Consider the following 144,179-nt stretch of genomic DNA (forward strand, 5'->3'; position numbering starts at 1 on the left):
ATATCCAGCTTTAGGCATCTAAAACTTAGTAGCACAGCGTAGCAAACTTTCCAGTCTTTAGATGCAGGAGAAAAAATTACCCCATCATAGGCAAATCTGTTTTAGAGTGGCATCAATCACCTTCTAGCTGAAGCCAGAAGATATGAATCCCAGCCTTCTTGTGCAAATTTAGGGAAGTCTTTGGTATTTTCTTACATTAGATTTAGAGTTACACAGGCAGGAAAATAAACATTTTTTTTCTTAAAAGATGAGGGGAAAATATTTTAAAATGTATGAAGTACTAGTATAAATATACTTTCAGGTGGGAATGAAAACTTCTAATACAATCCTGGATAAGTCATTCAGTCTGTGGCAGCAGATCCAAATACAGGAAAAAAGTTAATACCAGAGAATGTAATGGTACCAGCTGTGCTTTCAACACTTTTGTATTTACACACAAGCAAATTGAGAGAACTCTACTAAGGTGAAAAATAAACCCATAAAAGGCCACCAAGAGCTTAGACTGCCTAAGGAAATATGAAGTTGATGGATGATGTAGATTTTTGATGGCAGATAAATTGTCTACATTTCTATTCCAGATTATGTTTCCTAGGTAAATGAGTATTGTCCTTGACTTGTTCCATCAATCCTGTCAGTGTGATGGAACAGGCCACATCAGGGACTCACTTGGTAAAATTTCAAAGTCACAAACAAACAGGTTACACTCTGAGATAAATTACTCCTATTGAGTTATGTGCTAGTTGCTTTTGTAGAAAGAACTTTTCTAAGGAGGAGGTTTTATATTAATTGTATATGAAGATATAAGTTAATTTACCCATGTCTTCTGTCTACTTTTTCAGTACGTGATATAATCAGTAATGTAACTGAGCAATGTTATCAATGTAACTAAGAAGAATATTAGAAATTCTGAGTCTGAGAAAGTGTGGATATGGTGCATACTAGTGCTTTTTTTGCACCTTCTTATGACCTCAGTGTTCTTTTAAATTCAATTTTAGTAATCAGAATACACGTGCTAGAAATCTGAAGAGAGGCACTTTCTAGAGTCACCTTTTCAATGGTATATTTCTAGGTGCATCATATAGTCACTCTTACAGAAGATGGTATATTTCTTGGTGCATCAATGGTATATTTCTAGGTGCATCATATAGTCACTCTTACAGAAGATGCAAAACAAAAAAAAATCCAAATAATCAAAGCTAAATTATACAGAAAAATCCCCCAATGTCTGCATTTGACCAGCTGAAGCCCTACAATGGCATTGCTTAACCACACATTTTGGAGACATCTGCAAATATTGTTAGTATGACTGGGTTCAAAAGGCAAGACAACACACAGTAGAATTCAAAAAGCTTGCGAGTTAGCTTTCCTAGCCACCTGCATTGCACAAAGAGATTCAAAAACTGATTCCAAAAGTTGGTTCAAAGTCTTTTCCATGTATAAAACATATTTCTAATCAATCCATCCTGACATGTTATTTCAATTTTTAACTAGCTTTCTCTCTTGGAAGATAAATTTTGGTTTGCAGTGGAATATTTCTAGGCTCTTTTAGAAGTCCCTGAGATTACATTTTTAATCCTTTTTCAGTAGTCCTGGAAATCAACAAAAGGATTATATCGGCCCCAAAGCAAACACAAAATTTACGTTTCCTTTTACAGAATCTCAGATCAACCTCTTGCTCTCCTATATCTTCTTCCCTTTTTATTTTTTTGATGGAAGTCCTTTCCCATCATTGCCTATGCAACATCGGCAGGTAAATCAGCTCTTAGCAGGTGTACAAAACATCAGACAAGTTGGAAAAAGGAGAAGAAACTGTAGACCAAGTAGATAAATTCTCTTGGAGCTCAAGTACATTACCATTGTTGATCCTCAAATGAGTTGCCTGCTAGACATCCATATTTCCTGCATCAAACATTTCCTCCATTTTAAGTACTTGCCATGATCACTTCTATTAACTTCCTTTCATTTGGTGACATGAATAGAACAAATCCCTTAATTTTGCATGATGGAGTGTATCTTATGTTTCATAATTCATTTTGTAGTCCCTGAACTCAGCTTTGTATTCCTATACATTTACATATTTCTCTATTGGGCTTACGTGGCAAGGTTTGGGTAGTGGAGGGTCTGCAGGTTTGGCTTCAGTAAGAAGACACCAGAAGTTGCCCCCATGTCCAACAGAGACAGTTCCAATTGTCTTCAATATGGGCCCACTGTTGGCCAAAGCTGAGCCCACCAGTGATGCTGGTAGCAACCTCTATGACAACTTATTTAAGAAAAGGTAAATTTGCTGCACAACAGCAATTGGGAGAGAGGTGTGAGAAAATGTGAGAAACAGCTCTAAAGGCACCAAGGTCAGCAAAGTAGGAGGAAAAGAAGGTGCTCTAGGCTCCAAAGCAATGATTTTTCTGCAGACTCTTGAAAAATTGCTACACAGGTTATCCCTGCAGGCCCCAGAGAAGGAGAAATTCACCTGCAGCCTGTGAAGGGCCCCACACTGGAGCAGTTAGATAAAGCCTTGAAGGAACGGTGGCCTGAGAAAAGCCTGCACTGTACCAAGATTCTGACAGGACCCCATGGAGAAGAGCCCACACAGAAACATGTTTTCTGTAAGGAAATGTGGTCCTGCAGGAGTGCAAAGCTGGAGCAGTCTGTTCCTGAGGGACTGCCCCACCTGGAAAGAAACCACAATAGAGAAAGTTTTTTAAGAACCCAAACTAGAAAAGTTTGTGAAGGGATATTCTATGGGAGGCACTCCATACTAGAGCAAGGGAAGAGTGTGAAAGGGAAGAAGAGACAATATGTGAGGAGCAGATTGCAACCCCCATTCCCTGTTCTGGGCAGACTGAGGAAAGGAGGGGAAGAAGTGAGGAGTGAAGTTGAGTCTTGGAAGAAGGGAGGGGTGTGTGAAAGATATTTTTAGGGTTTTTTTTTTCCTATTTCTCATTATAGTGCTCCTTTTAATTTGCAATAAATTAAGTTAATTTCACCATGTCAAGTCTATTTTGCCTGTGATGGTGATTAATAAGTGAGCTCCCGATCCTTATCATAATCCACAAGCTTTTTCGTTATGTCTTCTCCCCCAGTTCTTGTGGAGAAGAGGAGTGATACAGCTGCTTTATGGGCACCTGGAGTCCAAAGAGGTCATCCTATCAAAATATACTAAGAGTTAAAAGTGCTTTATGGCCACTGATGTTCCTGAGTGGAAAAGAAAAGGTGATTTTATGTGAATTAACCTGTATCACACAATCAGAGAACCAAAGAACGGTTGAAATTGAGAGGGATCTCTGGACACCCTGTGGTCCAACCCTTCTGCTTCAGCAGGGTCACCTGCAGCCAGATGCTCAAGACCATGTCCAGACGGCTCTCATGTATCTCTAAGGGTGGAGATTCCATCCACAACTTTGCTGGGCCAATTATGCCAGTTCTCAGTGACCCTCACAGAGAAAATGTTTTTCCTGGTGTTCATAAGAAACATGTTGTTTCAGATTGTGTCCATTAGTTCTTGTCCTTCACCAGGCATCACTGTAAAGACCCTGGCTCCATCTTCATTATACCTGCCTTTCAGGTATTTGTACATATTTATGAGATGCCCCTAAACCTTCTCTTTTCTATGCCAAACATCTCCAGTTCTCACAACTTTCCCTCATGTAATTGATGCCCCAATCCTTTAATCACTGTAATGGGCCTTCATTGGAGTCTCTTGTGTGGTTCAATAATCTCTCTTGTATAGTTTTTAAAGCCACCATTAAATCTTACAGCAGTTCCCATCTTTTGCTTACATCCAAGTTCCCAGGCTCTGACAGGAGGGAAAAAAAGTGCTCTAAAGAAACCACTGCCATCATGACCTGATGGTTTGAATCAATAAAAGGCAAGAAGGAATCTTCTTTAGCCTCTTAGGGAACACTATCCCATGTATCCACATTAGAAAGTGTATGTTGCAGTTAAGCAATACATGTCATATAAATTTTAGGTTATTACTCTTTTCTGTGCAGTTTATGTTTACAGTCTGACTTTAAATATGAGATGCATTTTCATTTCTGCTTTTATTTTTGTTTTCTTTTCTTCTCTTATTTTTTGTACCATTTCTTATCAGTACTAGGCTTATTCAATTACCTGTCTGTTTAAAATATTCCCTTTCTCATTTTACACATTCATCTCAGAATATCTCTCATCTCCAACATCACTTTTTATCTTCATTTGCTGTTAGTGGTTTCCCGGAATTACATTTTTCAAATGAATACACTTTTTTTCCTCTCCTGAAACTCAGACAATCTTTATGTTTCTTCAAGATTTACTCTTTGTGATTCTTAACAGCCAGGTTGCTGAATAAGGACAAATCAATAAGGGGAATCATTGTGTCATAGAATCCTCATCAAGAACACTGATGTAGATGGTAATTTTTGTCTGATCATTAACTAGTTGACCCATGATACATCTGAATCTTCAAAAGAAGACCTAAATAAAGAACATTTTAGGTGTCTTCCATTAAATCAAAGCTAAATTAAAACTCCAGGACTTGGAGTCATTATATGACTACTCGATACTCTTTTGAGGAGCCAGAGTTTATAAACTAATGAATGAGACCTAAATACCATATACTAGTTTAATCTGTGGCAATTAATCTTCCGCCAGTATTTTTCATGCTCTTTAATAGGAAACTGTATCATATTATTAAGTCCAAATCCTTAAAGTTCAGAAGCATTTCACAGCATGTTTAAACTGTGAAATGTATTTGAAACTAATTGCTTCTGACAACTGCCATTAGACACATATTTGCAAATACATTTTCTAATTCCTTAACAGCAAGAAGTTCTCATTATCTTTTGAACTTTTGGGCTGCCTTGTGAGCAACATGCTAAAAAAGCCACTTTTGCTTTAACTGTTTAAGCACCATGTAAGAGAACAAGTCACAGTTATAAGCTACTGGAGTCAAAGGAAGCAGTACAGGTCAAGCAGAATGTGCTGGTTGACACTATATATTGATGCTGACTAGACTACAAGATGTAGGAAGAAATGACATCTACATTTTTAAGAGGTTCACTAAAGACTGGCTCAATAAACAAGTCTAGTAATTCCTTTGTTAATACTGAAAATATAAGATAAACTGTTTTGCTACTACTTAAAAAACTGGTAATCCAGAATACATTATATTCTGATTATTATAAACTTTTGATCACATCACCAGCAGACCATGGAATGCTTTATGGTAAATGTGCACTGCAATTAAATTACCAGATGCTATTTCTCAAATTAATCAATCCTACCATATAATTTTTGAAAAGTAATTTTTATATTTTTCTAATCTATTAAATTGATGTTGTAGAAAACTGGGGGTGCAGTTACTTTACGAAATTCTCATATTTACCATTTCATTTTTGATATGCAATATAAAGTATTTACAAGATGCCAACTGTTATCTCTCCACAAAGCTTAAAATTCTTAACTAGCAAAAGATGATGACGCAAAAAAATGGGGGGAATTATGATTCCTATTTAACTTCTTTGAACTAAAGTTGAGAAGAAAAAATGGCAAGTTTTGATACAGAAATAATGAATCCTCAGGTGCTCTTCTCTCCATTAACTCCAGATAACCTTGATTAGATGCCTTACTTTTCAATGGTAATCATTAACTGGGATGTATATCACTGGGTGGTTCCCCTAAATCACAAAGTTTTTTTAGCAAGATTTGGTTCAATATCTGATGCAGTCATAATTCCTTATTTACAAGATTCTTAGTCTTACTTTCTTGCTAGACAGTGATAAGAAATGAAGCGTACTTTATCACAAGTCATGCTAAACCTAAACTACAGAGGGCATAAATTTTATTATATAAAGAGTAATAGTGCCTAAAGAAAGCAAAGTGAACCTCTTTGTGTCATTTAGGTAGCCCGTGTGAAAGTTAATTTTGTTCAGAACATGCAAAGATAACACCCAAGAGGAAGAAATAGTTTTATCTAGACTATTCAAATTTCAACAGGAAAGATTTATCTCCCTTCCTTTGCACAAAAAATTATTTAAATATCAAATTCATTAATGAACTTAATGAAGACATATTTCTTATCCCCATTATACCCTAATTTTCTATGGCTTTCCATTCTTTATATAGAGGAACATAATGTTAACTTAAGGCTAACTCTAAAACCAGAATATACTTTAAACAACTTTTCAGTTTTAGACTTTTATCAAGTAAGTCACCAGCATTTTTGGTTAAAATGTTAATGTCGTCACCATTAAAATGTTTTTGTACTATGTAAATCTGAATATATTGTGTTTATGTGTGAATTTTCCAAATTACTTACCACTGATCATTGATTCTAGAATATATTTTGCTGACTAGAGAGTTTTCTATGGGTACTGGAACAAGTAAAGCCCAAATTATTTATTTAGCTTTTGTCTTTTCCCATTGTATTAAACTACAATATCCACATGCTCCTTTCCTAAGACTTTTTCTAAACCACTGTACTATTCTCACATGGTATTTCCATGCTATGTTTCTTCAGCCTAGACTGTATTCCTGACTACTTTAGCTTATCTCACTTCCATGTCTGACAGTAATCTAAAATTGCCCTTTCTCCTCCCATCACAGCCTTTCTTATGTCCCAATTCCTTTTATCCTAGCAGTTTTTCTGTGTTATGTTGTTTGTGTGACAGACAGGCATATATGCCAGCTGTCAAAGACATTCTTCTTATATGTTTCTGAAGGTAGCAAAAGTCCTTCAAACAAATATGGCACTTGAGTCAAAACACCTCAGAAGTCCACTACCATATGTGTGTTAAGATACACTTATGATTCTTAAGGGGTTTACTCTCAGGTTTTCAATATTTCTTAGAAGCTGACTTGTGTTGCTCTATTTCTTATTTGCCCTGCATTGCTCTCCTTCACACTGACATTTAATAGCCTTTTCCTATTACAAAAATAAGAGTGTCTACTTTCTTTCCTCTCTTATTGACTAATAAACCACAACTGCCTTATAAATTAATAAATCTAAGAAAATTAGTATATTTTTATTGTTCCACACAGTATGTCTCCACATTATTTCCAGACTTGATCACTAGAAAAGAACTAATAGTAAACCAAGTACAATTCAGAACAGATGACTGCTACCAAAATAAATTTTTTGTAGTTCAGAAGCTCCTGACTGGAAAAGCATGGTGGCAGTTTGTGACAGTGAGGAACTCTCTTTGAAAGATGTTCTATTAGAAGTACAGTGCTTTCAAAATAGATACTTGTTCAAGAGGGGATGAATGGTTAGAGAGCTGGAGTGAAGGGGAATGATTCAGAGGAATGGAACACTGCTCCTTTTAACTAAGGCTGAGATAGCTGGAGCTGCTCAGCCTGGGCAAGAAGGCATTCCAGGAAGATCTTATTATGGCCTTTCAGTACTTTAAGAAGGTTAATATTGAAAACATAGGACTTTTTACCAAGGCCCATAATGACAGGACAAGGGGAAATGGTTTTAAAAGAAACGAAAATAGGTTTAGATTGGACATAACGAAGGTTTTTTTTTTTATGATGAGGGTGACAAGACACTGGAACAGGTTGTGCAGAGAAGTGATGGATACCTTGTTACTGGAAGAGTTCAGGGTTGGGTAGGGCTTTGAGCAATCTGATGTTCTGACCTAGAGAACTCGCTGCCCATGGCCTTTGAAAGTCCATTCAAACCTAAACCATTCTATGAATCTGTGACAACCTTTTATTGATTTTATTTTATTTTATTTTATTTTATTTTATTTTTCATATGTAGAGCCCATTTGTAGAGCTAGTATAAGCTCAAAGCACACTTATGTGTATAAAGTACCCATGTAAATGTCTTCAAACCTTTGTGTGTTCTTGTGACTTCTTAAAACAGATTTTTTTCCTCCTAATTCTTGCCTATTTTAGCTTTATCTACTTAATATTCTTGACACAGAAAACTACGACTGCAGTTTGTTTTATGGCATTTTTAAGTGTAGAACTGAATTATTCTTTGTTTATTACTTATAACTCCTTAGAAACTTTTTCATTACATTTAGCAAGTATTATTAATATATTTTCATGATTCTTTACTGGTCAAAAGAAACAATTACACTTCAGAATTATTTCCTACATTTAGGCAGCCAACACAATAAAAGAGTCAGTTTAAACTACAAGGAACATGCCTGCTATTATTGGGCAAAATCTTTCTCAAACCTTTTGGTGTTTTCTAAAAGCAAAAGTATGAAAAGAAAGCATTTAGATGGGGGAGTGTATTTTTATAAATGGTTCTTTAAATTGATCACTAATACAGTCCTACACTTGAATTACTTAATTAAATTATATTTGTATTGAAGATAAGAAGAACAATAGCAACTTTTATAGGACTAAAGTTGAATAGCTGTGGTTTATAATTTTAGCTTTCATTCTCTTTATTTTGGGGTCAGCATTTGTAGTAAGAATAAGTTAGATTGCTGATGCGTCATTTCTGAAGACTTCTGAAATTTCATTTAATACTCTTTTATTGCTATTCTACACAGTAAAACTACAAATGGAGGAATAGGGAAAAATCATTGAATTAGGAGAAAATAAAAGAGAAAGGAAAGAGCATGAAAAGATTTCCAAAGTATCTGCTGCAAAGTCCTTTAAAATCTCTGATTAATTTGCCTTCTCAGCCCATCCTATGGCAATGGGAATTTGTATTTGATCTATAATCTGTAGTCTTGTGCATGTTTCTCTACTTACCTGACATGGAAATTCTGAAGCAGGTATTTGATGTTTTGCTAGAACTCAGAATTTGAGGAATTAATACCACATTAAAACAAAAAAAAGCAGCAAAACAAAACCAAAACCTAAACAAAAAAAACAAACAAAAGCCTACAAAACAACAAACAACCAAAAAAACCCTGAAAAATGAAACCAAAACCAGAAAAAACACAAACAAAAACCCAGCAGAAAATGGTGAACTTAAAAAAAAAAAAAGGACTGCACTAGTACCCAATGTTAATTTTTCAGTGCTATATAGTAATTTTTTAGATAGCATTTTATATATCCAAGTATCCTAAGATGTTTAAAAATGCAATCAATAAAACCATCCACAGAAATACAACTTAGCTTTGTAACTCAGGCCAAATTAATAGCTCTGTGTGAAAGTGATTTTGAAGATTTCTGAAGTAGATAGAAATTCAGCTTTGAGAAATGAAAGAAGACCTTAACAAAGGCCTTTTGAGAGGCACTAATGCCAAGACATGTCAATATGTAGCATATGTAGATGGAAATGTTGGTCTTACAGGGATAATGCATAACAAGCCATAAAGGCACTACACAAAATTGTAAAATCAACCTGAAAAACAGCTTGAGACAAAAATGTAATATAGTACCATCCTGATTAGTCGACCATTGTTTACTGCCAGCCTCTGCTCTCCAAAAACAAGGTATTATGTCTCAGCCTGCACTGAGTGTGTTTGGTTCTTTTCTTATATCTCAGGCCTGTCTCTTACAGATATTAACAGTTAAAATTTTTCTGACTTAAAATATAAATTTTCATAGCTTGAAACAATAAGTATTAATTCTGTCCAAACTGGAAAGCAGTCTTTGTCTTCTGCTTCTGGTCATATTGTATTACTCTGAAGGTAAAAGAAATTAAAATTTTGGAACAATGTTCTCCATTGTTATTAATGTAGTTAGTTCTATGTGACTGTATTTGGACTGTGTTATTTTATATCTGTTGTAACAGAAGGAAAATAGAATCACAGGATGACCTTATAAAAGTATTTCTCAAGTTTATAAAATTGATTAATCCACCACATTCTCTTTAAAATGACTCTGTAAAATAATTTATTAGACATTGTGAAAATGGTCACATATGATAAACTCTGCTGTCACAGATGCTTCCATTACCTAGTCTGACAACTGGCTTTTGTTAGAACGTGACCTTTCTCCAGAAAACCAAAACATGCTAATTAGACCTATGAAACGGAAAGAAATCCTGAATTTAAAAGCTGATATTTTTTCTCCACAAACTTAACACAATCTATCTTGTGTATTCTCATCAACTGTTTCATACACCTCATGACTTTTATACAAAATGTTCTTTAACCATCTGTAAAAATATGTAGGTTAATTTTTCAGTTGTTTTGTTTAAAACTGTGTTGCACATGTTACTTCACTCATGATGCAGTATATGACTTTTTGAAATTAATTTATTTCTCCTTTTACACTGAAATGTCTGAAACAGCTAATATTAATGATTTTGTAATACACTAGCTTGAAATGACAACTTAATAGCTTGTAATTGGTGTCTATAAATGCCTTTTTCAGGAGCAGCAATTTCTACAAGACTGAGGTATTGATCATTAACAAAATGATCCATGTCACAAGCAAATTAGTTTATCATAAACTCATTTCCTTAATGACATATGTAAGAATTTTAATTCAGGAAATATTTCAATAAATCAGCACAATACTGTATCTGAATGCTATCAGAAAGAACATTACTTTTTTATATGAAAAGGTAAAATATTTTCAGCAAACACTATGAGAACAGGAGAAAACTGTGTCACAGCCTTGGCAATATGGTAACTATGTAAATGTCTGAGTTACCTACCCAAAACAAGGACTTCAGGAAATTTTCCTGATAGTGGAACCCAAAGTCTGTGGCCTTTTTATTCCAATTTATTTTTTTATTCTTCAGAAAACTTAGAGCTGTATAAATTTGTGTATTTAATTCACAACAGAACTGTGCATAAATAAATATTTTTCTTCAAAAATTTGCTGGTCAGACAGTCCCTTTGTATATTGGCTCTAAGTATTCTGTGGAAATAAAGGAGCATTGCAGATAAGCTGTCACTAAGCATCAAGAGCAGTGAAAAATAAGAGCTGCAGAAGGGGAAATCTCTCTGCTCTGAGTCACTGCACACTATAACTATAATATGAGGTAAAAAGTTGTGTATTATGGTCAGATGTTGAGAAAAGGAACAGCAGTCAGTCTGACAATACAGATGTGTACCCAGAGGTGTATGACAGATCTAAGTGAAGGTTTTTCACTACTGAGGCTCTGAAATATCCATCATCCAACAGATTCAAAACATGAGTCCTCCCCATAGGGAATACTCAGGCTGAACAGAGACAAGATAGATAAGAGATGGCATGAGAGAGTGAAAACCACTGCAAGCATGATAGGCACGACTGGGGCAAATATTACCCAAAGAGCAGGTCAGAGAGAATTCTTTTCCTGTCAGAAAGTGATGATTCTCCCAAAACACTTAACACAAGTGTAGAGATTTTGAGATTGTATCTTTCAAAAAGTAAAACTTATCAAAAGTACAATCAAAAGAATGAAGAAAGCCACCAACCTTTTTTCAGCCCTTTGGAATAATGTTGCCATCAGTTTATACTTTTTTTTTCTGTGTTACCATTTTTTTCACTGATACAACAATAAAGTTTAATTTTAATTTTTTTCTTTCTATCATACTATATGCTACATAGAAAATAAAATTGTTGGATCTCACGCAATTTCCCTGTTCCTCTCCACCAGCTCTATTTTTTTCCTTTTTAAAAATTTGATTTTATTTTGAAATTGTAAATTATTTACAAAAGAACAAAACGAAAAAAAGTATACCACTTTTTGCAGGCAGTCCTAAATCATCTGGACACTGCTGCTGTTTGTATCACCAAAGTACTCCAGAATTTTTTAGAGAATAATTAAATATTTTGTATATTTCTCTTGCTTGAAAAAGTATTAAACCTTGGCTTCAGAATTAAAATCAGAGTATATATATTAGATCTGCCTGCCATTAATGTCAAACACCAATTTCCAAGCTGCAGGTGAAATCTCGAAGTGTTGTTGATCAGCCAAGACCAAAATTTTACTTGAGGGTTTTCTGGAGATAATCTTCTTGGCTTGGATATCCTAGCAGGAGACCCAAATACAGCTAAAAAACTTTCATAGAATCCAGGTTATGAACCAGTTAAACATAACATGCTTAATGGCATTAAGCATGGCAAGTAGTGCAGAGCTGAAAGTCTATTTCTTGTAATGTTCCCCATGAAAAGGTCACCAAGTTTGTCATATGGACTCTATCATCAACAAGAAAAACCTTTGTGAAGCACATTGTAGGAAGGAGATATGGTTTGTAGTCTTGCACAGATGAGAGCTCAGATTTTCAATTTTCTGAATTATTCTAACTTCTCTTCTTCAAGTACAATTTGCATTTAGACTGGCCAGATGCATGTGCACAGACTGATGCTTAGAAAATGGAATTTTAATAAAAGAGTTCAGACGTGCTTTCCTTGCTATTGATCACTGTGCACTTTGACCTAGAGAGGACCTACCCATTGCCATCCAGAGTGATTCAGTAATTTTGGTGCTTTGCTATAAGTTTTGGTAAAAATTAAAAACATAAACTTATGTGCATAATAGCTTGACAGAAACTACTTAACCTGAAGAGACAATAATTTGTTTCTCAAAATATATGAAAAAATATATTAAGTACATATTTTAAATTCCTGGGGAAATACTTGGAAAATCATTAAAATAGCCCTTCTATTTTAAAATGAAAATATACATGAGTGACCTTTATTTTCAAATAAGCATATTTTAAAGAGATATCTTTTTTCTCTGTGTAGCTGATTTTTAGCCAACTTGACAAAAGATCAATTCAATAAATTAAATTTAAAAAAAATTATCAACCATTACCTTGTCTTAGAATCATTAGTGCAGGGGTTAAAAAAGGAAAAACTAAGGGAGAGGAAGAGCAAATGTGAAGAGTTTACAATGGTGATATATGGAATAATAATGGCCAGCCTAATAAAAAAGTTAGAAATATTTATTATTAGGTAACATAAAAAAGTGATCCTTCACCCCTACTCCATCTTCCCCTGTAATTAGTTACTGACAGTTATTGCTGGAGACGTATGTACAATCTGGATTTGCAGTTGATAATACATCTGAGTCAAGGTAGCAGACTTTGTTCTAGGATAATAATTTGAAAATCGGTGGGACTTTAAGACGGGTTTATCTTTCTAATCCACCTGGTTTGAAACCTGTTTTTACATTATACATCCCAGAAATTGTAGGTAAGTGCTCTTTAAATAAAGGGATTATTGTGGATTATTTCAGGTGGAAAATGTTGAGTATCTATAGGATTAAAGTCTATTGCTTTTACTGTTGAATTGTGATTCCAGATTTTCTTCTTTGAAGTGAACATTTCTAATAGCTTCTTGGATAGTTTGTTAATTGTTTTGATTATGGAAATTTTATTTAGCAAAATTATGGAAAAATAGTTAATATCTGAGGATTCTGCTTGTCAAGGCATAAATGTTGTTGCAAGATAACAGGGTGCTTTTAAATCTTTACATTTTAGTGAGTTGAAGCAAATTGACTGTGTTAAAGTTCAGGTATTTTGCAATTAAAGCCAGAAGACTTCTATTCACGACTTGATTTATTTGAGTTTCTTGGACTTCTATCTGCTTATCTTCTATTTACTGGAAATGAAACCTCTGTTTATTCAATAAAACAGTAGTGAGGAAAAAAGAACTTAAGGCATTTCTGTACTAAAACAGTTCAGGTGTGATATAATACCCAACTGGAATGACCAGAATCAGCCATCTGGTGTTTTTCTGGTCATCTACAAGCAACAGACTCTAAGTGTTATTTGGCATTACAGAACTGTTTAAAAGATCTTCACAGCTAACTCTAATGAGTGAGAATGAAGTCAAAAAGATGAGTTAATGTTAGAGTAGAAAGTTAAAATAAGTTAGAGTAGAAAAAACCCAAAGAAACTATCTAGGAATCCTTTTCTTGGTCAATGAGCCACATACTGAAGAAGTGATGTGGCACTGTGAGTGTCACATTTCTCTTTCTCTGGCCCAGTTTTAACTTCATTTCTTTTGGCAAAACCTGTGTTAGAAAGTCTCAAAGGCAATAGTTCCATAATTAACAAGAAAGTTCTCACTCAGAAGCAGCCTGTTCTCTTCATTTTTGGCAGAAGTAGACTGAATTGCACTGACTGTTTTCCAAGTGTCATTAAAGAAATGGGCACATAAAGTAATTGAGATCAAGAAGTGTAGGAGCTCACAACATATTAGCCAGTCTATAGGAACCATGTGCACTTACCTCACAGAAAAATAGAAAATGGGAAAACGAGTTTTCTGCTTCATTTTTGTTCCAAGACACCATTACATTCTGTTAATGTAGGCTACCTATAAAACAAATTTTGTAATTGCATCAAAACAATTTTTAATCTGCATATTGTGATAAATTCTCTGGTTTTTAAAACATAAGATATTATGTCTTAAATGGTTTAATCTTGCACAGATTGAATGTGTGAATGTAAATACAGTAAATTCATGCAAAACCTAGGTAAGTTTACAACCTGAAAATGAAATGTAAATGGGTTGGGCTAGGTATGGAAATATGTCTGGAGCTAAGAAAACACCTTCAGGAAAGGAGAAAGGCATGCTTGTTGTCAGAAGGCAAACTTATAGTAACTGTTTATTCCTGAGTCTTCCCTTATGCCGTTTGCCCATAGCCAGCTCCTGTGAAACAACGTCTCTGGCACCTTTGTGAATGTGCTGATTCTATATCAGTTCTTATTGCTTGGTGCCTCATTTCCTAACCAAACAGAAATCACTTAGCAAGTATCTAATTTTTGTTCTGAACAGAAATGAAAGTATATTTTATTACTCTTTGAACTGCACAGTTATTTATCTCTCAAGAGCGCATAAATATTTTAAAGAATATTACTGCCAATCTCAGTTAAAATAATCAAGGTATTTCAAATAGATAGCTATTAAACTCTTAAGTACAATATATTGAAATAAGAGCCTCAGGAGATGGGCATGATTTAATGAAAACAAATAAACAAACTAACCCATTTTTAATTTTTTTAAATTTATGTATTTTTATTGCTCTTTGAAATAACTATATCATCTCTCAAAAGTATAGGGGGGACATTTCTACTGTATTTACAGAAATTAAAATTATTTAGATTTTGTAAACACATGGTATTTTCAAGAAGGTTTCCTAAATGATAGAAAGGTTGAAGATCATATTTGTGAAGCAGAAAACAAAACCCAACAACTCCTAGTATCTGTTGTGAAACTAATTTTAAGCAGAATTTCATTGCATTGCTAAAGTACTCCTTATACTGTCTAATCCTCAATTAACAGAGTTCCATTGGCAGTGTAGTAGTTCTTGGCAGTTCAGTCACATAGTCACTAGATCCTGCTCCTGTGCACACTCAAGAGAATTAATATATGCAGGCATTCCCCAAGCATGTCTTAGATAATGTGTTCTGCACAGAATTCAGTAGGATATTTAATTTTTTTTCACAGTATAAGTGAAAGAATCTCTGATTTTCTTTCTAAAGAGTTCAAATCTTGATGTGTTAGTGAGAGCACTGGGAATGCAGAGTGAAATCCATTCTCTATGCTAAGGTCCTTGAAACCGTGTGTTTTTATCTACAGAAGTGTCCAAGCTAAACTCTTGTGGTGAGAGACTCATTATAACCACATGCAGTCTCAAAACCATTTGTCTGGCAGAGAGGAATATAAAACACTTAACAGTCCTGAGAGCTGGAGATCTAATGACTATTAAATAACTATTATCTGTTGTCCCAACTGACCCAGTGCAGTAACACAGTGCACAGAAACCTTGGGGAGCCTGAGGAGGAAAGGGGTGGGTGGGCCAGGTGGGTGCTGGTGGCTACATGCAAACCTGTCTGTGTGCAGGTGTATCTATGTGGGTAAGCCAGCCATTTGGGATTTGTTATCAAAGGATGTTTAAAAATTTGCAAGTCTGTACCAACGCTGCAAGTGTACAATATTTCAGTTATATTTTGCATTTTTCTCATAAGTGCATCGTTTTTTGATTACCTGTTAATTATGGAACATTAATAAATCAATACAGCACTTCAGTCTGGAAGGATTACAGGATAGAAACTGAACACAGTTTCTCTCTGCAAGAACTAACTTCTGCAGTGTCACTGGTGAGGGCAACAAACTACGGAATTCCCTGGTTGCCTATCTGTGGAGCAGCAGTCTAAATATACATATATTCAGAAAAAAATAAATAAAACAGTGATCTTTGGTTCACTTATGAAATCACTTTAAGATTAATACTATAAAATATGAGTCCCATATGATTTTGAGCAACCAATTGTGTCTGAACATGAGAGGATTACTTTTTGCCAATCAAGTTTGAGCTTCCCATTCATAAGCTGGACATTTTGGGCATCACTTACAAAGCATTCTTTTTTTTCAGAAAAATCTTGACACCGATCATTGACCTGTTTCATATTGTGAAGAGAAGCATTTCAATAGCTAAATCACATCCTATTTTTAATCCTAGTTGTAGCATGTATGCCCAAAGGGCATAGTAGAGTAACAGAACATTTTTGTATTTCTCAAAATTTAAAACAATCTTAAAATCAGGATATTTTCCCTCTTTATTTCATTGTAGAAATTTGGATATTTCTATTTTTTTCTCTGTACATTTTATTTGTATTCAGTTTACAAGAGACCTTATATAAATTTTCATTAAATATTTGCGCTAACAAGAATTATGTTAGCAAAATCTGCCTCAAGAAATGAAAATTTAGCTTTTTTTAGAAACAATTTATCCAAGCTATTTTAAAAAATATAGATTAAATTATGGGCAAGTTGAAAAACAATGTTACCAAATATAATTAACTGATTTTGACAAGTTTAGTAGGAAAAGGCATTCCAAATTTACACTTTATAAAAACATTACATGCCTGTTTATTTGAGAATTCCTGCTTGAAATGCATTTGCTCATATTTTTCTTGCATAAACAACTGAACATAGTTCAATAATAAACCACATCAACTACCTTTAATTCTGATGGGTTTGGGCCACATGGTCCTATTATAATCTGTCTTCCTTCTACTCTCTTGTAATCTTTTTTATCAAGAACTCACTCCCCCATATAAAACAATATTTATTAAGAGATTGTATTTTTCCTTCTTTAGTGAAATTTGAGAGATTATATTTTTCCTTCTTTAGTGAAATTCTTTGGAGACAAGTGGCTTTTGTAATTTTTCTTCCCAAATCTCTTATATTATATGTCTGAACTCCCACCACAAAGTGTGGTTCGTGCTTGTTTGTTATTTGATATCTGCCCTTGCATATGTTTCCTTACTTAGACCCATGACCTGTAATATACTCTATAACAGTAAACACTATTTAAAATTTACATATTTCAGCAAATTTTAAAAACTTTTCAGAATTATTAGATGCTTTTAATAAAGCAAGAGGCTTCTTTTTTTGTGACCAATAATAAGATAAATTTATTTTTGTGTACCTAAAGATGATCCTATATGCTTTCATAATATACACATACAGCTAAAAATATTTTTCTTTTCTTCAGACTACTTCTTCTGAGTACCAGTGGCGGGTCTTTTTTTTTTTTTCTTTTTTTTTTTTTTTAATGTAATTAGAAACTGGAAACACCAACTGGAGAAAATGAAGAAAACCTAAAAGACATTCTTCGCAGAATGAGTATAATTTTTTTATGGTGTACATATATGTTTTTATGTACTATAGAGTTCCAGACTAATTTGTCCACATAAATCCCATTTTTGTTTACAAACATCAGGTCACTAAAATCTTTCCAAAAACTATGTAGCAGATTTTAAAAATATATTTTATTTTTATGTGTAAGAATCTGCCTAATATGGCTAAATTTCTCTTTTGTCTTTTAGAATATGGATTGTCATTACTATACAGTCAGAAAATATCTAGAAAATTTTGTATGTATTTTCTGGTATGTAGAACTGTTTCATGATTTTGTTAAAGGACTATTTTGTTTATTTCTTTGTATGTGCAAAGAGAATACAATCTATACAACTCCAAAAGCTTAAAATTTTCCTTAATAGCCAAGATGCAGAGCTTATGTCAATCAGTGCAGTAAAGATTGTTTTAACCATTTCGTTCTGATGAAAAGATCTCTTTCCAATGACATGAAGATCTTCATTGCATATCACTGTGCTTTGAATTCCCACTAATAGCAATAAAGATATTGCAGGCATGCTATACTTCTGGTTTCATCTTTTGAAACACTGGTTTCATCAGTTTGAAACTTTGTTTGCAGGCCAGAGAAGATTTTTTATTTTCTCTGTAAGAAGGGAAAAATAAAATGCCATAGTCCTAATTTTGTTTTTTGGGTTTTTTTTTATCCTGTCAACTGAAGTCCTGTTATACTATTTCAGTAATACCCTACATCCCACTGCACAATAAAAGCATCAAGAGGTAGGGGATTGTTGGAATGTTTTCTTTTGAATTAATGACACATATCTGCTTAGTTGTGATAATAAAAGTGTTTACATTAGCAGCAAAATCAGTTTCTGGCTGACAGCCTAGTATCAGCTATTTTATTTTTTGTTTTTTTAACAAATGGATCCATTTCTTCCAGAGCTGCAGCAATCCCATTCCTGTAAGGATAGTTAAGCAAACCTGCCTTTGTGCTATTAGCATTATGCAAATGAGGCTAAAATTCTTAATACAATGACACTTTGGATATAAAATGTGCTGTGGAGGGAAAAAAGTTGATAATGAAACAAGCATGTTCTCAGGAAAGATAGAGAAGCAGCTAAGTTCCTATTAATTTTTGCATACTTTATAAAGTATGCATTCTTGCTACATAAGCTTACAAACAGGTCTTTGAAGTTATGCATTAGCATAATTACACTATAATATGTTTTCAGATTGGTTTTGTTCTCTTTAATTTCTTATTGTCTTGCACAAAGTTGAGCTACACTGGAAGTATGTATTCTGCTTAGGACTACTCCTCCTCCTTACTCACCAAACTTGCATCAAAAAATTTTAGTTCAAAGGATGGGCCTTAAGAGTAGTTTGGACAGAAAGATCCTTCCTTCTGTTATAAATGTTATTCTATTTGTCCAATTTACCAAACAACAAAAATAAATTTAGCAGTATTTTTTTTAATAGTAGCACTTGCATATAAATGAATACAATCAAATATATTAAATGTACATATTTAAAAATATACAAAATTTGGCAGTGAGTAATTTAATATAATTTAGCTTCATATGAAGCACAAGCAAAACTGACCAGGGATACAGGGAGGGCCTTTGCCCTTCCTCACGTATCAAACAATCAAACCAAAACTCCCACTTATATACTATATGTTAATACATATTAATACAGAGCTTTCTGGAAAACTCCTCCTAGTTTATATTTCTAAAATCTATGTCACTATATTGTTCTGTGCCTGCTTTACTAATAGTTAGGTATCTCTCATCATTTTGGGGTCTTATTTCTGATGAAGGCTCTTTGTCTTCATCAGTGTCTGCTATGTAACCTTGCAGGTAGCACAGGTGCACTGAGCTTGGTGTTATGTACTTTCAAGTTCCATGTTTTGGAGCCATGCCAATTTGGCCCAGTCCAAGGTCAAAATTTTATTTCTAGATGTGGCTTATCAAACCTACATCCTTCTACTATTCCAGCCTAACATCTGAGGGAGTCCATCTGCTCTTTCCTCACTATTTCCTTTCTTTGCTTTGTAACAATTATTTCCTATTAATACAAGTACAATTTTACAAATATAGTTACAATTTAGTTAACAAAAATCACATTTATTACAATTCCTTCCTTCCTTCCTTCCTTTCCTTCCTTTCCTTCCTTTCCTTCCTTTCCTTCCTTCCTTCCTTCCTTCCTTCCTTCCTTCCTTCCTTCCTTCCTTCCTTCCTTCCTTCCTTCCTTCCTTCCTTCCTTCCTTCCTTCCTTCCTTCCTTCCTCCCAATCCTGCTGCAGACCCCATGCTGGAAGAGAGTTCTGACACACTTCCATGAGGTAGTAGTGTTAGGGAGTCTGGGCAGTGGTGCCACAGGAATCAATCAAGTACCAGTTGCCTGCTAGAAATAAAGCACAAAGAATTTCTCACTGCTTTTCTATAATTAATCCCATTAGTGCTATTTCCCAGACAAAGTTAGCTTTCACAGTAATATAATTTTTATGGAACAATTTTGCCCTTATCAGTCTGGGGCTTTACACTCTCACAAAAACAGTGAGTATAAGATAATAAGAGTTAGTCAAGCACAACATGTGATATTATCCTTCATGCTGACTGATCAGCCATGTTGTGCAGATTATACTTTGGCCCTTTATGAGACTTTTTAAGATAAGACATTTACATTTTGCTCTACCTTCAAGCTGTTTCCTGTTTAAAAATGTATTACTTGCAATGGACTGACCAAAACTCATTATCAGTCCCTCTGTGTGGTGTGTCAACTCCTATAAATAGATCTTAGGAGACTACTGGCTCTTCTTCGTGCTAGAGCACTTCTTGCTCATCCGCTGCTTGTTGTCTGCCAGAGCTGTTCCCCAGTCTTCAGTCCTCTGTTTGTGCCACCTCAAGAAGTTCTACCTGCCCAGGTCTAGCATTGTTAATTTGTCCTTGTACTTTGTGAGATTCCTTGTGGCCCATTCTTCCAGCCTGTGCAGGTCCCTTTGCCCTACCCTCAAGCATATGGGCTAGTTACCCCCTTTTGGTGTCATTTGTAAGCTTGATGAGACTGCAGTCTGTCACCTCATCAGTTATGAAGTTGTTGCACAAGAGTGGTTCCACAGGGAAGACTTCTGCATTACCCCACTTGCTAATGGTCTCTGGGTAGAGGACAATTCATTAACCACTACCCTCTGAGTCCAAACATCCAAACAGATGGGTTGTGTAGCCATGTGGTCCATCAATCAAATCTTGATTGGACCTTCCTGACCTGGATACAAAAAATATAATAGGAGCCAGTGTTGAAAGAGTAACCAACTTGGGGTAAATGATATCCCTTGTTTTCCCTTCAGTCACATAAGATAAACGATATCCACTTCTCTCTCTTCAATCACATTTCAAATCTGTTTATCATAGAAGACAATCAGGTTGATCAGAGGCAATTTACTGCTGGATTGAATAAAACAGACTCATCTCTGATTTCCAAGACTGGTGGATGTGCCCCTTTTATCAAGGTGGATGAAGCATTTGCCTTCCTTCAGTCAGCAGAGATTTGTTCTTTCAAAAATTATGGAGAGCTTTTGCAAGGACCTTGTTTAATTCTCTCAGTTTGCTTAGTAGCAGCCCACCAAATCCCCTACACCTGTAAGTCTCCATGTGAATCTGTACACCAAAAGAGTTTACTATTATATTAAAGTGTAAATATTCTTCTGAATGTTTTCTCAGATTTGTAAATCATATCACTTTGCTCAGCAACAGTAGACACAAATTTTAGCCTGTGAAGCTTTGCCTTTTGGTTTGATATTTTTTTGCATTAATGCTTGAAATGACCCCCAGAATGAAGCAATGGCTCACTCACTTTCAGTTATTTTATAGTTTTCGGTTACAGATATCAAAGTATAGATAGCTCTTTGTATCTCAAGACAACCCACGGTGTAAAAGACTTGTTTCACTGAACCATGAACTGCTATTCTGGAAATGATGGTTCTCAGTAAGTGTAGTCTTATGTGGCAGAGAGCCTGGCAGAAAAAGAACTTTCAAAACCTCAAACTTTGTTTCTATTCCACATTGGAATGACCACAAATGTCTTTTTGACACTGGAATTCTGTCAAAAATGGATTTTTTTTTCAAAATAATACCTGAGCTTTTTAATTCATCTCTTTTCCTCACTCTTTCTCGTTAGAGGTGACCAGGAAGTTCTTGACTGCAGAAAACTTTCCTTTCAAAAATTCATTGAAACCAATGTTTCTCACAGGAAACATTTTGGCTTTTATAAAATTACTTTTAGTCACAGCTGCTCCAGCCAGGTTTGATACTGTAGGAATAATCATAATATAGAAGACCTGCCTAGACCTTTTAGCATAATGATGGAACTCATTTATAATTTGAGTGTCTCAGATAAATGAAAGGAATAAAAGAAGTTAGCATGGTAAGAATAGTAGCTGGACTAAAACTGATAAATCTTTATTTATTTATTTGTTTGTTTTCTAACATTAGAGAAAGAAAACAAAACAATTATTTAATTGTTATTTGGTGGATTTTTGGGGAGGCTAAATTGATGGGTCAGGTCAAAATAACATCTCCCAGGTTACATTCACAGGGACACTACTAGCAGAGTTAAAGTTGTCTTTCCACTCAGACCTTGTCAAGCCTCATCTGGAGTATTGTGTTTGGTTCTAGTCTCCACAATTCAAGAAAAATGCAGACAGACTAGACAATGTCCAAAGGATAGTCACAAAGATGATCAAAGAGCTGGAGAACCTGACCTGTGAGGAAACACTGAAGGACCTAAATCTCATCTCAATGGAGAAGGTTCATGAGGGATGTCAGCACAGTGTTCCAGGACTCAAAGGGCAGCTACAAAGAGAAGGGTCTCTCTTCACAAGGAGCCATGAAGAGAAGACCAAGGCAATGAGTACAAGTTGCTCTAGGAGAGGCTTTTTATAGGAAAAACAATCATTCCCTGGAAAGACCTCCTCACAAAGTGCTACAAAAACTCTAGTCTCCCTTTCCCACTAAAGGTTGGAGCAGACAATATTTTTAGAGGCCTTCCAACCTGGGCTACTCTGTGATTCTATTAATCTAAGTTGATTTTTTACTGGTGTGTTCCAAATATGAAGTTTTCTCAGCTCTAAAAATTTTGCTTTGTTTTATAAATGAAATATAAAAAAGGAAAAAATTGAGAAACAAGGTGTCTACAAGCCCCTTCATATAACTGATAACAGCATTTTAACTGTTAGTCAACCTGTTCCATTTTGAGACACAAAAATACCTGCAGTCTTCATGATCATTTGTGCAAATAAGTTATTTGAACATTCTTACCAAGGCATAGCATGTTATCCCAGTATGCCAATTGCATCTGTTTTACATGTGGGTTCAATTATAAACATTTGAGAATAAGTAAAATTTATTTTCCTTTTCCTATCTATAGTCACAAAAGAAAAAGTCAAATGCAACCCATTTCCAGGTTAATGTTGTTTTGAGAAGCATAATTTTTGGGGGAGTTGTGGGGTTTTTCAGATTAGAATCCCAAATTTTAAAACTATTGGAAACAACTTTTAAAAAAATGTATTCTGCCTGTATTATAAGCATATATAGTCTCATCTCTGACAGTAAAAACCAGTGGTGGGCTAAGAAGCTATTTCTTTTGTAGACCTTAGCACTTGCATGTTAAAGATTTTGGCAAAATTACTTTTTTGTTAGGAGATTCCTTATATAAGAAATGAGATGTAAGTTTTTCAGTGATATGTTTGATCAAATCCACTTCCAACTATGTCTTAGTCAGTAAACTTAGAGGGTGAGATATGTGTTAACATAGCTTGGAAATAACATCCGTGTTTGTATAATTTATAACAAGTCCAAATCACTACTGTGGTTTGAATTGACAGCAACACTGTTGAAACCACTCACTCTAGTATGACATGTTATGCTGACAAAAGTAAAAATACATTTAGTGCAATTTCTCCATATTTTCAGGTCTGATTCTCTCAAATCTATGCATCATGAGACATGACTTTTTTAGAAAAGAGGATGTCTTCCCTGTTACTCTCTGGCAGACCCTGCACTAAGAAGACAGTAAAATGATGAAATATTTATCTTGCAGTATTCCTAAATAGATCACATTTCCTTTACTAAACAGAGAACTCTCCACCACCACCCACCACCCCCCCCCCCCCCCCCTTATTTCTATCAGTTTCTAAATGGTAGAAATCACAGAATCATTTAGGATGGAAAAGACCTCCATGGTCACTGAATCCAACCTTTGACCATCAACCTCGGTATCAAACAGACATGGAGTATGATCCTTTGCTGCTTGCTGTCCCCCAGGACCCCATCTGTAGAGCTGCTTTGACACATACCTAGCTCAGAGAGTGAAGGAACTGAGCTGTTTCTGGGCCAGACAACACCACAGGGACAGCTTGCTTCAGACTTGGCCACTGGGGCTGGCCAGGCTAGTGCCAGTGCTGGGCAACTGCCCATGTCTTGGGAAGGCTTGTGGGTGCAAACCAAGAATTGCACATTGCATCTTCTTGTGGCTTACATTTTAATTTCTGTGTCAGCGCTGGCATGTTTCCATCCCTTGAAAATGCCTCAGAGATAAGTTTGGATAGTTTGTGGATTGATCCTTTCTTAAGCCTTCTTGTTCAGAGCACTTCTGTATCTGTGTGACTTCCCATGGTGGAGAAAGTAGCCAAAGCTACTTCATGTGGGTTTAGCCCTGACTTCTTGCTGGAAATAGACCATCCAGGCTTCCCTTCAATACAGACTCTCTGATACCACTTTTGAACTCCTGCTCCCAGAGAGATTTAGCCAGAAGAACATAACAAGTCCCCTCCTGCCACCCAGCCACAGCCATGGGAACTTGGGTGGGAGAAGTTTCAGCTGCTGCTGCCAGAGATGGACTGAGAGTAGGGCCTAAGGAATGGCCAGCAACATTTGGGTGCAGAAGCTCCAGCAGGAGCAGCTGCTGGGCAAAGGCCTTGGACACCTCTGCTTGGAAGTGGAAAGCAGGGAAAGCAGAAAAGAAACATCTTCTGATACAGCAGTTAGAAATGACTGAAATCATGAGACACGTGCCAAAATGGAAAGTGCGGGGCTGTTTATTTCAGGTGAAAGAGGTCAGGTTGTTGCAGGAGCTGCAGCAGCCCCGCTGCTGTACCTGCTGTCTGCTGTAGCAGCAGGGCTGGCCAGGTGCTCCCTTCTGCTCGGTGCTGTCCCCTCATGAGCAGGGCTGGCTGCAGCAGCCTGATGAGAATCACCATGAGGGCCCCACAGCTACGGGATCCTTCTGCACTCGGTCTGTTCCCACAGTCCCCCTTCTCCCTGTGGAGGGCTGGGTGTCAGCACTCCTGTGGCTCCGGGTGCAGCGCGGCTGTGGGGATCTGCTCCGGATCCTGGCTGCCTTCCTTTGGCAGCAGGCACACCAGCAAGGCACACAGAGCTTGTGGTTTGCTGTCTGCTGTCACAGTACACAGCAGTCGCTTGAAGGGCTGCTTGCACAGCGGGCAGGTCTCTGTCAGTTTGGCCCATTCGCAGATACAGACGAAGCAAAAGCGATGCCAGCAGACCTCCACATAGGTGGCATTTTCAAGGTCACCCAAGCAGATGGGGCATAGGCCGTCTGCTGCTGCCATTTCCGATGGCCCTGCTGGCAGCATCCGGCTCACGGTGCTCCTTGTAGCAGAGTCTCTCCTCCAGGGCTTCCTCAGTGCCCTCCACACAGTCCTGGAGAGGGAGACATGCAAAACACCTGGCTTCAAAGCAGCAGCAGGTGCCCTTTTGGTGTGCTAGCCCAGGGACAGCCCCACACCCTGCCTGCTGCCCTTACTGCCCGTAAAGCAAGCTGCTGTCACTGAATGTTGAGGTGTTGGGTAAAACTCCTCTGTGTCCATCAGGGAAAGGCAGGCATCAAGAGCCCCTGTGGCCCTAGGTTGGAAAGGCTGGGACCTGGAAGGAGGTTGGACAGACACTTTGAAAGTCTGATCCATGGCTGGAGGTAGAAAGGGAGGGAGAGCAGGAAGGGAAGGTCTGATCTCCACATCTCCCCAGAGCTCAAGCTAGATGGCTGAGAGCCCTGGGGGGGAGGCTCTGGTGAGCTGTCAGGAGGCCCTGGGGAAACACCTGCTGTGTCCAACCCCCCAAAGACCTCAAAGTCTCCCCAAAAATATTGTGTTTAGTACAGGGTACCTGAAGTAGGGAAAGGCAGAAAGCCTGCAGAGAGCCTCAGAAAGCCCCAGCACCTTCCTGACACTCACAGCACTGGATCATCTCCTGTGCAGGTCCCACAGGGCTTCACAACTGGGCAGATGGGAGAGGAGACTGGGAGAGGCTGCCTTTGCCCAGAGCAAGACCCTGATCCTTCTGGAGCCTGCTCACCTTGTGTGTATGCCTGCAGGAGTCCTGGACAGAGTCCCTGGGGACAGAGACTGTAGATTCTAAAAAGCAGCAAAGTTGGGGTGATGTCACAGTAACACTCCGTGATGTCCCCATGTTCCAAGGAGCTGTTCACTGTTTACCCCCTTGCCAGGAAAGTGGGTGCCCCAAAGAGGGAAAACCTGCTGTGCAAGAGGTTTTGGTATCCTCCCGTGGCCTTGCAGGTGAGTGTTCACCTCTGCCTTATCACTGAAGCCAAGGCCACAAGACCTGCCCTATTCAGCAATGGGCTCAGGTTTTCCTTTTCTCCTTTCCTTTCCTTTTTTTCCTTTTCTGCCACTTAGACATTTATAGAAGCCCTTGTTGCCTGTGGCATCCTTCAGCAGATTCAGTTCCAAGAAATCTTTCAAGCCTTACTTCCGAGACCCTTCCTTATGCAGCCCAGTACACCCTTGAACTGCTTTGCTAAAGGGTGGCTTGTGTTCAGCTCACTGTCTACCCTTCCCCTGCCGGACTAGATAGAACCAGACAGAGAGGGGCTGCTCCAGACAACCCCTGTGCAGGACCCATAGGTTCTTGCAACTGGACAGGTGGGAGCAAGCTGTTGGAGACAGGAGGTAAAGGTTTTCTGAAAGGAAACCTTCTGGGCCGCTGTCTTGGTTTGAAAGACAGGTATCTGCTAAGGAGGGCAGAGCCTCCATTTGGAATGGAGAATTCAAATCTCCTCCCTCCAAATTATTATAATTTAGAAAATTAAAAGGGCTTTCAGGCAGAGGTCTGGGAATAGGAATAACAGTTCTTTACTAATAAGCATAGCAAGACAAACAAACAAACAACCATATTAAAAGTAAACAACAGCATTAAAAGTAAACAGAACTAGGGACCTTGAGGGGCTTTATTTTAGAAAACCTGGGGCAGTCTGATTCCAGTGCTGAGCTCCGAGAGCACCAAGCTGGAACAGTGGAAAATCCTGGGCTGGTGGTAGCAGTCCAGATGAAACAGTCTAGTTAAAGCAGTGATCTCATAGAGAAAATCTGATGACCTTTGTCCTCTGTAAAAGTTCTAGTGGGTAAGGGCCCAAATCCCACATTATATCCAGGTGAGACTTCTAGGCTCCTCCCTCTGGGCGGAGCATATCCCAATGGGATGCAGTAGGTCCTTGATTGCCCATTAACAGAGATAGCTCCTGGAGAGATTTATCTATGAGTCATGGCAAGACATTGATGGGCCCATTAACAGTTCATGAAGGTGGTGATAGAATAGGTTTTGGGCACATCCTGGGTTGTAACCTAGGAGAGTTGCACCCCACTGTTGTTCACCCAGCACATTTCACCCAGATACATTTGGTCTTGAGGCCTTGCAGGTGGGTTTTCACCCCTAATTTTTCAGTTCCTGTGATGAAAAATCGGTGCCCTGTGCACAAGGGCCTGGACATAAGCAACCCAACAATGAGGATATGGGAGTGGGTCCATGAACAGTTCATGAACAGCTGCCAAGTGAGATAGAAGAATGGAAAATGAAGAAGGCAGACACACTGCTGAATTCACCCATGTCTTTACATTAAAACTTCATGTATGGCAGAAGGGTTGAGGTTAGAAGACTCATATGAAGATGGTCCTTTCCTTTAACAGGGTCACCTGGAGACTGCTGCCTTGTCCCTTTCAACAATAAGCTCCAGCCCATGTCTTGCCGTCAAAAAATATTTCTCATCTTCCAAAACTGAATGTTATGTGCAAAGCATTCTTATAGATATTAGTGACTACATAGTTGTTTTATAAGGAGTAACAACTAACACCTTAGAACTTGCTGTCAAAATTCAATAATTATCCCTTAGTTCATGGTATTTAGATACAGTGAACTATCTTTATAATTTTTTAAACTTTTATAATGACATTATGAAAAGATATGGCATCATTGGTTTGAATTTCTCCCCTTTTCCTACAGAGAAAAAAGCCCTAAACACTCAAAACCTTTGTTGTCTTACTTTGCATACCTGAAAATGAAGCAGGGAGCAGAGTAACTTCTGTGTCACTGAGTTTAAAGTGTGATCAGGAAATAACATGATAGAACTTATTTGAATAATAAGTTTTCACGGTGTAAGAAAATCTTCCAATAAGCATCCTACCTTGATACTTCCCATGATAGATTCTGTTGTAAGAATCATTCTGACTAATAATAAAAAAACCAGCAGACATAGACATGGTGAGATTTTTCCATATGTCTGTTTTACTGATTTAGATGCATATTTGACAAAAGCTTTTGAATAGTATATGAAATTTTAAATGATTTATTAATGAGATATTTGTAATTTGTCAATATGTGACTTGTGCACAAAGTCTTTGGTGCAATTCAGATTTCATGGGGATATTGAAAGTGGTGGTTCTATTTCCACAAAAATAATATAATCCTTTTCAATTATTAATTAATATTTGAATTTATTGGTGTAACTGATACACATTTTACCCATCAAGAAACTCTTTAAGGCATTTTGGTAGCAATTAAAGCAGCTCGCTGGCTCTGAGTGTTAAAAGAGGTGCTTTCTTTTTCTTTTATTTCTTTTCTTCTGTCAGTATATAATACACTATAATGCCATGCACATTCTGTGCTTTTCTTGCAAATAAGTTTGAAATTTTAATGCTCTCCAAAAGCCATAAGATGTATTTTTAATTATTATTATTATAAAGAAATATTTGAATAATATATTATTTTTTTATTTTGAGTAAGTTTCAAGGGAAAATTTAGTCTCAAATTCCTTCCATAATAAACAGTTTTACTATTTCTGTACTTCAGACAGAACAAAATATTATGTGTGAATGTATCAAAACTCAAGATCAAATTTATAAATTAAAATAAAATAATCTAAACTTGAAAACAAATCCTTTATTGCCTTCAAGTCTCTCTCACATCTAAAAAATCCAGAAAGGTCATTCAAGGTCTTGTATTTTAAAAGCAGTGTCTTTATGGCTGAAGTCCTTACTGTGACAAATCATATTTAGTGCAGGCAGTTGAAAAGAGAAGGTGTTAACAGTTGTTTTCTCGAGTACTTAAGATGTCTTCTCCGAAAATATCTAAAACACATTAATTTCAAGTTCTTGCTAAGCTTTCATTGTGACTTTCTTTAAATATGTTTATTTAATTATTTTCCACAGACAGAATTAAAAGTCGGTCCCATTTCTCTGGAGTATTTTTTAACTTTGCAGAAATAAACAATCCATAAATTTAAGTAATTCTCCTATTTAATAACCCTAATTATTAAAATTTGGATTTTTAAAAATAAACACAAGTGAATATTACTGTTCCTGGCATCCTTGTTTGCTGAAAGATGACCTTCTGCAGTCAGCAGTCTCTCTAGGAGAGCTAATAAGGCACGCCACCCTGCAAGGCCTGTCTTCTGGACACACACTAAAATGTGTCAGTGGTGTCTGGTCATGCTCAACCTGTAGAGAATCTCAGCAGATTATCTTCATTTATACCCCAGCAGCTAGTTTAAGGGACAGCAATGCTCATCTGTTGTAAGGAATGGGTTATACCAGCGATAAACATAACTCAATACATAATTGATTTGCTAGATGATACATGATGTGTTAATGGAAAATGTTGAATGAAAATCAATTGTTAAATACTTCATTAGATACAGTTTTGTGGAACAACAGTACATTCTGACTGTGATGGTATGTAGGTGAACGAGGTATTTAGTGAAAAAATTTGAAAAATATTGTTTCTATGTAACTATATTATGTGGAACATTTCTTCCAAGAATATTCAGAGTGAAGAAAACTGGTGCTAGATACACTTGTCACTGAATTGACAGATAAGCATCTGAATGGCTTGGGTTTTGCAGTTCAAATGTCAGTGTTTGCTGGAAGAAATCAACAAATAACTCATAACCTTTACTCAGGTTTAGCATTAGCTTGTTATGAAACCACTACTGTATTGTGTAGTTGCCCATAGTGGTATGTGCAGAGAACTTAAAAATAGGAAATCCTAGATAAAAAATCAATCATGATTGGTTTAAACAAGCTTGTTAAACTGTGGATTATAATGTAAACAGATGTTATCTTTGGGAAAGGTAGCAGAAAATTTCACAGCATTAATATGCTATAGGAAAGATAAATGTAAGTAGAAACTTCTAGTATTATTTTTTTTTGTGAATCACCTGATTATTAATCCTTAATATTAGCTAGCAACAAAATAAGAAACTGCACAGCCAAAACAATGGTCAAGTCATGGAGATGTTCTATGTATATTAGAATATGCAGGGTTTATCTACCCTTCCATGAGACTACCTCCTTGACCACAATACTGTCTATATTGTCAACCTTAGTATAAAATGTGGTTTTGTATTTGTATCTGACTTAATATTTAAAATTTGCTTTCTAATCTCACAAAGGTCTTAATTTATCCTAATTATGGGGGAGGGTGGGGGATATTGAGTCACCTCGCAGCTTTACAGAGACACTTTGAAGACACATGCAGCAGTTCTTGTTTCTGTGAAGAGGAAAAAAATCCAAAAGGTGTTCTGAAACAATGCTTTGACAAGCCTGCTTCTGACATCTACAAATGTTCAACATCTGCAAAAAAATCCATCTCTCTAAAGGAAATGGACATCTTCCTTCTTGGGATAATCATTGTCATAGTTTGCTCTTAACTACATCTAGGGAGATAACTGTTAGACAGATTCTGAATTGCTGAACTGATTAATGCACAGGAAATGCTTCACACAGAAGTCAGTGTGATTTCATTCTAAGCGCAGTACAGTAAAATTGATGTGATTCTTCTTCATATCTGCATATTCAAGAAAAATGCTGTGAGTATAATCAAGACTTAGGTACTGTAGGTTTTGATCTAATTAAAGCTTCAGTAAGTCAAAATATTTCAAGGGTATGCTCCTTAAATTGGACTATAATAACCATGACAACTACTTCTCTTTATGCAAAAATGAAGGTTCATGTTCTCAATCACAGAAATGTTTTGAAAAATTTTCTGCTGTAACAAATTAAGTTAAAGAGGATATGCGCTGACCCCCTTCATTTTTCCTTAAGTACTCATTAGTATATTTAAAGATATGGATTCTGCCTTCTATACTGAAATACAAAGTTGGCAGATCTGAAACTTGCAAAAGGTAGAAAACTATTTAAAGCACAAAGAAAACAGACACTCTGTGTTGACCCTGAGGACTTTGGTTAGATTTACAAATTGGATGCTGTTGCTGTCTTCTGTTCACACTTGAACACTCAGCTCCATCCTTCTTTTGCTGAATGCAGATAATTTTTGAATCTGACATTTTTCTTTAACTTAATTTATTTCGAATTAACATAATAAGCAGGGCTTATGATACTATGGAAGGTTTGTGAACAAGATTGTTATTTACCACAATCTTATTGGCATCACTTAACTCTATATCTACAAGATTGGGACCATGTATTTTCAATATAAGAAATACAAAAAACATCACAGTCTGTGTACTCTGCTTTTTTCAGGAACTAGGTAGTGGCAAGACACAATATTCAACATTTGCCACCTTCCATATACCTTAGATGAAAAACAAAATTTCCTTTTTCCATCTGTGTTAATGTTTGCTTTTTTTCTTTATAATTTGAGTAAAAGTAAGCTCCTGTTAACATGAAATAATGCAGACATTGTGTGCTACAACTGCACTCCCTGTCAATAGCAAACATTTATGAAATGCAGGTAGATAATGTCAGAGGGAGTTAACCTGATCTGAATGGCAGCAAAAAGCAATGACTGAAGACTCCAATATAAAGAAATAGAGCCATGTCATCAAAATCACTGCATGTATCATAGAACCATAGAATGGTTTGGATTGAAAGGGATCTTCAGCATGATCTAGTTCCACCCATTCTGCCACAGGCAGGGACATCTTTCTCTAGACCAGGTTGCTTAAAGCCCAATACAGCCTGGCCTTGAACACTTCCAGGGAATCCAGAACTCCTCTGGGCAACCTATTACAGTGCCTCACCACCCTCACAGAAAAAAATTATTTAAAAATAACAATGAAAGAGAATATAAATGGAAATAGATATGTTGCTTATTGTGCAAAAGCATGTACGGGGCATGAATTGCATTGCAGGCTTAGATTCTTCATTATACTTTCTTCAACAGATTTATTTTACTATTCATTTCATTTTTAGTTACAAATTACATTGCTATTGTGTTTTCTACTGTAGGAGGCTTTACTTTAAATTAGGCTTTACTTTATTATGTTTTTATGCTTTACCTTATGTTTTTACACACAATTTTATCCACTTTTTGTTTGCTTTCACATGTAGCTTTTTGAAATGTTTGTTATACAGATGAAGACTATTCATCTTTTATCTCTTTCAAAAGAAAATACATTTATGTCTTAGTGGCTGTTTAATGCAAGAAATATTTCACCAGCACATTTTTGTACAAGAAATGCTTATTCATGAGAAAAAAACTCTTTTATTTTCTGTAAAAATCCATCTGTTTTGAATATATTGATTACTTAGAAATGAAGTTTTAAGTAAATCAGAGTTAATGCTGAAAGATTGAAGGGGCCAACATATCTTCAAGACCTTTGTGTATTTGACTGATACATTGGTGTGGAATGATGAATATTTACTTCATTTTGAATACCAGAAGAGACAAACTAATATTGTGATTTTAAAAGAAGAAGATAATTCAGATAATCTTAGGATGGTTAAAAACCACAAAACTTCTATGGCATCAAAATAATCATCTAAGAACTCACAAATGAAAGTACTCTGAGTATCATGGGTTTCCACACAAGAAAAAGATAAGTAAAGCAAAGAATTTGTTGCCCACTAATTTACTGTCAATGTGCTAACATGAGCTAGAAAATAATCTTCCTTTTCTCAGAACATATAAACTCATAACATACATCAGTAAGTGCAGCAAAAGGGACTTAAAAAGGTCAGGAGGTTTTCAGTAGACTTTTTTTCTCTGTAAATGTCAAATTTTCAAACCCCAAATCATTTGTAAGGAAATATTTATTTTTGTGAATTTTACATTTCAGTTTTTTTCCTGAATTAATTTTGAAATGCTGAAGGTTCACATCTTCTCTGTTTGTTATAGAAACAGTTTTGAGTTTGGATCATATAACTATTTAAAATTAAATCTTAATTTTAGTGAAGGCAAAAAAATGAAAACAAATTAATTTGCTTCTAAATTAATGAAGTAAATGTTTTCACCTATCTGATGGGGTGAAGGAAGCTGTTCTACAAAAAGGTGGAACTAAATAATGACTTGAATCATAATGGACACAATTTGATATGATGGGAACAACTTTTCATTTAGTCCATGGTGAGCAAAAAAAATCACCACTTGATGTGATTGCTGCCTGAGTTTTGACTTAGACCTAGAGAGTGGAGAACTAACACAAATTCAATTAGTTGATTTATTTATTATCGATACCCTGATGTATTTTAAAAGGCATAAATGACTGAAGCTAAGGGGCCAGTTCACTACATACAAGCAATCTATAAGCCTTGTATATAATGAATGAGATCTACCCATGCAGTTTTTCTTTGTGCAGCTGTTCACCATGTTCTAGTAATTACTTTCCAACACCTTTTCCACACAGATCTGTACAGGTATACAAGTTTCCATGACTTAAGCTTGCTAGCATCTGGATAAATTGTTGCAAATGACAAGAGTAGGAGAAAAAAGACAATGCACTTCCTGACTTGGAGGTTTAACAATTGGTTATCTGCATCTGAGCTAGCCATCATCATGGTCGGGGAGGGAAACGCTTGAGTTTCAGGAGTAATGTCTCTCTTCTGAAAACAGACATGGAAGAGCCATTTGAAAAGTTTCGGGTTTTTTTTAAGAAAAAAAGAGGTGTGTGGGGGTTTGTTAACTTTTGAAGGAAACCAAATAGCTAATTAATTTTAAATGTCTTACATTTCTAATATTTCTAATATTAATTTAAAATACCTGAAGTTAAATTTATTTATGAAAATCTTCATTGTAGAGAATAAATTTGTTAACTATATTTAAAAGTTTTACTTGGCTGCCTCTTTTGTATTTGTTCGTGTTACCTAGCTATTCATTCAGTTATAATTACCTCCTCCATAATTTTTGAATATATTCAGGCTGACCTGCCTGAACTCAATTCCAGTGTGCTAATGAAAATGATACTGACAAAAAATATGTTCCCTTTGACTACATGTCATATTTTAATTTTCCGTTGAAGGAAAATAGTTGATATCACATTTATCAATTTCAAATGTATGATGCTTTGACCCACGCAAAAATTTTCCTCAGAAATGTTCATGAAATGTAAAATTAGTTATAACACTTTTGTAGTTTAATCAGAGACATTTATGGGCATACACAGCTCTTTGGGGGAGGAGCGTTGAAAGTGAAACAATGCTGTTGAGAGCACAGAATTTTATAGTAAAATATCTTTGTGAATTACAACTACTTTTTAGTAAAAGTAAAGTAAATTTTAACTTAAAATTACAAATAAGATAATGGCTTTTTTTCTTTGTATATGTATTTACTTATGTATTTTTCTCTAATGTTCCAATACTACTTCATGATATCTCTCGATATGTTGCTAACTGCATTGTATCTTTTTTTTAATAGGCTAAATAAATAATAAATGGCAACTCCTGCAGGGTATTGATTGGATATATTAGGTTCCCTAAATCAGACAGCTTTTACTGTTTGATATAATGAAACAGTTTAACTGTTTATAAAACAATAAATTTTATTTTGTTTTTTTCTGATTACAGTATTTTTAGTACAACAGCCTAAAAATTATTTGAGAACAGAAAAGTATTTAAGTTGCTATTCAAAAATGGTTGTCCTTCCATTATTTTAAAAGGATCAGATCCATATTATGTGACTAGAGAATTATCATTTAACTAAGATACACTGATTTTATCCCTAATCAGAAGGCCAAAGAAGACTGTTTTTCCTTTAAGTGGAAAAGAAACACATTCATGTATAAACTCACAGATAAATTTGTCCATTTTTTTTCCCAGCTGATTTAACAAGCAAATAAAATCAAGAAGTCTACACACATTCCCTAATGATTTGCAAAAGGAAAATATTTTAGCAGAAGAACATTTGAACACTCACCAAACTAACCAAAAGCTTTTTGCTTTAATAATCTTTTAAAATAGGATAAGCAATGTATTTCAAGGTTTTATAACCAGGGTCTGGACCAAATGCATTTGTAACAGGAATAAAACCAAACATTCAGACACACAGCACAGAGCATAAGCCAGGGATTTCTAGATTTTTCAAATACTCATAAATAAAAATGTTTTACATTAGTATCCAATTAACTTTAAAAAAAATGGGGTGATGTAAAATTTTAATCTGGTCATTAATTAACTCTGAATCTAATCAGTTAACATGAAAGATATTTCTGTGGTTATCATGCTCTATTTACATGTTCCAACAGTCATGCAAAGTAAAACATTAATTTAACTGCAGTAGCATCTATGCCTGTAAATAATATCACAAATTACAGATGCCTGCATTTAGAAACTCTAATGTGATGCATCATATTGCACTAGTTAGGAACAAGGAGACAGCTTAATTTTTATGGTTACCATGAAGGAAAGCTGTATTCTCAAGAAGTCATATTTGGTACAGAATTTCTGGAAACTTGTGAATTTTGTTAGTCATTGAACTTGTTGGGAGCTGAAAATTCTTAATTTTATGCAAGGAGCTACTCCATCATTATGCCAAGACTGACACACTCTTCTTAGCAGTTTTGGTAAAAATTTATTGTCTTCCTATTATATGATATACTTCCCTGATGATAATATTATTAGCATTAAAGTTAGCATTCAAGCACAACCAGAGATATTTTCCAAAGCAAGGAAAATCTACCTAAAGGAAGTTCTATGCCTAATCATAACATATATCATCAAATAATTATGAAAAGTTTATATTCCTGCAAATACACACATATAACCCAGAAAATCTTTGCAAACATTTGTGAATACCACTTCTTTCATTCCTGAAATTTTATAAGGAGATTTGAGAAGGAAAAAAATTGGGAGGTGACAATACAATTAAAAATAAAAATCTCAAAAGGTTGATTCTACACTTTTAAAAGGAGGGTGTTTCTCCTTTATAATTTCATCTCCCCAGTTACACATAAATGACATGACCATAGTAAACAACAATGAAGTCCATTTTATAGGCTATGTTGCCAATGTATTGTTTTGTAATTTCTTCAGTGAGATCGTCAAAATACAGTTTGTATACTTCAACGTACTCAAATGAGAGATTAAAACAGACCATTCATTCAAATAAGTTTGCAGTGCCACAAAACTATGCATTAAGAATATTCTCTTCATATAATATATAAAGGAACACTAATTTATCCACATCAGGGAGAAGAAAACTTTCATTTTACAACATAAAATATTTTATTTTAAAGATTGAAAAAAACTAGACTTTTTTTAAACTTTGTATTTATTGGAGTACTTCTCGGTTGCAGTATGGGGGTATTTCCTACAAAATATTCTGGCAAAGTTTTTAAAGTAGAGGAAGAATTAGTAACTGTTTTATAGTTACTCTGTAATATCCGGTGCACTTGGGTATTAGTTTTGAAGCAAACAGTATTATAACTGCCTATAGCCCTGCAGTGAAAACACTGGTCAAACTCATCCATGAGAAGGATGGAGGTAAAGACAAATAGTCAAGAGGAAAAGGACAGGCAGTACTGTGGTTTTCAAAAGGATTAGTTGGCCTCCCATGGACTTCTCCTTCAGGTGCTTTCTTTTACCTCTGTACAAATTACCTGTACTTGCCACCGAGGAGTTACCCCTAAAGGGTGGAGCTACTGGGTAACATGGGATTAGTGAGCAGGGTCAGAACTGAGCAGTTGGCTCTGATTCCCAGCTCAGCTCTCGCAGTTCATCAAATCCTCATTTCAGGCATGAGCTCAGATTGCAGATATTACTGCTTCTTCCTAGACAGAAAGTACAAATGAATGGTGGTAGATTTTTTTTTTAGGGTTTTTTTTCTATTTTTCTTCTTCTAAGAATAGCTAGGATGCTCGTTGTAAGTTACATGAAACCTTTAAAAATCCCATTGGTGGAAAAGAAAGAATTCATAATTATATTTCAGTATATTTTTTGTATTCAAGGTATATATAAATTTTAAACACATTCTTAATTTCAAATTCTCTGCACAAGTAGAACATCATTTGTTCTTATTCTGTATTTCCTAGGTAAATAGTAAAACAACTGAATGAAATTCAGCATTTACGTTTATTTCAGATGTAGGAGAGATACTGTGACTTGCTGTTCATAAACTTGGCTGTTCTCCATTTACTCTGCTAATTAACCAAGCTATCTAAGCCAGAAACCTTGAATGTTTGTGCATAGAAGAGGAAGCAAAAGCAAGAGACAGACATGTATTTGTTCAGGGTGGGGGACCATAGTTTCTTTCTTGAGCTCCATTCATCTGGGAAACACAATATCATGACACTTATATAGTAACAGATGACCTAAGTGTGTTTCCTCTTCTGTCCCCTGCCCCTTAATCCTGTTGAGAATGAACTGTGTCTATGAGGGAACAGATTCAGATTTGAATCAGGATTTTTGTTTGTTTGCATATATTTTTCAGTGAAATGCTTTGTTTTTTATTATTAAAAAGCTCATGTATGTTGTACAACACTAATTTACTTTTTCATAAATGCTTCTACAGGGTGGTTTAGGAATCCATCCAGGTAGGTGGGGAATGTTGCACTAAGTGCTACACAAAGAAGAGAAGACCTCAATACTCCAATGTCGCCAGGATGAAAACATCTCTTACTGTGGCAAAGGCTTTCTAGATATATCCAGTGAAGTAGGAACCATTCAGAATGATGCACTGTCATCTGAAATGCCAGTTTTTGAATCTCAGCCACTCTGCTATGAGTTCCTTTGAAGGATGAAGGAAAAATGTGTTTCTAAACCTATTTTCCCTACAGAAAGAAAACAAAATCTGTAGCATCGTAATCAGCAAAGCTCTGTGTGATGGTGAGACCTGCAGTTTATCAGCTCTGCTCACATGAATAAGTATCACTTCAGTCAATGGGAATTCTTATAAAGGCAATCTGCAGGTTTGGAGATAAGTCAGGCATCTAAAGAAGCATTAAAAATGTGCAAGGATTGGCAAAAAGATACAAGCAGTTTAGAATATATTGAGCTAGCATATGAAAGAACAGAGCTTGAAGCTGACATGGTTTTAATATAATGAATACTACAAGCTCCCCTCTTATATCATCACCTCAGTGAGATGGACAGGGAGATTTAAAAAATGGTGTTGAAAATGAAAAGCTTTAGATTGTTTTTATTTGGTTTTGAGTCTGCTCTTGTCATTTATGAGATGGCAGGTAAAGCACAGAGAGCTATTGAAAATATAAGCAAGTCTTGTCCTTTTGAAATAGAGTTGGATTTTGACAGCAGTGTCACTGTTGGAAGTGAATAAGAACTGTGATTTTGTTACAGGTATAAGCAACAAAAATAAAATATCCAAAATAAAACCAGTGGTTCCCTGTATATTCCAGTGAGACTATTTAAAAATATATTTAATTATAATGTAGCACAAGTATTATTTTTTTCACACACAACTTAGTGTATTTAAAACTATAATTTCTTGCTTGTTTAGGTAAAAAAAATGAAGTCAAAGGGAATTATTGCTCCTGTATTCCAAGCATGTTCTTACATTTTTAACTAAAAAGGATATATGAATCTTGAAGATGACGGGAACTTTATTTTCCATAGTAAATGTCATCTGGTTGGGAACTGTGAGCAGACCCAAAGTGAGGGATCTGAGTAGACTGCAGAGAGTTGTAGGGGTGAGTGTCTTTCCAAACCTTGAAAGTGTAAATGTCACAACTGACTAAAGGCATTAGAGAATGCTAGTATGAAAAGCAGCTAACAAAAGTTCTTGTTTAGTGTGCAAGACAGCATTGTTAAATGTCATGGAGAAATAAAATAGGCTAGTGAGCCATATAAATTCCTAGTGCAGATGTACAACCTTTTGACAGTTGAACCAGGACTATATTCTCCCTGTTGCCATCTAGGAAAAAAAAATAGTTTTATTTTACTTGTAGTAAACACAAAGGAGATGTATATTAAGACAGATTACTAGAGGGAAACTTCCAAAAATTTAGCTGTGAACCACACTGCTAGGCCATGCCTAAAAAAACCACAGAACTCATATCCAAAGAGAAATGTAGAAAAAACCCCAAAGTAGTTTAGACGGATGTACAACTCACTGCATGAGCAGTGTATGATGTTTAATTTGCTTTTACTTAGCTTTTCAACACTGCATTTCATGACATCCTCATGAACAAACTGGTGTAAAGATTAGGTAAGTGAAAAGTGCAATTGACTGAAAGCTAGTTAAACAGCCAGGCTCAGAGAGCTGAGGTTGGTGGCACAAAGTCCAGTTAGAGGTCAGTTGCTATTTGCATAACCAGGGGTCTGTACTGGGAGCACTGTTGAATAAAAAATTCATTAATTACTTGGATGATGGTACAGGGTTGCTGGACCTAGACAATCTTTAAGGTTGCATTCAACCCAAACTGTTATATTATCTGCATGATTTTATGATTCTGTAATTTAATGATTCTATGATTGCTTCTATGATGCTATGAATTGTGTTGTCAAGGCAAAGAGGGCCAGAAGTTTTCTCAGGGGCACTGGACAGTGTTGTCAGCAGGTCAAAGGAGGTAATCCTTCTAATCTATCTCAGAGTGTGCCCAGAGAATCTTGGAGGTCAAAACCTTTGGAACAATTCAAAACACATCTGGATATGATCTTGAGCAACCTGATCTACCTGACCTTGCATTTGACAGAGGATTGAAACAAGAAATCTCCAGAGGCCCCTGATGACCTCAACATTTCTGTGATTCTATGTCCATTGTAAGACAAACTCTTTATTCTAGCACATTCTTCCTGTGACCTTCCAGCATGCCTTTAATATGCTGACAATGTGTTAAGGCCTCAGGAGTTTCAGAGTGGATTTTTCAGTATGCATAGGGTTTTTGTTTCAATCACAACAGCTCAGTCTTCACCAAGACTTTCCAAGAACAATAAATACAATGAAATCAATCTTTTAGAAAGTATGGATGAGTATTTGCTATGGTATTAGTGATAAATATTTTCTAGTTGTTGTAAACATCACTCTTCCATGTGGTACAGCAAGGTTTAACAGATGTATCTTCAGTCCTAGAAGCCCAGGAGCCGTTCTTCCCCCTGACACTGGGCAGAGTCACACTGAATAGGATGACAAAAATGTAATATTCCTCACTATTGCTGTCACACTTCAGAAAGAGTAGTTTCTGTCTGCCGTGTCCTCTAAGCTATCAATTCCAATAAGGTTTGTTGAGGACAAATTCTAGACATAAATTAGTGAGCACTGGTAAGTGAAGAACCAGTAAGAGGATGAAGAGGTGCTGAGAGGTACTTTATAAATATGCTTTAAGACAAATGGACTTGAGAAGATGTGAAGTTTTCTGTTTCATCATTTTATAATTTATTTGATTTCATCATTAAATTAAATCAGACCTGAAGAATCTATATTACCTTTGATTCTTGTGCTTTGGAAAGAAAATAAATTCCCTCATAAATGTTAATTCATTAAAAAATTAACACATTTACTGTTTAGATAATTTAGTTTCTCTATACATGGACAAAAATTGAATATATGAGCTTACAATAAAGCCAGTCACAAAGGAAACAAAAGTATAAAATATTCTATAATATTATAATATGGATATTTTTTGTATTTGTCAATGCAGTACATCTTGGTTACATATGCATTATTTCAGATTTTCTATGCCAAATAGATAGAAAGATAAATGTCTGTTAATAAAACAAAAGGTCTTGAATTAATTGTTGTTGCAGTCAGAGATTAATAAAATCCACTAGAATACCACAGTACTTTTGCTTTCAAAATATTTATTTTTTCATGTCTTTATAAAACAAAATTATCACATAAAAGTCCTGCAGAATAAAGATCAGTCTCCAGTGAGGTGGAATTCCACTCAACAACCCACAGTAATTTACTGACTTTTGGTTGCCCCTAACTGAATTTATATTAATTCACTTTTGACCTTTTCCCATATTCCACTGTTTTTAGAGTTCTTTTTTTAAAAGTTCCTTATTTTAGCACAAGATAAATTATTATCGTGGTATATTAAAAGTACTGTAAAAAACTATTTTTGAATGTTTAAACTAATCATTTCAGTATAGGGGAAGAAGTTTTCCTTGATACTAAAAAATATTTAATTATTGCATGCAGCTTCAAAAATTGGATTTCATCATACTCCATTGTTGATTCTGGGGCCTTATTTTACATAAAGTGAGACTACATAGCGATTTAGATCTTTATCTAGAATGATTTGAAATAAAACTTCAGTCAATAACATTTATAAGCTCAGTGCCTACTTAGGAAGTTTATGAAAAATTGGGATGACCATTAGGATGTAAGTTATGTTAATAATACAAATGAATGGTCTTTAGCTACCTTCTTGAGGGACTGAAGGAGAAAAGAAAGGTAGATTTGCTGGTGCTATTCCAAGCACATCACAGAATTTGGATTCAGTGGGATTACTAGACATGTAGCTGATGAAAGATGAAACACATATGACAACAAAGCGTGTACATAGGAGCCTAGACTTCTATTTGGGTGGTGTTTTCTTCTCCCCTCTGAAAAGAATTAAGACACATACTGGGGATATTCTGTTGTTTAAATGAGCTGCTTGTCTTGTGTCATGCAAGATGAGAAAAAACCAAACATTTATTTCCACCTCTCTCATTTCAAATTTCTTCAGTGAAAGTCAGAAAAACATGTTCGTGCCATCAAGAACATTGGAAATATTTAGTCCAAAAGGGCAGTTTCCGAAATGCAGCTGTTTTTCATTATATTTCATCTTCTATCTTATTTCTTCCCAGTCACAAATTTCCTTATTTTCTTTCTTCTGAGCACAGTTTTACCCAAGAAATGAGGCCTCTACCTACTCCCTCATTTGTGTTAGAATTCAGCAACAACATGTATGAGATATGTGACATTGTATTATTAAAAGTGGTAAGACTAAATGCTGCCTATGTACATATATACTCTTTGATTTCCACTCATCTTCTCCTTCCCTTTATATACTTGCTAGACACTGTTGGTCACCATTTGTAATTCCTTCCCTAGAAGAGGTATTAGTGATAGAATTATTATTTTGATCTTTCATAATATCAAGAGGGAGGATCATATCCACAATTGTTGCAAAACTAATAAGCTTTTGGTCAGGAAAGCTCCAGATGTCTGAGCAGTAGGTCCCAGGAACCTTTCCTGTTCCCCAGCTGGGTTGGTCTCCTTGGGAAATTGAGAACTCCCTGGGAGACTTTATTTCATGTTGGACACATTATCACAAGCTGTTGCCAAGGTTATCTCTTCCTGCACTGTCATTTTTGGATGCTGCAGTCTTTAAACTGTATGAAATCCCCTGTTTACTTTCCTGTCTCTTGGAACAAAGTTCAATATGGACACTATTGCATAAAGGAGTGGTAGGAACTGACAGATGTGCCCTAAATTTTCACATTGTCACCGATACTCAGAAATGCCTATACTCCTCTGAGTAATGTGAAATCTGAGGAATGTCCTCCCTTTTCTTCCTCTCCACAGCTGCTTCTGTCCTCCAGGGAATGTCATGTCAGCTTCATGCAGGCTCCTTTCCAGCAGCCACTCAGCTGCTGCTTCCCCCGCTCCCTAATGAATGTCTTTCTCAGTTTCTACAGCAGCCAATTCCAAACTTATCCCTGAGCAGCTGAGTGAAAATCACAGCAGGGCAAAGCTGAAGCCAGCTGTTGCTGGCAACAAGGCCATCCAGACAATGGGACATGGAGAAAGATGGAAAATACTGTCTATGTTTAGGGCAGCTGCTCCTTGCTGGCATGCAGTGCAGAAGGACCAGGGCATGTTGTACACTCTGTGATGACTATGGGAAACACAGTCATGGTATCTGAGCTGTGCTTACACAGAGTCAAGGCCTTTTCTGCTGCTCACCCAACCCCACCAGCAGGGAGGCTGGGGGTGCACAGGGAGCTGGGAGGGGACGCAGCCAATTGACCCAAGGGATATTCCAGACCATATGGCATATAAAGGTGGGAGAAGAAGGATGGAAGAATGTTCAGAGTGATGGTGTTTGTCTTCCCAAGCAGTCATTGCACATGATGGAGCCCTGCTTTCCTGGAGATGGCTGAACAGCTGTCTGCCTGTGGGGAGGAATGAATGAATTCCTTGTTTTGTATGTGTGGCTTTTATTTTATTCCCACAGAGATGTAAAGAAGTGTATGTACATAAGATAAGAAACGACTCATAGACTTCCTGAGTTTAATAAATTTCACAGAAAATTTTTGGATTAGAATATCCAGCCATAATATAAAACTGAGAGCTATATAGGCCAACCCTGCTCAAGGTGGAGGTTTTAAGACTGTTAGCACAATATTTGGAATACACAAAACAAAGCTTTAGAATATGGGGATGGGGTGTTGTCGGGCCAGGAGTTAATTGAAAAATTATTATTCCATTGTAAAGAGCCAAGGGTTTCCTTCCAGATGACAGAGAAACATAATCATGGATGGTGGAATAAACTCAACATCCTTTAACTTTATTCACAGGCTGAAAAATGAAACCATTTCAACACTGCTAACAGCTGTAAAAAGGCTAGTCTGGCAGATATAGGCTGCATTGTCTGTCTGTGCCTTCAGGAGCTGGAGAAAAGGTGAAATAAAAACAAACATATTCAGGGAAATTTGACTGATTATGAGATGAAATTATAATATCAAAAAATATAATTAAAAAATTAGAAAAAAGTAAGTGTTCTACTGCAGCACATTAGGTAGATTTCTCCATCTAAAAAAAACCTCCAAAAAACAAAACTTCCAATATTTTAGCATTCAATAAATTCTTTTATAACAAACATTAAATTGTGCGCAAGCTACAATATTACATTGACTCGTTATGACATCTTTTTTTTTTTCCCATAAAGGCTGCAGTCCTGTTGACTTTAAATCTTAAAAAGGCTGTAGGAAAGTAGTCAACTGTAGTCCATGTGTTGGGAGGCTAGTGTCTATTGGAGAATCTCTGGGGATCAGTCCCAAGACTTGTTTGACATCTCATAAGTGTCTTATGAGAGGGAAAAATGTAATATTAATGCATTAACAGACAACATTGAATAAGAAGCAGTTTTGAATTTCAGTGAAAGGGGAAAAAGTACACAGAAAAATATAGGGCTGCTGGTACTGTGCTCTGGTTTCTGCTGTCTCTGAGGCAAAACATGTCTCACTAAGTCTTGATATTTGCTGTAAAGTGCTGCTGAGAGAAGGGATAAGAGAGGACAAAAAACTATAAGAACTACAGAAAGGGATATACATAGAAAAAAGGATGATAGAGATGGGACTGAAATTATTTATGGAAGCAATCACATAAGGTAAGAAATGCTCTGAACAACTCATGTGTGAGGCCTGGATTGGATGCATCAGAAGGGTGAAAGGAGAAATAGCCTCTGTATTAATACATTTGAGGCCTTTCTCTCTCCCACTCTGCTGTCCACCAGGTGGAACAGAGAGCAGTGATCATTAAAGTCTCTGCAAGGAAATACAAATAGATAAGAAGTAGGTTTTTTATAATGTTGATAAGTGAATAGAACAGTGAGTGATAAAGAGATGGGCACACAACTGTTGTATAAGAGATTTTAAATGGCTACATCATGTAGGAGCGGGAGCTGCATTAGCAGGAACCTAAATAAATTGTGAAATACAAAAGCATATTGACAATGAATTAGCAATGTATTCACTGCAATTTAAGAGAGCATTGACTTCTTTTCTCCCTGTTGCAGCCGAATGCAACAGGGCAAACTGCCATCTTTGTTAGGGCTTAATTAATACCTGTGAAGTCAAATGGAGTCAGCAACTTTGAAGTCATTTAATGAAGTCACAAGCACACACAACTGAGGCTCCAGACAAAAAACTCGTCATCTATTGAATGCTATGCAACCTCCCCTTGAAGTCAGCTGATTTGCCTCACATTTGTGCTACAGACTTGGCAGTTTGCACATCTACCAGCCAGCACCCTACGCCCTTCTACGGCAATATCGTAATGGCAGCTCATTTAGCAGTCTGTTAGATTATAAAGTTATCTACTTCCAAAATTATACTCCTAAGAAAAGGGTCTATTTTAATTCCTGTATAATTTCCTATCTGGTAATTGTGGTCATAATCATATTAATCATTTCTCATTCTTTTCATATACTACATTTTTGTAATCATTGCAGTGATTCTATAACCAAATATAATACTTCTATGAAAAAAATCCTAGAATTACATTAATTTCTCAATGCCCAATGCAGTTATTTCTATTTATCTTTCCTAGTTTAGCTTTTCAAATCTGTTTTGTTAAAGATAAAAGTAACTCCTGCAAACTGAATAACATTTAGAACTAAAATAGAAGCTATATAGATCATTTGATGTTTCCAATTTTAAGAATTTTTCTGAATAAAAATTCACTAAAAAGACAACAAATTCTCAGAGGATCTCAAGGGATCTTGTCTGAACAAAGTAGGATAAGTGTGAAAAGTAGCCTTTTTGAAGATGACTTGTCTGATGTTAATAAAAGCAATTCATGTTTCATCTCCCAAAGCAGTAGAAACAAATTTCTCCTGAACATCCTCAAAACAGTCTCATGGCACACTCAGCTATTCTTGCAGCTGTTTTTCACTACCTCCCTTATTGTTAGGCTTTCAGACTCTTTGCCTCCAATCAATCACCTGACTATAGAACAGAGAATTCAGGTCACCAATATGTGGTTACATGGTTTGTGGTTGAACACTTGAGTGACTAATTCATGGTCTGATAGTTTGTCAGGGAATAAGTGGAAAATAAATTTCATGGGGTTCGCCACCTGATATGATTTTACATGAAGGAATTTTAATGACACCCAGAAGACAAAATAAAAAGACTGGAGGAATTATAAATGGTGCAGGGAAGAGCTGAAATGGAATGTCTCAGATTTTTCACTGGGCGTGCAAAAAAGATCCTTTTTGAAAATGCCAGTTTTTGTGGGGGGGGGAAAGACATTAACTTTTCAAGACAGGAAAGAAAACACAAAAATTGATTTTGTGCAGGGGAAAATCCATGTGAGTACACTGAACCTACTTTCCTCTAAGGTTGTTGGCTAAGAAAATCCTCCATTCCCAACAGTTGTTCTGCAAATCTAGCAACTGAGGAATTATTCTGCCACTGCCTTTTGCCACCAGCAAAAGGAGCTAACATTTGTAGGATATAGAACAGACAAGACTATTCTCAGCAAAGTAATTATTCTTAAAGACAAATGTATTATTATATTCCTAATGAAAACACTTCCAAGGAAAAACACCTAACTGGCTATTTTATTTTCCAGAATAATGATGAAAACAAATTTTAAGTGAAGTTGGGTTTGTTTCTTTCAGTTTAAAGAAAAAACAAAAAATTAAAAGAAAGAGCGAAATATAAAATTAGTACTTCATATTTCTTTTATTTTGACTTGGCTAAAAGATTTTCAACTGAGCTTCCATGATCTGATGAATTTTTAGGTGAATTTTGCAGAACACATTTTAATATTTTATTTACTAGAACATCGGTTTCAGATAAAAGATATTGTTTAGTGTAAGAATAACAGGAAAGTTTCGTGTAAGAATACAGGAACCAAATCATATTTAACTAGATCGAACTTAAACTGGTCTTTGATTAAATAGTTACCCAAAAATTTATCATTGCTGAAGTCTAAGTTTATCCATATAACTATAAATATCCTTCTTCTCTTAGACTGTAGCAAGGGGATCAAGGAAAAAGCTAGTGTTATCAAATTCTCTTTATTAAAAACCCAACACACAATGCAATTGCACGCCAGCTGTCTATATTTCAAAATGCTAACACATCATACCTAAACATTCTCAACTGAGAGGCTTACACCACAAATGTAGGTGATGGCTTGTTTAATTTTACAAACGTGTTTGAACCAGTGATATCAGCAAGAGTTCAAGCTGTAATTTAAAAAAAAAAAAAGGCACAAGTTAAGCACCCTAGGACATGAAACATACAAATGGAACTTTTTCTCCCCACACCCTCATCTCCCTGAGAAAAATAAGAAGATAATTTTCTTTGGCTGCCAGCCAAAAAGCTAAACAAAAATTCATTATATTTAAGATGTAAAGCAATAAAGCTTTATTAGTATTGAAATAGAAGTGTCTATAATATATATCAGGCCAATCTCATTTGCTGACAAAAACTGTACACTCATTCAGAGTTGCAGAACCTTCCTTCCTGTCTTCCATGGAGGTAGATGTGTAAATGAAGGAATGGGGACACAAAGGAAAGTGAGCAATAAGGACTAGTGCTGCTGCTTCTCTATTTGTAGGGTATGCATACTTATGTACTCATGCACACAACTGGAGTAACCAGCCTAGGAAGTTTTTATTGCTCCACATACCTTGCTGCCAACAGCTTTTCTGCCAACATATTTACTATAACCCTAATGCTCCCACATTAACTCTGTATTTCATTGCTGAGATTTCGTCCAAGGGAAGAGATGAATATTACCAGGCATGACTTTGTGGTCTCAGATGAACAGAGATGTGACTTGTGTTTCCATTTGGAAACTTACACATTTGAGCAGGACTTGTCTCTGAAAAGGTAAAAGAGTTTTAGGAGTTTTGTAAGTATGCTTATAGACAATTTACAGATTTACACCGTTAGCAGCATTTCACTGGACAGTCTGTCCCTGACTTCAAGTAGTGCTGCACTAGAATATTTGGACATGAATACACATTGAAGCTTTAAGTGATGTAAATGAAAAAGTTCACTGAAGATTTTCCTCCTTTAGTGAAGGGAGCAAATGGTGTTCCTTGTACAACATAGGAAATAAGCCACATTCCTGTGGCACTCTCCACTATCTCAGAACAGATACAAGTGCATCTGAAGACTGTACCCATGGAAACCCTACCATAATGTAAGGTAAGATCAGTTATTTTGATTTTTTCTGATCTTTCTTGGATTTTTTTTTTTCTACTTTAGTTTGGTATAGTGATGTTTTAAGCAATGTGATAGGTTTTATTTCTTCCAGAAATAAATATTTTGAGGATTACAAATGTATTACAATACTGTAAAGAAATAAGGATTTTTAATATGCTATTGCTGTCTTTTGCCCAATCTGGAAATTAAACTTGAGAAAATTTTAGTAAGGAGGTAAAATAAAAGAGGATCTTTAATGAAGGCCTTCAGGGATAGGTATGGAAAGATGTCTACAAAAGCCCAACCCTACAGAGATGAGTACACATGTAGAGGTTTTAGGAAAAAAGAGTAACTGATAAAAAGCACCAATTACAAGGACAAATGATGCAATTCCTCCCCCTTCTCTGGAGCTCCCCTTCAGCACTAGTTGGACTTTGTCCATGAGAATGTATCTCAAAGAGTTGTTCTCAACCTTGGTTCCCAGGAAGAACCAAGATAGCTCTGGAGCCTTGCACCTTCCGGGGCTTGGAGCTCTGGAATTTGTTTTGCTTTTCTTCTTAAGGAAAGGCCATGGTAAAATACTGTGGAAAATAGTCACTAATACAATAGACTACAGAACTACAAATATGTGTGGAGAATACAGAGAACATAGAAAAGAAAAGAAAGGCAAAAACCAAGTGGCATCACTACACATAAAGTTGAATTTAAGATTCCATTTCAGACTATTTATTCAAATACATGAAATTGTTGTCTTTATTCAACTTCTTACAAAAATAACTTTTTTTGGTGTTCAGAAAAAAAATCAGGTAATTGTTTTAAGGGGTATAATTGTTCAATGTCCATGGAAACAGAATTATTTTTCCAGCCTTGAAGCTCATAAAAATACTCACTACATGAAGTCTCAACTTTACAAAGTATTTTTTACTTCAGTTCCTAGCAAAACCTAAAAGAAAAAAGGAAAAAAAAAAGAAAAGGAAAAAAAAATAAAAAAGGAAAAAAGCTAATCCTGCTAGGCCTTAGGCACTCCTCAAGCCAAATAACCTGGATGGAGGAGATTAAAATTGGTTGGTTATTAAAAAGTTCACAGGAAACAAGAATTGCTGAAATGAATGTAGCCCAAAGCACTGTTAAACTGTAATGCTCTATGTGTGCATGACGCCTAAGACAAGATCAAAACTTCTGAGACTAACTTTTAGGTAACCAGCACTGACAGCCTTGCACAGCAGCCCTCAGATTCAAAGCCAGCTTTTGAAGCTGAAAAAATAGCTCTCTGCTGAGGTCGGCTCTGCCATGGAAACAGAAAATACACTATTAGTATTTCACACAACTAGGTTAAACCTGTTTTAGATACACCGAGACAAGACATAATCAAATCTTTAGTAGATCATAAATAAACCATTAATCTGAAATAATATGTCACAAGAGAGGAATAACATTAGCTATCTTAAAATGTTTCTACAGTAAATCTTTGTGCTTTTACCTGCTACCTGATGTTGAATTTGTAGTCACATCTAGACAAATAGGGATAATTAATCCAGATTATTTTAGAAGTCTGTTTTAGAATGAAATTAATACCAACCCTGAAAATGCCTTTTGCTTTCCATTTGCCAGGGAGCACGTCCTCATCAGCTATGTCTGCATGTGGTTCAATTACTCCCATCTATGCTATCCAGGAGCTGCAAGCAGCCAGATCATAAGAGAATACACAGAACTGATAAAATACAGATTTGGACGTACTTTTCATCTAATAACTTTTGACAGATATATTTTGCTTTGTCTTCTGAGAAATATACAGGGAATCCACAGCCAGATTTATTTAGAGTGCAATCTAACATAATTACTGTTTTGAATGCTATTTGTATATTATTTTTCAAATTAATTGTATAACCTGACCTAACCTTCTTGATGTCCCTTTTGAACTAAATCAAGCAATAAGTTCAATAGGAAGTTACTCCCACAGATGTAAGACATGCTTCCAAAAGTCTCTGCTCTCTGCAGAGAGCTTAGTCAAATAATTCCTATAAGAATATCACATTTTAGATAACTATATTTGGGGAAGATTAATTTCTTCACTCTTTTTCGGGTTGGTTTGTTCCAGGGTATTGCTGTTTGCTTGTAGGGTCAGGGGTTTTTTTGGCATATTGTTTTTTTTTCAAGGTATTTATTTTTGTCTTGACAGAATCACAAAATCAGAGAATTATTTGGGTTGGACCTATAAGATCCTCCAGTCCAGCCTTTGACTGAGCCCCACCTTGTTGACTAGACCATAGCACTAAGTACCACACTCAGTTGTCACTTGAACACTTCCAGGAACAGTGACTCCACCACCACCTTGAGCAGTCCAATGACCTCCTCCTTGACCATGTTCCAATGTTTAACATGCCTTTTCATGAAGAAATTCCTGCCAGTGTGTCCAACCTGAAGCTCTCCTGGTGAAGTTTGAGGCCATTTCCTTTTGTCCTGTTACTTGCTACCTAGAAAGAGAGGCTGACGCCACCCTACTAAAACTTCATTTCAGGGAGTTGTAGAGAATAATACAGGTCTCCAGGTTTTGGGGTTTGGAGCACACAAATTCCTTAGGCACACAGAATGACAAAGAAAGAATTTATTTGTTAGTAGCATTCCTTCAAAAGTTTTATTAATTTATCAGCCTTACTCATTTAATACAATGGCAAATTTGAACATTCTCTATCCTTTAGAACAGTGTATTAGCACTTGAGCACTGACAAAAAAATCTGATCATTAACATTCCAGTGTTCAAAAACCTAGGAAGCCTACAGAAAGCTCTGATTGTTCTTTTCTCATTTTTCTTCAAGCTGATCACTGTCTCTGGCTGGAAGCAAAAAAAGGAGTGAGAGGACCTCAAGCTGTTAAACAAAGGTGATGAAATTATTTATTGCTCTGCTTATTTGTACCACGTCAGTTTCCTACCCAAGAAGTAGATAATGGCCCAGCATCAAGAGATTCAACAAACATAAATGCTTAAGCTTCAGTGACTGGGAAAAACAAGGGACATTAAATGGGAAAACAACCGGCTGTATTGGAGTTAACATTTCAAACGTCCTGCTAAGATTCTTGGTTAATAAGAGTCCAGCAGCAACAATCCTAATGGCTAAAATAGCCAAAGTAAACTATTTCTGGCATTGTAAGAGGACTTTACAAATTGCTATTCATGCAATTCAACACCAATGTTTTTTTTGCATTAATTTAAACGATAAGAACATTGTTTAGCAGTGGGCAGTTACAAAGAGCATTTCATTACAAAGAAATGCCTTAAAACATTACACTATGAGAAATAACCAGAAGATTTGAAAGTTTGCATCAAAATAATTTTCTCAAAAAATTTGCCAAATATTTAGACAAATTCATTTGTGCTAATGAAACTTCATTTGACTAAAAGAATGTGAATGAAATACTGTAAAAATATTGAAATATTTCATATTTATGGAATGAAATGTTTCTGTCTAAAAAATAGAAAACTGGGAACTTTGGGAATACATAATTTTTCAGTCTTACATTAAACACCTGCTTAAAAAAAATGAGTGAAGCCTCAGAGAGACCTGCTTTTTACTGTGAGTTACAAGAAGCACAATAGATGAAACAGACAGATGTATGTGCTTATGCTTGGCTAGGTGAATCACTCTCCCCTTTTTTGGTGCTCTACAACACCAGTTGGTTAGGGATTTTATAGGTTACCTAGAGAAGCAACCAAAGAAAAATTTGTCTTCAAAATATCAGAACTTCGTAGAGATCAAATGAAGAAGTTCAAAATGGAAAGTTGAAAAATACCGAATTGAAAATTTCCACACTGCTCTAATTCCTAATTTCTGCTTGTGCAAAAAGAACCAGAATATGTTAGGTGGATATTTTTAGTACCTTGTCAAACCTTCAGCTAATTTGTCCTTTTGTGTATTTTTGAAAAATAAACTCATACCCTTCAGCTGTGTCTGGAATTTTCTCTAGATGAGCCGTACATTTATTCTAATGCATGACCGCTGCTCACTGAGAACAGGGAGTAAAATAGAGCCTGATATTATCTGCATGTGTATTAACAGTTCTTGAAACTATTATGCTGCAAATGTATGCCCAATTTTAGAAAAAGTAAACTGGATATTTTGAAAAGCCTCTAGAATGGATCTGTAGAGTCCATTCAGGAACTAGTCAGTGAAGATTCATTAAAATCATCTAGAGAAAGAAAAATTGGAAAGAGAAAATGCAAAGTCCAGTAAGTTGTTAAGACAAAAAGTGATTGCAGCAGTAACCCACAGCAGAAATATATTCAAAGAAGCAGTTTGCAAAGTTTCCACTGTATATCAACATAATTTATTCTTTTTATTCATACTTTTGGAGTACATATTGAAAAGTTGCCTTGGATCCTGTCATTTAATATCATCTTTGTGCTTTATTAACTTTCTAAAATCTTTTCCAGTTTATCAATGAGGATATTAAATGGAGGTCAAAACTCTGGCCTCTAGAGTCAGTGGGAGATACCTCCCATCTACTTATATAATTGTTAATTTTCATTACTCTCTGTTATAGACTTTTTGTCAGATTTCAGTCCACTGACCATGTTCTCTACAGAATAATTTGTAAGAATTTTTCCAGTGAAACGTGATGAGTCAGTGTCTCTTTAATTGCATGTGTTTAAATCCTTGAAAGCTCTTCTAAGACCAAGAGATATTAGGAAATTAAATTTAATTCAGTGTGTCAAATGATTCATTGGGATGTTAAAGAAAATAATATATGCACAAGATGTCAAAAATTATAACACATTTCAAAAATTTCACAGAAATACAGTGTCTAACTCTTGAGAGTTGATTGCTCTCCAGACACTGGTCCTGCATATACCGAAATTCTTCAGCCTGAATTGACTTCCATAGAGTTGAAAGTGCTAAGTCCTATATAATATGGAGCTTTCCACCTTTGACTCCTTTACTTTTGTATTTTAATGCAGGAAATCACTTAATCACATATGAAATGAAGGAACCACCCAAGTAGTCTCAATAAAGTTGAGATTCCCACTTTTGAGTTACTCATAAGGGTTAAGATTCAGATCTTCACCTAAGATATATAAGTATGGTTTCTTTACTTCAACATCATCTAATGAATAATGCGTGAACTCACACTTTTTTACTAATGATATGAACTCAAGATGTTTTACTTTGAGAATAATTCTATTCATTTTTTCCAGAAATGAGTTAATACATTTGAAAGTTTTTGCCCTTTTAAAAATTATTCCTTTTACTTGCATTTTTGGGTTTTTCTTACAGCCTTTGCTAGTACAAGATCACATAATAAACATCTTCTTCCAAAAAAAACCATAAAATAAGTATGTATATTAATTATATCCATAACATTCTCTCAGTGTTGTGCTTAGTTTGGCATACACAATAGGTAGATTGGATGTGATCCCAACACACAGCAGATGTCACTCAGGCCACAATGTAGGACTTTGACTTGTATAGAGTTCTAACAAAATTTGGACACATAATTACAAAAGTGTCATCGGATTGGAAGGAATTTACCATTTAGCTCTTGGTTGTGCTTCCATGCCCACACCATTGCTTCTCCTCCACCTTCTTTCCCAATATGAAGCAAAAAGTATTTCTATCCTCAGCTGATAGTTTAGCTAATAAAAGGTGCTGATCTGAATAATTCAATTTTGGATGGGAATGGGAAAAATTTCACAAGCAGTACTACCCTTGACATACTAATTAAGAGAGTACATCCCAGCCATATGTGCAAGTATTTTGCCATCTTTTGTTAGAAACCAAAGTCAAATGGGTCAGCTTAATACCTGTTGGTTTTAGCTCATTGATGCAATTTCTGCATGTAGAGGACAAGGGTTCTCTATCATCACTCCTGGGTAACATGACAGGACTAGGAGCTTTATCTTCTCTTGCTCTAAGAAGTTTTTCCATATACTCGGTAGTTGCACAGCTTGAGGACCCAAATGAAAATTGGGGTCAAGGACATTAAATATGTGAATGAACAGTGAATTTAAGTTCCAATTCAGGCTTAAATACCTGATTGTTGTGGGTTAATGATAAATAAGGAGAGAATGCCAAACTAAAAATTTCCCTCATAGATGATGAGGGATGAGATAATTTTGTTTGAATAAGCGATTTAGATTGAAATTTGAAATAGTAGTTTGTTCCTGCTTGATTTACACTACAGGAGGGTTGATGGCTTGAAAAGCTGCCAAACAATGAGGAAATGAGAAGAACCCCCTTTAACTCATAAAGCTCTTTTCTCCTTTCCCCCCTCTGACTCTCCTTTAACCAGTGATCTTCAGATCATTGGTCCCAGAGCAGTGCATCAAGTTGTTGTAGAAAATGTTCTAGTTATTTGGCTATATATATTGAAATTCTTCCTTATATTTCTACAGCCCAGAGAAATGTATCAGTACATTTGCAAGATTGAGGACCATCATCCAGAAACTAGAATGTCAGGAGACAGAAAGTAAATCTTATGGAATTGTTTTGATTTATTCTATGCCAAAAGTCAACACCAAATTTCACAGAATTTGAGCTAATTAAAAAAAAATAAATAATTTCATTATTTCATTGCTGCATGAAGTTGATTAATGTTGTTTTCTCTGTGTGTTATGATTTATAGATAGTTAGCATGTGTAGATTTTAAGTGTTGAATTTACATTGTTGAAAAATATCATAGCTGGGAAATCAAGTAATATTACAATCTAACAAAATTACTGTGAGACAGTAATGTCTATGTAATGTAGAAACCATAAAGTAAAATCTTCAGTTTTGCTCCAGGAACTTCCAGCCTTTAAGAGCACCTAGACAAACATTTTCACACATGTGAGAGAGAAGGAAAGGGATCACTTCCAGTGTTTACTGTTGACATCTAATACTTGTTCTGCCTTTTACATACTGCCATCTTTGAGGCTTGATTTTTTCTCAGTTTGCATGACAGCAAGTGTTTGGGTATATGCAATTCCATGGAATATTTAGCCACCAACAATCCTTATTTTGATCCATATACAGAGAACTGATGTTGCTCTAAGAGCACTAAAGGCAATGTGGAAGAGCTCAAATGAAAATTGTTTTTTCTGAAGCCACAAAAACTTCTCCCTGGTGTCCAGTAGTTTTTATGAGCGTTTAGAAAGAGGTGTCAGGACTGTTAGCAGACTGTGATGACAGAAGAAACATGTTGTATAACACACTAATTTAATGCTAAAGCAATAATATTATTCATGTTAATAATGAAGCATAATACACTGCTAATAGATAGTACATCATTTTTTATATGAAATGGAAGTGATGAGAACAAGTCAAGTGTATGCTATTCTACTGTATGGTAACTTCTGCTAAGGACATGTCAGGGAAGTCAATATCAAAAAAAGGCTTTCAATTACAGTGAAAGCATGAGTATGGTATCTGCAAAGGTTGTGAAATGTAAAATATCTTTTCAGGTCATCTGCTTTTGTCATATTTAAGGAAGAAATACTGTTAATTCTGAAGTTCTTTGAATACTTTCTTAGTTATCATAAATAACTTTTCTTACGGTTTTAAACTGTTTAAATTCTCAGTTTTAAACTGTTAACAAGAACATTTGTTTAAAAGGAAGACTTTGCAGTAAGTCAGACTAGTATTATATATGGACAAAACCTTTTTGAATTGAGGTTTATGGCAACAAGTCTCTTAAAGCAGCCTAAAGTCTAGAAAAATGCTTGCTTGATTTAAACTAACCCCCTCTAAAGTACCAACTTATTTTTCACATTTAAGTTTTTATAATCAAGTCTAATAAATGTGTATTTAGAAAAACATAATAAAGATTTTGAAATTCAAATTGCAGATACCATTATAGCTACATAAACCAACCTTACAGATCTTGCAGGGTAATCTTTTTAAAATGAAGTCTTTGATTTCATGCTTTCCCTTTATTCAGGACTGAAAACAGTGAAAGCACTGGGAAACAAAGGCACCCTGGTTCTGTAACAACTTGTTCTTTTCTCAAGTTAACAAAATTTATATGTGTCTTTTCACTTCAGCTTAACACACTTGCTGATTTTATGCACTGTGATTCCTTTCATTGAACCATATGGCACTAATGACCACAGAATTTGAACATGTTTTGCAGTTGAATACATTAAGCCTATTCGCCTGCACAAAGTAGGGAAATGCCATGATAGCCATTTTAAACCCAAATATATTCATCAGAGAGAGAAAGAAAGGCTAAAGAAGGACTTTTAGCACAGGTTTGCTGTGCAGAGGTCACATTTGTCCTAGCACTGCACTCCTGCCAGCCCCTAGTTCAGGGATGGCAATGGACAGAACCTGTGGCATTGCCTCTGCACCCACCACTGCAGATGTGTGTAAAAATCTGATGTAAGGGAGACAGTTGGATAGAACTGTAGGTATAAGTCTATAAAATATAATGCAGAAAATATATAGTTAATCAAACCCATCTAAAGCTGAAGAAGTACTTGCTGGTTAACCTCTTCACATTCTTAGGGACATGGGTCTCTCCTGCCTGTTACTTTACCATAAAATCTTTCTTCACAGACTTAGCTTCATTTCTCCTCTGTCTCTTTACACTAAAGGTGTGTTACTGTGTTTTAGTTAAAAAGCCTTCGATTTCAGCTTTATTATACTGAATGGAGTAAAGCATTGATAAGGTTAACCTGCATGGATAGTCGAGGTGTTTGCACACTACTGTCACAAGAACGACTTGGAAGGTGTTTTGCCCCTTATTTTTCTGCCTACTGAAAATATAGAAGCAGTTTTATGGGCTGAGGTAAAAATAAGATGCCTGTGTTGGTATGACACAGCAGCTAAACCCTGGGACTTTCAGGGTTACAGCTACTGATTTAAACATTTCATATCTATCTAAGAACCGGTTAACCAGTCTGATTTTTTATTTTTATTTTTTTTTAATCTAGCACTAGGAGAGATTATCTATACAGCTTGAAAGAAATTTAGTGTATTTGTTGATAAGCATAAGTTCCTAATTTTCCTTGACGTAATCCTCTTGCTCAACATCAAAGCAGCAAATAAATGAAAAAGTTGGGGAAAAAATTATGAATGAGGATGTCACTATATCAATCTTGTTTGCAGCCAACTGAGCTCAACACAGATGGGAAAACTCATTTTAGGATTTGGCTTACACAACCCATATATTCATCTGGATCCCACACATGAACTTGCAATTTACTGTTTCATCTCATTTGGAGTTTTTGGAAATGATTATATTTTCCTGACCCTTCCTGTCAGATCTTAATTGTATGGTTGTTAGAGGGATAAATGTTAATTAGGAATGCTGTCTGCTATCCTCATTTCCCTCTTCTCCTCATCCTGTTCTCTTTAATCAAATTTTAACTGTAGTTTAATTATTACTTTACCATTTGGCATTGCTTCATTCCTAAATTTAAAAAAAGAATAAAATAATAATAAAAAAACCTCACACCTTTCCTAAATAATCAGACTTAACCTTCTCTCAGTAAAGTAATACTATCAAATAAAAATGTACTAAGTTTGAAAGGTGCATACAGTTTCAGTTATTGTGCCCATATTTGCTGGGTTTTCAAGTGGTACAGTTAATTTCCTATTTTACTCTCCTGCTTTTTCTTTGGCAGAATTTTGTATCTCACCTTCCCACACTCCATACACCAAGTACAACTCAACCATCTGTATGTGCTAGCAGGTGCAGTCACTTGTAGGGCCATCAGGTGTGAATGGCCTGCCTTATAAAACATTCATGCATTGCTGCAACTGAGTCCTTGCAAGCTAAGATATTAGCAGGTCTTCAGAGAGTCTTGTAAATCATTTTGCTGTGTGTTCTGATGAAATAAAACCCAACACTACAATTATAATGAGTGGCTGTGAGCTCTGATTTCAAGAATAAGAATAACACAGTCATTAACTGTGCAAAGAAGAAGACCGAACAAATCTACAGCTAGGATGGGAAGACTGAGTTTCCACACGAGCAGCCAAGTAAGTTGAGTTAAGCCAAGTAAGAGCTGACAGCAAGCAAGGCACAGCTTTCTAACATAAAACCTTAGCGGGAACTAATAAGATGAGCCTTCCCGAGCAAATGAAGTGGGTGAGTTGGAATCAAATTTATGTATTTGAAGTCTGAATTCATGTGCTTGGCTCACTTCTAAAATTAATCTCTTCCACTGTTGCCTCTTTAGCAAATCTTTTTTTGCTACTTAACATCTGCTACCTGTCAAATGACAGCTATGACCCAGTATCCTCCAGTGAAAGTGTCTTCTCCAGCCAAACCCCATTTCAGCTGAGAGCACAACCTGAACTACTGTTTATTGTTGTTATTGAGACTTCTGTATGAAGAAGACATTTTCCTTCACTCCATTGTAGGCTTTTTCTGTCGGGGGGGGGGGGGGGGGGCGGGTACAAGAACTTCCTTATGCATGTAAATAATCTTGGTGGGGAAGGCAACACACGGTAGCAGTGATATGTAGCTGTCCCCACAGCCTTGTATGTGGGATTAACATCTTACTTCATGGTTTAAGATGAAGAAGGACACATAGATATAGCTGGAATTTCTGAACTTAAGTCCCTAAAGCACCAAAATATTTTCAGAACATGTTCTCTACCACTCCTCTGGTGGTGGGTTTATTTATGGGAGAGGCTGGCTGTGTGCTGACTTGTTGAATTGAGAGGAAAATCTGGCATTTCAGTAACTGTTCCAGAGCATCAGTCCAACATCTCAACCCCAAAACTGTGTTCCCATCCTGAAGAAAATGTCTCGAATGTTTCCTTGCTTTCATGGTGTTGTGAGTTCTGACTTGCATATACAAACAACTTGTAACATAAATCTGGCATTGGTCAGCATAACTTGGTGTATATGCTAAGCAAAATTTTATTTGGTAAGTTTTTGTGCAAGATAGAAACAGGATGAATGCATAGATGTTGAAATAATAGTCAAATTGATCAAGTCCACCCTGATACAAGTATGTCCTTTAGTCAACATTTTAAGCATTAGCATAAGCTTACTCCCAGGAAAATACCAATAATCTTGTACTTCCACTGTAGTGATAAAATTTGTTTAAACTGCCCAGAGTTCAGTGGTTTTGCTATGAAGTTAATTTTTACCACAATCTCACACATCTTGCCAGCCTCTTGGTGGCACAAGCTAGATTTCTGTGTTTTGTCAAAGAGCCCCTAATTAACCTTCCCTCATTGTGGACTGACATGGTGCATGACACCTTGTAACTGCTGAAAAGATATGATGAGTTGCTTGTTCTACAGCTTATGACAAAACACTGACTGATGGCAATTAGGCCTGCCTGGGGGCTATTGGTTCAGTTTTGGCTGGTGCCAAGGGACTCGTGACCATGAATAACCATCTCTTCTCAAGAGCTGATGCTGGTGGCACAGTTCTGTTTCATCACCAAGCAGGCTGCCTGAGACAAATGTATTGATATATTCAAATCCTTCAAGTATTTGTACTTCAGTCTTTCTATGTGCTCCTGTGGCTGGGATAGTGAGAGATAATAAGGAACAAGTTTTCAAAGAAAGAAGAAAATTGCAGTCAGAAGATGCATTTAACATAAAGATATGTGCATTGAACAGGAATAATAAATACTTAGTAACCCATTTATGGAATTTTCACCTAGAAAGCTGAGAATATATTAATTGATATTAGGTAGTCCCTCGGTTTGAAATTAGCTGATGTTTTTTATTTCTAATATTGTCAGTATTCTAAGCCCATAACAATTTTAAACAATTTCAGCATCATGCATTTCCCTGATACAAACTCAAATTTAAACACCAACCTTGTGCATATGTTCCCCTATATGGGTTTTCTACAGCTTTTTTTCTTCCTTTTTCTTTGGCATCTTGTGTTCAGCTGTGCAGTTCACCATTTTTCCATCTCTTTACTTAACAATCCTGACTTTTCTTTTCTTTTCAAACTAAAGCAGCGCTCAAGTTTTCCACTTCAGTTTTCCTTTTTTGCTCCTCTCCTTCCATCAACAGTTGTTTAGTACCTCAGAAGTTCTCAGTACCAAAGTAGGTAAAACAGCATTTAAGGACTGCACAGAAAAATGTGCTGTTATCTAAATTGTTATATGGTCCTGAGATATTTAAGAAACAAAGCAGTGTTGAAACAATGAAAAAAAAATTCCTTTCATAAGAAAGTGGAAAAAAAATCAGCAGGATTTCTTTTCTTGCACCCTGAAACCTTAAGGATTATATTTCCATATGAATTTACATTTTCATATGTATATGAAGATGTATTTTAGCAAGCATTAATGAAGACGAAACTTCAAATCTCAGTGTCAAATGATAAATGAGAAAGTGTGGCTATGATTTGCAGTTGTAGGAAGCAGATGGACAGCCATGTGGTGTATTTCACATTGTTCATTGCAACATACTTTCTACAAGCATTTGTTTTGGTAACAGCAAATATGACACATTAATAATATTTGGAATATTTCACAAGACATGCAAACAAAGGTATTGACTACAAGGAAAAAACTGTCCTTCACAGATACTCACGGAGATCTTGTCTTCAGGGACTGTATCAAAACTGTGGCTTCAAATCTCGGAGAAAACAATGAAGAACAGCTAGGTCTATACATCTTCCCAATATTTTCTTCTTTGACTGACTGAATCAATTATCTTAGTTATAGAAAATATATTCCTTTTGTTCTGCTATAAACTCTTTAAATGTCTCAAAATAGGTCCAAATATTACAGAATAAATGACAAATGGTTGCTGCTTACCCAGGAACGGGAAGCAGAAGTAGGAAATCAAAAATCAGCAAACTGACAAACTGAACTGAGCTGGATCTGGGGTAAGGATTTATAACTTTTAAATTGTCATGTTTCCTGCTAAAGCAAAACAGAGGAGAGCAAAAGGGTCCTTCTGAGATACAGCAAGAACACAACACTTACTAAAATTTGCATTATCTACAGGTTTCTATACCTAAAACTTTCAATTTTAAGTGTTTCATCCATTGAAAACTCAATAGCCTTGTGACAGGATAAAACCTACCCGAAAGCACAGCTCAGATAAAAATGAGGTCTTTATCTGTCACCTCCAACAGATTTGGTGATTCTGGAGTGCTCTGGAAAGTCAAGGCAGCATCGATAATTATCATGAGGGACTCTTACCTGAAAGTCCTGCTAGATAAGATATGAAGCACATCTGCCCTCCTGTTATGGTTTAGACACACACTGGACAGAATTGGATGTAAATTGTTAACCACAGTGGGTGGGTCCTGGTAACACATTTTGGGCTGAAGATCAGTAGACACCGTTACCTCAGGAAGCCTCTGCTAATGGACTTTAGAAAGGGTGCAAGTAAAACAGACTGGGAATAGGTGACCAGCACGATTACAGGTGAATGCTGTTGACCATTTAACTCAAAAAACAAGAATATAAGCAACAGTAGTTTCTCAGTGGGGACACGTCCACAGAAGTTCCCTATGCTGCAATAGGCTGAGGACAACAATCCTGAGGTGGGATTGTCACACTTGCAGAGAGACACTGCCACAGCTCAGGCACCCAAGGACACTGCCTTATTCCTGTGCTCCAGGGTGAGAGGCACACACACGGGCATTGCCTGCTGTGTGTCCTGTGTGTAGCAGGACACATCTCTAGACTGCTACACACTTTCCCCTTAGAAAAGTGAGCTGTAAGCTTTATGTCACTGTGCTGTCTGGTTCTGCTCCTGCAGTTACTCCCACACCACTGCCACTCCTCTAAGGAGAAGCCTAAATAGTAACATCTCTACGGATTCGTTTTTTGATCTCCTCTAATCTTTTACCTGGAGAGTAGGGAGGATTAAGAAAAGAGAATACAGAAGTAGTTTTAAATATTGCCATGCTGACAGAGAGCTCAGTGCTGGAAATGGGACCACCAGTCTCTCCTAACTTAGCATTCAGTGTCATATCCTACACATTTCCCCACAGAAGAGAGGACTCAGAGATCACTGAAGCTTCTACCATATCTGTTTAATGAAACTGAAAAAAAAAAATCTTTCTTACATCTTTAGTGATAGAATATGCTTTGAAATGGAAGCGTGACTCAGTTTTCAGGCTTAACTTGGTTTAGTTCTTCAGGTTTTCTGAAGATCCAGAGATGTGTTGTGCCATTTGAGAGCTCAGAGAAATGCATTGGAGTGAAAGCAAAGGCCCCAGCTAAAGTGATCTGAATTTTGGAATTTACACTGCACGAAGAAATTTAGTTCCTTAAAATAGATTTTTGTCGTGCATGTGAACAACACAGAAATATTCTCCCTTCTAATTTAATTACTATTAATAAAAAAAAAAATTCTTCAAACTTACCTTGTTCACATTTCTCTTTAAATGCATCTGCTCACCGTAAACAGCAAAGTCTATATTATGTTTTGCATTAATTGTTGCATTATCAAATTGTGATACTAGGCTCCCTTGGATAGAAGCATTGTCACTTGATGTCATTTTGGGTTTTGTGAAGCAGATGGCTGACCTGTCAGATTGTCACTTCCTCAGAATCACTGGTTGATAACTCTTTAGAGCAGGGACCATTTAAAAAGACAATTTGCTACTTACAGGTGATACCTTCACTGTGAGTGTGCAATAACGGCATAACAAAATGTGGGGGTTTTTTTTTCTCTTTGCTATTGCAAGAGCAAGAATATATGGTCCAAATAAAAATTGTCTGAGTAAAAATTTTTTTATTTTAAACCCTTTTTCTTGCTGGTGATCACCCTGAAATGTGGTTGTTAAGTCTATATACAATTTTTCCGTGCCTAGTCTCATTTAAAAAGTAAAGAAACCTTGCTGTGCATTTTATTTGTAAATTGTTTCAGAAGAAATCTCCCACTGTCATCTACAAGTCCTGGGTAGTAGTCAAATTAATGCAATATGATATTGAAACCTTAAAAGTAATTAGCATCAACACTTTGATCTTTCTTTATTACACTGCAACATTAGTATATTAAATCTAAATCTAAATTAGATGTCAATGTAACTTCAAATTTAATCAGTATAGGGTTTAATCTGATTTTATTATTATCTTCTAGTTGCATAAGTAGTGATAGCATTCTGTTCATCCTTATAAACATGAAAAATTAAATTCATCTTTCAGAAAACAATTCTATCACTGAGATCACAGGGAAAAGGCAAAAAATTGTAAAATAATCATACTGACTTCCAAAACAGAAAAAGTTATTGTCTGAAATTTAAATATTAAAAACATACTTATGATGCCTTGCATATATAATATGATGTAACCATATTTTGATATAATGTTGCTATTATACTTGCTTTACTTGCTTGTAGCCTGAGGAAAAATTTTACAAGTGAATATATATTTGATTTACATAAATATTTTATTAAATTATGTAAATACTTGCTAAGTTTTTTTCTTAATTGCAGCACAATTTGGTTTTATCATCATCTTCTAAGTCAACTGACAGTAGGAGGGAATCAAAAATATATCGCACAATGTAGCGAATTTAAACATTTAATCAAGGTATAAAGAGGGAAGGTTTCAAAATATGTTTTAAAATTCTCACTATTCTCACTATTCCATTTTCCATTCTGTGTGTCTGACATTCTGTTGCTTGCTACTTGTAATGTTTATTATAGTTCACCTGATTGTTAGGAACAAGTTTTATGGTTTTTTGAAACTGTTCATAATACAAGAAATTTGGAAGGCTTTCTGCTTATCCTTTCAGAATTTGATCTACTTCTGGATGAATTTTTGCATGAATGAACTTTGATTATAATGGCTCTTTCTATCTTTTACTAAAAAAACCAAACAACCAATACAAAACCCAAACAGAAGCAAAAAAGCCCCAAACCTTGGGATGTCGGAGCAGGATAGATAGGAATGACAGGACTTCACTTTATATGTCAATCTTGAAAATGACATAGGACAAATTATCTTTAAAAAGACAACAAGCAAACTAGTTGGGATTATTGGGAAAGGTCTAAGCTACATGCGTATAGTAATTTAATTTCAATTTCTTAGTAGTTGTTTCTATAAAGAAGAAGACCCTGGGAAATTTTTCTTGCTAAGATTTAAATTTAACATACTAATCTGCTTTAATATGCAAGGCACTGAAGTCTAGTGAGACAATTCTGCAATAATAAAAGAAATCTCCTGCTTGTGAAAATTTCTGTTAGCTCTGGAGGAGCTGAAGGAAGCAGCTATGACAGATTTTGGAGGCAAGTAATTCATATGCATTTAAAGTTTCTGCTACCAAAATGCTACAAACAGCATTTTGTTAGTATAAACTCTAAATACACCTCAATGGCTGTGTGAAGGTAACACCTCAGATGTAGAATAAAACAGAACATAAAACCCCCAAAGCAATTTTTAAGCATGAAGTCCTATTAAATGAATCAGAATCATTCATCTGTATATAAAACCTATCATTCTATCTATCACTAAGTCATTTTGTTTTAAGTCAGGGGCACACATCTGCCTGGAGAATTGCAGTGAACACCGTGCCTCTGATTTAACAACCCCAAAATGACCAACTCTCAGGTAAGACTCTGGACTGTGCAGATAAGAAGGCTGCTTGTACAATGAGGAGAAGAACAGAGTTTGGACAAAGAAATATTGCAAAATACAGGTTTGCTGCTGTTCTCTGTGGATTTTTAAAAGCAGAAACCTTTCAGCTCTGTTTCTAATCTTGAGGTCAAAATTAAAAGTACCCTCTTTCACAAGATCATCAACCCAATATTCCACAGTATTTGTGATTATACCAGTCCAGCATAAAACTGTGTTTCACCTCTAAGTCAGCAATCTGCCTTCAAGAAAGTAACAAAGCAGCAATTATGTCTTCAGCCCTTAGACCTAGAAATATGAAAGTCACATATGGTCATAATTTTTACTCAATTTTTCTAGTTGCCAGTAGTAGGACATATCATTATGCATAAGATGTGCAGATATGCTGACCTGAGAGGGCCACTCAGAAACCCCTTGCTGTGAATATGTTAAATTCTTTTTGTGAGTGTTTGGCCTTCTAAACATCCTGAGGTAATAAATATACAGTGCATCTGACTCTTGCCATAGCCACAAAATTTAAGATGCAATTGACCTCAATCTGAATCAGATTTCTCAAACTCCTTTTTCAGTCCACTGCTTGTGGAGGATTGTAAAAGAAGCCTAGGAAATACCTGTAAATCCAGGTTTATTTTTCTGAGATCCTGAGGCATTTCAGTTGACACAAAGCACATCTGAGGATCTTGTCATCATATGATCAAGGAAGACTGCAGTTCCAAGATGTTAATCTTCAAGGTGGGCATAAACGGGCCCTTCCTGTGCAATTATGTCAACTGTTTCTGATTTTGGTTTCCACAGCAGCCTGCAACTCTTCGGAGTCCCACATATTAATTATGGAAAACATCCAGGCAATAAACCAAACAAAATCAAAAGCCCCTCACTTAAAATTTCTTCCCTTTCTTTGAGAGCTTCTGCCATAATTATTTCACTTGAAACCCTCGCTATAGCATACAAATTTAGAACATATATATATTCTAAGTGGTTTTCAGTAGAGTGAAAAGAAATGCACAGAATTATGTTAGCTGTAGGCACTTCAGGAATTCATGCAGTAAAATAAAACAACCTGGTTTTGGTCCATTTCTTTTCTAGTAATTTGGAATATCTGCCATTTTCAAGTGCTGGTGTTCAGAGCTGATTTCAGGGAAGCATTCACAGTGGCTGAGAGATCTTGTTCCCAGAAGATAATAGTCGATTTTGAGATTGCTGATGTATAAACATAGTTTAGGTTGTTAAGATTGGTTCCCCCCCCCCGCCCATTACTTCTCATTGCTGGCAGTGTTGCATCCATCATTTTATTGCTAGAAATTCTTTATTGCAATTTTTAGATCTGACAGTCCTGAACATTTTGTATCATCTACAGACTACAGTTCTCAGCAATTTTCAAACTAATTAAAGGGAATAGGAAGAAAAATAATAAAAACAGCTTTTTCCTACAGCAATTGAATAACGACTGGTTCATTGGCAATAATTACTTTGAAAAAAACAATCATTCTACCCAGTTGTTGCTGTTTTATGAAGTTCCTGCATGCCTTGCTGGCACAGATGCTTTTTATGGTTATTTCCCCCCCCCTTTCTCTTTAAAAGAGAAGGTAATTTCTCTGTAGGTCAAAGTGTCCAAACAAGAACCAATCCACTTTGTAACATAGATGTAGCCTTAATTAAATCTCCCATTTCCATGTCTCGAGGATTCTTACAGGAATTCAGCTGTACTTGGACTCTTCTAAGAAGATATTTGTGGCCCAGTGAGGTAATATCTGTTCACTCTGTGTACACAGTTTAAAATCTACTTTTACATCTTGACAAGCACAGTTCCATTAAATTAAGATTCCCAAAGTTAAAGATTCCCAAAGGATTTCCAAATCAGTGTTACTTTAGTATTGATTTCACTTGACTTTGCATGAATTTGTACATATACAGGTGGAGGAGATACTGCACAAGCAAGTTTCAAGAACATATTAGAGGTCTTCCATTTTTATTTATTAATTATAACATTAATATTTATGGTAGTGATACCTTTATGACTATTAACATATACTTCTTCCTATTGTTACTAGTGAGGTAGCTTAATCCAAAATGAAGCACGTGTTTTTTCCCAAAAAGTAAGAGAACATATAAAAAAGCTCTGTATTCTGTGCCTGAAGTAATGCATGATATAAAGTAACATTTGCAATATGTTTTGAGTTAGTATTAGAAAAATTGAATCACATAGGCACTCAGTACACATAAAAGTTTAAAATAAAGCAGAAAAACCTAATTTCAAAAGATAAATCTGTGGCCCCTGAGATTGGATGCAAAGTCTGCAAAATTAAAATTAATTAAATCAACCTTGGGATACATACTGCTGCTACTTAAACTCAGCTATAAAAAATGTGTGCTTAGAGAATGATCTTAAGAAAAAGCCAAGCATATTCTGTTGTCAGAAGAACAGCTTAAGAAATCAAGAGAGAAAATGGAAAGATCTTTTGTTCACATCTTTGGTGAAAATCCAATAGCAAAATTGTCCTCTGTGAACAATTTTGTAATACAATGGTTTTTGTGTATTAGTGAAATCCTACTAAGAAAGGTGGCTTTTTCATTGCCAGATATCTTTAGCTTCCCAGTGTATCAAAGAGTTTAGATGATTTTCATTCAGAGATTCAGGAGATCCTGAAATGCCTGTAAAATCTAAATTAAGAGATTAGACAAATCATGGGTCTTCATGCTTGCTTTAATTCATGGTGATCATCGAATTGCTAACAATGAGACACACAGGAAGAAAAATGTCTTTTAAAAAATGTACCATCTCTATTTGAATGTACTCCTGCCATATGTACATCATGGAATACATATCTTAAGAAGGAAATTGGACAATGTTTATTAAGACAAAATATTTTTAAATCATCAAGTACAAAGTACTTGTACCTAAGTTCAGCAAAATGCATATTTTTAAAAGCTGTGTGGTTGGATTTTTTTACAAATTGAGATATAATTATTTTAGAAAATCACTTCTACTTATACATTTTCTGGCCAAAACCACCATTTTAGACCATTCTGAGACATCTTAAGGCTGATTATCTCAAAATACTATGTCATGTTCTTTTGGGCAGCCAGTGATGCAAAGCATATCCCTTTCTTTCTGAGGCTGGTTCTTGAAATCCTAAATATTATTCTCCTTCCTAGACAAATCACATATATTCTAATTAATCAACTTCTATTTCATCTAATACATGAGTCAATCCCTGTTCAGTTCCTTTATTAAGTAAGGAAAAACACAACAAATCATTTAATTGCTGGAGTTTAATAATACATTTGTTCTTCCTATTGTCTTAAAACTGTCTATATGTAAGATTCGGACTCATGAGGTTTTCTTCACATTAACCCAGAAAAACTAATCTTCCCTTAAACTGCTTCCAAATTATTTTTCACCCACTACCACTCAGAACTCTCCCTTCCCAAGCCTTTCTTCCTCTCTCTCATTTTCCTTCCCAAATTTCCTGCTTTCTTCAGCTGTTTCTTTTGAAGATATCTTTTGTGACCCTAACATCTTTATGACCTTCCATAACATATATTTTTAATTGTCTTTTGAAATCTGATGTCTTCACTCCAGCATCTGCATATTGTCTGAGAGGTCTACGCTCTTAAAGAATCCTGAAGAAGACAGTCCATTACTCAAAATGCCAGTTTAACAACCTACTTTTCCATGAAGCAATTTACTTATGGGCCCCTACATTCAGATATTCTGAAACTACAGAAGAAATATGAAAAAATCTTGATGTTCACCAAAATACAATTTCTTTCTCAGTATTTGTATTGCAAACACAAATACCATTTACACCATTTAAGCCACTGCTTATCATTGTTACCTGAAGATTAAGGTGTTACCTAAAAAATCCCTTTTGGCTCTTAATTTTAACCTTCTCTATTACCTTCCAATCAAATGCACTTTCTGTGATGCTGATGACAGTAGATAGTGATGTTACTCCCTGCTCATTGCCTCCAAAACACATGTTCATGAAGAGAAGTAACTTATTGTCAAAGAATACTGACGAATGCAGTACTATTTTTTATATTATGTCCATAATCAAGAGCCAAAGTATGCTTGAACTGGAAAATACATTGTTTTCTGTTCCCTTCCATTCTCTTAATGCTTTTAGACGATTGAAAGTTCTCTTCAAATAAAGAAAAAAACTTCCAGGATGCTTTAATCTGTCTCCACAGATAATAGCTGCCATGAAATTGCTGTGCCAGACGGTATCACAGGAATCAATTTATAAGCAGTAAAGCAATATCCCAAGGAATCCAAGACTGCACATTATTACCATATAAATTACACAAATGAAGTAAACATGCTATTTCTGGGTGTAAGAAAACCTTCTGTTCTTAGTACTGTCACATTTAATATTAAATTGAACAAAAATATCATCTTCAAGATCAATACTGTTATTGATACCTTATGTAATAGAAAACACAGGAAAATTAACCAGTGAGAAATGAAATATTTTCAAGTGCTTTCATATAATAATGGACTAGGCTTTCTGGGTACTTGCAATACACAGTGTTCTTAAATTATTTGTGTATGTCAAACTGTAGCAATCATCTATTTGTTTAGGAAAAAAGCCCCTTTGTTTCAAAGGGTGGATGAGGGATTTAAAAATGGGTTCAGTTCAGGAGTCCGTGAAGATGACACCTCTTCAATACACCCTTCACATAATGATGGTTGGAACATCTGTTCCTCTGCAAACTTTCTTTAGAGATGATAAAGAAGATGTTTCATCAAGCCAGAAAGATCAAAAACCAAAGGACCCTAGGAAGGCCAAAACTATGTTTCTTACACACCTAAAGGAGAATTCAAAAGGGAACTGAATCTTAAATTAGATGCAAAAATAGCTGGTACTTGGTTAAAGTTATTTGTTTTTAGGTCAATTTATGCAACTCTCACTGAGCATGTGATAATTTATAGAGAGGTTAGGGAATGAGTTGGGTATTACATATCATTCTTTCCATCTGTCTATACTCCACACATCTAGTCTCATGTGAATAAATCTGACTCCCTTGGTAGATCTGACAGAAAAGAATCTACTTTTATAAACAACATTAGTAAGATAAACTCTACTCTGCTGCCTCCAGAGTTTTCTCAGAATTGCATAGCAAAGTATTTTCCAGTGTCACAAAATACTTTCTGCATTCTGAGCCCTCAAGTGAGCACATCAAATCAATAATTGCTAAAGCATATGCTTAATTAGGCTAAAAAGCATATGCATTTTGAAACTGCTGCATGAATTCTTTATAAAATTGTTTAGTGATTTTTTTTTAGAGCGTTGCGTCCCTCCTGTCTCTTCCCTACCCTGTTTTCTGAGGCACAAAAAATTTTCATTTTAAAATTAACCCATGCATCTGAGTCTAGATATATTCATTATTTTGATCATAGCATTTTTTTTTTTCTCCGCAGCAGAGTCAGCTGTTTTGGTTCAATGATTTTTTTAGCACCTGATACAACAATAGATGAAAAGTTCGGAGTTCTGGCCTTCAAATCCATCACAGTAGGTTGCAAAAGGAGTAAAGGAGTGTATGGGTTATCTATATTTTCCAAAGCAAGAAGAGGTTATCAAATGAAATCAACATATTCTGAATTCCAAAAGGAAATGGATCCTCTAGGAAAAGTTTTCATGGAGTGGTTCTCATCTAGCTTCAGAATTTTCCAAATGTTTCCGGACTCTGAGGGAAAAAAATATCAGTCACATCTATAAGCATATACCAAAACTTACCTCAAAGAAATCACCTTAGAAGCACTGCTCCAAAAACATGATCTGCATTATGTAGGTTGGGGTTTTTTCATTCCTTTGTCTCAGGGTCTGAAAATCACAGAAACAAATCTCAGTTTCTGTCTAATTCTACATTATATTGTTATGTAAGGGAGACTTAAGCTTCATATGGCCTGCTTATTCATATCACCTCCGTTTTTTTTCTTGCATGAGCATCTTATTTTGTGGGGTTCTAAGAGTAAGAATCAGATATTTTGTTTCTTCCAGCAGCTATTGTTTTAAGATTGCCACTATAATTATTTGCTCCTGACTCGTGGCATAAAGCTTGCAGTTACTACAGTTTTATTGCTCAGCTCAGTGCTAGCTGCAGGAGAATAGGGAGTGGAATAGGCCATACACTGCTTATCAGCTTGGATCAATCTTCAGCTTTTCGTTGACCAACAGTGTTCTATCTAACTGTCCATACATGGTTTTTAGCAAAGGGATAAAGGTTTCTAGCTTGTGATCATTCTACCATGGTGAATCAAATGTCTTTATGAAATTATTAAAGCAACAAATGACCCTGACTTGTGGTCTGCCCTAGAGGCTGGATTTGCAGAATCATCACTGCATCTCTGCAGCTCTTTCCCGATGGTTCCTCAAGTAATTGTATCATGTCATGTAAAAAAAATGCACTTATATTGACAAAGCAAACTGTTGGTTCTCCCAATGGCTCTGAAGTCTATTACCAATTAACTTTCCACTAACAACAATTTCATAAAAGGCAACCAACTGGTAACAGGTAATTAAACTCTGAGAGCAATGAGAGATATTCTGATTATACATTTACGTCCTCAGGATTTCACTTGAACTTCAAATATGTACTGATAAAAATGAAGTTGTATACAAAGTTTCAGATGGAGATCCTTGAAACAGTGCCTGCCATTATTGACTTTTATATCTTTCTGTTGAATCTACTTTGAAGTTGGCCCTGATTCTAGCTTTATTTTGGGCTAGATGGTCTCCATAGCCCTTTTCCAAGTAAAAAAGAAATCTGTGTTGTCTTTATAGAGCTTCTGGGCAAGAGTGTCATGAATCACCATTGTGAAAAAAGCATCACAGAATATATAAATTGTCTTCCACTATTCATGACAGACTGGTGAGAGTGGAAATATCTCCAGCAAAAAACTACTGATAACGATAACTGTAAACACTGTTAACAGCCTGAATCTTATATTTATTTTTTTTTCGTGGCTTTACACAGACCCATTTTCTTTTCCTTTGGACAGATTTCTTATCAGATGTGACATGGTTCTGACTGAGTGGTCTTGTGAATCTGCTTTACTCGATTCTTCATGTTAAACAATTTTCTAACATTTGACAAAAAAAGTCTAGTTTGGTATTTTGTGCCTTGGAGGAACCAACTTGTAACAGCTCTCAAGAAAGAATAGAATGTCTTTGAAGATGATATAACAATAAATTATAATCATAATTGATATTCCACTCTCCACTGACTAAAAAAAGTGGAACATAAGGAATTTCACAGAGTGTGCTGCTACTCAAACCAGGAGATCTGTTTAATGAAGCAGCACACTAAGTAGAACTGGGCAAAAATGTTTTTTGTCAGAAACTGTCAATCCATCAAGTACCAAGTACTTTTAGAAACTTTTCACTTTTTGAAGAAACCTTATTGGGAAAGACAGGTCCTTTTTTCAGAAGCCCCAATGCTAACATAAAATAAAGATATATATATATCCGTCTTTATCTCATATTCTCTTTTCTATATAAATTTAAAATGTTCTTAAAATCCAATAAGCACTAGATACTAGTTTGAACATGTCTTCAATTATGACTATAGGATGAATTAAAATTAATACCTCTTTTATCAACCAAGGAAAACAAATTGAATGCAGTAATTAATTTTAAATAATCCCCTCTCATAAAGATTACATATAAAACTGTCAACTGTGACTGTCATACAATCAATTTGCCCATTCATGTGAAAACATTAGCTCCAAAAGTTAGTTACATTTTTCCCTTGACAGGAAGAAAACCTAAATTTTATCTCCTAAATTTCATCACCTGGGACATATTAGACTTGGCTTTGCACATAAGCACCACACATGATGCAGAAACAATGGCAATATATTTGCACTGCAATTAGGATTTTTGCATTATTGTAGGATTTGAGCAAAACATTGCAACATTTATGGGCCAAATATTTTGATTTAGCCAAAATGAGAGAAAGACAGAAAAAATATTAAAATCTTTGAAAGTTTCTAAAACCTTGATTTTCTTTAATTTCACGTATTTGTGGGCTTTTTCTCCCTTATCTGAGGCATTAATTACCCTACTGCTGATTACTCATGGCATCTCCCTCATTGTCAACTTTTCTCTGTAGAATAAACTAGAAACATATCTTGTTCAAAAAATGTAGAAAAATGTCCTTAGTCTTTCCTGATTGATGAAAAGATTTCCTTGTTTCCTTCATTTCTTTGAAGTTTACTATGCATGTGCTGCAGCCAATGGGAAGCTCTGCCTTTTTTATTTTAGATGGTATCAGACCAGAATTTTCTGAGATCCTTACCCTATCAACACATGTTTCCTATTTAGCTGCATATAGGTAGAGGAGCTCTATCTTCAGGTCTGGACATTAGTAACACAATTGTCCCTATCACTAAGCAATCTATGCACTGATTCTGCATATGCTTCTCTCACATGCCTTATTAAGATTGACTGTTCTGTACCAAAGCATTGATTTTCAATGGAAAACATCAGAAAAATTCTAATTTCCTTTTGAAAATATATTAACAATGTTTTCATAATTTCATTTAATTAATATGTATAATTTTAAAGAATCCTTGAAAAGATAATACAATTTCCAAATAAAAGTTTTATATATATACATATATACATAAGACAATATTAATGAAACATCTGTTCTTGGACAGTTGCAATCCTTTTGTTTTGCTCTTGGACAATTTCAGTTCTTATTTTCTTCTCCATTGGGCCAGGAAAAGTTCTCTTTCACACAGGAAGCTGAGCCAAGTGCTGTGCTTATTTTCACAAAAGAGGTAAATCAATATAAGCCCATTTTCTTCACGGGAATTATATTGATTTGTACCAATTGAGGATTTAGGTAAGTGAAAATCTGTGTTGATTACTGATTGTTCTCAGAGCTCTCCATTCATGACCTCTCTTCCAAACTTGAGTATAGCTAATCTTCTCTGTGATTTAGTAATACAAAAGGTGTAAGTTAACCAGGATATCTTGACAATTATTCAGAGCCCAAACATTGCACCTAGTGCTGCAAATATTAGTAATTAGGTGTAGGAATTGAACTGGCTGACATCCCAAGCCAGACCAGTGTTTTTGGTGAGGAGTTGCCCCTCGGCCCCAGACCTTGGAGGGCATTTGTTTAAGTTTATAATAGTTCCTAAGAAGGTTGTCAAAGGTTTTAAAACTGTTTATGGTAAAGCTTTATAACCCTCATTTCCCATTGGTTGCCTCTATTCCCAGTTATATCATCCCTTTTCTCCTCCCAGTTCTGGAAAGTTCTTGTATCCTTGTACCCCCAGTGGTTTATGTTCACTGCACTGTTCTACCCCATCCCACCTTATTGGCCCCTGCCCCATATTCCTCCTCCCTTGCACCACTTTTCCCTTTACCCATTGGATTCTCACCCTGGACCCACCTCTCATCATCCCTTATAAATACCCTGGATTTTCCCTCAGCCTTGTCTTCTACCCTTAGCTCTTACAGTGTGTGCCCGTGTTTTGGGCCTCGTCCCACATTTTCTTTTATGGTTATTAAAGGATTTAGTTCCAGAGTTGTGGTGTGGACCCGTTCCTCATTTTGCCACCTTAGCCCTGATATCAGGGGACCCTTAGAGGTTGGTCAGGGAGACTGCCCTCGAGTCTTGCATCTTAAGTATTAAAAAAAACCCCAACAGTTAGGAGAAGATTCAGCCCTTAAATCACTTCAAAGATTTCTTTCTTTGTTTGTTTGTTTTAATAGAAAGGCCACAAGGTAATTTTAACAGAAGCAGTCATTCACCTGGCATATAAAGCTTAAGATTATTAAAATCTCCATCTAGTTTTGCTGCTCAGTTATGCTTTTATATATGCTAAGTGATTGAAACAAACACACACATTCAAAAAGAGGTTTTTATATTAATAAATATTGTCATGTGTTGAATCTATTGAATAGACTGTCTATTCAAGGGGAAAAAAAAATCTCCATTTTTGCTCAAGATGATATCATGTTAAAGAAAAATAAATTAAAGCTGACTCATTTTGGAATTTTCTTCCCCAGGCCTTGGAAAATATATTATCCCTGTTAAATATTATTCATATCCTTCAACTGATTTGCTAAATATGCCATATGAGTGTAAATTTTTCCTCTTAAGTTCTTTCTAGTGGAAAATTCTGAAAATAATATCTACTTTACAATTCACACATTTCTTCAGAAGTGTAAATTGCAGGGGAAAACTGTTTCAAGCAGCAGGAAGTTGCATTGAAATATGATGCCTCATGGTTGAAAGACAATACCATTTTTTTTCTCTTCTACACTTTGATAAAATTGAAATTGAGTTTGTGGATGACACCTTCCCATACAAAACATAAGTACTTATGTTGCCGTTTTAATATCAAACATATTTCATTGTCTTGGTGATATAGTAGTGACCCCCACTGAAACTGGCAATGTCTGAGAAGTCATAACTTGTTCAGAAAAACAATTTCCAACTTCATTTGGCTTCTGACCTTAACGTAAAAATAAAGCAGTTGTGTCTTTGGAGTAATGTCCAATACAAGAGTGGTGGGATGACCTTGGCTGGCTGCCAGATGCCCACTGAGATTTTCTGTCACTCCCCTTGCAAACCAGAATTGATTCAGGGAATTTTAATTAATTTAATTAATTGTTGTCAACTAATAACTGTTGGAGTCACAGACAAAAGGGACAGATGTTTTTCCATCTCCTCCACCAGAAGTCTCCACCCAAATTTTCTGAAATATTTTTCGGTGCGTATTTATTCTTCTATTCCTTTCTTCATGGATAACCATGTAGTTATACTCTCTTTTTGTGACCAAGTCCTGTGCTTTAGATCCTACTAACCTTTTGGAAAATAATTTATCCCAAATTAAAATTTTGTGGTGGGCAAAAAGACATGGCTCATGATTTCATTCCCTCTTTTTTGCCACAACCCTCAGATGCTCCGTAGATCAGAACACATTTCCCTTCCTTTCTATGCAAAAAGAGTCCTCTTTGGAAGTTTTTTTTCTGGCATCATTCTCCTCATAAATATAGCTGTCTTCCATATCAATGGGTTACATGAATGTAGCAGGTGCAACAAAGTTAATAAATATATTAAATATTTGCAATCCTGTACTAAAATTTGTTCCTGTTTTTTTCATGACTTTTTGCTTTAGAATGCACACATCTGAAATCTTAAGCTGATGTGATTCACTGTTTTCTCTGTTGTGTTTGTTTTGTGAGCTGACCATTAGTAACCACCCACACAATCCAGACCATAGTTAATACATCTGTGTGTGCTACATGATGGCTGCTGCCTAACTAGTGAAGGCTGTCCTGAAGGTTCTCACTGAGTTTTAGTCACCAAGACCATTCCTTCCTTGCTTCTTTTCCTGGTGTGCAGCTCCACACAGCCTTTCTTCTTTTTTCCCAAACACTATTCTGGAGAAGAGTATTTTTATTTTTTTCTACAGGTGTTTCTATTTTCTTCTTTGAAATAGTATTTTATTTGGTTTGTGCAGATGAAGCATTTTGTCTTCCAAGAAACTGGTTTGTTTCCAAGAGTTTCCAAGAAACTTTCTCTTAATTTTGAATGAAAACATTAATATCTACCTAGCAGGGTTTTAAATACAATAGCTTTGAGACTTAATGTTCCATAATCCAGTCAGGGAAAGGGAAAGGGAAAGGGAAAGGGAAAGAGAAAGGGAAGGGGAAGGGGAAGGGGAAGGGGAAGGGGAAGGGGAAAGGGAAAGGGAAAGGGAAAGGGAAGGAAAGGAAAGGAAAGGAAAGGAAAGGAAAGGAAAGGAAAGGAAAGGAAAGGAAAGGAAAGGAAAGGAAAGGAAAGGAAAGGAAAGGAAAGGAAAGGAAAGGAAAGGAAAGGAAAGGAAAGGAAAGGAAAGGAAAGGAAAGGAAAGGAAAGATAAATAAATTAAAAAGTGTCCTCATGTATACTGCTAATGCTTTCTATATATTAATTAATATATTCACATACTCTGTCAGCTCCTAACTTGTTTTAAGAAATTGATGGGATAATCTTGGAGTGCAGGCTGTGATTAATAAATTGGGATAATTCAGGTTATATTAGGACAAGGTTTCTTGAAATCACTCAAGAACAGTAACTTGCAAAGTAGGTTTTTCAAAAGTATCATCAAATAAATGGAAAACCTTGAAATTTGTGGAATATTAGTCTTTGATAAATTTGATTAGAGAATTCAAGACAATAATTCCTTTAATAATGAAAAAATTATGGTAAGTCTTGATTAAATTATAATGTTTTTCATTACACAATTTTTCATTGTCTTCAGCTCCTCAATAAATTTAAGCAGATTAGGAAATCAATACATAATGAAAACCTCTTTAAAGATTGTTTAATGAATCTGAGAAGCTGCATCTATGCTGGCATATTATTACATAAAAGCTCCAAATCCACAGTCAAAACCCTGAATTAGTGAACTGTGGAAATAAATGTGAGTAAAATTATTTTTGCACATTCTTCTTAAAGAAACCGCCTATAAAACTAAAATAATTGTTCTTTTTGGCTGGTGTCTGGTGAGTGAAAAGAAGTTATTTTAAAAAGTTAGCTTAAGCTTGAATAAAAAGTGATAATTTAAAATTAGCCTTTTGATGTTTCAATATGATGTTTCAACTGTTTGACACAGTTACTGAAAGGTAGCAAATTGTAGCAAACTCTTCAAATTGCAAAGGCAAAATATTTCTGAAATAGTCTCTATTATTTCAGAGAGAAGGATAATATTTTGTTTTGTGTTTTCAACAAATACATGCAATTGAGTTTTTGAGGATGTCCTCTATAAAATTCTCCAAGGTGTCCATAGAAAGAAAAAATAGCTTTAAAAAAGAATTTATATGTGCTAGGGTAATACCTACATATTTTCAATTTATTCAACTTTTATTGCATTTAATATTTTTTAAAATAAATTATCTTTGTGTGAGTAAGGAAATAATGAAACATTTACCGAAATAGTTCTTGTGGATTACACTTTCTGAATCACTTGATATCTGAATATTTTTCTTCCTCTTATGGTTTTTATTCTGTAACTCTGTTGCTTTGCTGTAAACATGTGAAAAACAGAGAAGACATTTTTTTCTGAATATGAAATTTCTTTCCTTATTTTAGGGGATTTTTGCCTCCTTCTGAGGAGGAGCTCTGACAGAAACTGTCAAATCAATAAAGACTGGTCACAAACAGAAGTTATCTGTCTACTGGGCAAAGGTTAAAGAAGAAAATGGGCCCTGTGCATGGGTAAAGATCAAAGATATCTCGTAAGAGGATGAATCTTAAGCATCTGGACACATTGATTTTCCTACAATGCTTATAATAGATCCTAAATTACTTGTGAGGCTAAACCTAATTTTTAGCTCTCTGGAGCTCAATTCACATAGCCCACACTAAATGAGCTATTTGAAGTGATACATAGAAAAGACACAAAGCAATGAGGAGACACTGAGAGATCTTTTCTGGAATATTCTACTGTTATTTAAAATTATATTAATGTTATCAATGCCAAAAAATATAGGTTGCTTTTCTATTTGCAGAACACACAAACTGTAGAAAGCTGTGAGTATAACAGGGAACAGGGTTATAATTAAATTAAGATTATAAACAAAATAAATTTTTGGACAAAAAACATTCTGTTTAGTAAGAGCAAATAAAAATTTCTCCTGATGTTGTAGTAATAATGTACAGATAGAAGATATAGAAGACAAGCCAGTCTATTTTATATGGAAAAAAGCCCACATCTATAAGGGATAGACTGTGAGCTGCACAAGAGTCAATAACACAGCCTTGAGAAAGGCAGACACCATCCCAAGACACAGAAAGAGTGCTGTCTGTAAGGTAAGGTAAGGTAAGGTAAGGTAAGGTAAGGTATCTGTATTCCTCTTTGCTGCTTGAGCAGTAAAGATGTCCAGTGTCCAGCTTTTGTGCACGATAGCTCACAGTATTTGGTGCAACTGAAGAAAGTTCACAGAAAATCAAAATAGTGATAATGTGAGCCATGAGGAAATGTTGAGAAAATTCAGTTTGCCTATACCTGAAAACCAGTATCTCAGGGATGATCTTATGATTAACTACAAATTTGAAAAATGTAATTTTATGGTATAAGCAGAAAATAAAGAAGACCAACAGACAAGGAAGACAATTAAAGCAGTAGAGATCTACACTAAACTTCTGAAAGCAAAAGATAGGTAGCTCTAGGACACACTGCTTGGGGCGAAAAAAAGAGAAATTTCCTTCACTGTAAATTGTCAGGAAAAGATTGGGCAAATGAGATTTATCCTATTATCCCTGGGTTTGCAATTGTGAGTGCACCACTGAGCCTCCAGGTGCCTCTTCCAGGTATGCACACTTTGACTGCTTCTCCGTGTTTTGTAGGTGTCTCTGAAAGGAATTTTTTTTCTGCTGTGACTACACTATACCAAGCTCTGGTAAAAAAAAAAAAACAACAAATAAACAAAAAAAAAAAAAAAAAAAAAACACCAAAAAAAAAAAAAACAAACAAACCATGAGACAGATCCATAGCTGGAATAAATTAAAATACTTTCCCAAAAGCAACCAAAACTGAACTACTCTCTGATTAAATAGTGTCTCACACAAACAGGACTGAGACAAAAGTGGATGTGCTAAGTATTTTAGCAGTTTTGATCAAATGAAAATCTGTTCTACTGTTAAATTTTTCTGTTTCTTGTCTGAAGTGAAGGAAATTTTTATCCTTGACAAAGAATGCTTTTAATATTATTACATTTGAAATAGCTGTAGATGATTACACTGTCTAAGCAGACAAACCTTTATGTCTTTCACCCTTTCCAGAAAAATTAAGGAAAATTAGTACATATTTACTACTTTCCCTTCTGCCCATGTGTATTTATATTTGCACATTATTTTGAGTTTAAGATTTAATCACTACCTGAAAGAATTTGAATTTAGGAATCTAGAAATTCAGATGATCAGCAATGAAATACATGTTCTCAAATCCAGGGAGGTTCACATGTAAGAAAAGGTTGTTATTAACCAGTAGGCTGCCATTTTCAGTTAATCATCCAGTAGATGTCATGTATATAACATTGCATAATTATTATTACATTGTTATAACTATATATAATTATTATACATTACCTTTAATTCTTAGGCTATGGGGAATCTTGCACTACAATAGAAAACATTATGTGCTGAATTACATTTGCAAGCAAATTCTAAGGACACAAAATGAGAGAAGCTGATTTTTTTACTTCACAAGTCTACAGTATACAGCATGCCTAACTGCAGGATTACTACAAAACTCCTCTTATAGCCAACAGAGAGAGATGGACACTTTCACAATGTGACTTGAGTTGAATCACTCTTGAAGAATTTCTTTCCCTTCATGGTCTTCCAGAGGGATGCAGGGTAGTTAGAGAAATTTTGATGCTCAGCTTTTAACACTGCAAGGTAAGGTGAGATGTATCTCTATGTCTTGTCTATATCCTGAAAAATAGTTTGATCTATGGTGGTGGCTTTACAATGAATTTAGAAAGAAAAATCTAGACTTGGATAGAATAGACTTTGGAACAGGTCAGTGCTTCCCTATAAAGCTGATACTAAGAATGTTGCATAATTCCTGTTGTAATTATGGCACACATACATAGAAAAAAATATTCTTACCATCTTTCACTTAAAACATACTTTCTTGGTAATTTTGTATTAATTTTGTATTACTTACAGCCATTTTAATAAAGGTTTTCATCCTCATCTAAACTGAAGAATGTTTTGGTTTAATATTTATTCTGCTCATTGATACAGCAGCAATGCATTTTCTGTACTGACCCAAATTTACTGGAATTCAAAAGCTAGAATCCTTAAAGTCATTTTGTCTAGATTAGGTGTGTAGATGAGGGAGAAAAAACCCACAATTTTTGTTCTTATTAAGGAATAAGAGGTAGGAAAGGATAGAGAATAAAGCTGAAAATGTGTTTCAGAGAGGGTCTCATTCATTCTCCTCCCTGAGATCACCAATTTTTTTGCATGATGGTCTTAACAGTGCCTTCCAATGTCCCTATTACAGAGTGCTTTTCAAGACTTAGCTATTTGCTTAAGTGATTAAATGGGAGCTTAAGCAGTTTTAAAATCCAGCTGTGGAGTTTTAAAGAATTATGGACAAATTCTTATTAATAAGAAGGAGAAAGAAAAAGAAGCAAAAATGTCAGTCTAAATTTTTTTCTGCTCTTTCATTCATACTCAGTCCAAGAACGTACTCTGTACACAACCTATCTACAGTTATGTATGATATGTGACAAAAATCTCTATCATGAATGGGTAGGAAAGTATGCTGCAATTTTTCCTACTTTTTTCACACATCTATATAACCCAAAAATGTGGTAACAGTATGGGGCTTCAAGCTTATCTTAAGGCAAAAAATAAGTAAAGTGCAATGCAAAAATTAGTAGAAAAATGAAGCATTTGTATTGTTGTAGTTGAAACTGTAATTTTTTTCATCATGTGTGTGTCTTTCTCAAGTAGGAAAATATGATTTTTACCCTAAACTGAAACTGGGGACAAAGCTTGAATATAGTGGAAGGAGTTTTGTCTTTCATTTTAAATTCTAGCACTGCCAAGAAACCACAACACTGAGGTGCATTCAAATATCTTGCTACTTTTTAAGTAAGACAATTAATCTTAATTTAGGAAAATCTCCACTCCATGCACCCTGAGACGCTTTTGGATAAACTGGATCTGAAAATCTTCCCAGTTCTGCCTACCTTATTTTAAGTATTTCACAGTCACTGATTTTTCTTTTTTTTTTTTTTGTCTTAAACTTTAAAATCCAAATGAACACAAGGAACATCACAAGAGAACAGATTCTCCTTACTAAGTAGTGTTGTTTAAAATATGTTCATTTTTTCTTCAGAATGAATCATATTCAGAAAAGTCTGGCCTCCTGCTGTCTTTTTTTTTTTTTAATTTCTCAGGGGATCTTTATACATAGAGGTGATGAAGAAGGGAGAAGGTTTCAGATTCAGAGAAGAAGAAATTATTTTATCTTCTTCTGTGGAATAAGCACAAAATCTAAGCCAGCTGTGGTACAAGACTTATTTTCCATTTCAGATTTGCAATGAAACTTGAGAAGAAATGCTGTGTTTCTTAAAAGTAATGAGTGGGAACATCTTTTGATATTTATATACAGTTTTACTAATCAGAACAATATCCTGTGAATCATTTTAATGTTGCTCCTTCAATAAAATGCAGAAGGGTTATATTTTAGCTTCATTTTTTTCTGCTCTGTCTATATATTTAAATAATGAATATAGGACTATTTAACACATAGATATAAAATATCTGTTGCTTCATTTAAGAAGCTACTACTAGCTGAAAGGAGACTTTTCTATCAACCAAAAATGTAGTCTTTTCTTCTCATCTTCCCAAAGAGTAATTTTCTTTTCTGAAGAGAGCCTTCTGTGTCTGCAGGATGCCCTAAGAACATTATCTGAACATTATCAGTTTTATAGTGCTATTATGCTTTCCTACTGTTATTTCTTTACACTTTTGATAGTCTCACATGGTCTGCTTTTTCACCTTCCTTGTGACTGTTTCTGAGAGGATTACTTAGGTGTGATTATTTCTTGATTCTCCTTCATAATTTTTTTTTTTCATTGTTCTTTGGCTTATCAGTCTTTATTTCCTTGGAATTTTAGTATGCTACACATATACCCAACCATGGACAGTAATAAACAAAGTTCACATGTCCACTGGCCTTTCTCAGTACATAAAACACTCTCTCTCTTCAAATTATGTGGTTTTGATTGTTTCTAGGCCAGTCACAATGACTTATGTTTATTTCCAAATATCCACTCTTCTACTGGTCTGGATTTTTTACCTCATGAGCATATTCTATGAAATTATTCTGTTTCCTGTCACTTGCTTCAGTAGTTCTGAAATTGATGTCGCAAACTTAATCATCACTTTAATATATTTTAAGATCTCTTTATGTTTATGGTCTGTACTATTTAATCTGTACTATTTAAAACAGTTGTCAGTATCTCTTTGTCTTTTCAATGGAACTTATGATCAGTTAGGCCACTGACTTTCAGACTAAAGGCTAGGAAGGTAAATTTAGTTGCAATTCATACTTTTTCTATAGGTGCAATCCAAAAAAAATGAGACATCTTATATTGGTACATGGTTAATTAATATGAATCAGAGGAAAATATCAGTCAAAAATAAAACCTGCCTCAACTAGAATTCCTGAGAGATTTCTAAGACAGGAAATTAATCATTATTCTTTGGAATTAGTGTATTGGAATGGAGATTATTAAATATTCTCTTCATTGATCTAGGCAGCAGTAAAAAGTCAACTTGATTACATTTTTTAATTGCAACTGAATCATAACATGTGAAACACACACACATAAATCGTCAAATGCAAAATTAGATAACATATGCCAAGTGATCTGGAAACAGATACTTGTATTTAAGAAAATGCAATGCACTTCTGCTTGATAAATCTTAATCCTGAAGACTGGAGAAAAGGTATAACAAAATGAGTGAAGAGGAGAGTAAAATTTTGGAAAATGGTAATTTACAAGCAAAAGAAACATATCAGTCATAACAAACTTAAGATTGATATTGAAAACACATTTATAATCTGAATGTGGATCTAATAATAATCCATGAGGTATGGTTTTTTATATAGCCTTGATGCAAAATTATCTGGAAAAAATATATGAAAATGCCATTATTTTAATGTAAAGTTGAAAACTAAACCAAATCAAACAAAAAGAAAAACCACATCAAAGACTAGACAAAGTTTTATGAGAAAGGGAATAACAGAGACAGCATTAAAGGCTATGTAGACTTCCTTATATCCCAGGAAATAAAAAAAATCACTAGAGGTTTAATTACCCATCTGTCTCATCCTTCTCTCTTTAAGTACATCTGAGAAATCAAACATTACTGTATCCAAGGACCATGTAAAGCTTCTATTATAGTCTATCAGTACTTTCAAAAATAAGTCTTAGGAAAAGAAGAAGATGTTAGGAAGACTTTCCTGGCACTGTTTTGTGTAAATCTGAGAGTCTTTCCTATGAGGAAACCAGAGCTGATATTTCTCTCATTACAAGCCCTATCAGAGATTCTTTAGAGCCCCACCAAAACTTGGCATACATTTGTTGTGGATCTTTGACTGCTTGTATTATATACTTGGAGTTCTTCCTCTGTGAAACCCACCATTGTTTAGGGCCTAAACAGTTTTTAATACAGGCTGTGATTTACAACATGCTGTACAGGATGCTGCATGAAACACTTAGAAAGCAAACCCTCAGCAAACCACTGCTGCTTTTATAGCACTGTATTAATAAATCTGTGACTAATTTTTTGCCCATAATTTCTGGCAGATGGTAGTTGTTGTTCACCATATGAGATTTATCATAGAATTTCATCTATTTATAGTAAAATTCATTGAGTCTCATAATTTCAGAATCCATTTGCATTATAAACTGTAGAACACAGACCAGCCTGTTAAAGGTACTCAAACTCTCAATGATTGGAATGCTAGAGTGTAAGTTTTGAAAAATGTAATATCAGCTAGAATTGAAAAAACCCTAACATGTATTGGCCTTATTTTCTCTCAACATCCTTTTGTAATTATGAAGTTGCTTATATCTGTCCTAGGAATAAACCCTTCATATTAACCTTTAGTCCACAGCTACACATTCCTGTGTTACAACTAGCTAAAACAAACATTCCTACAACTTGTCCAGGCTGCCAAAAGCACATCAGAGGCCTATTCAGGATTTAAAAAGAAACTGAAAATTCTTTTCATCCTTGTTGTATATTATGCTCTACTAGTCATTTTACATTTGTCCAACACATTCTTGTTCCTCTCTTTTTCTGTATCATCTTCCTTTGCTTTTTGTACTTTATTTTACAGGCTGTAAAACTTTATTTGAAAATTATCATTTTTATTTCTACTCATGTTTTCCCTGGAATGTAAGTCCCTATAACATCAGTGATTCACACTCCATCTGTTCCCCTAGTTCATTTGCTAGCTTTTGTTTCTGACATTCGTCTAGTAATCTGTTTCATCTGCTTGCTCATTTTGGCACCTCTTGTGCCTCTTGATAATGTACTCAACACTACCAAGGTTTTACATGGTCAGATAATGGGATTCAGTTACATATTTCAACAATGATCACTCTATTGTAATCTATACTTTATCAGCACCTAGTCATGTTCTTGAGCTGTTAAAACCATGTTTCCCTCCTGTTTTTATACAAATATATTAGTTAACAATGTCATTTAAGTGCAACCAATCCGGAAAGCTCCAAATCTACACTATTGTTCTACGATACTAAAGCTCACTGATTTCAAGGATGAACTGAACTGAATTGAATGAATTCACTGATCTTTCTCAAATTATGTCTCTATTCCATTCTAGTCAGTAACCTATTTTCCCACTTTAAGACTGAAATTATCTTTAATCTGTAAAACATGCATTTTTAACACAGCTTTATCTAGTTTCTTTCTCTTGCAGCTAGCACTCTTCAGTGTCATCGTTCATTACTGTGGTACATTAATAGAACTGGCTGATCCTGAGATGGATTGAAACAAGCAGCAATGGCTTGATTTGGTCTTCTTGGTTTTTTTTTTGTGTCAAAAATATTTCAAATTACAAGTTTTCTGATCAAATTCTTGTGTTTTTGTGGTACAGAAAGCTCTTCCCTGAAGATAGTGTAGTTAGAGCCTGAAAAGGGGTGTAGAATTCCATGCTCTTATGGTGCATCTCCAGAACAGTGAGGTACAGTTACTGCAAATAAATTTAGTTTCTATCAGAGAGGAGGATGGGCTTTCTAGACTTAATGTAATTTTTGCTCACACCAGCTTGTAGAGAACAGGGAGATCTCACCATATAAATCTGGTTTCTTAAAATGACACAGGTGAACACACTTCTCTGATTGATGTCCGGGCATTACAGAATGTAGTTACTATTAGTTGAGTGGCAGCCTATATCAAGCAAGAGTGAAGAAAATATCCTTTACATCACAGTCTAGTTTACCTCTTGGGCTTTAGAGTATTTTTCTGGGAAGTGAGAATATATGCTGAACTATTCTGCTTTTGAAGATAACTGTTGAGGCTTTTTCAAACACATTGAAATCAGTAAAATGAACTACTGATAAAATCAGAGAACATGACTACCACTACTTTCCACCTCTGAATTAAATGTCTTTGCACATATGCGTGTAAACACTTGGAGGGTATCCACAGCCTGAATCTGTAAAGTCTTTGCTAAGTAGAATCAGTTTAAACTTGATGTAAAAGTGTTTATTTCATCTAGTTTATCTGAAGAAGGTCAAACAATAAATCACATTCTGATTCCTGATTTGGATGACAGGGTACATTACAAGTTCTGCTTTGAGCAAGTACTTCTTCATGTAGTTGATCTACAACCAGAAAAAAGTTTTGTCTTCTGACAAGAGTGTTTTTATGCCTGTCAAGGCACTATTTAGACCATTATACCTAGGTATTCATGATGAATTCATGCATGTATGTTGTTTTAAGTAACATTTTTCTGTCTGAGTGCAATGTTTTTCAAAGGAAAAAAAATCTGTCAGTGTAGTAAGAAAAAAATAAATCTTTTGTTCCCCAGATAATGAAAAAAGTAATGTAAAAAAACCATTAACAATATTCTTGATCTTGAGAGTTTAAATTGATTTTTCTACTGTGAATTAATATTCTAAGAGTTGTAGAATTGATATATGGGGATTTACATACTTTTTAATATTTAACAGACAGACCATTTTACCTGCTTTCTACATGCATAATACAAGGCTGTTTTCTTGGAAAAGTCCAATATATTACAGACTTTCTCTCTTTTCTTTTTCCTTTAATGTAAATCATGCTTCATCTAAGTAAACGTTACATAGATTTGTTTGTCTAAAGTCCTATGGATGTATCTAGAAGATGAGTTTGAACTTCACTAACACTGTTTGTTGTCAATAGTTTGACTGCAAGGCCTGGTCCATGATGTGGCATTACAGTAGAAAAACTGCATAATTTTTTTAAGTAATTTTTTAAACTATATGACTGGGCATGAAAACACTAAAAGTGTTACCTGAATTTTCCTACCCTTACTTATTGTAAAAAAGCTTGGTATAGCTGCAATCACTTTTAAAGTATTGCAGAATCTTTAGGAAGGTGAATTTCCAATGCTCACAATACTGAATAATTTAGCCTGAATGCAAGCGTAGCAGACATAGGCTCCTTGCAAAGGTGCAAACAGGCTGAAAGAGATGAAAGTTATTGTCACCCAGTGCAAGCTTTGCCCTCAGGATGTGCCAAAAGTTCTTTGTTACCATAGTTCTGCGTGCATTTACTACCTCCTCAGTTTTCAATCCATGGAGTTGTTATTCCAGATTAGAATCACTGGATAATTCAAGAGCAACTTGCAGCTGTCTCTAGGATAACTGCTGGCTCAAAGGAAGGCCAGTTATGAGATGAGACAGCCCACAGCTATGTAACTGGGCCTTTAAAACCACAAAGGATGGAAAAAGACTCCACAAATTCTCTGGGTGACCTGCTCCACTACCCCATAGACATGTCTGTCCTCATGGGAAAAAAAATCCCCTTATATCAAACTGAACTTACCTTGTTTCATGCATATTGTCTTTCACCCTCCCACTGCATATGCTGTGGAGAACCTGCTTCCACAGATAGGGGAGGAGGCTGTGGGCTCTTCTCTCAGCTCAGCTTCTCTCAGCTGACAAGCCCAGTTCTCTCAACCTCTCTTCATAGCTGAAAGTGCCTTGGTCCCTGACTCTCCTGTCCTTGTGACCCTCTACTGAACTTGCTCCAATTTATCCACATCTTTCTAGTACTGAGGTTGGGATGGGAGCACAAAACTCGACATGTAGTCTAACAGATGTTGATCAGAGGAGATAATCTCTTCCCTTGACCTTCTGACTGTTCTCCTATTGACATGGCCCTGTATTGACCTCCCTTGCTTCCAGATGAAGGATTCGTGCAGACATGCTACCTGCAGGCTCATTCCCAGCCTGCTGTTAGTCAGAACCCCTTTTCTGAAAGCTGATCCCCAGACAGTCAATTTCCCATCTGTGTTTTTGCTAGGGATTGCACAAAGTCATAGTTTAGAGCTCTATAGGTGTTTAGGTAGTATTGCTGTACATAGTATAAGTTATGAAAGAAATGAGATTTTTGCTCAGCTGACTGCTGACAATCAAAAAAATAATCAAACATAAGGCATCTGGTAACAAAGGTGAATAACAAAAAGTATGAGATTCCTATAAACAGCCAGTAACTGGATGAGCAAAGTATACATAGTTGGCTTTTTTAAACTGCCACCATCAGTTCATAATAAATGGACTGTTTACTTTGACTTCTTCAAACACAAAAAGAATTCAGTGATCTGTGAGAATGTCCAGGAACTTACTTGTTTGCTTGGAATTTGATTTTTCTTTTCTCTATAGCATGCAGCTGCTCATTCTTACAAAGTTTGCAGTTTAATCAGTCACACAAACCAATATTATGCACTGCTAACCAATATAATTCATGTAGAAACATATTCTCTCTTCAGAATGAATAGACACATTATCCATAAAATGACGATCAGTGAAGTTACAATCACTACCTTTAAAACTTCAAATAAAATCCCCAATAATTATAAGAGGTGAAAAAGAGACCTATAGGTGAAAACAAAAGCCACAAGGTCATTCACATCTAAAAATCATGGGTCTTGAAATTTGAAGTAAAAGGAGGTAGTTGGCTTTGATGAATAACTTTTATAGTCTGACAGAATTGTTTCTTCCACCAGGATGGTAGAATGCAAGCCTTTCAAATTATACCCTGATAAAGAGAAGAATAAAAACAGGAATGAATTTCTGTTAGAACTAGATGGAGAATAATCACAGCAAGCCACGTGCTGAATTTTCATACAGAAAGTGCAACAGTGATCCACAAACACAGCATAATTAATTGGTCAAGTTTGTTAAACTAATTATTATGAATGATAATGGATTCCATATGTGCAAATAGCAGTTTTAAAAAAGAATAAAAAAGTAGAGAAGAATGAATTTTTGCTGCCTTCCTAAAGAAAAGATGCATGGAGATAATTTTTAGAAAGACAGAACAATATTTCAGTATATGCAAAAGACTGAAACATCAGGAAAATGACTGATAACCACAGACAGTCCGTCTTGTTTCATCTTACTTGATGATTCTGGTAAACAATATAATATTAGAGAATATCTTTTCCTTTTCTGTAGAAATGGAAATAATAGGTCCTGTCTATTTGGATTTGATATTCAGAGTGGTACAACATTTTTGTATACCATGATTTAATAATACATCTAACAATATATGGCTAAAGATACTTATTAATAAAGATAATTATTAATAATCATAATTATCAGCATCTTTTAGAAAGGAAAAACTCTGTATAGCTCATAGAATTAAGCAGTTAAGGCATATGGTTTGATAAACTCCTTAGAACTCTCTTGGAAAGGAGACAAAATGACTTAAAGGAGCACAGGTTCCAGGGATTTTCCTGAAAGTGTTCCTTGCCACAAGGCATGAACTGCCATGTGGTAAAGGTTCTTGTGTAGCAATTATGACAGCAAGCCAGCTGACCTCTGGGTGGATAAGAATAATCCCATGTAAGTATATTGAACAAAATAACATGTCTGTAGTATTAAAATGCTGGTTTAAGTTTGCTCATCTGGAATTGCCTGGCTGCATAAAATTTGATTCCTTATGTACTTTATATAATGATGTCAAGTTTGATTTTCTGCCTCATACCCATGATTTCAGGTTCCATTACAGGAATTCAGTTTCTGCTCTATTGAATAATCAAAGCTAAGAAACACTGAGATAAAAGATCTAGTATGGAAGGAAAAAAAAAATGTGAATGTGAAACTAACAAGACTTGAAGTGTTGATATTGGGCAGACTGCTGAAAGTGTCCCTCTATCTGTTTCTTGTAAAACAAAGCAACTGCATTTACTCTTTTATGTTCTTCCATCACCACAACATTGGCGTTCCCTAACATTCTAACAGATATATTGAAACAATATGGGTTGGTATTCCAGCAGATTTCATTATACTCAATTTTTAGCTAGAAAAACTCAGGAAAAAAATGCATTAACAGGCTTGCTGCTGCCAAAGGTCTGTTACAGAGGAGGGAAACGAGTTCTCCAAAGGCACTAGTAAAGACCACACTGTGCTGTCCTTTTACTTTGTTGTATATGTTCTTGGGAAGGATCTGGTGCTGGTCTGCAGAGAGGGAAGTGGTTTCAACGGTACACCCCTTGCAGATCTCTAATGACTGTTTTTATGACCTATTTACCTGTTTAATGAGTTATGTTCTGGACATGAGGGAGAAAATGAGGGGATATCTGAGTGTGCCTAATAAAAATCATGACTGACAATTTGCATTTTACAGCTCCTCATAGAATCACAGAATCACATAGGCTGGCATAGACTGCCAAGAACACAGAATCACAGAATCAGAGAATCACAGAATGGTTTGGGTTGGAAGGGACCCTAGAGATCATCTTGTTCCAATCCCACAGATAGGGACACCTTCCACTAGACTAGGCTACTCAGAGCCCCATGCAGCCTGGTCTTGGACAACTTCATGGATGGGGAAAACTTGACTTTTTGTCAAGTGCCGGTGTCTCGCAAACCTTATAGTAAAGAATTTCATTGTAACATCTGCCTTCTCTTGGTTTGATGCCATTCCCACTTGTCACTCCACGCCCTTGTCTCCAAGAGGGATTCAGGTGAGGAGCTGGGAGCCCAGAAACACCATTCCCCAGCTTCTGTGTCCTGGTTCACGATTTGACCAATCACCATTTCATCAACTTGACAACAGCACTAAGTGCCATGACCAGTTGATTTTCCACCACTCCCTGGGTAGTCCATTCTCAGAAATTCTGAAATTCAACTCTTCCTCTACACATATGGAAGATTAGATCCTCTCCATCATTTACTGGACTCATAAATTTGCTATTGAGATAACACAGATACTTCATGGCAGCCAGATAAACCTTCCAGATAATACTAAGTGAGCATAAAGGTTTCTAAGTTAACTGAAAATTCATACCTCTTTCTGTCAACCCTCAGACAGTGAACAGTATTAAAATCCCACATTTTCAGGAAACATTGTAATTTTCCAGGCATTATGTTAATGTGAATTCAGACTCCAAACAGCTACTTGTAATCAGGCTTTACCAGATTCCTTTTTATTTAAAAGGTTTGGAAAACAATAACAGAAAAAAAAAGTAGAGAAAACATTTCATTTTTTCTCAGCTCAACAAAAGCTAGATATTGCAGTACTGCTAGGTAGAGAGGACAAAGAAAACTACATATACCAGTAAATAGACATTAGGTTCATAGACTTCTGAGTGCCAACATGCATGATATTGTTTTCTACAGGACTGATAATGGCAGCTGTAGAGGCCTGAAATTACATATGTATAATATAAATCCACAGGACAAAGAGGAAGAGTTGGCACCATGATAGATTTACTCACATCTAGAAGGTTTTGCTACTATCAAACCTGAAATGCTAAATTTAACACCAGCTGTACGGTAATGGAGTCTCCGTTAGCAGCTACCTCTACTGAATATATTTTTTTATCAAATTGAACAGGTATTATGGAGAAATTCTAATAATTTACTACAGTAAATGTTTCCCTAAAGGTGTTTCTTACATTGTGAGACAATCCATCAGTTTTTGGGTTTGAAAAAGCTAATGTTAGTAAAGATTGCTATTATAATAGCTACACTTGATTTTCCCATGTGTTCTAACATTACAGTGATGTGATTGCAAAATGCTAAGATTGGGATAATTTTATAATGAAGAAGAAATCCCATTAGGTATACTTTCCCATCTGTAATTCTTTAATTAAAGATAATAGTCTATATTGCAAGAAAACCACTTATAAAGCATTCTTTATGTTATTAATGTCTAGCTATATTACCATAAAGCAGTATGCCAAGAAAGCAAAGTAAGGAAGCAAAATCATGATTTCCTCCAGCTAACTTTAGAATACAGAGAGAAATGAGACTGAGTCCCAGCAACTCAAATTGGTCATTATTTATCTGTATCAGAGACCGAGTAAACAAAGAGAACCAGGTTGCTCAAAGCCCCATCTGACCTAACCTTGAACACTTCCAATGATGTGACACCCACAGCTTCTCTGGACAACGGATGCCAGTGTTTCACCCTCCTCATGGCAAAAAATTTCCTATCTACATCTCCTCTCCGTTAGTTTAAAACACTTATTCCTTGCCTGTCACTACAGGCCCTAGTAAAAAGCCTTTTTCTGTCTCCTGGTTTCAGTGTGAAACAAGGCAGAAACACTAATTAGAGTAGTGGTTTTGGTTTACTAATTTGAAATTTTCTTGCTGTGACATAGGATTGGGAGGAAGGTAAAATAGGCTTAGTTTTAAATGGTACAAAGAAGCTTTATTACTAGTAATTATAAGGAGAAAAAAAAATTTAGAATAAAACTTTAGACCACTTTTCCTCCCCCCAACCATACTTATTTTTTTCACACTGAAAAATGTACAGAAAGAAACTTAGTGAGTTTACTATTTTTTAAATAGTTTTTCACTAATTTACTTAGGAGAGGATACTTCCTTCTTCTGTTTATGGACATTTTTTTATAAGAAACAGTTTTCTTGTGGACCTAATGTCACAGTGATCAGCCACCCAGGAGAATGGAATTTTGATTACTGTGTAAAAATCTCTTTCCTCAACTAACAGTTTTTTTCACAACTATTATTGAGGACCATATTAACTTATGTCCTGGTTTAGGGCAAATTTCAGAGGAAACCTCTGAATGGGGTCCCTCTAGGAAACAGATTCAAGCAGTCCCTCCCCCAGCTGGTTTGGGGAAATATTTCCTCTGAGAGAAGTGGGAAAAAAACTCTTTATTTAACAGGCAAAGCACTTTCCGTCACAAAAATGAACAATGCTAAGCAGCAAAACCTCTCGCCCCTCCAAAGAGATGACAAATCCAGCAGAGTCCCTTCTGTGGGTTGCAGCCCAGCTCACTCAGTCTGTTCTCAGTCCCTCCAGAGCTGGGAAATGTCACAGCCCAGGCCAGGCCTGGTGGGACACAGGTGTGAGTTCCCAGTGCTCTCCTGGGTTTTCAGTCCAGAGCAGGCTCAAACAGCTCTAAGAAAAAGGAAAAAAATACCCCACAGTCCAGGGAACTTCTCCTCAGCTAGCCAGAAAAACTAACTGAAAGAGAACTCTCTCCTGCCGTCCACTGCAGACAACCCAGTCTGTGTGAAGGATGCATGGGAGCAAGCGCCGTCTCTGATAACAAACTCTGCACCTCTTCTCTCCCCCTTCACTGCTGGAACCAGCCTGAAAGCTGCAGAACTCAATATCCAACACAAACAGAACAGATGACCGGGGATACAACCATCATAAAGTCACCCCAAGACAACTTATGAGGCACTCTTTAAGGATTACAACAGTTCAAACAAAAGCTTACTTCATTTTTGAAAACAGAGGTTTTTATTTTTCTTATTTCTTGGGGAGCAGCAGAGGTTTCCTTACTATTTACACTTAGGGGATTGCAGTAATTTTAACATTTTTTTAACACTGATGCCTCTGCTCACATCTACAGTTAGAACAGTTATATCCACCCCATAATATCCTTATGTGTTATAGGGAAACAACTCTTTTTTTTTCATAGCTTAAAAAAAGAGAAATTTCAGTCCACAATTCTCTTTCTTCCCTCATCTGGGACCTGACTCTTCATTCTGTCTGACCTCGGTGTTTTTATTCTGTTTATTTGTGCATCCCTCTCTTTTTTTTTTTTTTATTTGGTTTTTGTTTGTTTGTTTGTTTGTTTGTTTTCTCAGGAGAGAGAACAAAATATCTGCAAAGTTTTATTTTGTGTATTTAAAGTGTTAATACCTTGCCTGGGAAGCAGAAGTTTCCCCGATCTCTTCTAGGTGGGGTGGCTGGAGCTATTTATTTACAATAAAGAGTCTTTCAAGGCCTGCTGGGGCTGGGTGAGGATTGTAGGACCCAGCCAGAAAGTGGTGATGGGTTTTCTGGTTCCATGGCTGTTTCCTGGTGTTTATTGCATTTAATTCCAGCTGTGGGCTGGGGGTTTTCCTTCCACCTGTGATAATTGATAAAAGATTCATGTTAATCATAAAAGTATTGGGGTTTGTATAAACCAGAATACTAAGGTCTGAAGTGAAGCATGGACATTAGACAGAGAAAAATATATGATTAAATAATTCTGTTTAAATCCCCCTGTTATGAATATTGTGTTTTCTAAGTAAATTTTATTTGATACCAGTTTGTAAAACGAGGTTTTCCCACAGCCTTAAAGATATTGCAAAATCAGATTTCCCGCCTTTGTGTAATCAATTGCAACCTATCTGCTAAGACCAGACTTCCCACTTCTGCTGTCCTTTATCTACCAAAACCAGATGGTTATTTGACAAATTGTCCGGAGATTTCACACAAGCGGTCCCACGGATGTTTTTTGGACCACCACTGCTTACCTGGCAGAATTTTGGCACCAAAAAAATAACAATTATTGATTACTGCAAGGAAAACCATACTATAAAAAGGAGCTGCAAACCAAGGTTTGACCGAGCGTGGAGTGGGCGGTGACCCCTCACGTTCCCCAGCGCTGCTTGCTCCGTCTATATCAAATAAAGCAATCTCAATTGTGCTAAATATCGAGACTTTTGTTTCTCATTTGTAAGACACCCTTCCCAGCAGGCGAGGGTCGGGGGAAGGCCTTGCCAGCCCGGGCCCGGCTGTCTCTCCCCAGGCCCGGCCGCCCTGGAGCGCTCCCGGGCAGGGTCCTGCCGAGCTCCCGGTGGGCTCCCCGGCCACGCCGAGGGGGACAGGATCTTGGCAAAGGGGCTCTCCTCCCCCTGGCTGACAGGGCTGAAAACAGGGCCTGGCAGCTTCCAGAGCTCTGCATCAGGGCCCGGGCCAGCCTTACCTTGTGAGAGGCCAGAAGGGAAAAACTTCCCCGGGTATTTTGTCTTGATAAGTGTGTTTCACAAAGAGGCATAAACTTTCTCAATGGTGTAACAGTGTGTCAGTCTTAAAAATCCGACACTAATTGGTTCTAGTCAGGTATAAAGGAAGCTGCTCGGGTCCTGCGAAGCAAAGATTTGAAGAAATGTTTGCAAACCACCACATTGTATCTTTCATATAAACCCCCTTTTATAGCAAAAAGCCACAATAAAGTTTCCCAAGAGCCTTCTCTTCTCCAGACTGAGCACCAACTCTCAGCCTGACTTCACAGGAGAATGCCTCTGTTTCACTGGAGGAGGCCTAAAACTAGGTGAAGTACTCCTACTGTGGATATCTGGCAATTATTTAGAGGGTGTTAAATGCTTCTAGCTACTCATCTTAGCTTTATCTAATATTGTCTGAGCAGGTATTCACCTGGTGGCCCTGATAAATGCGTGTTACCCCTGACTCTATTACATCTCCCATGATTTTTCTATGTTTTGTTTTCTTTAAGTAAAGAGCAAGGAAATCTGTGGTTGGTTTGAGATAAACTAATTCTTCATGTTCTAAAGAATTTTTGGTTTAATCTATACTATCCCATTCTAAGCACAACCTAGATCACACTCAGAAGTGATACTACAACCTTTAGCAAACATGACAAACCAGGTATGCATGGTGCTGTGAAAGCAGAGCAGAGTGTACCAAGATAACCAGCAGGGAATAAGAAGAAATCACAGCTGTATAAACTTTAGTTCCAGCAAAGATACATAATTCACCTTTCCAGCAAAAGAGAAGAAAGCTGTGATTGCTTTATACATTTTCAGAGCTGATCATGAGATAGATCTTATTCCTAACTGAGAAAGAAAATCACTAAGACATTCACAGACATGTGACATTCACATTTTAAGTCATAAGATCTCTTACCTTTTGGTAACTGCATGATGTACAGATAGCATTGTTCTTGTTAAAAACTGTATTTTGCATCAAAGTAGCAACATATCTCAACCAGTAACAACTATGCTTTTATTTAGTGTCTACACCAAGTGCATTATAGAAAAATAGCCCATTCAGATAAATGCAGAAGCTTAGAACATACATTTGACTCGAGTTAATTGTTGATTGAAAACAATCACCTTGGAAGTTTGTATCATCAGCATAAAATCTGTCTGTTAACTGCTTTCTGTTGTGCAGCTGGACATAATCTGCAATTCATATCGTTCAATATAGCACAGAAGTACAGGGTACAATATGTTCTCATAGTATAAAGACCTGCTATTAATACCTAGTAAGTGTATCTTGCCAGGCTGGTTTTAGTTTTGCAAGTATAAATAAATAACCTTTTTTTTCACCACACCAGAAAATTTTGTGTTTAAGTTATGCAAAATTTCATAACAAAAACTGCTACTCTTTTTGACGCATGGAACGTTTCCTTTAATAATGAACAGTTGTTTACCAGTATTGACCAAATTTTTTTGTTTGACACAAACTTCAATACTTTAGTTTTCAAGTTTTTAAAATAAACATTAATATAAAAAGGCTATTTAAAAGTTAAAAATTTTCCGAATCCAGTAGAAGGTTAACATGTGCATTATTCACTTAGTTCTGTCTTTGGCATGTGTCAGATTGTTTAGTAATTTCCTAAATCCAGAGTGAAGACAAGATTTTAAAGTCAATATTACAAGTATTCTTCTCTTTGTGTTTCATACTATTTTTTCTCCCTTTTCAGTTCCAAATCGTCCAATAAACAGAAGCCATGCTGGGTTATATTAATTTTCTTTAATTTTCGTGTTAAAGTGTTTGATGTTTTCACTCTGAAAAAAAACTATATTTCTAGACATAGTCTGTGTGATAGATTCCCTCTGCATATGCAGTAAAAGAGTTAAAGAGCAAAAATTATTTAAGTGGGAGATCAAATTTTATCCACTCTTAATTGAAGACTGCAAAGATATAAGGACTTGGTAGTAAAAATATATAAGAAAATTCAATGAGTGAAATAACATACTTTAACAATATTTTCATTTTTATATAAGGGAGATGGATTATTGTGTGATAATTTATTTAATGTGTTTTAGAAATTATGTTGAAATTATTTAACTATTGAACTAGAACAGATTGGTATAGCAAATTTTGAAAAATGTTAGGGAATCTCTGTACTACCTAGTGTTAATTTTATACCACACAAACAGATTTTAGCACATTTTTCTCCTGGATCAATTTCTTTTCCTTTTCTTCATATATGCCTAATTTCTTTCAAGTACTGTGAAATTCACTCCCACTGCTCAAGACTGCAGTAAAAACTTGTCATTCCAAACTATCGTGTATCTCTTCTGAGAGACATATTTTTATGAACCTGTAACTGATGGGCTGTAACAGGCAATAATAGATATTCTTTTTTGCAGTTTCACATTTGGAACATAAGGCTTAGAACTGAATTTTCCTCCAGCATTGCTGTTCACAGATACCTATTATGACAGAGAAACATGTTATATAAATGTACATTTATGAAGCTAAGTACGCGGAGTTTTAATTTTCCCTTCTGTTGTTGGACTGATATGGTGAAGTTTTACTCTTCTATGGGTTAGAATCCTTTTTTTCTAACTTTCAGGCTAACATATTTACCATTTTCTTTTCTTTTCTTTTCTTTTTCCCAGCTTGAGTGTTTGAGGATAGTATTTATAATTGACAATACCACCCTTTAGAATTTCTTGAGTCTTGATATTTACCTTCATGGTTTTGGAGAGAACATTCCTTTTGGTAGGCTAGATGAACTAAAGTTTTTTTTCAGTTTCTTTTCAATTGATAAGTTTTCCAGTGCTACAAGTATAGTAATTTCCCTTGCAGTCGATGTAATTTTTGTTTTGCTCAAAAGAATATGTATTCCAACTGAAGCTTGCACAATCACAATTTAATCACATCTCCATTTGTCTGCTGAAAATAGCTTGAATGATATAGCCTAGAATTTCATCTGCTTTTTTTTAGATGTTCTTCTTTGCCAAATTGCCTTTATAATTGCAATAATTTCATCACGTCTTTCATGATAAGACAGAAAAGTCAAAACCATATTATTCTCCTGTTAGAGATATGAAATGAAATATGAAATATGAAATATGAAATGAAAAATTAACTTACTTTATAACATTCTTGTCCAGCTTCAAAAATGTATTTAGTTCTGCGCATATACATAAATACAACTATATTCAATGCCTGAACACACATTCTCAAGAGAAAAATAACAGACATTAGTATTCAGTGGTACTTTCCCGTTTTAGACAAGTTACCAGATTCTGATTTATTTTATGGAATGTGAAGCTGATGCTAGTGCTAAAGAACATGATTTTAATTTTATTATAACCTAGTTTTATTATAACCTAGTTTTAGAAATTTAGAAAATTTTGCATAGATAGATAGATAGATAGATAGACAGACAGATATCTTGTATGATAGTATTATCCAGCAGAAAATAATTTCACACAAAAGCATTTTATAGCAATTATAATAAAAATATAAAATATTGCCTTGGATGTATACTTTATATTTTTGAAAGGAGCAAAGAGGCATAATATAGCACATATGGAACCCTGAAGGGAAAATGGGTTTAGGAAGGCTTGATGTGCTTGAAGAAGGTGCAGGACATCCCCATGTGCCAAAAGACTATCCATTGGAGAAGATGATTGGCCTGGGTGAAAAGGGCTTTGTCTGGAACTTCACACAACAAGGAGAACTAATGGACTTTTGAAAAAAGGGAATGATAAGTGATTTAGGACAATTACAAGGATGATGTGAGGTTGTGGACAAAGAAAATTTAAATGGCCAAAGACCAACCAGATCTTAATCTGGCTATTGCTGTAAAAGACAACAAAAATATTTCTATAAATACATGAATAGCAAAAAGAGGGCTAAGGAGAATCTCCATTCTTTATTGGATGTGATGAGAAACATTGATAAAGGATAAGCTACAGGCTGAGGTACTTCACGATTTCTTTGTCTCATCGGTATTTAATAGTCAATTGTTTTTTCTTGGGGTACCCAGTTCATTGAGTTGGAAGATGGATAGGGAGCAGAATGAAACCCCAATACTCCAAGGGAAATGGTCAGAGACCCAGTGCACCACTTTGACACAGACAAGTCTATGCAACAAGACAGGATCCGCTCGAGGTCACTGAGGAAGCTGGGAGAATTGCTCTCCAAGCCAGTCTTCATCATTTACCAGCAGTTCTGGCTAACTGCAGAGGTGTCAGTTGACTGAAAGTTATAAATGTGAGAACAAGAAAGACATTGAGATATTGGAATCTGTCCAGACAAGGGTAGTGAAGCTGATGAACAGTCAAGATCTTAGCAAGTACTGTGAGAAGTGTCTGAGGGAGCTGGGGTTGTTTAGCTCTTATTAGAGCTGTTCACAGCTACCTGAAAAAAGATTGTAGCCAAGTGAGGGTTTGTCTCTTCTCCCAAGTAAGAAATGACAGGTCAAGAGGAAATAACCTCAAGTTGTGCTAGGTGAGGTTAAGAATGAATAATAGGAAAAATTTCTTCATGGAAAGGGCTGTTAAGCATTAGAACAGGCTTTCCAGGGAACTGGTTTAGTCACCGTCCTTGGAGGTATTTAATAGATGTGTAGGTATAGTGCTTATGGACATGGTTTAGTACTGAACCCATCACTGGATGGGTTAATGGTTGGACTCTGTGATCTTAAAGCAGTTTTTCAGCCTCAGTGATTCCACAATTCTATGATATTTGACACAGATTTATTGTGGTATTTCTCTGAAATTTCAACTTAGCCATTCTGTATCAATATGCCTATGCCACACAGGAGATATTTAAATTGAGCTTTGGAAGAAAATGTGTGATCAGATGAAAACATCTTCATATTTAGACGATTTGAAATACCAAGTCATAGACTCTAACTGTTGGACTTCCATGCATTTCTTATTTTAAAAGGAGTTAAAAGCAGAAGTCTAGATAACATGAATACTGAATCATTGAAAAAAAAATCTGGGAGTCCATAATGATAATTGTATAAGCATTTGGGAAAATACAGAACATTTTTCCAGCTATGCTGATCACAGAAACACTCTTTTCAAGTTTGCCTTTTGAGCAAGACTCTTGTATGTGTAAGAGTTTAACAAGAATGAAACAGTAAAACAAGACCAGAAAAAGGGTGATTTTTATTTGAACTAAAAATGTATCAGAAAATTAACCACAAATTATTCAAGCACTGGAGCATTCATTTTCCCCAGCAGAATAATAAGAATCAAATATTATTTTGTATATTTCTTATTTTCCAGTCCATCATGCTCTAGCTCTTCAGATCTACACTCGCCAGCCTCCACAACACGCCATGTAGAAAGACAGCGAGGAGAAATGGGCTATTCCTAAGAAAGAGGAGCACAAGTGCAAGGATTTCTGTACAACTGCCAAAAGATACATTAATTACAATCATAACAGAGGGCCGTGCAAGAATTATGTGTCTGTTCCTGCTGTTAGCAGCTTCTCCTTATGGTAGAAATGCTCTATTGTTAATAACATTTTCTCCGAAGAAAGTCTATTTCCATTAAATTCTTGACACAAATTTTCAAAGACAAACACTGAAAATATTGTTTATTGATGTCTTTTACACAAATCTTTATGCATAGTAGTGGATTTTTTTTCAATTTAAAAAACCTATTTTATGGGTTAAAGCCTTTTAAGTATTCCAGACAAACAGTTTATTTTTTTTTATTTCATCTCTGTTTATGCAAAGTCAAAATTTTAGTCATTATTTCTTATGAAGAGATCAAAATATTAAGTCTTGAAAATTTCCTGTAAATGGGAGAAAACTACTTCTTACTAAGTACAGACATGTTCAGTGTAACACAATAAAACATTATTTTACTTCCATAAAGTTCTTTTCAATCATCAGTCATTTTACCTTTTATTTCCCTTTGATTTTTATGGAAAACTTGGTGATATATTCTAGAAAAATAAACTTTTTATTATACTAGAAGATACCCTTCACGGTTATACAGACTGTAAAAAACTGTTGACCATATGCATGAATATTCTTTTTGGACAGAGCAAATAATTCTGCAAGAAGAGTGAACTTCCAAAGCAGTTTTTCAAATTATGTGTATCATTTTCTGTCAGTAGTAATCCCATTAATTTCTCTGTTAAGTTCAGAAAACATGTACTTTTAATCAATTTCTTTGAGAGAACAATATTTTCTTTATTGAAATTTTTTGTTGATTTTTTCCCTTTAATTTTTCTTTATGAGGAAGACAGCAGTGCTAATAATACAATTTAAAAACTAATCTCAGTCTTCTTTACAAGTATTATGGCAGAGCACAGAAGACCTGGACAGAGAGAGGTTAGATGACAGAGAACTTTCTGAACAAAATAAAAAGTAATTATATATTTTACATATATATATATTTCAAAGTATATATATATATATATATATATATATATATATAATGTGAAAAATATTATTTAACTGACTATTGAAATTTAATTCATGCACTATGAACATGAAAAGGAAATGGCATGTTATTACATGCAATCTATAGCAGTTTATTATTTAGTAAAGAAATTAGAAAGTCAGTTGAAGTTATTTTCATTCCAGCAGTAGCTTCATTGCAGCAATTCAGCCTGAACAAAGCTTGAACTGTAAATAAGCATTCTCCAAAAACAATTAAAAATTTAATCAATGAGACTTGCAGTCATGTACAAAAAACAGCCCAAGGATATTCAGATGCACAAATAGATTTTTTTTCTTTCCACCAAATGAGAAGATAGAAGTAGACTACAAGGGAAGGGATGAGGAGCAGAGATGGGTTGGAAAGACAAGTGGAGAAAGCGAGCAGCAGCAGATAATTCCAACTGATACCACCTTGCTCTGTCTCTAGTGCCCACTGCTGCAGCATGACTTCCAGCACTGATTTCTCTCCTGGATGCAGCCATAGTTCGAGCAGTCCTGCAGTGGTGTGGCACTTCACCTCTCAGCAATATGATACCCTAGATAAGGACTTTCTTTACCTGTGTAGTCTTGCCTGTGTAGTCTTCTGTACCTGCCCAGTCTTGCAGAGAGTGACATGTAACATTTTAGTATGCATCTCTATTAGGTGTATGTGAGAAAAGGAAAGAATCAGTAACAAGATATCATCTGTGAATAGCCCATAGAGTGAAAGGTGTCAGCAAAATTAGTGTATATAATCATAGGAAAATTACCTTCCTTCAGCTTTAACTGATCCAAAAGAGTATTTGTAGCTGCATTATCCAAATGTTATGTTTTCATTTTCTGGGATAGCCAGTCACATGTTTTAAAATGTGGATAAAATCAAAATGTAAATTAAAACAAACAAACAAAGACAGTTAATTAAGAGGTGCTAAACCTTAAACAAATTTTCAGAGTATTGTGACCTTCCCAGGGATTGTGTAAGGACAGGCTGGTCCAAGGTGAATCATGTGTTCAGTAAAGTCTTGGATCTGATGGCAGCTGCTGTAGATCAGCTAGCAGACCTCTAACATTACACTTTTTCTTCCTGTGAATTTTCTTCAATGCTGTAGCAATCAGCCTAGATGAACTGAATTTTTAATACAATTTCTTATTATTCTATTCAATTTTTGATAGGAAACATTTGCAAACTATCCTAAAAAGCATTGAGAAAATACCTCAAAAGAAAAAGGGAACAGTTCCTGACCAGTGCACTTCTGCTGAGTGCCCTGGAATAGAAACCATCACTGATGCTACAACACTCTTTTTTTTTTTGTCCTGTATACATTAAAAAAAAATACCGTAATGCAATGCCATACTCACTTAGGAAGAAAATAAAGATTGAAAGTACTGGAGAAAGAACACATATGAAAACTCTGTCTTCAAAGGCAGTTAAAGAGTTAGTAATTGTGTACTATAACTGCAAAAATTGTGAATTCCTTTGAAAAAGATGGTAAGGATCCATATAGAATCCCAGCCTTTTTTAGTGTGTTCTTCTGAAAATGTTCTTAAGCATTCAGAACAATAGTGATAAAGTGTAAAAATTTGGTCACACAGGACGTGGGCCTAGTGCTTTTATTCCACCAGAGTTTTAACAGTAAACAAAGATGTTCAAAGGTGCTCTCCAGAGCCAGACAACTGTGATATGAAGGACATATTTGAATTTGGAACTGGCATATTTAAAAATAATTTTAAAAACCCCAACGTGTGTGTGACATATAGTTGTTTGGAGTTTAGTTTTGCCTTTTAGTACCAAATATGTTTTCTGCCCACAAAAAAAAATGCCTTTCATAAAAAAACACTTGGCTTTGAACAAAGCCAGACTACCCTGGAAATGTCAAAAGAAAACACAATTAAACAGTTACATTTTCCCTTTGCTTGGATTCTCTTGTATGTTTATTCAGGAAATAATCAAATTAGATAAGAAAGAAAGCGATCTTACTGATCACTGCTACAATATTAGTTTGTTCCTTCTCAAGTACCTCTTAAGCTGTCTCTCGCTTTCTGAATGAAATATTTCTGTACAAAGGCTACAAAGGCTACCACAGACCTGGGAGGAATTTCAATGAGCTCCAAATTTTGTTTTTCTGAAGTGATAATTTTTTTAAGTTTTATAAATTGTTTTGGCCTCCTTCACAGCACAGAAATCCATTTGCTAATCCTTCATAAAATACCACTTCCAATGTGATATCGCTTCTTTAAATAATTATTCGGAATTAAAACATGCAAGTGATTATGGCCCCCATCCCCCACAGAAAGTGAGGGCAACACATAACACAGGTTCTTGTTGCTAGATCCCTTGGGGTGGGTTAGAGTGAAATGACACTGAATAATAAGTTTTTGAATATACTTATCCAGGGTTTATTATAGAACATCTTGGTTACAAAGGAAAACAGGTATGTAGCCATTTTAGTTATTATTATCTCTAGTAACAACAACATGAAAGCATTGAAGTATGAAAGAAAAATATCACTCAGGGACATGCACAAAGGTAAAGAAGGAAAGGGAAAGAACAAGAGTGTGAAGATCTCACCACCTACAGGCCCAGCAGTGAGATTTGTGCAGTCTTGGTTGTGTTGGTGGTCACAGATCCATTGGGTTGTGGGGGAAGTTCCAAAGGAGTGATGGGAGAAATCCTTGGAACACCAAATCTATTGGGTTTTTATTGACTCAGGTTTATCTTAGCCCAGGTACCTTCTCTGGGGTGGGGAGTTTCACACTGAGTGATACAATGTTGTGGACCATGGGACATTTTGGGAGTCTTCTATTTGTTCTATTGTGCATTAACTTGTCCAATACTAATTGATTGGAAACCCTTATTTGTTTGAACTCAATCTTCCCTTATTCATCCTTCTGTGAAGTCAAAATAATTTCTCCATAAATAAGGCAAACATAATTTGACTGCACTTTCCTGGACTACTTCCTTTCCCCCTTTATATTAGCAAAACTACATTATTTCTTCTGAATTTCAGGATGTAAGCAACCACAAATGTAGTGAGATCTGGAGGATCAACAATTATTATTTCATTTATTTCAGCAGAAATAGACTAACTTTTTGTTTGTTTGCTATACAAGTAGTTGGAAACAATATGAATAAGCCTTGGTTTAAACTTTCAGAGAATCAATCCAGCAAAGCTGTTTCTTTTGTCTTCAAACAACTAAAATCTGTAAATTGGATTAATTTACCAGAATAAAACATGCAGCACCTTTGTTCACAAATTACACTTATGATAACACTAAAACTCAAATTACAGATTCCAAGGTAGTTAAAGGAAGACAGACAGTACTGCAGAGTGCTGCCCTAACTATATGTTGTTGTTGTTTTTGTTGTTGTATAAAATCAATATAATCTCATTTTGCCTAGCAGCTTAACTGACATTTTGGTGTATATCTCTTAGGAACACTTCAAGTTTTATATTGATGCCAAACTACCTGAACCAAATCTCCCTGTGCTACTTAAATTCCACTTATTTATTACAAATTTTTATGTTTCAGTTTTAATTAAATATGTATTAAGTTACATATATTATTATGTTGTTAATGCACTGTATATAGCATAATATAGACACTTTTTCTTGTAAAACTACCTTAATAACAAATAAGTGATGCTTACAGAATTAGCACTGAATATGCAACTGCTTAAGATTTAATTTTATTTTTAGAGCCACACTAATTATGACCTGTTGTTAGAACAGTACTATTAACCTTTTATAAGCCTTTGATATTTGCCACTATGTATTTTCTGAATGACCAGTATTGATTTAGTCTGTCACATTTGGTGTGAGGTGGTTTATAATAACTGGGGCATAGAGTCGTTGTTGTAATTAGCATTAGTTATTCAATTTAAGATCCTTATGTTCTGATAGGTCAGAGGACACACAGTCTTCAAAATATTTATTCTTAAAATACTCCAAATTTTACAATGCAATGAAAGAATGTACTTTTGATGAACATTCAGGCAAAAAAATACTAGACTTGCCCACATTACAAGGAAATTTCACAAAACAGGCAGGGACAGAAGTGATTTGACCAGGAGCATCAGAGTGTCCAAATCATCAGATCACTCTTCTCTATGAGAGCAGTTTTCTTTCTTGCCAGATTTTTTTTTTTTCCACTCTACTTCCTACCATCTTATGCCAGGGAAGAAGCTATGCCTCTGTCCTGTACAACCTTTTTTCTTCCTTAGACTTTATCCCATGTAATGAATGAGGCATGGATTCCATAGGAAAAAGGAACCTATTTAAGTCATCAGAGATTGCTGCACAGGACCTATCCACGCAGGATATTTTAAAAATTATTAAAAACGTCAAGATTATTTCTTTTTAACATAGCTTCCAGACTATTTTAGAAAAACAAATATGACTTTCTCTCTCTATAAGAATGCAATTGTACAGCACCATATTGATTTTCCTGCCATTTGTCATTGAACTTCCTTGACTATTGCAGAGATAATGCAGCAACTAATCTATGTAACAACTGAATATCTTTCTTTCTTTAGGGTTAGGTAGCAAAGGAATGACTAGAGAATTTCCCATTTTCTTCCTTAAAATGTCATTTTGTATACCCTTGGCTCTAATCCAGATTTTGATCACAGGAAAGGATTATTATACAAAGAAGGACTACTGTCTACAGACACTATTTGTATCCCTCTCCCCCTAAAACTGATCTCTTTGAGATCTCAGAGCACACACACTGAGGATGAATCAGAATCAAAACAGGAGGCTAGGACAGTGCAGAAATAAACATCAGTCATAACATCTCCTTTCAGTTTCATCTGTCTGCTAAAAACAATGTGAATAAAAAGGTTTATTGAAAACTACACACAACTAAGACAATAAACATGCATTCTATTCCCCATTAAGTAGCCCTTTAATCTTGATGAGAAGTGACCTGATGATGAAGGTGAATACTAAGATGCCTTTAATTTTCAGACCTCCATTCTTCCACTTCACCCTACTGCATTCTTGTTGAAAAACTGTTTTCTCTAGCTGTTAATTTTAATTTTTATTATTGTACAGTTTTACTAAATTTCAATGTAGCAAAATGGACATTTACATTAAATGTTGATATAGAAATTCTGTTGTCAACATAATAAAATATTTTTGGAATTATAAATTGATTGGAAGTTTTTTCTCCTTGTTACTTGCTTTTGACTGAGTTAGCCATTACTAATTCTTTCAAGAAATATAGGGTTTTTTCACTCTTATTTTATGCACACACCATAATTTTTAATTTCTCTGTGTTCTGAATATAGTTCATACCCTCACTACCACACACCAATATATAAAATATTTTCTAATTTTTAACTTTGCCAATCAGTTTCTCCTGCCCCGTTGTATTACCAGTTTCAGAATGTACAGAAATGGATCATTTACTGACCCTTTTCTCTAAAGCAATATGTCTAGAGGCATCATGGTTTGTGGTTTTCAGTATAAATCTAAAGAGAAGACACACTTATTTTTGTTTTGCTTCCAGACTTAGAGAATTTGGTATTGGAGACTATGACACAAAATGATTACTTAAAACATTCTTTCAGATACCTTACTATGAGAAAAAAAGTTATGTTAGTCAAGATGATGGGAAAGAAATTGAAGAAACCAAGAAATTTTCCGAGATCTCAAATTAAAATTTAAATACTAAAAAAGGCTGTTAAAAAACTCTAGTAATGCCAAGTATAAAACCAGCCTGTATTTTCCTTTATTTCTGAAAGAATAGGTGACATATTTTTGTTATCGATATCATCAGACTTTTCAGAAGCAGAAAAGCATTGCATGCCTTAAGGAGGAAATTAAGTTTTTGGACATATTTTTCACAGAAATATTTTTATTAAACCACTGTTTCTACTCTATGCTTTGACTAGCAGTAGCAGAGGCTATCACTGTTTTTCACTGCTTTGCTTTTTGAGAAAATTTAGTTCTCAGATAAGGTAGTTTTAAATAAAATATTCCCTATGTGCTGTCCTTGACTTCTGAATTCCACTTCGGAAGCAGAACTAAAACTTCATCTGAGCCTCCATAAGGAATCAGAGTCCTCTTGCATTGATTGGAGCTTCTTCAATTGACTCTTAAATCATCCTCATTTTTGTAAGGAGCCAAAGCTGTACACTATGAGTCTCAGAAGATGTGTGAAACACACATTTGCTTGCTACTCTAGAATGTAAAACAATGTTGTAATGAATTATCATTTAAATTTAAAAAAGGACCTACTTGTTTTTCTTGTGTTCATGTTTTTTGCTTTTGACAGAACAAACTGGTATAAATTGTTCCATGTAATGAACTGACAGATCCTCTTAACATGGAAATTGCAGGATTAAATTTTCATTCTGCAGCAAAAGCATCTGTAAAATTTAAATCTGTAAAAGTTCTGTAAAACAATTTTTTTAAACCATTGTGTCTTTAACCTCTGGTTTACTGCTTTTTAGAGAACATCTAATAGCTCTCCATATATGCATTTTAGCAATTTTTGTTCGCCTAATCATTATGAGTTATGAAATACGTATACTGGCTGGAAGAATTCTGCTAGTATCTCTTCCAGTTAAGGAGTGCTTCATGTTTTTATTCAAACTGTGTATTGGCGTGTGTCCTTGACAATCATGTTACCACAGCCGCTTGACGCTGGGCTCATCCAGTGAGGACCACTGAAATTTATAGTTCTCCAAGGAAAGAACTCTTTAAAATGGTGTGGCCTTGTAAAGGAAACACAAAGGATGGAGCTGTACAGCTGTTACACTCAGGTCACTCAAACCTAGGGCTAAATCGAGATTGTTTTGCTTTAGTTAGAAAGAAAGGAGAAGATTCCAACCACTTATTCTCAAGAGGTAGAAACCACATGAAAGTTTACAGGCAAAATTTAGAAAATTGAAGAACATTGGCAAAAGAGTAAATACAACATAACAACATTTATCACAGCATAGACTTGTCCCACTGACAACAGAAAACCTATAATCCATTTGATGTTATGTTCCATAAGAAGAGAATTAGAAGAAGAAGAAAGGGAGAAAAACAGAAAGACAGGAAACATACAGAAGGATAGACATAGCTACCAACTCCTGGGTTCCAGCAGTGTAAAACTCCAAGGTGAAGACAGGGCTAAAGGGCAAGGTGCTTGGCTCATGGTGAACATTCTCAAACCTTTTTTGGCCCATCCTGGGCTTCCCTCCCAGGTGGGACTTTTGTTCTCTCGGCCACTTAGGGACCAGGTTAGGTGACACTGGGGGACTGCCTACAGTGTGCCATGACTGACAGACTGGAGCTGGGGGGTGTGGGGGACAGGACACAACCTCACCAGAGCAAGGCCTGACCCACCCCTTAGCACACATCCCAAGTCCCCGAGATGTCTCAAAACATCACCTTTTCCAGTCCCTGACAACACCACAGAATTTAGTTCTTCTACACTTTACAAAGAACTGACTCTAGAGTCTGTCCTATGAAAAGAAAATTAGAAGTAATCAACTTGCACTGACAAGCTCAAAAGCTGTGAAATAATAACACCTTAGTGTGTGAGGAAAATAAGTTATAATTGGTATGTACCACACACCTGTCATTGACTGGCAAAAAAATTAGAAATAAACTAATCTGGTAGAATATTCAGGAAACTGCCTGACTATATGTTTTTGATAACACATTTCACTCGCAGTAAAACATCATAAAATCACATGTACAGGCTAATTTTACACAGACTATCTATTTCTGATTCAAAGCAGACATCTTTTATTGTAAATGGAAGGAAGTTCTTCCGATTTTTGCTCCAGCTAAGCAGAAGATGCAAAAATGTCCTTCTAGTCCTATTTCTTGTATTAGAAATTTCATTAGTTTGTCCAGAATGACTGATCGACTTAGCTAGATATTTAATAAGGCTCATTCCTTAAAAATTGTGTCATTAAAGCAGCAGTACACTTAGAAAATGAGAATCTGTATTCAAAAACTGAACTGCAACTGTTTGATAGTTTGATAACTCTTCTTTAAAATAAGTTGTTGGAAAGGACTCCAGCTGTGTTCAGCTTTAGACCAAAATCACCTTTCATAAGATTTTGAAAACCATTCTAAAAACAATATTAAAACTTAATATAGGAGCAAAAAGGAATGTTTATGATATTAAGTTTCTGACTGAGGATTTTTGAGATCTTAATTTTATCTCACATTCACTCTTTTCAAAACAGGTTTCCTCTTTTAATTTTTTTTTCTTTTCAGCAAAGAAAGAAGATTCGTGTAATGATAGTGTATACCTAACTACTCTAAGTAAGAATAATTATAAGCAAGAATAATATACTCTAAATTGATGGAAGTCATTTTGTCCCCTGAAAAAATCCTGTAAAAGCATATGGGCTTGGAATTTACAGACATAATAGAAAATTACCACTGTACTGATCTTACATGACAGATATTTATAGTTCCTAAATATGTTAGTTTTATGCATCTGATACTCATGTAATCTGAAATAATGCCATCAGTTATAACTATGAAGTATATATAACTTTGTTTGATCTGTGATGGTATTCTGTATTTTTACATATAAGGTTTTATGTGTTGGGCTTTCTTTCCCTTAGAATGATACTCTCAGTTTATAATAGTATAACTTAGAATGGAACCCTTTGCATTTTGCTGCAATCTGTAGCAGGACAAACTAGAAAAAAATTGCAATCTTTGAACAACATCAAGAATATATTTAAATGTATATCTATGCACTTTACATATCCTTCAGATCTGTAATTTTAATGTGAAAGTAAAGAGCTTTTTTTTCAGCAAGTATTTAGTTCATTTACTTGCATCTATCTTGGTGAGTAAGGAGAAACATGTACATATTTTAGAATCCAGAACTTCTAAGTTCTTGGGTTTTTTCTGTTATTTATCAGTACCATCACAGAAACTGTTTCAAGAATATTTTTGTGTGATCAAAACCACACAATTATCAACAGCAAGATGAGGAAAACTCAGCTACATCCTTGTAATATTAAAATTAATTATCTCACTGCAGGTATTTTAATTTTATTTTGAGTTTAATCTTATTTGTATTGCTCTTATCTCTCTTTTCACCTCATATGTTCTTTGATTTCTTTAAGTGTCCTTCACAAGTGTCCAGTAATACAGAAATATTTGTTTTTAAACTTAGCAGTTAATAATGCTATATTAGTCTGCTGGTACTTAAGATGAAGAGGAGGGATCCTGTACTACAGCTGAAATTGGCTGAGCCCTAACCTAGATATGAAAGCATGCTGTGTGATGATAACAGGCAGGCTGATTCTTTCCATTTGCATCACCTTAGAAAGCAAAGGAGGTGAACCAAATAACCTCTAGGAAAATGTCATCGTTTGAAGCAATAAAAATCTGCACACTCAGAATTGTACAGCCAAGCTTATCACTTCAGGTAATTTTGCATGTACTTTGCATTATTTTACTTAGATGTTGCTATTTTTTAATGGTAGTGAGAGCTTACTGAAAATCCCTCAGAAGTCATCTTTCAGCTTGTAGTGGTTCTGAAATGGAGAAGATGGAGACAAAGAAATGTGTGGGACAATAAATTAATCCAGGGCCCACTTTATTCAGTAACTATATTTTTTGCATAGAAAGTACTTCTCACAGCCAACGGGGACTCTTGCACCTCAGTATTCATTAAAACCAAAAATAAAACACAGATTTATTTGCAGCCTTCCTTGCTATAACCTTGAAAGCATGAGCAGTGCCTGTAACCAATGGAAGGTAGCAGAGTGTAACCAAATGTCTTCCTGAGATGAAGAATATTTGAAATTATATCTCTGAGAGCAATGAACTTCCCCATTTATCTCACTCAAAGCTTTGCAGACTCCATAATCCCATAGCTACAGATCATGTCATTTATTCATAATATTGTAGAATACCACGTTTTGTTGTAGCCAGTCACCCACCATTTTGGGGTTTTTTCTGTTTGTTTTTTTTTTTTCTCCTGCCTATTTGGGAGGCTCTGTCCACCTGTTTCTTATCCTGTAAACTCTCCAGAACTGGAAGTTAATAAGATTTTGTGCATGCTCACTTCACTGTTCTGTTTTATATCACATTTCTCTTTTACCTTGTTCTTATATCATCATTTGTCTTAAAAAAAAAAAGGCCTTTCTGATGATACAGCCATACAGCCTTCCAGCAAGTTTCACCTGCCCTACTTACATGATGCCAATGATTTTCTCCATTCTTCACCAGAAGTCTCTCAGGAAGCTTTTGACTATCCAGAGATCATTCCTGACCCCTCAGCCCACAGTCATATGGGATTTTTTTAGAATAAGACAGTTAAGAATTTACTGCCCGGTATAAATCATAAATTGATTGCGAGCTCCAGCACTGACCATGAAACCAATTTACTATCAGCTAAATACCAAATCCTCACAAACTCTGACGTGTTTTTAAATGAATACTATTGTACAGCAGCTACTATAGTCCTGCACATGGAGTATAAAAACAGTTAAGGTAATCAAATCTACAAATATCTATTGAAAATAACCTAGAGAATTATTTTCTCTTATCCTCTCTTCACCTTACCAAATAGAAAAAAATGTTGTCTTCTCGTCAGAGATTCTCCCAAATCTTCTGCAGGTCTTTTCCCCTGTTGCCTTGCACATTCCTTTTTTTCTAGCTAGAACTAGTTAATTAGTAGAGAGCATTTTGGACGATTCATTCTAAGAATGTCAACATGACCGTGTGCCTAAATTTCATCACCGTGTGTTAGATTGATGCTTGGACCTATCCCAAATTATTGATTCATTTAGTAAACTAGTCAGTATGGGCATAAAATGAAGAAACTAGTTGTCACTAACCTTAACTTTTTTTGATAATTTCTTTTGAATATTTAACTTTTTTTAGGCTTATTTTTTCAAACAAGTATTTATACTGAACATTGAAACTATATGATAGAATCAAATAAAAACATAATGTACACATTCAGTTGATGGCTTTCAAAATTTGCATCAAAAAAATACAAACTGACATCTACCTGTAAACATTGCTCCTTAATATGCTACAGTAGACTGAAAATTCAGAAGCTTTGGCCCATATAATTTTATTCTACTTCTCTCCACAGGAACATTTCTAGGGTTGACATTTCAAAGCACCGTAAAGAAAAACAATGATGCAATTCAAACCACTAGATAGCAAACAACTGAAATTAGCTCTTTTCCCAAAACAATGGGGTGCATGCTTTTCTCTCTGCCTAGCTCACCATTTATGGAAGAATAGTTTTCATGGAAATTCATGCAGATTATACATTATAAATAGGACTGCTATACACATAAATTTTGCAAAACTGTTTCACTTGGAAAATAAATTTTAAAAATGGGCACACTATATAGATCAGATACTTGAAGGAAAATTTATTTAAACTTCAGTTGCAAAGTGGAATAGAGAAAACTGTCAAAACCTTTCATGAAGAACTGCCCTGGCTGCCACCCATCTTTGTGAAGCACTAGGGATGCACAAAGTAAAATGTGGCACCCATAAGGAAGCCAAGATCATTTACCTTTGAAACACCATAAGTTCATATGAAATTCTAGTACATTTGTCTCTGACAATGCAAAGCCATCAACATTCTGCTGTTTTGACATCCCATGTCTGCAACGAGTGCCTAAAAGCAAGTTCTGTAAAACAGAAAACTTTTGTGCCAAAATAATGCACTTCACCTTGGAAGAAAAATCTTTTAATCTGACTGTGGGATAAAAAGATACATCTCAACTGTACTCAAGTACTTCCCATCTTCACCTGAAATGCGTGTCCCCTGGTGCCCATGAAAGGAGCTGGAGCTGTAGCTGATAATGGTCTCCCTTCCAGGACAGCTGAGATGTTGCATTCTGTCTCTGATATATGACATGTCCCAGAACTGCCTGTTCTTGCAGTCACTGAAAACTGATGAGTTCTCAAGATTCTGTCAGTACACCTGTAAGCAACACCTGTATCAGCAATACAGCACTTTCAGTGTTTACATGAAGCATTTACATTCATCTTCATGTGAATATAAGACGCAATGAAATTATAAGCAGCAGTAAAACTAAATAATAAAAAGAACCAAACAAACCCAAGCTTTCTATTTTTTTTTCCATTTGACCAAAAAATACACCCTTAATATACTTTTGAGAATATGTAAATATATTTATAGCAAAATATGGCAGTTTGTCAGTAATAATAATAATAATAATAATAATAATAATAATAATAATAAACATCTGTTTTTTAGCTTTTCTACTGTATATAATATATTTTTAAACTTCATTATAATGAAGTTGGTGAAAACTTGTTTTTAAATTACAGATATATGTTACACACATGGGATATTATATTATTGATAATGATAGCTATATAAGGAAATGAGCAAAAATATAAAAAACAATAATTTAAGAATATGCTTCCTAAAAATGCAGAATAAAATAATTTTTTCCTCTTTCTCATCCTTCCAGAATCTTTAAGCTTCAAATTTCTACCAAGCCTCTCACTGAAAAATCTTTAGCAATTTAACTAAATAATTTGTCTTCATTGTGCTAATGATTCTGTTAAAAAACCATGGAGTACAAAGGTCTTAATCTTCCTTTTGAAATGAATTGGGGATTTTAGTTGAATCCATTCTGACTTGGTTAGGGAAATGAACTGGGTTTTTTATCCTTCTGGTAAAGAAAACAAAAAACAACAAAACAAACAAAAAAAAACAATCTAAACCACATATAAAATCCTATTTAACATTTCTACTTCTTGCAGCTGATACTTTTCAAAAAAACTCAAACAAAACAAACAAAAAACCCAACAAAAAACCAGGTAATTTATTCACAGCTAATAAATACTGTACTTGGTGTCCTAGTCCACTACAGCTGTCTGATTAAAGCATCACTGGAAGCACTTGGAACCCCAGGAGTCAGCCTCAGATCACATACTCTGCTGAGGATTACATCCAGGCATCAAAATGCACCCTTAAAAGCTGCCAATTTCTGCTCCGTTCCCCCATGACAATATCAGTCAGTAGTCTCAAAACCATGAGAACTGAGCTCCATTGTGTTGCTTAGTCTTACTCCTCTGTTTTCAGTCTGATGTGTCTGAAGCTTCTTTGATCTAAAGCTGATATTGTTTTCATGAAAGAGAAAAACAGGCAGAAAAACTTTACACAAGCAAAAAGCACTTATGCTTACCCCCCCAGGACATTCAATTAAATGTTTTCATTCTTGAAATCATCCAACACATAATCATTTCCCGAATGTGAAGAAAGAGTTCAATCAGTTTGAGACTGGGATTCAAGAAAAAAAACTCCTGAAATTTCTTCTTTGTAGTGAGGCCTCCTGAATTTCTATCAATGTCCTGCAAAGCCTCCCATCTCTCACATCTCCTTCCAGCCATATAACACCTCTGCTTCCTTTTCACTCTGTTTGTCACTTAACTTTATACTATACCTTTGTATTCAAGCCACAAGTTCTAGGGTTAAATTTCCTTAGAACAAGAATGAATGAATGAATGAATGAATGAATGAATGAATGAATGAATGAATGAAAGAATGAATGAATGAATGAAAAAAAAAAAAAGACAGTCTGCTGGGCTTAAATCTTAAATCAAGGCGGGTGCCCTGCCTTGCCACTCTTCCCCTAATTGACACAAAGGAGATGAAAGGAGACGCCTGCTTGAAGGAAACAGGAGCAGAATGGAGGCAACTCTTTAAATGAGGAAGGGCTGCTCTGAGTGTAGTAGGGTATGTAGTGTTGTCTGTGAGGAGGGGGCTTATTTCAGCATCTGATGAGAGAAGTCATGAGGAGACTATCATTGCATCCTGCAGCTTCCATTTTATGAAATCTTCCCTATTGTCCCTATGGCTGTACTTACTCTCTCACACTGCCCATACAACACTGTGCTCTTCAGGGATTATTTGAGAACTTTTCACCAGAGTTCATTAAGAACACAATCCTTTGTGTCAAGAGATGCTTAACTTATGAATAAAGGCAAGTTTCTTGAGGCTTTTGACATAAGTTGGAAACTGTGCAAGAAAATATAATTTCTTCCAGTGTAGATAAATTGGTAGCACCAAGGTAGAGGTAACTGATAGTGTTGCTCTGTCCATGTCTTTCACCTACAAAGAACACTAATTCACATCAGGGTGGCAAAAGACAATCAATTCAACGTAGCAAGCACTTCATCAAGTAATATAGATCACAAAATGTTCACCAGCTTTCTTGAGTCCTCTGTTTGACTTAACTGTTTGGAATTTGGCAGTCTCCATTCCTTTCTTGTAATTACTCAGGGTAATCTACAGTTCCAAGTTTATCTTTCTTTATTTATGACCTTTTTAGCTCAGGTGGGAGGATGCACCAACTACTACTTAAATATTTTGACTATTAACTTGTTGACTGATAGAGGGTTTTTATTGAATTTTCTACATATATTAAAATAAAAAATAAAATCAGAGAATACAAGGAAATATATTGGAAAGTTTTCTTAGCATCATAATTCCCTACTGCTAAGTCAAATTCTTATGATAGCATAGTTTAGCTTTAAGAAAACACTGTCTATCTGTCTTCTACAGCTGTGATAAACTAATATTTCAATGCTTCATTATTTCAACCTGGGCCATAAAACAGCCCAGGCACTTATTAAAAACTAAATGTTGGAGTTTTGTATATAAAAATAGTATAATTTCCTGAGGTGGCAAAAAATAGTAACAACTTTTATAATTTTTCTTAAAATCCTAATACCCTTTTCCCCCCTTTCCCCTCCCCCCCTAGAATTTCATGGTCCATTTATTTTCTGATTCCTGTTACATCTTTCTGTTATCAAAATTAATGTATTCAAACAAGGTCTTTAAATGTATTCAGATATTTTCTGAAATGAAAAGTCCCATTTCAAAGCAATGTAGAAATGAATTCAAATGGGCTCAGACAGTTCAGGTTAGAATGCAATTTACAGCAAATTAAAGGTAATTTTAAAACGTGTGGCCAAAATAAATGACAGTCAAAATGAAAGCATAGAAATATGTGATTTAAAAGAAAATATATAAGCATATCTAAATCATAGTTTACAAGGCGATAACCATCAAATCTTTTTTAAAAAGAAATTATCACAGAACCAGTGTTCAAGAAAAATTATTGCTATATATTTTAAAAGAGATGTTCTCCAGAGAAGTAATGAAAAAACCTCACAAAAAAACCCCCAAGAAAAATAGTGCTACTCTTCTTATTTGGCATTTAGGAGATAATAAGAACAGGGCCCTACATATGCACAATATGTCACATTGAACATGATCTTAAAAGACATTCCTCTTTCCCATAGATGCATTTTTTTTTCTCATTTTCTTCCTATTTGAATTTTCACAGGCTTTTATTATCCGTAAATCAAAAATAAAATATGTTTTAAAGAAATTATATATTGATATTCTATTGACTTCCATACTTGCTGATGAAGAAATGCATGCAATTTTTTCTACTTTTTTCTAGTGTTCAGAGAAACATTAACTCATAACAATATATGTGGGCAGAATTTTCTGATAACTGCACTAGGGCTGCTGCAGGTTGCTGCGTATCTTAGTAAGCAATGTCATTTCAGGAAATGTTTATGTGAAATATAAAAATACAGTACTTTTTTTGTCCCGCATTTGTAAAAATATGGCCAATCTCATGTTTCCAGACATTATATATATATTTATATACACACATACAGATTTATATGTATATATATGAAGACTGCAGGTATATAAAGAAGGATTCTCTCTCTTCTCACTAGTGCCTCAAATTCAGCAATGACAACATTTTTCCCCCCATCTTAGGTTTTATACAAATCTAGGGCAAAGCATGTTGCCCTACTTTGCCTACTGCAAACTCCACAGTGGCACCTGCTCTTCCAAAAGATTTTTTAAACAAATGCAAAAAAATGGAAATAAAATAGAGTGTGGATACAGCTGGTCTATTTGGGGCCTGTAGAATGAGTAAAATCACTCACAAATATTCTGCTTGGATATCATAAAACACAGTTTGATTAAGAATTCACTTAGTTAAATAATCAAATAAATTTGCTTTTTCTCAGAAGAAATAGGGAGAGAAAACAGGTTAATCTGGGAAAGACCTCTGTACTGTCTCTGCATTAAGGACCAAGAGTGGGAGTGTGAAAGGCTTAAGAAGTGGAAGCAGGTATTCAGCTCCAGCACCATTTTTTCTCAGATCTGTTAACACAAAAGGGCAGCAAAAACTTTTCACTAGGGTTGCTAAAAATATGTAAAATATCTAATACATGAAACTATATTTGTTACCAGACAAGGAATAATAAAACAAAAACAAAATTACCAGAAAAAAACAAAACAAACAAACAAATAAACAAACAAAAACCAGGTTAGATATAGGCACTTGGTTGATTATAGTGCTCTCATAGTTAAGTCCAGTAAAACAAATCTCAGGCAGAGCAGACCTGACAAGCTTTACCTGAGGACTCACAAACTCAATACAAAGCTTATGGACATCTGTGAGCAATGATAATAGAATTTAACTCAAACTACAGGAAATTTATAAAGGCAAATCACAACTTCTGCTTTGCAATTTGGTCTTACATTTCTGGTCTTGTAAGAACTATTTCCCATTTCCAATTTAATTTACAGGAGCACCACTACTTGTTCTTGACCCTAGTTTAAGTCTCTACAGTCTTCAAAGAGGTTTTTTCAATCAGACTGTTACATTCTCTGCAGAAAGGAAGTACTCTCAAAATGTAATAGGATGTGATAGCAATGGCCCTACTGTTCAGAGAGGCAACCCTTTTCTAGACAGAAAATATATCTATTTTTGGAAACACATTTTTATTTACAATATTTATCAATGCATACTCTTAGAAATATATTTGAAAAAAATAAGTTGTATCTAGGGAAAAAAAATATTTATTATTTAATGTCTTAGGCCAATTCTCACTCTGAGGTAGTAGATTGGAACTGACCTCCATGCAAAGCATACACAAAATATGATACACTACACTGTAAAGCTTCATGTGACATATAATTAATATGTGAAAATATAATGTAAATGTCAACAGATTCTCCCCTGTCATCAGACTTTCCTATGCTCTAGAAATATGCAATTTTTTCTGCTTATGATATTGCTTTTAAATCCTAATTAATATATTGATTCCCATTTAATTGAATTCAGTTATGACTGTCTATATGCTATTTTTTGTAGTTGCCAGCCATCTGTTTTGGTGCAGGAATTTCCCATCTGTATTTAAAAATTTACAGACAAATAGACTTTCTTTTACCTTTAATCTCCTTCCCTTCCATTCCTTCATTTTAGCTCATGCAATCTGTACTGAAATCAAGTGACTGAGATATAACTTTATTTTCCTACAGAGTAAATACATAGTTCCTTAACATCAAATAAAAAGAATAATTTATAGAGAAAATTCAATTTCCATGTTATTTTTCAAACTGTTAAATTATAAATATTTTGTTTGTATTGTATTATTTGCTGCCAATTTTGTGATCTATTGATGAGCTCCATAGACTTTTGTATCTTTACTAAGTTACCAATATTTTCAAAAGAATTAAACAGGTATATCTTAATTTCTTGAAGGGGAAAGTGTTTCTTTTATTTTGGGGTTACCATCAGTAATAATGCATCTTTGAATCGTCACTTCACTAAGATAGACAGATTTAGGATGACAAGGCAACAATGAGAAAAAGAAATGCTGCTTCAGGTTCATTAAGTCAGTGTTAATTGTGATACAGATAGTACAAACAGGCCTTTATAAAAATTAGAAGAAAACATAAAATCTATTTCCATTCACATGGAGTCTAAGTCCTAATTCACTTCACCTTGTTTCTATTGCACCTTGCCATATCACCCACTGCTTCTGGGTGTGCACCCTGGCTGGTTAGATATCCATGGATCAGAAGAAACTAGAACAAAATTTTGCTAATAGCTGCCTGGTTGTTTCACATAAAAGAAATTCAGGTGTGTGCTTGGGCAGGGATTACTATTATCATTGCCATAAATAGGTGCTGGTCCAAAAGATAAATTAACAGGCAAGATTAAAAAGCAGCTAAGGGCATCCTAATGTAGGAACTGTTCCCTCATTCTTGAATGGGATCACTTACCCCTGTGGAATTCCTCCCTCCCTCTCTCTTTCTCCCTCTCTGTGTGGAGTACAAATGTACCTCTAGGTAAATAAACTCAAATAATGATGTTATCTTAATTAAACACCTAAAGTGAGATGTGAGTACTTTGTCCCTAAAATAGTTCTTAATTCATATCCTATTTTCTCTTGACTTCATTCATGTTCAATATCTAATTTAGATTTATATACAAGGACCTGAGGATTGTTTTTGTTATCTTATATGCTGCTCTTCACAATTGATCCTAGGTTTAATTTGAGGCTCCCGGATTGCTGTCATGAAAATCATGATAATAAGTATGACTCAAGGATTTCTCCAGTTATGAGAAAAACCACACATGAAGCTCAAAATAACAAAATGGTCAGGAAGATCACTGTGGCTACCAAATCTTCTACCTACATCCATGGAGCAATATGGTTGTTCTCCAGCATAAAATATGGCTTTTTTTTTTGAATATTTATATATTTCAATCAGATCATATATTTTAAGGAAAATGTTGAATAAACATGAAAAATGTATTTTTTCTCTGAAATTATATATTCATATTTTCTGTCTTTAACATTGGATTGCTCATGGTCCCTTCAAAGTCAATGGAGAGGAACAAAGCCATTTACAAGACAAAATAAAAACTGCATGTCCTTGCCATCAGCCTTGTATTTGCAGGATTAAAATGTTTATTCAACTGCATCTTTTCTGTCTGAACTTTTAAAAGTGAATAAAACATCTGTTTAATTAAATAGCTCACCTTTATTTGTGACTACAGGTTATCTAAAAGAATAAAATGACTTGGTATTTCTATGTTACTTAATTTCAATTTATTTTCACTTTAATATAATTTGTTTCTGGATTTTAATTGTCCAGCAGTTTATGTGATGCACCTTGATTATTAATAGAGTCTAGGCATCACAGAAATTTAATTTATTCTTAGTAATACCTTTTCTTGTACAATGTAGTGGTGTTGCATAGACTTCAGTAGGTGATGGTGGGGAAACAACCTTCAGGAAGGCATCAGCAAGAATGAGAGGAATACAGCATGACATGGGATTTCACTCGTGTAACACATCCACTGATTTATATCTCCATTGTTGCTGCAGACTTGATTTTAAGTAAATGCCCTGGTTTGTTTTCTAGTCAATGGACAGTTGTGACTCTGAGGTCTCCAAAGAAACATCTGCCCCCCACTGAACATAAAGACCAAAATAAACTTTATTGATTTCTGCCTCTTCCTGTCAGAGAGAGATTCATTGCATGGTGCACAGTTTTGCACTTCAGGCCCAACCAACCAGAACAGCAATTTGGCCTAAATGTGAGTTTTCCATAATTTACTCCCTCCACATGCCCACCAGCTGGAGAAAGTTTTCAGTCCTTGGGCAAATCCCACTGATGAGTGGCAGCAGCCCTTAGATGTTGTGCAACCAGAAGAGCTTCTTAAGCATTACCTAAACTAGAAATTCAAGTTCATTGTAGACAGTGATGATGACTGTCTACAGTAATGAAACAGTGTCAAGATGTACTAAGAGATTGAAGCATGGTAAGAGACAGAAAAGGCTTCACGATTAGCTTAGACAAAGAACTTGACAGAATAAACAAAACAATGCATGCTGTAGATGAGATATATTCTGGCATCACCTTTCTCATTGTATTATATCCAGTGAAGCTGACGGACAAGGTTCTTAAATTTGGTTGCAAGGAAAACTACTTCATACTCCATATATTAAAATTTATAACTTTCTTCCAAAATCTGCCATGGAAGGAAAATCCTAATGAAGATTACTAGAAAGTAAATGTTTGCCTAAATCATAAAAATGCCTACAGCGACATTTGATGCGCAACCTTAGTTGGTCGGTAATTAATTCTGTGCCACTACATAGGCATCGTGCCACTCAGTGGCTTTCCCTATCACAGAAGTTGGTTGCATTACAGGTAATTTTTCCACTCAATTAATATTGTTATTTTACCTCTATCTAAATGTATTTTATATCTGCTTTATGTTGGTTATATATATATTTTGGTCAGTGCTCATAAATTTATATTTACTGGAAAAGATTAGGAATTATGATTGAAGTTACAAGAATTATTCAAGAAAGAATTTTTTTGTTCTACTTTGAACACTGATAATCAGTCATTCCCTAAGATAGATTGAAGACCTAAAAATGTAGTATCCCTGTTATGCACTTACTATTAATTCTGTATGCTGGATCCTTCAGCACTGAAGCCAGAAGGAAAAAATCTCCTGCAGACTTCCATGGGTCATACCATCCAAATGTTGCACTTCATCATTATTCATAAAGCACAAATTTAAGCACCAATACGAACCTTAAAGTTGAACTAAGTTAAACTTAGTTAAAGTTTTGCTAATTCTGTGAAAATATTGAACGTAAATTTTTGGGAAATATCAATAAAGAGTCAGACATAAATCTGTCTTTTCTTTGAGTCTCTAGAAAAGTCATCTTTCAGTGTTAATGAAGTTTTCCATGGGACTCAAAGATGAGATTTAAGCATAATACAAATTTCAGTTAAATACTTGCCAAATTGTTGTGTTCTGAAGGTAGCTACTCTATGAATAATCACAAGCACTATTTAGCACCACTTCTCATTTAGTCTATTTTTCTTATAGTCTCAAATTATGCTTATGTTTGTGCTAATATTTACAGCCACAACACTTACAAAAGAATGGAGGAAGGGGGGTAAAATCAGTAGCTAATTTTTTTTTCCCCTAAGAAAATGGCAACTCCTCCTTCTGATTAGCACATTATCTTTACTTAGTTTGCTTTCTTTAAGTTAGTCTCTTGCTTTGCTGACTAGTACAGCTAGATCTTTTAGTGATGTCTTCCTTACTGGTATTCTGAGACTCAACAATAGCTCCCATGTAGCTGGCAAAAGCAGGATGTGGTGACAGACTTAATGCTTTGTGACAACAGGATAAACAGCATGCTCATCTTGAGAGCTTTATCAGATTAACCCTGGTGTAGCAGCTTCAAAAAGATATATTAATATCTCTGCATGACCAGCTGTACCTAGACAATATTAAGCTATATAATTTTTTTCCATTTTCATCCAAATATATTTTGATTGCTATCTGGAGAAAAATCAGCTGTGAAAACAAATGTCAACATGCTTGTTCCCAATATTATTTGTCCTTACAAAAATTATGCAGTAATTAAAAATAAATAGATTAGTTTAAATAGTAATCAAGCCTCACATAGGGGAAGCCTTACTCACACAGAGAGGATTTTGGGTTCATTGGCAATGTCATGCATAGAAGACTCTTCAGGATTGTGCTCTAGTTGCATTTACCGTGCATATACATAAAGATGTCACATTAGTAAAGTCTATGGGATAGAGAATCAGCTGGTGTAAATAGTGAGGTTGGCAGTGAATTAAATTCCACTGATTTACACCAGCAAAAACTCTGACCTGATGTGTTTCAAAGCTTTTGTGAAAATAAATCTTCCCCCCAAAACTTCTCCTGTGGTACAGTTTTTGTGTACTTTAAATTTATGTTAATTTCACCAAGCTGGAAACATTACTTATTAGCCACTGTCTAGCTGAATTGAGTCAAGATCTGTAATTAAAACATGGCCTAAGACAGTGTTTAGTCATATAGGTGCACAGTTTAAGGTAGTCTTTAGCTGTAGTCAACAGAGATAGATACCATCTGTCTCTGTCTGTATTAAGGTGGAGTAAATCATATTTTGCAACATGCATTGCCTTCCCTCCATTGCATTTGGAGGCTTGCAGTAAAAATCTAATTTTTAATGCCTGAAATTATATTACATGAATCTTGGTAATATGGAAAAACACTATTACCATACAGTGTACACACGTTGTACTTTATATGGCACGTGAATCTATATGTACTTAATCACAGATGGGATGTGCTGTTAAGTAGATTGCTGAATCACCGTATCAAAGAATTTGCTGAGTTGGAAGGGACCCACATGGATCATTGAGTCCAATTCCTGCCCTGCTCAGCACCTGGACCATCCCAAATAGTCCCACCCTGTGCCTGAGAGCATTGTCCAAACACTTCTTGAGCTCTGTCAGGCTGGTGCTGTGACCACTGCCCTGGGGAGCCTGATCCAGTGCCCAGCCACCCTCTGGGGGAAGAATCTGTTTCTAACATCCAAACTAAACCTTCCCTGACACAACTTCAGGCCCCTTACTTGAGTCCTGTCACCGGGCACCAGAGAGAAAAGATCAGTCTGCAGTCTGATAGTAAGTAGATTGCAAGGTAAACTGCAAATAAATATCCAGGGAGGAGCAGTATTTATGCACATTTCAGAATCTGAATAATGAATCTGCTGTATTTCTATTATTCTTAGTCCTTAGGCTCCTTGCATTCAAAGTACTAAGAAACCAATCTCTATGCATTAGTGTTTTCAAATGAGTACCTAGACCAGCACCCAAATATTGAGTTGTTTAAAACTCATTATTTGCACAAAATTTCAGATTATCTCCAGTCTCTTCTCACCTCTTCAGAGGTCTTTTCTGGAAAAAAAATAAATATTTCCATGAATGGACAATGACATTTACATCCTGCAAATGTAGCTTTTTATCAAAGGAGAAAAGAATCTCTTTCAACTAAGACAAAGCTTGGGAGTCCTTATTAGCATTAGATCAAATCTTGTTTTCCTTTCACCTTGTTCATAGTGAGAATTCAGATAGCAGTTGTGATTGAAAAGGCAGGAGCCCATGCAATGGTTTTGTGAGCAAAAAAGCACACAGCCATTAAGTCGTCTCTGTAAGTCACACTTGTGCTTCACAGGGACTACGTAACAGCACAGTAGGAATTTTTTTTAGCGACTGACATAAGGGCTTGGAATTTATAATATGGCATTGATCAGTTGATACCATGCAATCTTTGAAGAAGAACTTTCTCTTCTTGAGACATCTCTTGCACATGGATTTTTGGTGAAGGAAAAAGAATAAGCACAGTTTTTAAATACAGCAAAGTTATTGTCTCAGTGTCCATTGCTGCTTGACTATTATGGAGGTGAGAAAATTCATGAGTCAATTACTTTTTCACCTATTTTTAACAATTGCACAAAAATTGTTCTTTAAATTTTTGGGGGTTTGTTTTCTTTTTTTTTTTCAATTATAGATGAGTTAAAGGTATTGTAATTTTATTTTCCCAAGGATTTCTCAAAGAACTTCTTATTGCCCTTGATCTCTTGTTGAAAACTAATGGAGCTCTAAAATGTTGAGACCTACATATTTCCCCAAGGATCTTTATAAATATGCCCTTGAATCTTGTGTATCTTTCATCTGTTGTCTAGTCTGATCAAAAGCAGATGGATACTATTTCCTGTTATTATTCTAATTCCATTTCCTTTATACCTGCCTGTAGTCATACAGCCTTCCATGCTAGCTTATTAAACTTGTGTTTATATCTCTATTTCAAAAAAGGAAACATGATGAGAATGCTAGGAAGAGGCTTCTATCTCTTCACCATATGAACAGAGCAAATGTGGATGTAATTGCTTATTACAAAAACCCCACTCCTAAATAGGCGTTTAATATATGCCAGGTTTTAATTTGAGATCATCATCTGCATTTTCTTAGAGAAAATATTGATACCATTCACAGATATATACAGCAAGCTTATGCAGGCTGCCCGAAGGGTTCCTTTACCCATATCTAGGTTCTGAAGTTAGGTCACAACAGCCCCTATGGGCTTGGGGCAGAGTGGCTGGAAATCTGGCCAGTGGAAAAGGATTTAGGCTCCACAATCAGCTGAACATAGCCCAAGTGGCCAAGAAGGTCGATGGCATCTCATTTGTATCAACAATGGTGTGGCCAGCAGGACTAGGGCAGTGATTGTACCCCTGTACTTGGCTCTGGTGAATCCTGTGTTCAGTTTTGCATCCCTCAAAACAAGAAAGACATTGAGATGTTGGAGCATATTCAGAAAAGAGCAAAAGAGCTGGTGAAGTGTCTGGAGCCCATTTTATTGGGACTGGCTGAGGGAATTGGGATTATTTAGCCAGGAGAAAAGGATGATCAGGGGAGGGAGAGGGGGAAGCACAGGGGAGCGGCCTTATCAGTTGTCTACAACTGCCTAAAAGGAGTTTAGCAAAGTGGACATTGATCTTTTCTCCCAAGTAACAACTGCCAAGATGAGAGAAAATGGCTTTAAGTTGATCAGCAAAGGTTTAGAATGGATACTAGGAAAATTTTCTTCGTGGAAAGGGTTGCGAGGCATTGAAAGAGGCAGCCCAGTGAGTAACCATCTCTGGATGTACTTGAAAGACACTTAAACGTGGTGCTTGGGAACATGATTTACTGGTGGACAGTGTTAGGTTTATGGATGTTCCAAGCACAGTACTGATGTTGTGATACGCATCTGTGTAGCTATATGTGATCTTATCCCCCCTCACCAGAGACAAGAGATAAATAATTTAAAGCAACATCAGGATTATATGTCATTTAAAACACTGAGGGTGAAATGAAAATGACATTTACTCCCCGTGCTTACCGGAGAATACTATAACCCTAGGAGCATTTCAGGTATAGGACACCAAATATTACGTTGCAGATCTTCCATGAGTCTTTGTGTTGTCAATCATTAATGAATGGGTAGGGGCTTCATTTTCAGAATCTATACACACAAATGAAGTATGTAGAAGAATTCAGAAGACTGTCAGGAGGCACAGGTGTTGCAGTGACATTAATAAAGTAAACAGCACTGTTCTTGGTCTCCAGCACTGCACGTAATCATTTACATTAGCTGTGAATGTCAGGCATGTTTCCAAACTGCGCCAATTAGTGCTCTCCCAGACATTGCTCAGCCACAATCCAGAGACTGTTTCCAACAGGGAGTATAATTGAGGCCATTCTTAGCAAATTGTATACTATTGTTTATTTTTCCCAAGGTCAAGGAGTAGACCCGAGCCCATTTTGTTTACAAGCATAGTTATAGCATAGCATAGCAGCTGACATGATGAGCAGTGGGGGACATCTACATGGATTAATAAGGAGCACTGAGAGACAATGGAGTTATTTGCACAACTGGAGGTCCCATTGAAATTACTTTTGGGTCAGGTTTTGCGAGCTGATAAAACACATTAATTTTACACATTTCAATAACTTCCTTCTTACTAGACATTATTTTAATTTCCTAATTCCTCTAAGCACTGGCAACAAAAACATCTAAAAATAAGTGCCTTATAATGAAGGAAGATTTCAGTTCTTGATAGGCAAAGCAACATTTCAGGAGGAAGAGGTAGGAAACTCACTTTCAGAGGAAAAGGAGAAAGTTAAATTTATATCTAACTGTGGAAAGTCATGCACAACTTTTTGTTTGTATTACTTAATGAATATTTTTTAAGAAATACAATAATTAATTAATTTCTCCCTTAAAGAGGACATAATTTGAAGTTTCCCAGCTTTCCAATATCTTTCTTATATAATTTGTTACAGCAGCTTTCCTGATATGGCCCCTGCATTAAAATGTCTTGAGGAAAGAAGATTTAGAGATTCTGAGACAGCTACTTTGCATGTGAATTCTTAATGCCATACTCCAAAGGGAAGTACATTATCAAGGTCTGAGAAAGGAAAATTCTACCATAAATTCCCACCCATGAAGAAAATGCTAATGTTCAGATCTCCCTTTCCACTTTTTATCTCTCCCTCAAAACAGCTCAAATCACTTTTTTCCCAATAGTCTAGGCAGTAATTCATCACTGTTTTCAAGGTGTCAGTATTTCACCATATGCTGTTTTATCTAAGAAATGCCAATTACCAGATGTACTTCTCCTTGAGGACAGCACAAAACGTAGGTGGCAACATCCTCTTCCCACAGTGGGTTTTCGGTAGCTAAAAGTCTCCTTCTTTTTGGGATAGTAAATTGCCCTGCTGGAAATTGATTTGACCCTTTTGTCAAGGTTAACAGCTGAATTATATTTATAAGCTTCTATTTTTTGATATTTATTATTACTTTATAGTATTGTATTATACAATAGTGTCATATGATTACTATATTTTAAATGTCTGTAAATTATTTTATTAAATATAATAATTTATATTACTTTTATTTTTATATATTTATAAATTTTCAGAGCAAGATATAGTTTTCAGCTCTCCAGTCTGAATTAAATCCATCCCTATTACTTTCAGAGGACCTCAATCACAATCTGAATAGTGATGAACATTCCTTGGGTTTATTTCTCCCTGCACCATATCATTACATTTCATCTTTCTCTTTGAAGTGCTCCTGAAACAGTAGCTTTACAGTTACAAATAACAGGAATTATCCAGTTGATTAATAAAGATAAACAAGCTGTACTCTAAAAAGTGTACTTGCAAACACTATCACATTTGAATCAGATACCATGGCATCTACTTATTCAGTGGCTCAGTGAAGCACCTTGTACATAATGTGCTTCCCATTTTGCACAAATGACAGCACCTCCACTTTGTTAGTGGTAGTATAATTGCATAGGAGACCTAAAAAAATCAAGGTGGCTTTTGTAGCATGCATACAAAACCTGTTATTTTAAACTCCACAACAGTTCTGGATTATGTCACTACGTTCAGCATAACAGTGGAGCACAATGGGTGGTACTCACGGAAGATAATGGGCATGACACTGCTTTGACTAGGCTGATTTTCTTTATGTACTTCACAAAACAAAGCTCATACAAAGTATCCATTTTTATATTCTCAGAATAATTGGAGAATTTCAATTTGAGAGTTCCGTGTGAGGTTTTCCAAGTCTGGAAAAACTAATTAAACAAACTTTAGAATCAGCTAAAGAATTTTAAGTATCAATATGTCATAGAAAAACGTTATTTACCTATAAAGATATAAATGTAATGTTTTCCTGTACCATGCCAATTCATTTGTATATTATAGATAGATTTATACACGTACACAGAGACATATAGTCTATTCAGCATTTTATGTAGCAGATATGCCTGAAAATGAAACCCTGAAATTGTATTCAAATGACATGACATTAACTGGTATTTAGTTGCATGAAAGGAATAAAACACAGAAGGATAAAATTTAGCTTGGAAGAGACCTCTAGAAGTCACTTAGTTCAACACCTTGCTCAGAGTAAGGCCATGGATAAGGTTGCTCAGGACCATGTCCAGTCACGGTTGGATTATGTCACAGCCTCTCCAGGTAACTTCTTCAAATGTTTGACTACCTCCTGTAGAAACATTATCCTGCGTAGGGACTTCAGAAGGAAAGATTAAGAATAATGTTGCAAGTAGGTAGAAAGCTACTGCTACTCTTTCATAGAGTAAACAAATATATTTTTAATTAGCTGCAGAACAATTTATATTTTAATAATAGCAGAAGAAAAAGAAAATACATTAAAAAATATTCTACCAAAGAGAACCTAAACACTTAAGGAGATATATGGCATGGCAAATCTAAAAATATTTCCTTAACAAAATGCCACAGAAAACCATGAAAAGACATACAGTAATATTCTTCATTTTCTGTTTACCATCCAGATAAATGAAGATATAGAAAACCTTGAATGAGAAGTTGTTATGAGTAGAAAAAGGAAAAATGTGGTTTTTTTTAAATTTGGTTTCTTATCTCTTCTTAGAAGAGGATGAAGAGGAAATCTCACTAAAAAGTTGAGAACCAAAGGAAAAAAAGTTTGCCTTGATTTATGAATTTCTTTGAAAATGTATTAGTTCCTCACTTTTTCTCAGTCACTTTTTTAACCAGAATACTCAGAAACTAATGTGTGTTTCAAAGTACAGATTCATTCACATCATTCAGGGTACAAAACTTTCAGAACACCAATGTTTTGAGCTGTAATGTCTTATGCTTAAAAAAATTAATGATAATTTATATTTTTCCATCAAATCAGAGCATAATTGATGCCTTCAATGAAAGAGGGAAATATGGTGTGTCTGTCTGTAACTGTAAGTGACCGTAATTTTAAAGAAAGTGGATCTCCTTAAGCCACTTTTTCCATAAGTACTAGCTCAATATAAGCACTAAAAACCTATAAAATATGTGAATTTCCTCCTGAAAAACTACCAGGCTATTTCATGAATGAGGTTTGACTTTTCTTCATTTTCAATGCATGTGTGTTGTCATCTTGGAAGTCAGAGAGAGGCTTGATTATCAAGGCAGTGAAAGGCAAAACTTCTGCTGATGTTTGACATTTCTCTGTTTAGACAATGATCCTTCCAAAACTAATGATCAATACTGGTCATCTTGCAGAGAAGGTTCATAAGGAGTGAATATCATTACAGAGGTGTTATACCAGCCCTTGGACCCAGAGCTGTAATCCTGCTCAGCTGCAATGCCTTTTCTTAGGTATATTAAATTATTCCAGCACTACAAATCCCAGGAAGTGGCCACAGCACTTGAGAAATACATCATTAAATGTACTGGTAAATAGGCAAAAATATTGATATATTTGTCCTACCTGTTTCTCTCCTCTTCAATGTTTTGGGAGTCAGCCTTTATTTTTCTCCTGTAATTACAAAATGGTAGTTTTTCTTTGAAGGAACCTTGTCCACTATGAATGATCTGTGTCTGCCTGTCATTCCATATATTCTCTTCTAATGACATTTTCCCTGAGAGTAAGTAGCTGGCTACTCAGTGAGCAGCATCACCGTGTTTATGTCAGGTTTAGGCAGAGAACACTGTTAAATGTGAAATTGGCTGACTGACAAGACATCTGGCACACCCGGCACTACAATAGTTTCTTTTGCCCTAAGTGGGACACAGCAAAAAGCATTGTGCACTGCTAAGGAGGCCATATGGTCTGTCTGCCTTAAAATGCCATGCCAAATATTTTGGTGTGTCTGTGCATGTGTGTAGCTTAATTTTACTGTAACATTTGGGCTTTTTTTTGTTTTGTTTTCATGCATCTATTCTGTGTCCTTCATAATCAAGCTATTTCCCTTTGTGTGCAACTCTCTGACATTGAAAGAAGGGTCACAGAGCTCTCCTGTCTTCCTGTGTACAAGTCCGAGGTTTCTGATGATCCCTGCTACCTTTTGCTCTTTCGTCAATTGAAGTCTAACATTAAATGTAAGTTTTGCCTGTGTGAGCCAGTTATTCAAATGGAAAGAGACTTCCTCATTACAAATACAATTTAAGTATCAGACATGAAGTCTGAGGGCTGCATCCGCCTGTCACCCTTATCCAGACAGAATAAGAGGTGCTGTGATGTGCTTCTGTATGTATATAACCTGGAGCAATACACGTCCCCAGCAGAACACCCACACAAAATCTTCCGAGTTTGATCCTACACCAGTCACGCTTCATGAGCATACATATTGCTTTATAATAGTCCTTCTCTTCAGCAGCATTTAAATCATCAGCAGAAATGTCTTGGCTGCAAGCATTCACAGAGTTTTTTCCACTTCAGGAATTACAAGACAGAAAAGGGAACAAAGGGATGGTTCTGATAGGAGGTTCAGGCGTTTGCAGAAACATCCTAGAGAGGCATTACTATGCCCAGAACAAGCAATCTGTCCTTCTGACACATAACACAAAAGATCAGAAGTGCCATGTGAACCAGACTCAGCAAGGCCAAGGAAGCTGACCTTTTCTTTTGTTTCTACTACCTAGGTGAGGCAGGTTTTACATGCCTATATGCCACTTTTCTGCTGTTTGAAGATACAATTTCAAACCTTGGGATGTTACAAACTGTACTTGTGAAAGAGAACGCTCAGAGCCATGAGAATTTTTAGAATTCACGTACAGCCACACAAAAAGGGTTTGCTAATTATTTTAGAATAACAAGTCTTAAAAATCTGAAAATTTAGGTGTGCTGTGCTGAAAGAAGAGTACTTTTAGTCTAAAGGGAACACTAGGAGAGATTTTAAACATATTTTCCAAAAAATCAAGACAGCAAAATTTAAGCCTAAACTACTGCAGCTGTCTCTTAATTCATTTCATATTGCACTCTCATCCATCTCTAAGTAATACTGTTTTGCTATTCTGCTATTTCATTTTGCATCCCGTGTTTGTTTATTTGTTTGTTTTCCAGATAATTTTTTACTTTCTGCTTCATTATCTATAGCACTCCTAAATGCAACATAAATGGCAGAATTTCAGTATAATTTTCAAACTCATTGTGAGAAAGTAATTAAGCAAAATATGTTTCTACATTCCTAACAGTATAACCATACAAACATTAACAACACATCGATATTGGAAAGTGACACTTCTGTACAATGGGAGAGAGCAAACCTTACCACAAAACCCTTACGTTTGAAGCATGATACTACCAAAGTCAGTCCTTAAAGGCACAACAAGGTTCGAAGAGCACAAGCAGAACTAATTTGTACTTGGAAAGTACTGTTTACCAAGTCAGTTTCCAGTGAGCGCGCAAGCTCGGGAGGTGCCACTGGAAGCAGGAAATAGTTTTAGCCAAAGAAAGGACACTTTTCAGCATTTCCACAGGAATGCTAATCTTTATAAGATATTAGAAAGTTGTTTGTTTATTTGGTAGTACCTATAGTGAGAGTTATTAACAATATTGAACAGAATGGAAATAGAAAAAAACCTTCTGGAATCAGGTGTGGAAAGGACATTCTGTGTCATGAAGTCCTAGTTTTCTTCTATCTCATGTCACCAAAGAATACAAACCTTTTTCTACAGACTCATATCAGATTACTTTTCAAGACTGGTAAGGTTTATTTCCCCTTATTATCCTTTTGAGAGATCTCATTCCTCCAAAATGTATACATTTTCTTATAATTTTCAGCCCATAAGTATTCTGGATACATATTTGTACATCTTTTTTAGATCATATACCTCTTTTGCTTCTCTGGAGTTTGCCTGCCTGACGTATTTATACGGTGAAATCCTTTTTACTTTCACTATTTTGTTGACCTTAACAAGTAATCATTCTACTAGCAATATTTCAATGTTGTTACTGCTAGTATTTTGGTAGTCTTATCAACAAGCATTGTTTCTTTCAAAAGAAACTGAAACACCAATATTCAAACTAGGGGGACGAACTCATTGATGATTTATCCAGACTTTTCTCAAAATATTAAGATCTGCTGCTACAATCTGCTAAAGTTTAGATGCTTTAAATTAAAAAAAAATGTCCAGTGTAGTAATTACTATATCTATGTTATTTAGAATTTATATGGATTGGATACTCATCAATATGTGAATATTTAAGAACACATATACACTGCTACATATGTATGCACATGTATCCATAGTTATGTACCCATATATAAACTCTCTCATCCAAATTTTCTTGTTGTCATCCATGAAGAATGACTAGCAAGGACTTGCCAAAAGGGTCAGTGCCATGCCAGTGCTGTGTGCAGCTTCATAGCAAGGGCCTAAGTGAAGTACCATGTTGCAGCTTCTCAAGGATGGCTTCTGCCAAGAAAAGTGGATGTTTTTTGCATGAAGATGGATCCTGTGTAAAGTCCCTGGGGACTCATGCAGAAGGTTGCAGAATATTAGAGGAGTTATGAGTAAATACATCTTTACAACAATCCTTTGATGGTTGTTTTATCTTGGAAAAAGTACAAAGGACTATCCATGCAAGTATTTCTCAGAAGGGTTCTGTCATGATTGTTCTGTATGTTATGGTGACAGAAACCCTGCAATCCAGGAAAATTCTTTTGAACCAAATTTTATTCAATTAAATTTGATGAATGCAATCAAGAATTATGCAGAAGAGTTTGGCTGGCTTTATTTGATTCAATACTGATATCCCCTGGGCAGAACTGCTTAATGGTGGTAACTCCATGGACACCAGAATATCTTAAGAGGTACTCTCGTTTTTCTACCAAACAACTTATCCTGTTTGACTAGCATTGCTTGTTAATCATTTTTCTGCATAGTCTAACATATTAATTCTACTATTTCTATAACAATATGACATGGTTCCTCTAGTGTTAAAGTGTTCCAGTTGTAAAAGCTGAGACAATGTGTTGCAGCAAGCTTTTTATAAAGAGCAGCTGGCCTCCAGAACAGGACAAATATGGTAGAGCAGATGACCAGGGAAGCATACTTTGCTGGAAGAGTACTGTGACCAATGATACAATCTTATGTCCAAACCCAAATGTGCAAATTAGTAAAGATGTGCTTGTCTATGAATGTATCTATTCCTGGCAGAAACCAGCAAAAAAAAAACCAAAAAAAAAAAAAACAGAACAAACCAAAAAAACTACAAAAAACCAACAACTGATCAGAACATGCTCCTTTACCTTTGGGGAAAAGAAGAAAAATGAAAAACAAAAAAAAACCCCAAAAATAATAACAAAGCAAAACAAAACCTAGAAAAAAACTCAGTAGGTACTGACAGTCAGTTTGTTGGCTGAATTTAACAGGAGGGAAGCCTACATTTAATCAGTTCTGCCCTCATTACTGCATTCACTGGAAATTACCATAGTTGGCTGCAGGGGACAGGAGGATAATTTTTCCAGCCAAGGAAAGAAATAAAGCACCCACTGACACCCCCAAAATGATAACATTACAATGTGATTATATGAAAAGAATAACCATCTCAAAAATATGACAGAAAAATTCTGTGGTTCTGAGAAGAAGGAAAACTAAACAGAGAAGAAAAAAATGTGGGGGTTTATGTACCATTTCCCAGTTCTAAGAGCAAACCCTTTGCCTATTATGAGCTTCCATGTATATTTTTTTATAATTCTCCATATGCCTTATATTCCTTTATGTTAACATTTACACACACAGTTTGGTATGCCATTAAAAAAGGCAGTTACAAAACAGATATTGTTTGTACCACTTTCCAACAAGCTGGAATGCCTGAAGCACTGCACTCTATTTGGTAGACACATAATAGTGTGTTTTAATTTTTACCTGAAGTAGATAACCCAAAGATTTAAAATGCCTTTGGGACCAATCTATTGTTGAAATGTGCTGTAAAATAGGAAAATTTAAGAAGAGTTATGCCAAATAAAGGGAAGGAATTCTGATATGATTATAATGTTAAATCATAAAATTTTTCTTTGGATTCTTCTATGGATCTTAACAAAGACAAAGTCATTTCACAGTTAAGGTTGAAAATAAGTTTTGAATTTCATAGTACTACACATTGACATTAAGGGAGCTTGAAGAGTCCTTGGTTCTTAGAGACATAGATGTCTTCAAGGGCAAAGTGATGATAAATAAGAAAGAGACTGCCTTAAGGGAATAAGGTGGATAAGATTTTTTCCCAAAGGAAATATTCATGGACTTAAGGATATGTGTACAAATACAAGGTGTTTGGGCAATAAATAACTCAAATGTGATACCGGCAGTGATTGCTTTGAGCTGTATAAATTGGATTTAGATGCCATGTGCCCCAAAATTTAAGAGACTTCAGATGTTATTTCTGGGGTCAATTTCATCAGTAGGAGCACATGAGCTAAATGACAGATGGCTTCTGTTAGGGATGGTAACAGAGCCCGCATGAGAAAGTTTAACTAAATTTCTTTAAGGAAACATTATATTGAAGAAATAGAGCAAAGATGAAGGAAAAGGTTGCTAAGTTACTCTCAAGAATATTCAGACACCTTTTTCCTTGCAGTGTTATTATAAAAATATCTCATTTATGCACACTTTGATGAAACTGTTTCTGTCTTGCCATGGTGTATGTATCACCTGCTGCTAGACACTACCTAAAGACTCAGTTTTATGCTTCCATGGCCATGGGATGACCTGGTGCTCTGCCTTCCCAGAAAGGACTAGCGTGGCTACTTCTGTCCCTGTAGCTGCCCACAATTAACTGTAATTTCCCATTATTATTGTCCGTGATTAATGCACTACTCTGAGCTGCCTCTTCCAGAGCTTGCCTCCTCTGTATGTGTGAAACAACACCTCAGGGAGAGTTGCCAGACAGCCCTCACAGGCTGAAATGCTGTGTTCAGGCAGTCAAGGCTTTACAGTGCTGGAGGGCACAGAATGTCCTGTGGCTGCACTGGCAGGCTTTTGGTCTGTGGTCCACTCAGGCTGCTGTGAAGTGCAATACAAGCATACCCAAGTGAGTGAGTTCTCCTGCAAAGTTTCTTTCAGCTGGGCCAGACCAACAGTTTTGTCATCGTGTTCCGATGCCACTGAAATGACACACAGTGCATAGGTGGGAAATCGTTATCATAGTGGTAGAAAAGCTGTGCTAAGGACATGCTCTTGCAGTCAAATACAGCATGAATTCCTTCAGCTAGACTCCTCCTATTCCAACTCTGTGGACCGTTCTAGTGCTCTTGTCAGTGACCTCTCTGTACCTGCATGATGAGTACCTGCAACAATTCCTTTTTCATTATTACTTGTTAATATATCTTGGACCAAGGTATGATATCAAGGGATGCTTATTAAAAAGATACTTATTACTCCTTCCATGCAAAGCCCCCTGTTTTGTCTCATGATGTGATCAGAAACACTTCTCATGAAATCAAATCACCATCACACATGATGGGGCTCTGCTTTCCTAGGGGTGGCTGAACTCCTGCCTGCCCATAGGAAGCACTGAATGAATTCCTTGTTTTGTTTTGCTTTTGTGCCCAAATTTTGCTTTCCCTATTAAACTGTTTTTATTTTGACCCATGAGTTCTGTAGCTTTTACCTCTCCAATTCTCTCCCTGGTTACAGTGATGGGGGAATGAGAGAGCAGCTGCCTAGACCTTTGGTGCTGGCTGGGGTTAAACCATGACATGTCCCTAGGAATTTTTCTCTATTCTATTTTGGGTATCTATTTATGCAATTATTTTAGAATGTAACACAAAACTTCATCAAGGCTGTAATTGTGACAGACCTCCTGATTGTGTGGCTCAAACCTAGAAAATAACCTTGATAAATGCCTTTGGTTACTTTACCATTTGTATTTTAATTTTGCCAAAATACCTCAGGAAATTCAAAAGTGAAGATACTGAAAAATAAAAGGCATTATATCTAATGTTGTAGCTATAGGGAAGGAAAATGCTCTCTGATTTCTGTGATTTTTGAGCACCTTCTGTATATTTTACAGAAATTGTTATTGTAATTAATTATCTGAATTAAAAGACAAATGCAAACAGGTTCAATTCTAAAACAGTGCAAAAGTGGGAGGCATTACAGATATTAGGATAAAGAGAGAAAAGACAACAAAGTGACAGGAGAGTTTTAATTCAAACATGTCTGCAGGTAACAAACAGAAATTCATTCAATCATTGTAAATGCAAGCTGATGTGCCAGAGAAAAAATATACTCAGTTGAAAGTATTGAGTAAAAGGAGATAACATATTTGTAGATTAATAAAGCAGAACATTCTTTAAGGAAACATTGGGCAGCAAAATTGATTCTGTATAATCTAATACACTGAAAAAAAGAAGGCCAGACAAGTTGAGGCTAGATTTGCAAGCACAGAAAATGTCTTGTTCATGTTTCAAAATGGTTTATCTGTCATTTCTTGTCATTGTCAGATGAACATGACTGTCTTATTCCGTAATGAGAAGAAATTGAAAATAAAATACTTGGTTAAATACTTGGTATATTTATGCCAGGAAGATACTTACATATATAATACATAATGTATTATAATAAATATTTCACAGAAAGTGTTACAAAATATGGAATAACGTATAACTGTATGATTTGATTTAAACTAATATATTTACATATGCACTCAACACTATATACAGTGGAGCATTAAATCATACACAGAATTACATTTTAATGCTATATAATAACTCCAGTGATTTAACTTCCCAGTCTAGAAAATAACTTGTTTAGTACACTGGTTGTACTGAAGGAATTTATCAGGTGAATTTTCTCAAAGTTCTCAAGAATTTTGCTCTATCATATTGTAGTGGTGCATCCCATTCCCTCTACCCAGGCTGCACTGTGATCTGAGGCACATATTGTAAATTGAAACAATCAGTGTCTAGGGAAACATTCACCAATCTGAGGTACCATAACTGAGAAGGAAAGAGGCCTTGACAGAAAAAAATGATAGATTTAGACCTAATTCCTAGAGAAATTAGAATGATTAACATATAGAAAATAGAACCATTACTATGTAAATAATTAATTTACTTCACTGGAATGTGAGTGGTTTGAAGGGAAGAAGTCTTAGCCTGGGACCTGAAGAAATCTGAAAATTAGAAGGGGAAAAATGTTTCAAACCTCATTTCTTATAAGACTCTGAGAATATTTAGAAAACAGAATTATTGTTATTCAATAGCTGTCACTTCAGAAAGTGAGATGTAGGGACTAAGATGTATTTAAGGCCTTAGATGTGAATATGCTTGTGGGAATCCAGCAAATAACCTGAAAGCTATAACATAGTCTGAAAAAAGAGAGGTGAAATGAATTGCACAGTAGTGGAACACCAGTTATAAAATTACTGCAAAAGAAGCTGAGAAATCTAGATAATATTAGAATCCTAAACTTCAACGAGTGTGATGCATATTATTAATATTCTAAGAATATTCCAATACTAAGCAGCATTTACTTCAGAATATTGTAATTTTGTATTTAAGTTCAATACAATTTTAAAATCTATCAATCCCTTTAGGAGCAAACCATGAGCTAAAGAGAAAAAATGCAGAAATTATGTTTTGTAGACAGGGGTAGAAAACTGTGCAATGGAAGGAATTCTCTTAAGTTTTATAAGGGACCTACCATACACTGAAAATATGTATTTTCAGAAAAGTAGATGCTGCCTTTTTTCTAGAAAATCAGATATGTTCAAGTTACATAATATGACTTGATTCATTAAATTCAGTACTAACAGTTAAGCCAATTTTTTCAAATCAGCAATGATATATAAGGAGGGAAATGAGAGGGAAGGCAAATGAAAAAGAAGCTAGACAAGAAAGCTTCTGGCAAGGAAGTCAGTGTCAGAGTAGCTTCTAATGCCAGCTCAGAAAAAAAAAAACCAAAATACTTTTGTAACTTTATGTACAACAGTAGGTAAATTGTTGAATGACCTGGAGAGAGGCCTCAATTACTTGCTAACCTTTGTCAGAGTGAGAAATAAAGAACAGTTGTATGTGTCTTGCAGGAAAACACAAGAAGATATATAAAGGCAATACAAAATCAGTTATCTGTAATATGATGCTGAGTGCTAACCATGCTGGCTCTGATCCTGAAAAGCGTTTAAGCATGTAATTGATTTTAATCATGCAGGTCTGTTTTCTTGTTTAACATGGCTTAAGATCTCAAGCTCATGTCTTTCAGTACTTTATGGAATCAAGGTCTTAACATCTGCCAGTAAATGATGGTGAAGACATCACCTGCTTTTGTTTATATTAAAACAAATAACTCTGGCAATGACTCAAACTCAATGTTATTATGAGACTCACAAAATTCAATTGCATCAAGGTCACATTCAAAGAACTTTAGAGAAGTATCAAACTAGCATTTGGGATAAAGTTGCAGGGGAACTGAAGGCTCTCAGATTGTGAAATTGTTAGGTCCGGTAAGTCATCTGTAAAAAAAACCCAAAATATTTAAGTCTTCAGGAAGAATGCTTAAAAAAATCTCATCCTCCTTTTTTGTGAATGCTTTCATAAATGACAGCAGAAATTATTATGTATTTGAAATTGCATTTGTTAACCCAGGCATGGCCTTTAACTTTTTTTCTCCCTATGAACATATATGATCTACATCCTCAAGCATCTTGTAGTCTGCCATGGGTTCAGGGAGTCCCACCTATAAGTCACAGTTACAAAAAGATGACTTTGGTTTCATACCTTCCTACAAAGGTTCTTATTACCTCTCAGAGAAAAATGGGCTGGAATAATATCTCAACAACTTCAAAGCCTCCTTCTTCCGACATATTTCCATGGGATAAAGAACTTAAAAAGGTTACACTCTTGAGTGTTGGATGAATGTATGTATGTATGTTTGCATGCGTGCATCAACTGATTTCTCTTCTCTTTTTCTTACATTTTTTTCTTTTTATCCTGTTTTTAATGCAGCATATGAAATATTATATCAAATGTTTTTAGTTTAAAAATAGAAGATCATATATACCTAGAAGTCCGTAAGGTTTTAGTAGTAAAAAACAACATGCCTTGCAAAAGGGAAAGATAAAATAGTTGAAAATGTCAAAAAAATCTATTTTTATTGTTTTATTATAACAAAAATATTTAAAAAACCCCAAAACAGAAAACAAAACACCAAACAAAACAAAACCAAAACAAAAACAAAAAAAAAAACTTTCCTGAGACTGGCAGCTGTCCTTTTACACTTTGAATAATGTTTAATAAAGAAGTCATATTTAAATGACAAAGAAAACATACTACAATGAAAAAGTCCACTAAAAGGTAAGTGGTCAATAACAAATTCTGTGAGGTTGAGTAATGCAGCTTTTTTCAGAAGATTCTAAGACGCCAATGTGTTGCAGTTCATATTCATTCTAGTAGTTTGGATAATTTGAAAATTATGTGCTATTCTATAAACCATTTATTGCTACAGAACTAGCAAATAGACATTGCAAGGGAGACAAATTTCAAACCATCTATCAGGTACACTTGCTCCACTCTTCTGTCTTTACAGACATTTTAATCAGATACCTCTGTCAGATTGCTATGGATGTTTTTGACATCTCAGGAAAATGGACATAATCGATTCATTGTCAGCCTAATCCTCACCTTCAGATACACTGGGTGAGAAAGGGAATTTTTTCTATAATTTCAACAGTCTGTCTTTCTCCCTCATTTTTTATCACTAAATTCTCTAATTTCTTTTTCTGTGAGGTGGTCAAACAAAAGTAAGATTTCATTATTTTAAGTGAGAATGAGTAAGACATTCATTCCTTTCTTCCTACTTGGAGAAAATAGGAATTTTTAAGCAGTAAAGGTGATTTTTCCTGCATGTTCTGATGGACTTAAAGTCTTCAATGACCTGATAGGATTCAGATAATTTTGGACACAGTTTGTTCCTGATTACCATGTAACAAAATGTACCTCTGAGTTCAGTTGTTTTTACATGTTCTCATTGAGTTCAGTGAAATACGTTCATCTCATTAAAATTTGATTGGCTTTCTCAAAAAAAATTTGGTTCAGACCCTAAGAAGGGGTTTTAAGGGGATTCCAAGAAGGAAATAACAGGTCAGAAATAAACAGGGAGTAGTGCACATTGTCTTCGAACAACTCATTAAAGCCAAAATTCATTAAAAAGCAAAAAAATCATTAAAAACCAAATGGCTTTTAATACTATGGTGTTAGTTTTATTAGCCCTTATTTAGAGCAACACTAATGACAATATTGATAACAACACATATTAATATCAGCTCAAGTATCCAAAAATGGTCTCCAAATTGTACTCTCTGAAGAAAAAAGCTATTCCATATTGAGAATGTTAGCTTACAAAATGAAAAAAAAAAATGGTTCTGGTATTGGAGAGTTTAGATTAAAAAAAAATGATCCTTATTTTAGAAGGTATATAATTCCAACCAGATAAATTAAAAAATTTTGGTAACCTTTAATCCAATTCCCAAGGACTTAATCTCTTTTTTGGTCATATTACTTATACTTGCTCATAGAACAAAATGTGTTTATCTTGTCCTAAAAGTGATTTTGTCTTTAGCAAATCAACGGTATATCAGCAAATATCAGTAGTTTTTGTACAAATTTGTTCAAAGAGGATATGACAAGACAATTCATGTTTTTAATTTTCTGGTTGTATCTCTGCATTTATATAGAATAATTGCTTCTTTTTGGGTTTTCTTTGGTTGGTTAGTTTTTTTGGGTTTTTTTTTTGGGATAGAGGCAGTGTCCCTATTTAACAAAAAGAAAAAAAATACACGTATTACTTAGCAATTTTAAAATTATTTTAAAAGGCACTAGATGTGATCACAAATGTTCAAGATATACCCCACAGCACAATATCAACATGGTGTGTTAATAATTGTGCACTAAGTAATGGAGGCAGAACTGAACTGTTAGTGTATCTAATTCCTATCTTTTCTGTCAGAATTGAGAGCTCTTGTCCTCTGGCCTGTGTGGGTTTTTTAAGCACATCTGAGATATTTAGGTGCCCCAGCATCCCTGTGACTATCATATGTCAGTTAAGCAGCTCCATAAATTTTATCTTTGGGTTTCTATTTGATCTTTGGGCTTCCTCCCAGCTAACAGCTGTTCGGGGAGCATTTCCCTTAAATATTGAGGACAGAAACCAAGATTTTCTCTAAGGATTCCTCCTTTATCTTTTCTCCTTAGGCCTTCTGCAAACATAGATTAAAAGCAGTAATCTAATTTATGGGTTTTCTACAGGCTCACAGGGAGGAAGACTATAATGGGATATAAATGTTTTCCTCATATGCAAATACAGTGAAATGAGAAGATTGATTTTCTTTCTTTAGTCTTTTTTTTTTTCTTATTTCCAATGTATTTTGTAGGAGGAATGCTATTTGATACTGTACTTTTGTGTGATTCAGAGCTATGACTCACCTGGAACTGAACTCTTTAAAAAGATTCTTACTCATAGACAGTTGTTGTTTATACCTAATGAAATCTCTAGATTTGAGGTACATGTAAGAAAGAAAAGCTTTAGGGTGGACCCAGGGGATTTTAAAAATTTATTTATATCTTTATTTTTCTTTCAGAACTAAAAAAAGTAGTGCTTATTTTAGTACTTATGCTACCATTTTCCATAGCAGCTATTGCTGTGGCAAGATGCAAAAATGGTTAATGATGAAGAAACAAAAAGCACACAATATATAAAGACATAAAACCCCATAAAATCTTGCAATTAGAAAAAGACCAGGCAATAAAATCCCTTTTTGTTGCCTCTTTCTGTAAATGTATGTGCATTTTACTTTTTCTTCCTGGGGATAAGCCAGTCACTAATCTTAATTACATTCCTGAAAAATACTGTTATGGAAAAGCAGACTGTATTAAATGAAGCAGACAATAAAATTCTTTCATAGGAACAAAGAAGCATTGTCCGCAGTTCATCAAAATGTTCTCCTCTGTACCATATTATGTTGCAATGATCAAAATAAATTTCAGTATGTGCTTGATAGAACCTTGGAGGTCATGTTAAGGGCAATAGTACAAAAGGAGTTCTGATAGCCAAATTAAGAGGAAGTATAATCTTATAGATCAGAGGACTGCTTCCATATACTTTTATTCATATGTGCAAAACTGCTTTCAAAATCATCTCCATGTTCTTTTCATTTCTTGTTTGTTTTCTTTCTGCACCAAAAATTTCAGCAATGACTGAGCAAGCATCAGGCAGTAAACTTTTACAACTGTCCGTATTTTTTAATTACTTAATACTGAATTGTTAAATAGCCATTTGTATTGCTGTTTGCTGTTCTGTGTGCAACCTGGATGTGAACTACTTGTATATTGTTCTCTTCAGAAGGTTTGTAACCAATTCTCATTCATCATAACTATGCAGACGAGGGGCTAGCAAAAACTGGACTTCACTCCTTAAAACTGAGAAGCTTGTCAAAATTCTTTCATAGTTTTTTGTGTGAGGGAGGCTGAGATTTCTATTTCACTGCAGTTACACATCACAGGAGGAAGAAGCAGCTGTCTGTGACTGAAATCCATTTAAGAGAGCTTATTTCCCACACCCTGGCCCCACTGGCTTTGGGACAAGCAAATTGGGGTAGGATGGGGGAGGACAGAGAGGTATCATTGCAGATAACAGGACATGAGGAAGAAACAGGGATAACAGAGGGTCTGAATGGAGGTTTCTTAATTCTTTCCTTCCAAAGGCTCACTCTGTCCAGTTCCCCTGTCCTCAATTGCCCTAGGGCATGTGGAAGCAGATATAAATTCTGGGAACTGCCCAGGAAATGGTGCATCAGTAAAAATGGTGCCATTTTTTTTGCTTGTGCCTTGAAGGCGACTCTGGCTGATAGGCAAGGCTGGGCTTTGAGCATTATTAACAGATGTTATTGTAAAATCTAGAAACACTATTGAAGGCAGAATATGAAGGAGGATTTTAGTAAAAGACTGATTGCTGGTGTACCTGTAAAACTTCACCCTCACTTTATTTTTTTTTCTCCAGTTAGGATAAACAACATTACAGGATCTGTGCACTCTGACTACACACAGACTCCAGAGTTTTTTTCCCTGAGATATCTCTAGACTAATCCAAAAGCTGTTTATTTGGTGTTCTGGAAGGCATTGTATACCTTTCCACATGTTGCAATACTAATTTTATCACCAACATATATCTGTTAAAAAGCACTTCCTATTTCTTTGGCCACGTTATATATTAATGATAATTTTGGAAATCCAATGTTACAAACACCTAGAAACTTCTATTAATAGAGAAGTTCAGTTAAGGTGATTTATTTTCAATCCTCTCACCAACATTTGTATTCGACTGGAAATCTCCAGAGAATTAACATTTGTTCAGTGAGTTACCCTCATCATATCCTAGGAGGTTACCAAAACTGACAAACATGAATGGAGGGTATCTGTGTGTTACTATGCAATGCAGTCAGAATTCAGGAGAGAATCCTCATGTAAAATTAATTAAAACTCAAAAATTCATCTGCAAACTATATAGACAAACCTTTAATTTGATCTGACTGAAGGTAGCTTGGGGTCTAGTCTGAAATAGCATATACTGATTTTGTTACATTTTCAGAATTCTCTGGAGTTAAAAAAGTTTTGAGAGTTGATGGGTTTTATTTGTTTTTGGCTTATTCAGAACAGCTATGAGTGGTTGGTAACATTGAAATTTACGAGAGACTTGACAGCAGTTTAAAGACATTTTTCCTAGAGTATAAAATTCTTGATTCCCATGTGTCAAATAATCCGACTATTTTTTTTCCTGAGAGACATTTCCCATGATCTGTTTCCTTGAAAACTGGAGATTTTGGTCTAGTTATCACTTATTACTTATAATTAATTCTTCTTAATAACATGGCCTTATATTTACCATAACACTGTCAGAGCCATATATAGAAAAATTCTAAATTTTGCTTATGCAAAAGAACCCATTTCATTTCTCAGGTGGCAAGTAGACTTTTCTGAAAGTTTAACAGGATTGTTGTGTATCTCATATGGAAGTTAGTGGTTGAAAATAGAAATCTATTTTTCTATTTCCTTCTGAATAACTGAAGCTCACTGCATTACTTCTCTATAAAATTTAAAAAATATCATAAGCAGCTTCACAGTAAGAGTTAAATCCAACATTATTAATAGGACATATAGCATTTTATTTCTAAAATTTTTAATTCAATTTTGTTTTGATTTGTTACTAACTTGAGTCTGTAAATTCTATCACAGAAGTAAATACTGACAAGCATAATCAAAACAAATGTATCCCACATCTAAGTTTGATGTTGAAATTATCTCCTTTAATTAATCTTTTATTGCATTAACTCTGTGCATCTTCTAAATATTAAAGTATGGTGAGCTGCACAGATCTAAGTAGATTGTGCTATAATTTAACAGGCACAAAGGGTAAAAAAATTAGAAAAAGAACTTATATGTTTTATGTTTG

Source organism: Cinclus cinclus, chromosome 4 (genome assembly GCF_963662255.1).
Source record: "Cinclus cinclus chromosome 4, bCinCin1.1, whole genome shotgun sequence".
Taxonomy (NCBI): domain Eukaryota; kingdom Metazoa; phylum Chordata; class Aves; order Passeriformes; family Cinclidae; genus Cinclus; species Cinclus cinclus.